A 134,378-nucleotide genomic window follows, 5' to 3' on the forward strand; every position below is an offset into this window, starting at 1 on the left:
TTCTCGTTGCGGCGGCGGCCCTTGTTACAGAGCACCGGGTCCAGGACGCACAGGCTTCAGCAGTTGTGGCACACAGACTTAACTGCCCTATAGCATGTGGAGTCTTCCGGGACCAGGAGTCAAATCTGCCTCCCCTGCACTGACCGGCGGATTCCTACCCACTGGACCGCCAGGGAAGTCCCGCCAACATGAGTCTTGTACTGGCTTATTGTGACACAGTTTCCATCGTGGGAACACAGGGAACTATCAAAATTTAACTACAGAGGTGCCCCCTTATTCTCAGGGCCCAGAACAACCCCTGGTAAACGGGGGAGGGCTCCTCGGCATTATCCTGACCCCAGGTGAGCTGTCTTTTCAGCTACACAACCTGGTTTTCCAAGCATCGCGCTTTCCCCATGCTGCTCTAGATGCACAATCACCCGTTTCACTGGAGCCTTTATGTTCCACGGGCGGCAAATGCGGTTTAAACCACAGACGCTGCCATTATTTTCCTTTATTTTCTTTGCACAATTAATACATATTCACCATAAAGGAAATATGAGATAAAGAGAAGCAAAAAAGCAAAGCTCAATCAACTGAATTGTCTACAAAGAGATAATTTCTTAACACTTCGATTCACTTCTAAGCTTCCATGTTTTCCTTGTACATTGAGAGGTCTTTTACATGTATAATCACTTGCATGTAAATATATATTTGACATGTACATGCATTTACACACGTTTTGTTAACCAAATAGGATCGTATCATGCAGTCTCTTTTAAGCCATGTTTTAACTGACCATTTCACACAGCTGTATGTTCAGGGGTTAGCTGCGCGGTGGCTGGCCTGACCTCGCCTGGCCCTGCCACCCTGGACTTGACTCCAGGCTTCACTCGCAGAAGCCCCAGTGGCCAGGTGCCCAGCATTCAGACCCCCACAGGTAAGAGGTGATCCAGGAACCGCTCACCTAGGTGGCCGCAAGGCAGTGCCACTCGCAGCGTCCCGGGCTCCTGCTCCCTCCCCAGGGGTTCCCCCCAGAGCTGCCGTTGCAGCCCCTCTGGGGCAGGGCACCCACTTGCTGCCAACACCAACACAGGGTCCTAAGGTCCGCTCCTTTAACTCTCAGCGCAGAGCAGGCGTCTCTGTACGGGAACTTCGATTCCAGGGATGCTAGCCAACCCGCTCCCATCTTCTGGAACATCTTCTCTGTCTGCATGGCGATTTGTAGGTGTAGGTGGCGATTATGTACCCAGGGTACCACCCTGGGCCTGCCCTATACATGACAGATGTTCTTCTCCCGTTTGCCTTTTGACTTTGCTGACCGCGGAATTTTGGCTTCAGGGACAGTGCACATCTCCAGGTCCACAAACAAGCACTGCCCAGCTACCCGCAAGCGACTTCCTCCAGAGTCTCTCTGCTCAGAGAGTCCCCTCGAGTCTAGAGCTTGCTCTGCTGTATTCAGTGCTTTTTACTTTGTTGTCCATCTGGGTTTCACGTTGACATTATATATATATGTACGTTTATTTATTTATTTGGCTGCAGCAGATCTTAGTTGCATCTTCACTGCGGTATAGGAGCTCTTAGTCGCCGTGTGTGAGATCTAGTTCCCCGACCAGGGATCGAACCACTGCACTGGAGCGTGGTGCCTTAGCCACTGGCCCACCAGGGAAGTCCCCACGTTGGCGTTTTGCACACCTGATGGTCTAGCAGACAGCCTTGAGAAGAGCCATCCTCCCGCCTGCTCTGGGCTACCGGTTGCCTCTTGGACCCTTGCCATGACAGGTGTGGCTCTAGTCACGGCCATCACACGAGACCCTGAAATACTGGCTAGGACAGCACCCCTCCTCCTGAGCCTGCTAGTTGTGGTGCCCTCCTCCCCTGTGCCTTCTGGTCAGCAGCCCCGAGGTTTACACCCGCCCCTGCGGCTGACCCACGACAGGGCCGGGCAGCCACTGTAGTCACCCCGACTCCCGAGTGAGAAGACCCAGGACGGCGTCTCAGGTATGAGCTCGTGTTTGTTCTTCCAGTTGAAGTTTAGTGTCAGCTTTTTAACCTCTGTAGCAGTCAGAGGTCTCTAGAGCCACGGACGAGGGGCCTGTGCACCCCCAGGGAGGTTTACTATGAGGCCTTGGCGCCTGTGATGACGGAGGCTGAGAAGTCCCACGAGCTGCTGTTTGCAGCCTGGGGACCCAGGAAGCAGGTGGTGTGAGTCACCCCAAGACTTGGGGCCTGAGAACCCGGGGACAGGAGATGGGATGACACCAGCTTAACGCTGAGGCAGGTGCAGAAAGGCAGATCCTGCCTTCCTCCACCTTCTGTTCTATCCAGACCCTCAGTGGATGGATGAGCCCACCTGCACGGGGTGGGGGGCGTGGGGGGGATGGGGGGCACCCACCCTGGGGAGGCCCACCCACACGGGGGGGCACCTGTGTTACTGAGACCACCCATTCCACTGCTGAGCTCACCAGAAACCCCCTCACACAGACCCAGAAACTGCTTAACCTGGGCATCCGTGGCCAGTCGGGTGGACACAAAATTCCTGTAGGTCCCCGCAGTGACCTTCTGGGGCCTTTCCGTTTGTGGGGAGCACTTGATGAGCCCCTCCCAAAGAAGACTCCTCCCGGCATCGTGGTCCATCACGCAGATATGCCTTTAGAGCAGCAGGCCCCAACCTTTCAGGCACCAGGGACCGATTTTGTGGGAAGCAATTTTTCCACAGACCAGGACGGGGAGGGATGGTTTTGGGATGATTCAGGCGCATCATGCACTTATCAGGCACTTTATTTCTAATCTAATGCCGCCGCTGATCTGACAGGAGGTACCGGTCCACGGCCTGGAGGTCCACAACCGAGCCGCATGCTCTGAGTTTCTGCTGGAAGGCAGGGAAACGGGGTCTCTCCTCTGGGGGGTCCCATGTCCAGCCACAGACTGAGAGCTCTATCCCTCTGGAAGAGGAAAGGAGAGATTCACATTGTTTTATTGTTTGCTGTTTCTGGGGATGGACAACAAACACCTTTACATCCTACAGCCTGTGACAGTCTCAGTTCTGCAGAGTTACAGCACTTTCCCCGGCTCTTCTCTCACATTTTCTCAGGAAATAACCAAATTCTATTAGTAATGACAGCATAACTTCTTCCTCCCTTCCTCTAAAACATGAGCTCTTATGAACGTCTTAAGGACTAATCTGACCACTTTAATGGGTTGCCACTAATGCTTTCCCACATACATGATGTTGGTCTAAACCCCCACCCTAAATGGATACCTATGTAAACAGGTTGTACTATATCCAAGTCTCAGAATGCTTATGCATGCTTAGTTGCCCAGTTGTGTCTGACTGTTTGCAACCCCATGGGTGTAGCCCACCAGGGTCCTCCGTCCATTGGATTTTCCAGGCAAGAATACTGGACTGGATTGCCATTCCCTTCTCCAGGGAATCTTCCCAACCCAGGGATCAAACCCAGGTCTCCTGCATTGCATCTATAACCATCTGTCCTGATGGTTAGATAGCATCACAGACTCAATGAACATGAGTTATATACGCAAACTCTGGGAGATGGTGAAGGACAGGGAAGCCTGGCAGGCTGCAGTTCTCAGGGTCACAAAGAGTCAGACACGACTGAGCGACTGAAAAATAACAACTCAGGGGATAGATGCTGGGCACCACCCTGGCTCACAAAGCTCAGCGGGGTGGATATCTTGTGTCTGAACCTCTACCCCTATGTTGAATACCAACGGCTGGAGGGCCAGGGCTGCCCTCGAGCTGAGTCCACCGCCCCTGCGGCTCTTGGGCCAGGTAGGGGCCGTCCCACCTGCCTGGAGCGCCTCAGACAGGCCTCCCCGTCAGCGTTCCCAGCAGTGGCCCTGCGGGGTGAGGTCGCGCCTCCCTGGCCATCCTGTCCTCTGCCCAGCCTGCTGTGCAGTTTCCATCCTATCCCAGTGATGGTGCCTCAGCCCTACCACGACTTCCACCCACAGGCCTGGATGGGACACAGGTCACGTCAAGGGGGTTCTGCCCGCAGCTTGGGCCGGCCAGGGTCTTGCTCCTCCGTAAGCGGCTTCCCAGCACCGCCCCGGGGAGAGGAGATGCCGCCAAGTTGCGGATTGGAGCAGGAGGGAGCCGTCCAGCTGAGCAGGTGCCTGGGTCCTGAAGGAAGCGCTGGGCGCTCACCTGACCGGCTGGAGCCGCTCCGAAGACCACTAGGCTGAGGAGCACGGCCGCCTCCTCCGAGTCCGCGCTCCCGGGTTTGCGGCGCTCCATTCGCGGGAAGACGCGCCGCGCAGCTCCCGCGGGAGAGGAACGCCGCGGGGTCCGCACCCGGAGGGGAGCTTCTTGCCGGCAGGGGCCGCGAGGCCTCCCACGCCTGGGGCGATTTCTTTTAACTCAGAGTGAACTGACGGAGCAGTTTCCAAGAGCCAGCGGCCCAGAGGGCCCCAAAGAAAAGCGAGAACCGGGGCTGGCTGGCGCAGGGCCCCCCAGCGGGTGGGATCGCAGGAAGGCGGCTGCCAGCTGCTACGTGGTCCCGTCTTCCTGCGTCGGGGCTTCCAGCCTGCGGGCGTCCTAGCGCGCCCTTTGGAAAGCCGAGGCCTTAAGGCATTTGAAACCCTCGGCAGGCAGGTGGCGCACTGTCAGGGTCTCAGCACAGGGGTTCAGGGTGCCCCCCTGGGACCTCAATGCTCTGGACAACCCATCCTCTAGCTGCCTCCCGAGCAATGCCACCCCAGTTGTCCAGAGAGGTTCCTCTTTAGCCAAGTTCCTGTTTTACAAAAACAGCCATCGGAAAGGAGAGCGGTGCTCACAACATTAGTGTGTGTGTCAGGCGTGGGGCGTGTGGCAGGCTGCGCCATCCGGAGGGGCGTCCTCCCAGCCTTTGGGGCACTCACCCTGCGGCACACAGTCCAGTCATTTTCGGACACAGGGAATGGCCACGCGTGGGACAGGTTCTGACGAGGAAGTGACTGACCCCAAAGTGAGGCGTCCACTTCACCGCACCACCACCACCTCTGTTGTGGTGTGCATATGATCCCACCTCCGTTTATAAACAGAAAATGTAAACAGAGCCACAGACGGAGCACACAGCACCCTCCTAGTCTCTGCCTCCCTACCTCGCAGGAGGAGTTAAGCACTTCCCTGTCACGGTTATCAGGGCAGCTCTGGACCAGACTGTGTGAAACCACACCCTGGCTCCTCCCACCAGGGACTGCGTAGCCACGTGTGCCTCAGTGTCTCCATCTGTAAAATGGGCATGGGACAGAGCTGTTCGGTCCGTGAAGGGCTCACAGTGGTGCCCAGTACAGACGCAGGGCACAGCTGGTCTTGAGCCCCCTCATCTCTGGCTTAGTCACCCCAAAGTTCCTCACTAGACCCCCAGATATAGTCCTCTCCTGGGTGAGATGTCAGTGCACGCAGACACAAAGTGTCAGGTGGCCCCTTCATCTCAGGCCACTGCACCTCTCGCTGCCTGGCACCATCGCAGGCTGAACACTCAGGTCAGCAGGCCCCTGTCCTCACAGGAGGCTGCTAGGCGGTCTCTGGATGTCCCCTCCCCCACCTCGGAGGTATGAGACGCGCAGGCACTCTGCCTGGCAGGAGCCTCTATGTAAGACAATACCCAGTCAGCTGGCCAGGGACAGACGGCCCGCGTGGCTTTCAGCTGCACCCCACCAAAGGCGCAGGAACATGCGGGGAACACAGGTTCTCTTGTTCTCTCCGAAGTGCCACCCCAGCTTTAAGCAGCCACAGCTGTTTGCAGCTCCAGAGAGGGAGTCAGAGCTGGAGGCGAGCTCTTACAAAGGGGGGGAGCCAGCGTGGGGCCTGCTGCAGGAGAAAGAGCTGACAGGGGCGCTGGAGGGTAAACCCCAAGGGCGAGTCGGTTTGCTGGGGCTGGGCTTGTTTTCAATAGACAACGAGACACAGACAGGAGCAGGGAGGAAAGCAGCTGTGCTTACTGTGGCTACAAAGAAGCAGAAGAGATGCCAGAACAGCTTTTCCTAAATCTCAGCAGCAGGATCTGGTGACTGACCAGAACCGGGGCCAAGAGGACGGGGGAGGGGACCCCTCCTTGGGCCCCCAAAACAAGATGCTGTTTTCCAGGACCTTTCCTGACCTCTGCTGCCCCGTTGGCCCAGTGGGCAGCTCTGGTCACTGCCTCCTTGTCTGGGTTCCCGAGTTCACTGGGAGCCCCACACCAAGGGCCGCCTCTGCTCCCAGACATTTGTTTTCCAGTGTCATCCTAAAAACCGCAGAGAGGGCACTGCCGGATAATAAGGAGGCTGAGGCAGAAAGAGGACACTCCAGAAGGGATCTGTGGAGGAGCACACCAAGCCCCTGAGCGCCCCAGTGCGCCCGCGGGCAGGAGCTCGGGGTGGGGGAGGGCGATGCGGCTGGCCCCGCAACCCCGGTCCCCCTGCTCCACGTCCCGCCCAGGCGATCTTTTGCCGGGGGAGTCGGGGCGGGGGTGGGGGGAGGCAGCACGGGGACGCCGGGGGCGCAAGGCGGGTTCGCGGGTTGGGCGAGCCTCCGGAGGACTCCAGGGCCGCGGGGGCCTGACGGGTGGTCCAGGCAGTCGGGGCCGAGGACATGGGGCACGGCAGGGGAATGGGGGCGTCAGGGGACGCGGGGATCGCGTGGGAGCGGGCAGACTCGGGGATGCGTAGCACTGGGGGTCGGGGACTCGCGGAGGCCGGGGCGGTGGCTGCGGGGCTCAGGGTCGCTGGCGGACCCTGGGGTCTCTCCGGCCCCTCCCGGCGGCTCCTGGGGGGGCGGGGCGCGGCGCTCTGGGCGGGGCCTGTGCGCAGGCGCGGGGGCGCGCTCCCGAAGGCCGCGGGCGGGGGCGCCTCATGGGTCGCCGGCGGGAGGGGGCGCGCGAACCTCACTTCCGGTGAGCCCTCCGCGCGACATGATTGGGCACGAGTCGGCGAGCGCGCGCCCACCCAGCCAATGGGCGACGGCGGCGCGGGCGGGGGCGGGCGCGCGCGGCGGGCGCGCGCGCGGGCGGGGCGGGGCGGGGCGGCCGCAGCCTGGTCGCCGCCCGCGGGCCTGTCTGTCGCCCGCCCGGCCGGCCCCGCCGCCCGGCAGCCATGTGACCGCGCCGCCGCCCTCCGCGCGCCCGGCCCGCCCGCCCGCCCGCCGCGCGTCCGCGGCCCGGCCGCAGCCCAGGCCGCCGAGGGAGCGGCGGGGGCCGGCGCCATGGCCGAGCGGGGCCGCTTGGGCCTGGCCGGCGCGCCCGCCGCGCTCAACACGCCAGTGCCCATGAACCTGTTCGCCACCTGGGAGGTGGATGGCTCCAGCCCCAGCTGCGTGCCCAGGTACGCCGCCCGCCCGCCGCTTTGTTCCCGCGCGCACCTGCCGGCCCCGGGGACCGGTCCCCGGGGACCTCGCGCCCGGGCCCCCTCCCGGGCCTGCACCCCCGCCCGGCCTCCCGGGACCTGCATACCGGCCCCCCCCCCCCCGCCCCGGGCCGTGCACCGGGACCGTCCACCCTGGGGTCCCCGCTTGAGACCGACCACCCCGGGACCCCCACTGGGGGCCTGCCCCGGGGGCCGTCCGCTCCGGGATCCCCACCCCGGGCCGTGGCCTTGGCGCCCCACGTCGGGTGCGCGCCTTCTCTGCGCGCGAGCCCAGACTCGTGGATGGTCCCTGAGGTCTTGGTCCAGTGCAGCCGAGGAAGCGGCGCCGGCTCTCACAGGCCCGGCGATCCGCGGGGCTCTCGCGGGCGCTCACCTGGTTCGTGCCGGTCCGGCATCCTTGCACCTGCCTACCGGTGCGGTGCCGGTGGAGTTGACTTAGGGTGTGGTGTCTCTTCTCTCCAACGGGTACCATAGATTTCCTTTTGCGTCCGGCCACACTGTCACGCCTGGGTGGCCTGGGAGTCACTCTCGGGGCACGCAGTGTCCAGAGGACACATATCTGGGAACAGAGCTGTACTGCTTCATCCTTCACCCTTCTGAGGGTCTGACCCTACCCCTCTGTCCTGCTGGCCGGAGTGTCCGCCCTTTCTCCGTTTGCACTGTGCTTTGTAATTTGGGGACTTCCCTGGACATAAACACTGCTCCTTGCATCATGCAATCGCCAGAGACGCTGCCCCCTTCACTTGGTGAAGCGCCCGGTCCCCAGCAGTACAGCTGGACGCGGCTCACCCATGGGGCAGGGCTGTGGCCAGCCCCTGCTTCTCCTGCCAGCTGGAAGCTCTGTGGACTTTTTCCCAATCAGTGGTCCTTCCTGAGGAAGCTCCCAGGCTGAGGGCAAAGAGAGACAAGAGTCATGCCGGGGCCTGGTTCTGCAGTGGACACCAGGCCACGAGGGCTGCGGGCGGGCAGCCAGGAAGAGCTGTCCCTGGGGAGCCCTCCGAGTGGGACCAGAGGACGTGGCCGTGTGTGCGGAGGGGGCTCTGCCGCCGCGCCGTCAACAGGTGTGCAGGGCAGGTGCTGGGCACGCAGAGGTGCCGGCGTGCCCTCCCAAGCGTGGGGCCCGCAGCTCCGGGTGTGGCTGTGCCCAGTGGAAGGCTGGGTGCTCCCTCTGTGGGCCTCTGGGAGGGTGGGGTGTTCTCAGGATGTCTGCCTGCTTGCCTCCTCTCTGGGAGGTCTCACCTGCCCAGGCCTGGTCTCCGCCCTTCTCTCTCCCATCTTGGCATTGGGCCCAGTGTTGGGTCATGCTGGACCCCGCCCCCCCACACCGTGCTCCTTCTCTCTGCTACCCCGTCATCGTCAGCAAAACCACCCCCCCCTACGACCTCTTGCCCTCCCTGGGGGCACAGATGCCCTGCTCCTGACGAGTACATGCACCCTCCCTCCCCCCAGAGCTAGGAGTGCAGCCTGCCTTTCCTGCACCTTTCAGCAGTCTCCTGGGGCTCTGAAAAGACCACTGAGGTCTTACCCAGAGGGAGGTGGGGAAGGCGGCTGGGGTCCGGGGCGTGGAGCTGGTCTAGAACGCCCACCCTGCTGTGTGTGTGCGGGAAGGGGCGGGATGAGGGGTGGGAGCTAGGCAGCGCCAGGGCTTGGGGTTCCACAGCTCTGCCCGGGGTGGGGCGGGGAGCAGGGCAGGCAGGTTGTTCTGTGGGCCTGGGGCCCAGCAGCCATGGGGTGGGCAGGCACAGAGCACCCCAGCCTGTCCCAGGGCGGCCCTCCCCACGGTGCTGCTGGCCCCGCTGCCCCCTGGGAAGGCTGTCCCCCCTGCCTGTTTGGAGACTGGGTGCAGAGGCACCGCTCTGTCCGTGTGCTCGGCGCACGCTCCCGGCTCTGACCGCTGGAGCTGCCGGTGTGGGTGCCCGCTGGCCCCCGTGAGGCAGCGGTGTGTCTTTGCTCTGTCTGGGCACTGTGGCTGGCCCCCGGTTTGGACTAGTGAAGAAGCCACCCCGGGCCTTCTTGCACTGGCAGTAGCGTTTGGGGGGGGCGTGTGCTCAGTGTTACTACCAGGAGGCTTCCCGAAGTGGCTGTGCCAGCTCACCCCCACTGGCGTCCCCACTGCTCTGCACTCTTGCCAACACTGCCTGACTTTTAATCACTGCCAATCTGGTGGGTGTGAAATGGTATTGTGGTTTTAATTTGAATTTCTCTGATTACTGATGTAGGCCACTTGTACTTCCCCGTCAGCGAAATTCTTGTTCATCTCTCTTGCCAGTTTTTTTCTCTTGTTTTATCCCCTGACCTGAGCCTCAGTGGGTTTGTAAGGGCCAGTAATTCCTTTCCAGCGCTGTGCTGAGACCACCCTCTCCTCTGCAAGGCTGTGATGCCACCCAAGGTGCACCTGGTGTTGACCTTGGTCTTGTCCTGTGGTCTGTCCTCCCCGGGGCTGTCGGGAGAGCTCTCTGTTCTCCCTGGGAGCTGGTGCCAGGCCCGCGGGGCTCTGACAGAGGCAGGTTCGGTTTCCTGGATTTCCTTGAGGGAACAGACTGCACCCCCTTCAGTGACCCCCAGTCCTGTCATCCTGCTGTTCCTGCCCCCTGCGGGGATCCCCTGAGCAGCCTCCTGCCGCACCCCCCCACCCCGGTTGACCTGCTTCAGTGGGGTCTGGGGCACTTTGAACCCTTGCACTTGCCCCCTGATTTTCCGTCCTGTTTGTGCATTGTTTGTGCATTGACGTTACAGGGTCAGACATCTCTCTGCGAGTTTCCTGAACCCGCAGGTTCCCGTGCACCCTCCTGTGGCGCCTTCTGCCTGGCTCACCCTCCAGAAGGGGCTGCAGCTGGAGCGTGAGCTTTGGCGTCCGTGTGCTGGGTCTGCTGCAGCCCGCGGCAGGGCGAGTGCTGGTTGCCCGGGCCGTGGCCGCCCTGTGGGCCACGCACCCCAGCGTCGCCCACCAGCCGTTCTGTGCAGGTCCTGTGTTCCCCCATCATTTCAACTCCAGCCACTTTGGAGGCTGCGCTGGGGTTTCTCCGCGGGGGCTTGCCGGGCACTTGTAGTGCGCGGGCGCTGGGTGTGATCAAGCTCTGAGAGCCGGATGTTGTCCTGCTCCTTTCCCTGCCGATGTGGCTCTTCCAGCATTAAACTTTCCTCTCCCTCTTGGAAACGTAGCAGCGTGCCGGCCTGGAGGTGCCCTGGTCCCCTTCCCGCAGGTAGGTAGATGGGATCAGACTTTGCTCAGGCCTTCGCGTCTCTGTCTGGGGTCTGTAATCTGCTCATCCGCTGCCCTCATCTGATTCTGATGCCGAGATACCTGCAGAGTGGGCGGCCCCACCGCGCCTCTGTGTGAAGCAGGAGCTGTTTGTTCCCTGAACGTCCAGGCGATGGTGAAATCGCCGGTCAGGGGACCTGACTCCAGGTTGCTCTGGGGCAGGGGTAACTGCTGACTCGACTGCTTTAATGATTCCCTGCCTTTCAGTTAGCTTTAGAAATACATTTTTCTGTGAATTTGTCCATTTTCTCTTGATTTTCAAGTTTATTGACAAAAAGTTGTTCCTAATATTCTTTTTCTAAAAAATACCTGCGGGACCTGTAGAGCTGTCCCCTTCTGGTTCTTTCCGTTGACCGTGTGGGTGGGCATCCACACGCTGATCTATCTCACCAAGCGTTCGTCGGTTTTTTTTAAATGAATATTCACACCTTCCTTTCCGTTTATGCTCTTTATTTTTGTTACGTGTACGTGTTTTGATCTCTTAAGATACATACATAGCTCCTTCTTTTTCCTCCTTTCCTTGCGTGTTTGGTTTTTTAATTGCTCGTGAATTTATTTGCCTTTGGCTGCGCTGGGCCCTCGTTGCCGTGCCGGTTTCCCTAGTTGGGGTGTGCGGGGCTCCTCTGCACCGTGGCGCGTGGGCTCCTCTCTGCAGTGGCCTCTCCTGGTGCCAAGCACGGGCTCAGTAGCTGAGGTGCTCAGGCTTAGTTGCCCCACGGCATGTGACATCTTCCCAGACCAGAGATCAGACCTGTGTCCCCTGCATTGGTAGGTGGATTCTTAACCAGATAACCAGGGAAGTCCCTCTTGTAAGATTTTAAACCTGTGAAATAAGTAATGTTTTGGCTGCATTTTACAAGCTTTTATGCATAGAGTTGTTGAGTTTAAAATCTTTTTTAAAAATTTCCATTTTCCTTTCTTTAGCATGGTGGGATATTTCAAAGTTTCTTCACATCCAAACGTTTTTCTGTTAGTTATTTTTCCATTGTTGAATTCATTTCTTCTTTTTTCATTGTTTCTAACTGAGTCGCATTGTGGTCGCAGAGGGTGGTCAGTATGACACCGGGCCCTTAGGATGTTTTAGGACTTGCTCTGGGGCTCCGTTTGAAGCCAGTGTTCATGTGTGTTCTGCTTGTCCTGAAAAGGGCCGTGTGTTTGGCACTTGATGGTACCGTGTTTGATACCTGTCCCTTTGGGTCATGCTTGGCTTATAGCGTCTTCAGGCTTGTTACCTTTCCTGTCTGCTTGGCAAGCACGTAAGAGTCTCCGAGCCTGGAGGGTTTGGCTGTTTACCTGGAGCTCTGTCCTCAGGTCACAGCCCTGCGGAGTCACAGGCCCTGAGTGCTAGGGGCTGACTCTGCACCCAGCGGAGCTTTTCCTCAGCTGTCTGTTGGATATATTTGCCTGCTATATCTTTTCCTACCTTTTTTCTTTAAACTTTCCTGTGTCCTCAAACGCTGGCTGTGTGTTTTTTATTTGGCACACAACTGAGCGACTTCACTTTCACTTTTTACTTTCACGCATTGGAGAAGGAAATGGCAACCCACTCCAGTGTTCTTGCCTGGAGAATCCCAGGGATGGGGGAGCCTGGTGGGCTGCCATCTATGGGGTCGCACAGAGTCGGACACGACTGAAGCGACTTAGCAGCAGCAGCAGCAGCAGATTTCATTTTCATTTAATCTGACAGTCTTTATTTTTTAACCAGGACATTCAGTCCATTGTTATTTGTCTAAATTTCTGATGGTTGGGTTCATGTCTACCACTTTATTTTTGTCCTTATTATCCTTTTTTTCCCCTAAGTTTCTCTTTTTCATTGTACCTTATCACGCATTGGTTTTTTTTCTTATTCCATTTCTTATTATTTTGAAACTTGTCACTATTTCTGTTTCTTTCGTGGTTACCATATTAGTTTAAAACTTGTCACTATTTCTGTTTCTTTCATGGTTACCATGTAAATTGCATGCTTGCTGTTGCGTGTCAGAGCTAACTGTAAATTCTTTTCCTGAACAACAGAGGGACCTTAGACCACATTATTCTGACGCGTCACTTTCATGCTTATGTGCTTTTGTTTAGAGTATTTTAACATGCTTTTTAAGCCCATATGAGATTATTGTTATTACTTTCTGTTGTTAATACTTGATTAATCTCAAAACTCACCACTTTTTAAATTCTTTTTGCATCTCAGAAGTGTGAAGTGAAAGTCGCTCAGTCGTGTCTGACCCTTTGCAACCTCATGAACTGTACAGTCCAAGGGATTCTCCAGGCCAGAATATTGGAGTGGGTAGCCTTTCCCTTCTCCAGTGGATCTTCCCAACCCGGGAATAGAACTGGGGTCTCCTGCATTATAGGCCAATTCTTTACCAGGGAATCTCCATTTTTCCTCCTCCTCAGTCTGAAAATGCATCTTTAGGATTTTCTTTAGTGAGGATCTGCAGATAACTCATCGTTCTTTCAGTGTATCTGAGATGTTTACCGTTGTCCCAGAGGGTGTCCTGCCGGTTGTGGGGTCCCGGGCAGCGTCTCCCCATCGTGGCTCTCAGTTCGGCTCTTGTGAGGTCAGTGTCCGTCGGGTGTGACTGGCTCGAAGGTCTGTCCTTTCTCCCCAGTGGCTCTGCGGTCACCTCTGTGGTGTCCAGGGGGGCATTTCTCTTGTGTGCCTGAGTTGGGGTCACTGGGCTCTGGGCTCTGGGCGGGTGGTTCTCACAAGCCCCAGGAAGTCCTCAGGCACTCTCCTCTTCCTGGCTCTTTCCTTGCCTCTGGACCTGCTGGACATGCGGTAGCCCTTTCCTGTGGCATCACAGACTGGCCGCCGGGCAGGCTCTGCTCCTCCCTGTTTCAGCGGCCAGTCCTCAGCCCTCCTCCCTGAGGAAATGCATCCGTGCCAAACCGCACCCCAGCCTGCAGGAGGGCCTGCGAGTGGGTGGGATGGGCCGTCCCCGCCGCGGGCAGAGCCGTGATGGAGCGGCGCTGGGCAGGTGCCCGTGGCTGAGCACCAGGCCGTGTTGAGCTCCGGGGAGGCCGTGGAGCTGTTTGGCGGGCATGGGTTTAGCTGGAGGCTGAGGGGGGTTGGATGTGGGCGGGGCGAGGTTGAGAGTGGGCTGGGCTCCTGGGGCTCTCGAGGTGAGAGGCACACTGAGAGAGGGGCTGGGGCGTCTGGCCTCGGCGTCTAGGCCTGCGGACCACGGTCTCGGGGCAGGCCTGGCCCCTTGCTGCACTCACCACCTTCCCTGCCCCCACGATGGCAGCGCCAGGCCCCGGGGCGCACCGGGGTGGTGGGCTGCTCCCCCAGCAGGTAGCAAAGTGGGCTCAGTGCCGTGACGTGCTGCCTTCGAGGGGGAGTGTGGAAGGAGGCAGGTGCTTGGGGCAGATGGCGTCTCCTGTGATGCTTCATGACGGGCAGTCAGCTGCATGGGCCCCGCTCATGGGCACACCACCCTTCCTATCTTCCCAGGATCCGGGCGCCAACCCCGGCTCCCCCTCCCCCCAGCGCCCCGCCCCAGGAGGTGGGTGAGGGGACCTCGGTGTGGGTGGATGGGGCCAGGGGACTGCCCCAGAGAGCAGTCTGGAGAGTTGGGGTCTTTGCACGTGGAGGCTCCGGATCGGGTCTTGGGGATCCCTCGGGAGCCTGAAGCGTCACTTGCTGTGGCCAGAGTGACCCGTGGCCACTGAGGTAGGGGTGCTCGGGCAGGTGGGCGGTGGGATGGGACCCTCTGAGGCCGTGTCCTGGCACCGCTGCCCTGCAGACCCTACCTGCCCGGCGTGGCCCCTGCGGGCACGGCCTGGGCCCGTCAGACATTCCAGTCCAGCCCCTGGGCTTCCGGCCTCGGTGGGAATTGGCTGGCAGTTGTTCCTGCCGGTGCTGGGTATTTTGGGCTCCAGGATACGAAGGGCGGTGAGTGCATGAGCCTCTGACTCCTCCCAGCGCCTGTGCCTGGTGCGCGACAGTGGCTGAGAGCGGCCCCAGAAGAGCGCAGGCGTCTCTGGAAGCTGAGTCCCATTCTGCCCCGGGGGAGCGTCTTGGACGTGGCCTTGGCCCGGGTGCTTTGAGGAGGGCCGGGACGCATCGCGAGGACCTCCCTGCCCGCGGAACAGGGTTTCTAGTGAAGCGCTGTGTACTCCACATGCCCCCGCCCACTGCTGTGCCCACGGGTGAGAGTTGTGTGTCCTCCGGGAGCCCCTCAGCGCGGTGGGCACGCAGCAGCCGCTCTGCTGGCCTGGTCTTTCTCCCCCTTGGAGGTCAAGGCCGCAGTCCAGGGTCTCCTGGATGGTCAGGCTGGCTTGGGTCCTGGCGGCAGCTAGAACTGCACGGTGACGGGGACACTGCGCTGGGCGCATCTGCCCTTCTTCCCGTTGGGCCCGCGGCAGGTGGCTGGTCCCCGCTGCCCCACCCGCCTTCCGTCCTCTCCCCAGCCAGGCCACGATGCCCCCCTGCTGCGGGGCCGCCCAGCCCCGTTCTCGGGAGGGGCACGCCTGGTGGCCTGTGCCTCTGTCCCACTTGCGGGCCGTGGGGAGGCGGCGCGGGGGCTGGGACAGGCGAGGGCTGCAGGAGGGGCTCTGGTCTCCAGCATCTCCACCAGCGAGGGCCCCAGTGGCCGGCACAGGGTGGGGCTCCCGGGAGCCTTGTGAGGAGCCTGGCCTGGCCTCTTCTGCTTGGGCAGACGTGCCGGTCTCTCTCAGCCGAGCGGCCGAACATGTCCGGTCTCATCCTGGTTCTGTTTCCAGCATCTGCGGGGTGACCCCCCCCCCGCAGCACGGGCAGCCCTGTGTGTGCATGAGGCCTGAGCAGAGCCGTGTGGGCTTGGGCGTCGCTGCCTCCGAAGGCAGAACGCTGTAGGCGGGCGGCCCCTTGGGGGCACCGCCCTTTGCCCAGATGTGGCCTTGACCTTCGGTGGCCTGGGTTCCGGCTGCCTCTGCCCCGAGCCACCTGAACAGGCCGCGTGCTGCCTCCTGTTGGCACTGGGCTCCTTTGTCCCCTCCTGCGTTGTCCGTGGGGCACATGTCCCCATCCGGACATGGCGACGCCCCCATGGGGAGGCCCTTGGTGAGGAGCCATGGACCCACAGCAGCTGGCATCTTGGGCCCTGTCCCTTCCCGGAGCCTTGCTGCCCAGCCCTGCAGCTGCCCTCGAGGCGATGGTACCGTCTTCTGTTGGGCAGTGACCAGTCTGGACCTTTCTGCCTTTGCGTGGAGAGGCATGGGAAGCGCTTTTCCGTCACAGTTTGCATTCCGGGGCCTCAACTTGGGCTCCAGACGTTCTGCCCCGTCTGGTTGCGACATGAGTTAAGGGCTGTCACGCTTTGGCGGGTTAGTGGAGAACCACAGTCACCACCCTGAACGGTGTGCCCTCCCGCTGGCCCGGCTCTGGTGGGAGACGAGCTGTGTGTGGAGCGCGTTTACAAATGCTGTGGTTGTCCACGTGGTGCCGGGGCGTGCACCAGCCGGCCCCCAGAGGAGTGAGGGTGGGGCGGGCTCATCTGGCAGCTGGTGGGGGCTCCACTCCCAATGAGCCCACCGGAGGCTTCCCAGAGGTGGGGCTCGGGAAAGGCCGAGGGTCCGGCAGGAGGGCATCTGGGCCCATTACTGCCAGCCGAGGCCTGCCTGGGGCGGGGGTGTCGCGGAAGGCTTCAGGCGTCTGTTGGTGAGTGACGGGGTTAGGGGTGCTGCGCCTGCGGGGCCGTGCTGGGGTCATCACAGCCGCAGGGTCGTGCCGGCTTCGGGGTGACTGTGACGGTCATTCCAGGCGTCTCAGGGGCCGAGTCCGGGTGAGTGGGAGCCCCAAGGAGGGGCCTGAGGAGGGCACACAGGCTGACAACGGGTCCAGGGCGGGCTCTGAGCAGAGGTGCAGGCGTGGCGCCTCCTGGGTCCGGGCAGTGCGGGGCGCTCATGGGCATCTGCAGGGCCCTGGGCTCACCACGTGGGAGTCGCTCCAGCTCAGGTCATGGCGGGGACAGGTCACCCCTGCCTGCCTCTGACTTCCCGTTGGCCGCTGGGCGGGTCCCGCAGCACCCCTCCTCTCCCGCTGGTCCCTCCCGAACAAGTGAGGACCTTACAGTGTGGAACCCTGCCCCCACACCCTGGTCCCAGAACCCCCCTCACAAAGGATTGGCCTCCACACGCCAACCCCACCTCCCCCGCCCAGGTGACTGTGCTCTGGCCCCGGCCCGGGGACAGAGGACCCTGGGGCTCTGTCCGCGGCTGCTGGCTGCTCTGACCTGTTTGTGATAAGCCGCCTGCCAGGGGCTTCCCCGCGGGTGGTGTGTGTGCTTTGGTTGCTGGGAAGTGCCTTTCCTGAGTCTGGCTGTTGGGAGTTGCTGTCACGGTGTAGCTTCCTCCTCCTTGGGACCTGGTGTCTGCCCAGCTCCTGTCGGAGGAACTCTTGTCTGAGGGCCACTTGGACGCCCTGCTTCCTTCCCTGCCTCCAGTCCCCTTCCTGGACAGGGCCACGCCCCACGGTGTCCAGTCCGGCCCTGACTGTGAGGGCCAGGTGGGCACCCCCAGTGCCCAGGGGTGCCCCTGAATGGATGCCCTGGGGGAGGTGTCTCAGCAGGAGCCTTGGGGCACAGGCGGGAGGAGGTGAGGGTAGAGGAGCCCTGGGCGTGGGTTCCAGGCTCAGCGTCCTGCTGGACCACAGCCCTGTGGCAGCCCCCGCCCCCGCCCCCAAGCTGGGGCCATGACTCCTGAGTGAGTTCAGTCCTGGGCACACCTGTCTGCTTGTGGCTGAGGGGAAGTCCTCCCAGGAGGCTCATGCCCCGTGTCCACCATGAGCTCAGCGAAGCATCCCAACGTGCGGCTTGGACCCCAGGCCCCTAGTTCTCAGGCTCTGGGGCTGGAGGCCCGAGGCCACGGCGCCCGCAGGTTGATTCAGTGTGTCTCTCTGTTGTGTCCTCATGGGGGGGGGGGTGCTCGAGGGAGCCCCCTGCGGTTCGTCTACAAGGGCGCTGACCCCTTCACCAGGGCCCCACCCTCCGCCGTCATCATCCTCAGAAGTCCCTCCTCCTGACAGCGTCATGAAGCGTCACGTGGATTTGGGGGGAACCAGAGTCTGCAGCCCCGCTGGGCCCCACTGTCCTGGCGGCACCTGGAGCCGCTGGGCAGGGGCCCGCAGCCGTGTGTGCTGGGAGGGGCTGGGTGTGCCCCCAGCCTGGACCCGTGCCTGTCGGGTGTGAGGACCAGCTGCTGTGAGACGTCAGAGAGGCCTGGGCCCTCACCCTGCCCTGTGGCTCCCAGACCCCTTCTCATCTGACCTGGAGCCCCCTGACCACTCCAGACAGCCACGCCCCACAGCCAGCAGGGCAAGGTCTCCCCTCCTGGGAGCCGGCCTGATGTGGGGGGTGAGGGGCGGGCTGCCCTGAGGCGGGGGGCGGGCTGCCCTGAGGCGGGGGGCGGGGCCTGAGGCGGCGGGGGCGGGGCCTGAGGCGGGGTGGGGGGGCGGGCAAGCCTGAGGCGGCGCCCATGGTGGCTGCTTGTCCACACACGCGGCAGTCCTCGGGGGAGCCTGTCTCCGAGGACTGTGCCGCCTGGACTCGGGGCCCCCAGAGCCGGCTGTGGCTACTCGCTGGGGTGGCCTGGGACGAGCCTGGACAGCGGGGAAGCCCAGGGTCGTCGCTCTGAGCCCTGGGGAAGCCGGGCGCTGAAGGGGCTGGGATGCGGCCTCCCCTCACCGCCCCCGGGGGAGGTCCCGGCCCGGTACTGTACAGACAGGTTCTGAGCACGCGGCTGGAGGCGGCCGTGGGCCTCAGCCCGTGCAGGCAGCGCTCCCGGCCCGCTGGGCTCGCGGTCCCCACGTGAGTCGCCTGGTGCGGCTTCTTGCCTGGAGGGGGGCCGCCTGCGCTGCTGCTCCGGCCCTGAGGTGCCCGGCCGCCCCGCGCCCCACGTCCCTTGCTGATTGTGCTGTCCCGCGAAGTAACGCCGCTCGCCTGCAGGGACGCGCTGGGCGCGGGCTCTTCCTAACAGGCCCCTTTGTCCTCATGCCCGGGTTCGGCGTGGGGTCCCCTCAGGCGGTGGGTGGGGGAGGCCCTCACGCCCGGGGCCTCTGGTCATCACGGCCCCAGGAGGGGTCCCGATGGCCTTGTTGCTCGCTGGGCGCAGGCCCCGTGCTGAGACGTCGCTCTGGTGTCTGCCCAGCCGCTCGGTGCCTCCCTTCTGTGGACATGGGTGCTCTCTCTGGGTGGCTGGGCCCATGTGACCTCTGCGCGGCAGCCATGCCTGTCTGGGCCATCCCGCCATGGCCGGCTCCTCCTGTGCGTGGCTCCTCTGACTTTAGGCCCACCGCCTGGTGTGCCGACCCCTGTGGGGGCAGCCTGTGCTGTGGCAGGAAGTGGAGCTCACGGTGGCCCCTGCCAGGGCCCCGGCCTTGGTGCCAGGGTGCCCGCCTGCCCTTCGCTTCCTGCAGGGCCATCCCAGCCCCGTGGCGGCCAGCAGGGAAGTGGAGAAGGCACCTCTGACCTTCTCTCCTGATTAGCAGGAAGCAGCCGCATCCTCAGGCCTGGACACCAGAGACTGCTGAGCTGGGCCGGCTGGAGCAGGCGACCGGCGCTCGGGTGCGGAGGGAGCCAGGACTGCCTGAGCCTCCCAGCCCGGCCCCGCCCCAGACTGTCCTGAAAGCGAGTGCCTGGGGGCACCCACACTGCCTCAGAGCTGTGTGTGCCTGCAGCCTGAGTCCCCAGGGTGCTGCCTGTGGGCCTGCCCCGCCCTACCCTGTCCTGCTCCCAGGCTGGCCAGTCCCCGGGACTCAGGCCGGGCCTGGGGTTGCCAGCTGCCACAGGGCCCCAGCCCCCACTGGGGCGGACAGCGACCACACAGACAGGCTCAGCCCCTGGGGACAAAAGGCCGCCTAGTTTTCCCTCCCACCTACGCAGAGTCAGTCCATTTGGGGCCACAGAGGTAGCCCCCCAGGTGGCCGCGGTTTGATGGCTGTGTTCTGGGTGCCTGGAGGAAGCGGGAGAGGCCGAGTCCTCCTGGGAGGCCAGCCTGGCACCAGCATTTCTTGGAAGCCCAGGAAGCACTGTCCTTGTCCTTCGTGGGCTGCACACTGTGGGGGCTGGACTCACCAGCCCGGGAGACCCTTGTGGTCTGCCCTGCGCCAAAGCCGAGCGCTGCTGGCGTGACACGGTGGGGCAGCCTTTCAGAGGCTGAGTGCGGGGGCCAGTGGTGAAGAATCCACCTTCCAGGGCACAAGTCACAGGTTTGATCCCTGTTCAGAGAACTAAAGTTCTACAGGCCATGGGGCGTGAGAAGACTCCTGAGTGTCCTGTGGACAGCAGGATCAAACCAGTCCATCCTAGAGGAAATGAACCCTGAATGTTCATCGGAAGGACTGATGCTTAAGCTTTAATACTTTGGCCACCTGATGCAAAGAGCTGACTCATTGTAAAAAACCCTGATGGTGGGAAAGATTGAAGGCAGGAGGAGAAGGGGGCGGCAGAAGATGAGATGGTTGGATGGCATCACCGACTCAATGGACATGGGTTTGAGGAAACTCTGGGAGATGATGAAGGACAAGGAAGCCTGGTGTGCTGCAGTCCATGGGGTCACAAGTCAGACCCGAGTGAGTGACTGGACAGCAGAATGCCACAGGACAACTCAGCCTGCCCTCTGCAACTGCGGAGTGCACACACTGCAGTGAAGACCCAGCGCAGCCAAAAGCTGAAAAATAAAAAGGCCTGATGCAGTGTCCCCATGTGGTCAGCAGATCCCTCTTTGAGAGGAGGAACTGGGCTGGAGCCACGCTTGTACACATGTGTTTGTGGCGACTGCCCAGACTGCCAAGTGTAGTCCTGACACCTGCCGGGTGGGTGAACGCAGGGCACGCTGCCTGGCAGAGGAGCTGGCCCCCAAGGCCACGTGTGTGATCCCTTGTACAGAGCATTAGACCAGGCATGGCCACCAGGAGAGACCTGCCGCCACTGCGCGGTCAGGGTGGTGGGGACGGGCAGCGACCCTGGACTGGTGAAGTGGTCCTGGAATTAGAGGCGATGGTTGCTTAGTACTGGGAGCGTGCTGCGTGCCGCTGGCTTGTGCCCCTGGACATGGTTAGGGTGGCCGATCGCACATCATATGTGTTTGACTGCAGCAGAGGGAGTGTAATGAGGGTGCTGGGACGGTTCTGCACCCCAGGAGACGAGTCAGACAGGCGGACAGGGTGCTGGGCTCGGGTGTGGGGCGGGCGCCTTGGGAGACAGCCCCCTGCTAGTGGGCAGCACCCCCTTACTTAGCGTCCTGGTGCCCCAGCTTGTTCTCCACCAGGTTGCCCCCAAATCCCGCTGGGAGGGGTCCCTGGTGGCGGTGGGGGGTGTCTGCTGGGCTCTCATCATTTTCTATGGAGCTCCAGCTTTTCTGCCTGAACACAGGGGCGGCGGGCAGGGTGGCGAGCGTGGGCCCAGCCGGCCCTGGAGGCAGGGTGCTGCAGGCGGGGGCCCTGCCCCTTGGAGCCGCCTGGGCGCCGTCGCCCGTCTCTGTGGGCCGATTGTCCCCCGGCGGCTCCTCTGTGGGTGACTTTGTGCCAGGACATCAGCCCTTTGTCCGCCATCGGCACTGCACCGCATCTCACGGCCGTGTCTTTCTCTGTCTGCTTGCGGTAACATCCACGTTTCTGATCTCAGGAAGGGTTTGAGTCCTGAGGAGCAGGACCGCCCCTGGGTTGAGTGCCTGCCCCTGTCCTCCAGGGACCTGGGTGCACCTGGCGTTTTCCTCAGCCTGGGCCCGGTGCGTCTCCTGTGGAAATCGGCGGGCAGAACGGCCCCCAGCCCAGCTGTCCCACGTTGGGGTGAATGTCCTGAGGGATTGAAAGCGTGTTCTTGAGTGTGCCCTCCCTGGGTTCCTTGCAGCACAGGTCACAGGAGCTGAGAGCTGACGGCCGCCCAGGCTGCGTTGCTGCGTGAAGGGATGAGCAAAGACACCAAGTGCACACGGGGACAGTGACCCGGCCATGTGCCCGGTCCACGTGGGGGCACTGGCCCGGTCCACGCGGGGACCGCGACCCGGCCACGCGCCCGGTCCACGCGGGGACCCTGGCCCGGCCACGCGCTTGGTCCACGTGGGGGCACTGACCCGGCCACGCGCTTGGTCCACATGCGGTGACCCAGCCACGTGCTTGGGCCACGCGCTCAATCAGACTTCTGAACACAACCGTAGCAGTTACACCATCTGAGGGTGAGGAAACATTAAAAGCAGACGCCTGGGGGCTCACCAGCGTGGATCCTTGCCGCTGCCTGGCTGGACTCCCAGTGGGGACCCCGGGCAGGGCTCAGGCATGTCTCCCCGGGGCCCTGCTCAGGGTGGAAGCAGCCTCCAGACCCCCAGGCCTGCCGAGCCCCCCGGAAGAGTTTCCTTGCTCCGCCCCTCGCCCTCCTGGGCCCGCGGACCCTGCGGAGCTCCGCCTAGACCCTGCCCCGCCATGTTCCCCTTCGCCGAATGCAGCTCAGGCTCGGGGAACTTGGTCTAGGGGAGGTGCCGACCCTGCTCTGTGGGCATGCCCGTGCCCCTGGGCGGCTGGGCCGCAGGCCCGTGTCTGCTTGGCGCCCACACGCAGGACGTGGGGCAGCCGGTCTTCTAGGGAGAACTGGCTTTGTGCCCTCTGCAGTGCCCACTGCCCCGGCACTCAGAGCCCAGGCTCCAAAGCGGGTGGGCTGGGACTCTGCGCTGGGACTGGGCATGGGTGCTGGCCGGACTGGGGGGCCTCGGGGGACCCTCAGCCTCCTCCCTGCTGCGGGTGACTTGGGGAGGGCCGGACAGACTGGCCTCCCCTTGCCCCTGGGGAGGGTTAACCGCTCCTGTTCTTGTCCGTCCACCCTGACCCTGACCCGGAGCTCAGTGACCCCCTCCTCCAGGCCCAGGCCCAGCACTGTGTGTGCCAGGTCCCACGTGAGTCCTCCTCGAGTCAGCTCCAGAGAGGACGTGCCTGACCCTCCCCAGCCCCTTTCTCTTCTCTCCCTCCACTCCCCCTCCACCGGCACCTCCCTCTTCCTCCGGACTCTGTCCAGCGCCCAGGCAGGCCCTTGTCCTGGGCGCGGGCAGCTCCCTCCGGCAGAGTAGCCCGGCGAGGGCCGGCCCCGGGAGGCCTGCCTGCCCTCCAGCTGGGTGGGCACCGAGCAGGAGCCCCATTCTGTGAGGACGCCCTCCGCGGGGCCCGCTGACCTGAGGGCACGTGGAAACCTGAGCCCCAAGTGTTGCCTGGAGAGACAGAGACCCCCAGGGTCAGGGGCTCAGCAGTGCCTCCTGCGACCCATCTGGTGGCAGGCGGTGCTCTGAGGGGGTCGCGCACAGCCTTCAGCCCAGCTGGAGCCCAGCCCGTCCAGGTGTCCTGGGCTGTGGGCGGCGCTGCCGACTCTCCAGCTGACTCCTGCACGTGTTGCCAGCGCCCAGAGACGTGTGTCGTCCCCTGGGTCCCTCCACGCTGGCAGTGGCCCCGCAGGCTCAGCTTTGCCTGCACAGCCGGAAATAAAGACCCTGGGCTTGGAGTGTGTATCGGGGGCCCTTTCATGTGCATCATGGCCATCCCTTCCTCATGGGCAAAGGTGTCTTCCACACCTGTCTTTAAGGTGGTCCCTGCTGGCTCAGACGGTAAAGAATCCACCTGCAATGCAGATACCTGGGTTCGCTCCCTGGGTTGGGATGATCCCCTGGAGGAGGGCATGACAACCCACTCCAGTGTTCTTGCCTGGAGAATCCCCATGGACAGAGGACCTTGGCGGGCTACAGTTCATGGGGTCAGAATGAGTCAGACACGACTGAGGAACTGAGCACCCCAGACATAGCGGCTCCCCCAACACCAAGCAAAGCCTGGCAGCTGGACAGCCTAATGAGATGCCGCAGGAAGGGGCGAGTGTGCTGTCCATCGACCAGCTGAGTCCACCAAACGCAGAAAGGTGGAGCAGAAACAGTTCTTCCGTGCGTCCACACTCGGACAGAAGGGGCAGTCCTTCTTGGGACCCTCTGGATGAGGAGGGGACGGGGCCAGACGGGCCAGGGAGGGGCCTGGGGGTGGGTAGCCTCGGAGCACCTCTGTGGTGGGGGTTGGGCGGGTGTTGGGGACCGCCCTTGCTGGGGGTTGGGGGACCCTGGCATGGCAGCGCGGCCGCCCCGTGCGGAGGATGGCGGATGGCCCTGTGCTGTCAAAACCTGAGTTGGTGTCATGTGTGGGTTTGACTCTGAACACTGAGATGCCTCATTTTAAATGCAGGTGTTAGGGAGAGAGAGACCAAGCCTTCTGCCATGGGAGCACCCAGCTCAAGTCATATAAAGATCAGGGCAAAGTTTAGGATGAAAACAGAGGAATGGAGGTCACAAGGACCAAAACTTAATGAAATAAAAACAATATTAAATATTAACAAAAGCCGGAAGTCGACTGCTTGGAGAGACTAATAATATAGCAAACTGGCAAAAGTAATGAAAAGCGAAAGCACACACATAAACGATTCTGGAATGAAATGATGTAGGTAAAGTTGAAGAACACTGTAAGCATTGTCAGTAAATACGAAAAGTTAGTAGGAGTTTTGTCTAGAAAGAATATGAATTACTTAGTAACTGGCTTAGTAAAATAGAAAAAGTGTAGAGACCAGTTATATTAAAATCCCTTTTCTTCTCCAGAGAGCACCAGATTGTTTTATTTGTAAATTTTACCAGGTCTTCCAAGAATTAAGTCCTATCTCCTATGAAGTGTTCCAGAGATTGAAAATATGTTTTTAAAAAAGGTGACACTGTCCATTTTATGAGGGCAGTAGAATCATGGAAACTCCCAGGGGAAGCACAAGAGTAGGGAGACCTCATGGACATAGATGTGAAAACCCTAAAGAAAATGACAGGAAAAAAAAATCCCTACAAAATAAAAAAAAGGCAGAAGTACCTTGTGAAATAGAAATTATCTCAGGAGTGTGTGAATGATTTATTTAATCTTAGAGTACTAGTTATTTTTATCACACTCAGAGTGAAGAGAAAATTCATATGCTATATCCAGGAAAAACATTTGATGTAATTTAAGAGACATTATTAGGGATATGGGCTTCCCAGGTGGCACTAGTGGTAAAGAATCCACCTGCCAATGCAGGAGACACGAGACCCAGGTTCGATCCCTGGATCGGGAAGATCTCCTGGAGGAGGAAAGAGCAACCCACTCCAGTATTTTTGCCTGGAGAATCCCATGGACAGAGGAGCCTGGCAGGCTCACATCAGTCCATGGGGTTGCAAAGAGGCAGTCACGAAAGAGCAGGCGTGCGCACACACATTAGGAATATGCAAATAGATAGGAATTTCAATTGCTACAGTCTTCCCTGGTGGCTCAGATGGTAGAGAATCTGCCTGCAAGGCAGGAGACCCGGGTTCGATCGCTGAGTTGGGAAGAGCCCCTGGAGAAGGGAATGGCAACCCACAGTATTCTTGCCTAGAGAATTCCATGGACTAAGGGGCCTGGTGGGCTATATAGTCCATGGGGTCACAAAGAGACAGGACTGAGTGACTAACACTTGCTATGGATTAGATACTAAAAACCTGCAGGCCTGCACTAATTCTAATATATTAGCCTACGTTTGGCTGTTGATTAATCCATGCACCCACATTAAAATGTATAATTCAGTTCTGTACTTGCATCAGCTGTATTTCAAGTGGTAACCACTGACTACCACATTAAACAGTGCAGTTATAGAACATTTCCATCACTGCAGAAAGATAACTGAACTTCACCGCTGTACACTCACCTTTTTTTTTTTTTTCACTCACCTTCTTAAACACTAGAAATATCTCTAAAACCAAGAAGAAAGGTAACTATTACCCTTGAGGTACTGGACAATGCAACATGACATGAAAAGCAGATTGGATTGGGTGGAAAGAAACAAAATTGCCATTTGCAATGGCATCGTTGTTCAAATGGACAATATAAGAGCCTGTAGAAGGTGTTTGAACCAGTGACAGTTCTGGAAGGTGGACTGATACAAGATCAACACACAGAATCAACAGTGTTGAAACATCTGCATTGTGTTTCCCCTGGGAGTTTCCTTGATTCTATTCCCTTCATAAAATGGACAGTGTCACCTTTTTTAAAAACATCTTCTCAATCTCTGGAACACTTCACATGAGATAGGACTTAATTCTTGAAGACCTGGTAAAATTTACAAACATTTGAAAAGAAGAAAAACAGTGTTAATCATAAAAGCAGCTAGTAGCTTATCCATGAATAAGTTGGACAAAGGGCATTCCCAACTTTCACCAGAGAAAGGGCTGACCACTTGCTCAAGGACATAAAGCACCTGAGTAAGGAGGTACCAAGGCTCTGTGGTGACCTAAGTTACCAGTTCCCCCCAAATGTAATTCGGTTTTGTAAAATTCCATGAAGGAATTGAATTTGGCAAGTTACGAAGTTTACGTGAAGCGGACAAGCAACTTTCAAGAAAAAGGAAGTGTGTTTGTGTTTAGGAAGTGTCTTGCTTAGCAGATACGTGTTTAAGTAAGCTATGCTCATTAAAACAATATGCAGTTGGCAGAAATATAGACAGATTGGCTCCTGGGACACAGAGAAAGACACAGAAACACACGCATCTTCAGAGACAGCCTTTACTCCATAAGGAAGGGGTTTCCTCTTGCAGAACTGGTTGGGGGATAGGTGGGCATCCATAGAGAAAATAATAAAGTCAGGTCCCTACCTCACACCATACACAGAACAGCTCCATGTAGATTAATGACCTCAGTGAAAAGTAAAAAAAAAAAAAAAAAAACTTTGGGAGGAGCAGTGTGAAATTGAAGAATATAGTATCCAAGAAACATAAATCATAAGACATTTAAATAAACATTTCCTAGAAACCCACTCGAATGATGGCCTCCAGCTAGGAGATGATGGGCATGATGGCCCACAAGCCCGTGATTGCACCTGGAATAAATGAGGCACAGTGAGAAGATGCCAGTGCAGTAGGAAAACGGGCAAGATTGTGGAGTCACTCATGGCAACAGACACCCGCGAAGCTGTGCCGCCTCCCTGGGAGCCCCTAGATCTGGAGCTTCTGTCCATCCGGGGAGTGGTCAGTGTTCGAGTCTGAGCTGTGTCCCAGCCCACCCCAGTTCACACATCAATTTCCTCACTCTCCCAGGACGTCAGGAGGTGACTGTCTTTGGGGACAGGCCTTCCAGGAGAACTTTGGGTTGAGATGAAGCCCTGGGGCAGGTCCCACCCCACTTGTAAGGACCAGTGCCATTAAAACGAGGAGGTCTGGACGTACAGAGATGCCGGGGATGGGGGGTGTTTAGGTGAGAAGCCTCAAGACGAGGCGTGATGGGGCAGCCGAGGAGAGCAGCCTCAATGGTCCTCCTGTTATGACCAGAGAGCAGTCCTGCGTGCACCTGGACCCCCGGTCTCCAGGACCGTGGGAAGCAGATGTGTCTGAGCTGCCCGAGGACCCAGACCACCCCCCACCCCCACCCTGGGCTTCCAGGAGGGCACGTTGACCCCACAGCTTGGGAGACTGGTTTGATGCAGCCCCCCAGGTTCCGAGTGCCCGGAGCGGACCTGGCAGCCCATCAGGCTGAAGGTGCCGTGTGGCAGGTGAAGGCACGGCCAGGGTGGGTGGTGTCTGCTCACTGCAGCAGCCCGAACGGCCATCACGGGAGTGGGGGGTCAAGACACCGTGTGCCCCTGCAGCGAGCAAGTCCACAACCGGCGTGGGAGGTGCCCGCGAGTCACGTGAGCACGGCTCTCGAGAGTTGAGGAGGGAGGTCAAGATGCAAGGGCACACGCGGGGCGGTCAGTGTGGCTGGAGAAACGTGACCGGGGGCCGCCTCGTCTGTGCAGATGGCGTGAGACTGGGACCTGCCGGGCAGGGCACAGCTGACATTTCTGATGGAGTCGGAGGGCAGAGCCACCCGCGCCGGGCTGACGGCTGGTCCAGAGCTGGTGGCCCCTCTGCCGTCCTTGGCATGTGGTTGCCTCGGTCCTGCCTGGGTCCTAGCGGGAGACAGCGAGCAAGGGGCCTGCCACCTGGAACGGGATCCCTTGACCCTACAGCTCCGGGGCCTGGCCCACCCGCCCAAGGCAGGACCGAGGTCTCTGGCCAGGAGGCCTGCACCCAGCTGACGTGGGGGGGTGGTCTGTTATCAAGGGGACAGCTGGCAGCCTCCTGGAAGGAGACTCTTCCTCCAGGTGGTGGGTGGGAGAGCACGCTGGGTTTCCGTGGTTATGGGCGCCTTATTAATACTTCTCTCAGAGGAGGTCTGCAGCCACTGTGGAGAACGTTGGTTCGTCTTTGGCGGTGTGGGTTTTGTGGCATCACTCTGTAGTTTTACAATGATTTAGAAGACGGACCAGAACGTTGCTTCCCTGGGCCAGGTGTGGAGCTTGGCTGTGTACACACAGGGAGAGGAAAGGGAACTCCGGCTGTGAGCAAGGCCCCCCTCACGTGGAAGGACCGGGTTTTCACGTTTTACGGCAGCAGTTCCCAACCTCCGGGATCTCATGCCTGGCGATGCGAGATGGAGCTGATGTAATCATAGAAAGTGCACGATGAATGCAGTGCGCTTGAATCAGCCTGAAACCATCCCCCACCCCAGTCTGTGAAAAAAAATGGTCTTCCAGGAAACCAGTGCCAGGTGCCAAGAAGATTGGGGACTGCTGTTTACAGGGACTTTGTGTGAGACCCGCTGGGCTCCCTTTTGGGTCCTTATTGAATGTGTTGTTTACAATGCAGAGTGCTTTACGGAATAACGGTCCTCAGTAGTGGTGAGTCACTGTTTGTGGGGATTTTTCAGTGTGTTTGTTCATGATTTCCTTGAGGGCCAAGCCTTATGCAATAAATCTTGTCCTGGGCTGCCTGTAATCCGGCCCTCAGGCCTGTCTCTCAGAGCCGACCTCGGATAAAAAAGCAAGTAGCATTTGTTCTGTTGGTCTGACTCCATCTCGCTGCAGGTGATCCTTTTGATTTTTTGACGTTGTTTGCATGGATCACTTCCGCTTGAACGTGCCTTGGAACACACGTGTGTGCATATATACGCACACGCGCACGCGCACACACGTGCTCGCACACACGCGCGCACACGCAGAATCCCAAATGCTGCAGGTGTCACAGGCATCTTGGAGCCTCCCAGGAAGTGAGGCCGTCCCAGGTTGAGACGGGCTCCCTGCAGACCATGGTGCTCGAGCCCCGCAAGCCGTTTCTGTGAGGCAGAGATGTCCTCGTGGGTGCCCGGCTCTGCTTTCTGGAGGGTCACCTTCACGCTGTGGCCTCTGAACATGGGATTCACCCCCTCCCCAGTCACACACGGCATGAGGGATGTTGGCTTCTAGAAACAGGAGTTACGAAAGCCCTGAAAGGAAGCGATTGAGACCCTGATACCCCCCCACCCCCAGATAAGGGCTAGGAAGTATTTTTTAATGATTAATTTACTGAAAGCAGGATCCAAATAAGGTGCTTGGTTTGCAACTGGACACTATATCCTTTAGGTCTTCTGGGTTTTTCTAACTCTTGAAAAGTTACTTTAAAAAAACATACCTGCAGTGATACTTATTACATTTATATGCCATCCTAACACAATTTTTTTTTAAATAACAGTCTAGGAAATAAAACAGAATATGTTTGTCCTGTATAAGAATTACTAAATTACAAATGCAGTTTCAGTTAAACTTCTAGGTTAAGTTTGAGCCTGAAATTTTAATGAAGTGCAATACTGAGTGTGCCTCATTATCTCGCAGCTGTAAACATTGGAATGTACATGTCAATAAACCACTGTACATTTTTATACAGTGAAAAAAAAAAAACAAAACATACCTGCAGTATAATTTAACCTATGTCTCCTTTTCTGTCTAAACTCTGATTCCTGTCACCGTCTCGGGCAGGTCAGAACAGCCAAACCGAACCTCGGGGCGCCCCTACTCCCCTCTTTGCCCTGCACCCTCCGCCTGCCTCCCGTGGGAGGCGCACACGTGGGCAGATGCAGGGCGGGACCTCTGCGCTCCGCTGCCTCTGGCTTCCCTCCCGCACCGTGTGCGTGTGTGAGCGTGTGCGTGTGCATGCATGCGTGTGTGCGTGCTTCCCTGCACTCGAGTGCCCTTGGCGGTGCCTGGTCTCCGGTTCCCCAGGGGTACTCCCCAGTGTGGCTGGCCCAGTGGCTTTGAGGGATGTCTCGGTTTCCAGTTTGGGGTGGTGGTGAACTCAGCTGCTGTGAATGTTCGTGTCCGAGTCCGTGGGTGGACTCCCAGCAGTGGGGTTGGGGGTCCTGGGGTCGATGCCTCCAGGCCCTCCGCCCGCTGGCTCACGGCCCGCCTCTCCGCCAACTCCCCAGCTGCGGGCCTTTGGGTCTTGTTTTCCTGCTGTCACTGGTGTGCGGTGTCTCTCTCTGGCTTTAATTTGCATTTCCCTGATAAGTAATCGGGGCTTCCTGGGTGGCGCAGGGGTAAAGAATCCACTTGCCACGCAGGAGATGCAAGTTCAACCCCTGGGTTGGGAAGATCCCCTGGAGAAGGAAATGGCAACCCACTCCATTCTTTACAACTGCCAAGTATTCTTGCCTGGAGAATCCCACAGACAGAGGACGCTGGAGGGCTATAGTCCACGGGGTTGCAGAAGAGTCATACACAACTTAGCGACTAAACAGCAACAGCGAATAAGGTATTCTCACAATAAGGTATTCTCATGTGCTTGTTTATTGGCCACATGTCTTATTTTTAGTGAAGAGCCTGTTAAAATCTTTTTCCTGTTTTTACTGGACTATTTTCGTGTTATTGAGATTTGAGAACTCTTTATATATTTCAGACAAAACCCTTTGTCGAATATGTGATTTGCAAGTGTTTTGTCCTGCTCTTAGCTTGTCTTCTTGTCCCCTTCAGAGGCTTTTTCACAGAGCAGAGCTTTACAGGTTGATGCCGTCCTGTTTATCAGACTCCTGTCGCTCCACACGCCTGCCCTTGGCCGGCAGCACATGCACTTGATGGCTGCTGGTTTATAGCAAGTCTCCATGTCAGGGAGTGAGGCGTGCCCAACTACGCTGTTTTCCTTTTTCAAAGTTACTGTATTTTCCATTGAAGTACAGTTGACTTGTATTATCGTTTTAGTTTTAGCATAGCGATTCAGTAGTTTCACAGATTAAACTCCATTTAAAGTTGTTTTAAGATCCCGGCTCTGTTCCCCACTGTACAATACATCTTTGTAACTTGTCTATTTCACGCGTGGTGGTTTGTACCTCTTAGTCCCCTCACCTGTCTAACCCCTCCCCCTTCCGTCTCCCCACTGGTAACCACTAGTTTCTTCTATCTGAGTCTGTTTCTGTTCTGTTATATGCGTTCATTTATGTTATTTTTCAGATTTCACATATAAGTGACACATGGAGTATTTTGTTTTTCTCTGTCTGACTTATTTTTAGGTCCACCCAGGTTGTAAATGGCAGAATTTCATTCTTTTTTATGGCCTGGTAATGTTTCATTTTATATATATAGACACATACACATATACACCAGGTCTTCTTTATCCATTCATCTGCTGATGGCCACCTACGTTGCTTTCATGCCTTGGCAATTGTCAAGAATGCGGCTATGAAAATTGGGATACATGTATCTTTTCAAACTAGTAGTTTCGTCTCTAACCAATATACGCCTGGGAGTGGGTTTGATGGCTCATATGATAGCTCTGTTTTTGGTTTTTTGAGGAACCTCCATTCCATTTTCCTTGGTGATTTCAGGAGCTTTCATTCCCCCCACCAGTGCAGGCGGGCTCCCTTTCTCCACGTTCTCTCTAGCGTTTCTGATCTGTAGACTTTCTGACGGTGGCCATTCAGACGGCTGTAGGCGATGCCTCATCCTGGTTTAGACTCGGCGTTTCCCTGATGGTTGGGGCTGTTGAGTCTCCTCATGTGGCTGTTGTCCATCTGGATGTCTTCTTTGGAGAAATGTCTATTCAGGTCTTCTGCTCCTTTTTTAATCAGATTGGTTGTTTTTGCAATATTGAGTTGTCTGAGCTGTTCACATATTTTGGAAATTAAGCCCTTCTTGGTTGAATCACTTGTAAATATTTTCTCCCATTCCATAGGTTGTCCTTCGCTTTGTCAGTGGTTTCCTTTGCTGTGCAAAACCTTTTAAGTTTAATTAGGCCCCATTTGTTTGTTTCTGCTTTTCTTTTTCCAAATTATTTCAATTGTTTTAGTTCCTTCACCTTTCCATATACATTTAAAAGTCACTTAATTAATAATTATAAAAAAGCCTCACTGGAATTTCTTTGGAATTGCACCTGGATCCAAATCTTAGATCTAGTTTGGGGAGAATTAATGTCCGTAGCCTGGCAGCGGTTGTGACAGCAGTCGGCAGTTCCTAGCATGCAGATCCTGCGTTTATTTTATTACATTTAGGTATTTCTTTTTTTTTTTTTTCCCGTAAATGCAAGAGTTTTTTACACATTGACTTCAGTTGTCATTGCTCATATATAGAACTGTGGCTGCCTTTTGTGTGTTGACCTGGTGTCCGTTCAATCTTGCTAAGCTCAGTAGTTCTTGGAGCTGTTTGCACATTCTCCTACATTCCTGGGGACGTTCTGCATAATGGTCCTGTTGTCGGCAATAAGAAGAGCTTTATTCTGTCCCTTCCTGTGCCTCTGCCTGTTGTTTCCTCTGCCTTTGTGCCCTGGGCAGGCCTTCAGTGCTGTACCAAATTGCAGCGGTGCAAGGATGTGGCTTGGCCTTGCTCCCGACCTCAGGGGAGAATATTCCATCTCTCACGTCCAGCGTGACATTTGCTGGGGGCCTGTGGACATGCTCTTTGTCAGGTGGGGGGAGTTCCTGTCCATTCCTGGGTCACAGATTCAGCTCAGTCGTGTCCAGCTCTTTGCGACCCCATGGACTGCAGCACGCCAGGCCTCCCTGTCCATCACCGACTCCTGGAGCTTGCTCAAACTCATGTCCATAGAGTTGGTGATGCCATCCAACCATCTCATCCTCTGTTGTCCCCTTCTCCTCCCACCTTCAGTCATTCCCAGCATCAGGGTCTTTTCCAGTGAGTCATTTCTTCACGTCAGGTCACCAAAGTATTGGAGCTTCAGCTTCAGCATCAGTCCCTTCCAATGAACACCCAGGACTGATCTCCTTTGGGATGGACTGGTTGGATCTCCTTGCAGTCCAGGGACTCTCAAGAGTCTTCTCCGACACCACAGTTCAAAAGCATCAATTCTTCGGTGCTCAGCTTTCTTTATAGTCCAACTCTCACATCCATACATGACCACTGGAAAGACCATAGCTTTGACTAGACGGACCTTTGTTGGCAAAATAATATCTCTGCTTTTTAATATGCTGTCTAGGTTGGTCATAGCTTTTCTTCCAAGGAGCAAGCATCTTTTAATTTCATGGCTGCAGTCACCATCTGCAGTGATTTTGAGGCCCCAAAAAATAAAGTCTGACACTGTTTCAACTGTTTCCCCATCTATTTGCCATGAAGTGATGGGACTGGATGCCATGATCTTAGTTTTCTGAATGTTGAGCTTCAAGCCAACTTTTTCACTCTCCTCTTTCACTTTCATCAAGAGGCTCTTTAGTTCTTCTTCACTTTCTGCCATAAGGGTGGTGTCATCTGCATATCTGAGGTTATTGATACTTTTCTCGGCAGTCTTGATTCCAGATTGTGCTTCATCCAGTCTGGCATTTCGCACAATGTACTCTGCATATAAGTTAAATAAGCAGGGTGAAAATATACAGCCTTGACGTACTCCTTTCCTGATTTGGAACCAGTCTGTTGTTCCATGTCCAGTTCTAACTGTTGCTTCCTGACCTGCATACAGATTTCTCAGGAGGCAGGTCAGGTGGTCTGGTATTACCATCTCTTGAAGAATTTTCCAGAGTTTGTTGTGATCCACACAAATGATTTGGCGTAGTCAATAAAGCAGAAGTAGATGTTTTTCTGGAACTCTCTTGCTTTTTCTGTGATCCAGCAGATGTTGGCATTTTGATCTCTGGTTCCTCTGTCTTTTCTAAATCCAACTTGGACATCTGTAAGTTCATGGTTCACGTACTGTTGAAGCCTGGCTTGGAGGAGTTTTGAGCATTACTTTGCTAGCGTGTGAGATGAGTGCAATTGTGTGGTAGTTTGAACATTCTTTGGCACTGCCTTTCTTTGGGATTGGAATGAAAACTGATCTTTTCCAGTTCTGTGGCCACTGCTGAGTTTTTCAAATTTTCTGGCATATTGAATGCAACACTTTCACAGCATCAGCTTTTAGGGTTTGAAATAGCTAAACTGGAATCCCATCACCTCCACTAGCTTTGCTCGTAGTGATGCTTTCTAAGGCCCAGTTGACTTCACAGTCCAGGATGTCTGGCTCTAGGTGAGTGATCACACCATCGTGATTATCTGGGTCATGAAGATTTTTTTTTTTTTAATGAAGATCTTTTTTGTATAGTACTTCTGTGTATTCTTGCCACCTCTTCTTAATATCTTCTGCTTCTATTAGGTCTATACCATTTCTGTCCTTTATTGTGCCCATCTTTGCATGAAATGTTCCCTTGGTAGCTCTAATTTTCTGGAAGAGTTCTCTAGTCTTTGCTATTCTATTGTTTTCCTCTGTTTCTTTGCACTAATCACTGAGGAAGGCTTTCTTATCTCTCCTTGCTATTCTTTGGAACTCTGCGTTCAAATGGGTATATCTTTTCTTTTCTCCTTTGCATTTAGCCTCTCTTCCTTTCACAGCTATTTGTAAGCCCTCCTCAGACAACTGTTTTGCCTTTTTGCATTTCTTTTTCTTGAGGATGGTCTTGATCACTGCCTTTTGTACAATGTCATGAACCTCCATCCATAGTTCTTCAGGCACTCTGTGTATCAGATCTAATTCCTTGAATCTGTTAATCAGTGTGATTTTGGTATCGACCATCTGGTGATGTTCATGTGCAGAGTCTTCTCTTGCGTTGTTGGAAGAGGATGTTTGCTATGACCGGTGCGTTCTCTTGGCAAAACTGTTCGCCTTTGCCCTGCTTCATTCTGTACTCCAAGGCCAAATTCTCCTGTTACTCCAGGTGTCTCTTGACTAGCTACTTTTGCATTCCAGTCCCCTATAATGAAAAGGACATCTTTTTTGAGTGTTAGTTCCGGAAGGTCTTGTAGGTCTTCACAGAACTGTTCAACTTCAGCTTCTTCAGCATTACTGGTTGGGGCATAGACTTGGATTACTGTGATATTGAATGGTTTGCCTTGGAAATGAACAGAGATCATTCTGTCATTTTTGAGATTGCATCCAAGTGCTGCATTTCAGACTCTTTTGTTGACTCTTTTGTTGAATGAGGGCTACACCATTTCTTCTAAGGGATTCTTGCCCACAGTAGTAGATATAATGGTCATTTGAATGAAATTCACCAATTCCAGTCCATTTTAGTTCACTGATTCATAAAGTGTCGATCTTCACTCCTGCCATCTCCTGGTTTTTTTTTTTTTTTTTGCCATCTCCTGTTTGACCACTTCCAATTTACCTTAATTCATGGATCTAACATTCCAGGTTCCATTGCAGTGTTGCTCTTTCCAGCATCGGAATTTACTTCCATCACCAGTCACATCCACAACTGGGTGTTGTTTTTGCTTTGGCTCTGTCTCTTCATTCTCTCTGGAGTTATTTCTCCACTCTTCTCCTGTAGCATATTGGGCACCTGCTGACCTGGGGAGTTCATCTTTCAGTGTCCTATCTTTCTGCCTTTTCATACTGTTCATGGGGTTCCCAAGGCAAGAATACTGAAGTGGTTTGCCGTTCCCTTCCCCAGTGGACCACGTTTTGTCAGAACTCTCCACCATGACCCATCGGTCTTGGGTGGCCCTACATGGCATGGCTCATAGTTAGACAAGGCTGTGGTCCATGTGATCAGTTTGATTAGTTTTCTATGATTGTGGTTTTCATTCTTTCTGCCCTTTGATGGATAAGGATAAGAGGCTTATCGACTCTTTGTGACCCCATGGACTGTACAGTCCATGGAATTCTCCAGGCCAGAATACTGGGGTGGGTAGCCTTTCCCTTCTCCAGGGGATCTTCCCAACCTAGGGATCAAACCCAGGTCTCCTGCATTGCAGGTGGATTCTTTACCAGCTGAGCCACAAGGGAAGCTCTTCCTGGTTCACACAGTTTTTAATCATAAAAGCATATTGAATTCTATCAGTTTTTCTGAATCAGTTGAGGTCTTCTGGTTTTCGTATTTAGTCTGTTGACATGTATTACATTGATTTCAAATACTGAACCAAACTTGCAAACCAACCCCCTTTGGTTATGGCATATTATTCATTATTCCTTTAATATATGTCTGACTTCAACTTGCTAATACTTTGTTGAAGATGTTTACATGAAGGAATACTGGTCTGTAGTTCCCCTTTTTATACTGTTTTTGCCTGTTGCTGGTGCTGGTACCAGGGTATTTACTAACCACATAAAATGAGTTGAGAAATATTCTCTTCTGTTTTCTGGAAGAGATTTTGTAGGGTTGGTGTTATTGGAGTTTTCTTTCTCACACGTTTTTAGTCGTTAATTCAGCTTCTTTCTATGATCTGTTCTATGATGATGATGGTGACTCTTGCCTGCACTGGCCGTCCGCGGCTGCACTGAGCTTCTCTAGCCTGGAGCTCGGGCCTCTCCCCGGCGGCCCCCCTTGTTGCGGAGCGCGGGCTCTGGGCCTGGGGGCTCAGGAGCTGCTGCTGGCGAGCTTCGTCACCCAGTGGCATGTGGATGTTCCCGCAGCAGAGACCGAACCCGTGGTCCCTAAATCAGCAGGTGAATTCCTATCCCCCGGGCCGCCCGGAAAGTCCTCAGTTTCTTTAGTAGATCCTGCTGAGTTTGGGCAGATTGCAGCTGTCAGGGAGTTGATACTTACAGTCTCAGTTCTCAGATTTTGTGTTCATCAGGTTACCTGTAGGATCCCTCATCATGCTCTTCCACGTCCGTGAGCTCCAGAGTGATGTATCTTCTGATACGGGCCAGTTTTGCCCTCTCTCTCTTTTTCTTTTGTGTTCTAGAGTTTTTAATCAAGTCTATTGCTCTTTCCAAAGAACCAGATTTGGGTTTTATTTTTCTCTAATTGTGTCTTTGTTTTCAGCTTCATTGTTCTGCTTTTATTCTCCTTAATTCCTGCCTTCTCACTTTGGGCTTAATTTGCTCTTTTCCTGGTGTCTTAAGGCAAAGCTTAGATTGTGCACTGGAGAGTGTCTTTCTTCCCCACTGTAAGCATTTGATGCTATGAATCCTCCTCTCAGCACCACTTCCGCTGCATCCCACAATTCTCGACAGTGTCCTTCCAGCTTTCTCTGTGCTGCTGGTGATTTAGCCGAGTGTGGTCGAGTTTCCCAAGTAGCTGATGTTTTCCAGTCGTCTTCCCATCTCTGATTTCTAGCTAGCTCCATTCTCGTCCGAGAACATAGAGTATGTGATTCCTGTTCTTTAGCGTGTGTGTGGAGCATTGCTTCATTGCCCAGGATGTGGTCCGTCCTGGTGAACATGAACTCCTTTCACGTGTCTCCTTCTCTAGCTTTCGCCCTGGCCCCGCAGAGTCAGAGCAGCCCCTGTGGGTGGAGGGGCTGGGCTGGGGGCTGTGAGGGGGGCCCTGCCTTGGGAGGGGTCCTGCTGGAGACCCTGCTGGGGTCTCACTGCGGAGAGTCAGGAACTGTTGGGGCGCACTGGGTCTCCATGCTGGAGTGGAGAGTTGGAGCATCTCCTGCCTGGGAGAGGCCTTGTGTCTGTCTCCTGGCGCCTGTGGACCGGTTGGAGGGCGGATGCATCTCCGTGCAGTCGAGATGGGGCAGGCGGACCCTGCAGAGGAGAGGGTGGGGCCCCAGGTGAACCCTGAGGGCAGGGTCCCTGGGATCCTGCAGCTGGGAGTGGTTCCCTGGGCGCTCTCCGGTCTGTGTCTTTGCCGGCTCTCTGCCCTGCCGGTCCGTGGACCCTCTGCAGGGGGGGGGGCTTGGTCCAACAGCCTCGGCGGCCTGGCTGGGCCTGGGTGGGGGCCCCGGGAGACGCAAGGCCCGTCTCCACAAGTCACCAGGGTGCTGGGGTCGGAAAGCCACGGTCCACGGAGGCCCGGGCTCCGCAGGGTGGGGCGCGGGTACGTCGGAGCCCACGGCCGCCGCTGAGCCTGTCTGTGCCCTCACAGGTTGTGCAGCCTGACCTTGAAGAAGCTGGTGGTCTTCAAGGAGCTGGAGAAGGAGCTCATCTCCGTGGTGATCGCGGTCAAGATGCAGGTGAGGGTTCCCCCTGGCGCCGCCCTGGGGCCCTGCGGGTGTGCGTGCTGCGGGGGGACAAGAGAGGGCCCTCCCCTGTGCAGACCCCCCCCCCCAGCCCCCTGCTCGGTGAAGGGCGCGCCTGCGCAGACCTTTGCTGCGGGCCAAAGACCTGCTCCCTCCTCCTGAGCCCCTCCCCCGAGCCCTACCCCAGGCCAAATGCGCTGTGCTCCCAGGCCCTAGTGCCCAGCGTCCCTCGAGCCTCAGAGGCTCCCCTTCTGCCTTTGAGCAAGCGTCGTGTCTTGAGGGGCCGGGACCCCAGCCCTCAGTGCCCCCTGCGCCCGGCTGCCCTGGAGGAGGGGTCCTGTTAGCCCCGTGGGGGCCCTGGCCCTCTGGGGGTCTGGGTCCCGCGTCCACTCGTGGGGCGGCTCTTGGCCCTTTGCCGACCCTGTGGCGGGGGCCCTGCCAGGCCCACCACTGCGGCCCCTCCTGCCCCCCAGCGTGGCTCACGGGTGCCCATGGGCGGCTCCTTGAAGGGGGCACGTCCCCGGTGGGGCCTGTCCTCTGAGGACCCCATCGGTCAGCCCCGCAGGGCGGAGTTGGGCCTCACCCCCCACCCCAGGCTGCTGGTGCCCCATTTGCAGCCGGCCTGAGCGCTCTGACCCTGAGGGTCTGGAAGGCTTCCCAACGGGACCTCCGGGAGCAGCTCGGGGGCTCGGGGCCGGGCTGCCCTCTGGACCAGAGGTCAGTGTGGAGCCCAGGGCCTGGGGAGAAGAGCCTGTGTCCGAGGAAAGGCCCCTGGCCCCGAGGGGCAGCGGCACTCCCAGCTCACGGGGCGATGCCTACGCAGAAATTGGCCCTGCCAGCTCGCGGGCGGCCCGCTCTGCTCGGGGCCCCCTGGCCCGGGAACCTCTCTGGGTCAGAGCAAGGGGTGGACCCTCCCTGGCCCCCACTACCCGTGCCGTCGACCTCTGACAGAACCGACCCCCAGCTGGGCCCCCGTCCCTCCAGCTGCCCTTCCCCAAGGTCCCGCCTGGACCCCGTCCCTACGGAGCATTCGGCCTCTGACGAGTCCAGGCCCCCTCGCAGCCACCCCGCCTGTCCTGTGAGTTCACCTCGGCGCCCGCTCCACCGGCCTGCCCCCCACGTGGCCTCCTCCCCGGCTTGTCCTTGGGCCTCCAGTCCACTCCCGGCTCCTCCACCGCCCCCAGGCCGTCAGAGCAGATGAGCTGGCCCCCTGACTGACCGCTGTGGTCGCTGCCGCCCCTGCCCGCATCCTTGCTGGGACCCCCATTCACCTGGCACAGGCCTGTCCATTCAAGGCCTGACCCAGACGGGCTCAGGGGTGCAGGGAACTTGGGGCTATGGCTGTGATGGGCACAGGGGCAAGGCCGGGGATGGGGAGCGCCAGGCCGCGGGGGTGTCCGCCCTCTGAGCGTGCGGGGGTCCGGCAGAGCAGCCGCGGGCAGAGCGGCCCCAGCCCCCACGTGCGTATAGAGGGCACTGTCCTCCTTGCGGGCTCGCCGCGGTGCCCTCACCCCTGTGGCTCCGTCAGCGTCTTCTCCGGGACCTGCACCCGCTCCTGCCCTCACCCGTCTCTGAACCCCTCATCCCGGTTGCACGTTGGGGAGCCCCCATCTGCCGCGGGGTGACCTCTACTGGCCCGCCCGGCCCTGTGAGCCTGGCTCCTTGCGGTGCTCCCCGGACGTGGGGCTGAGTTGGTCCCTCTGTGTCTGCGTCCTGCGCTCAGCGGAGCCAGTTCTGAGGCTGTCTGTGTTGGGACAGCTGTTTTTAAGATGATGCTATGGTGAACATCTTTAATCCGTTTGGAACTTCTTGTGGGCCAAGGTTTGAGGTCGGGACTGGGTGTTCTCTGCGGACCATCTGTCCACGTATCATGGCCATTTAGTGAGTAACTTTTCCTGTCAGGGGCCTCCCTTGTGGCTCAGCTGGTAAAGAATCCGCCTGCAATGCGGGAGACCTGGGTTCGATCCCGGGGTCGGGAAGATCCCCTGGAGAAGGAATAGGCTACCCATGCCAGTATTCTGGCCTGGAGAATCCCACGGACTGTACAGCCGCAAAGAGTCGGACACGACTAGTCAGTCGTGACTACTTTCCCCTTCACTTTTCCTGCCAGCCCCCAGCTCCTTAGCGGGTTGCGCACCGGGTCTGTCTTTACTTCCGTCCCCGTGTTCTCCGGGTCTGGTTCGGGGCTGGTGCTGCCCTCCCCGTCCTGCGGCCGTGCTGCTGGGCTTCAGTCACTGACCGCCTCACCCATTCTGCTATGGGCGGCGGGGGGGGGACCCCGTCATCGTCCTGCCTTCCTGGGGACACGTGGCCTCTCGCATGTCTGCTCATCCACCTTCATCTTTGTCCCATGAGTGCAGGGAACTTGGCCGTGACCCATCTCAGTCTCCTTTCTCAGGCGCTGGGACAGACCTCTAGAGGAGGTTGTCCAGTGGCTCAGTCGTGTCCATCTCTTTGTGACCCGATGGGCTGCAGCACACCAGGCTTCCCTGCCCCTCACTATCTTCCAGAGCTCGCTCAAACTCACATCCGTTGAGTCGGTAATGCCACCCAAACATCATCCTCTGTCGTCCCCTTCTCCTCCTGCCTTCAGTCTTTCCCAGCATCAGGGTCTTTTCCAATGAGTCAGCTCTTCGCATCAGGTGGCCCAAGTATTGGAGCTTCAGCTTCAGCATCAGTCCTTCCACTGAATATTCAGGGCTGATTTCCTTCAGGATGGACTGGTTGGATCTCCTTGATGTCCAAGGGACTCTCCAGAGACTTCTCCAGCACCACAGTTGGAAGCAGGTCAAAGAATGCGGGCTGTCTTGAGGCTCCGGATAGCCCCCGCGCCGTGGTGCCTGTGGGAATCACGCCCAGGCCGCCCCCTCCCGGCTGCGGCTCTCCAGCCGACTGTCTGAAGGGCGCTGCCTCGCCGGTGTTCGCCGCCTCGCTGCCCCTTCTGAGCCCCACTGCCTTGCTCTGTGCCAGGGCTCCAAGCGGATCCTGCGCTCCCACGAGATCGTGCTGCCCCCTAGCGGACAAGTGGAGACCGACCTGGCGCTGACCTTCTCCCTGCAGGTGGGCCCCGCCCCGCGCGCGCGCACGGACGGCCCGTCTCCCACCGGGCGGGCTCTCCAGGGTTAGAAACGTGGCTGGGGTGTTAGGTCGAGTCTTTCCTCACCTTCCCACGATGAAGAGAGGGTGGTGAGGCCAACACTCAGGTGCTCGGGTTCGGTCGTCTCATCCGTGTTTAGAAGAGATGCGTGTTGGGGCGGGGCAGTAAGCAACTCGACATTTCAGACAAAAGGAGAGGAAGCGGGAAGGGGCCGCGGAAAGCCAGGGCTGTAAGTTCAAAGCCCTCGGGTGTTCTGGGCTGCACCGCTGGTGGGCTTTAGACCGGGACTCCCCCACCATGTGTGAAACTGGGGACTCCTGTGGGGCGGGGTGGGCAGACCAGCACCCCCCAGGCTCCTCCTCCCCCCACTTCTCTTTGCATAATTAAGACCCAAGTTGTTTCATTCATCCCATGGAGTTCTGGCTGAGCACACCTGCTGTATTAGCGTCACTGCCTCCAAACCCCAGAAACCCCTGTTGCTGTGAGCGCGTAAGATGGGACTGTGCTGCGGCCGGTCTGCAAGACCGGGGCAGCGTTCCCCCCCCCGCCCCCGCCCCCCAGACCGTCTGCAGGAGCCCTGCTAGCCTCTCCCCCAACACCGCCCCCCAGACCGCCTGTGAGACCCCTGCAAGCGTCCCCCCCCCCCCGCCTCCGCCCCCCAGACCATCTGCAGGAGCCCTGCTAGCCTCTCCCCCAACACCGCCCCCCAGACCGTCTGCAAGAGCCCTGCTAGACTCTCCCCCCCGCCCCCGCCCCCTAGGCCGCCTCACTGCCCGAGCCCCACAGCAGCTTCTGGGTTTTGTGTTGACTTTTCTTTTGGAGGGGGATAGTGAGGAGAATCAGGTTCTATTGTTTTATTTATTTATTTGGCCACGCCAAGTGGCTTCTGGGATCTCAGCTCCCCAGCCAGGGACTGAACATAGGCAGTGAGAGCCAACCGCCGGACCACCGGGGAATGCCCCAGGAATCAGGTCTGTTGAGTGTAATTTCCAAGCGTGCAGTTCACTGTTTTCAAGTCTGTGGCTCCTTGGGTGTGGACGCTCTTGGGGTGTCGCCCCCACCGCAGCCCGCTTTTAAAGTAGGTTGTTAGGCATGACCCTCGAGGAAACGTTCACGTTTGCTCTGAGTGCGCCAGCGTGGACAGCCACCGTGGGCCCGGGAGCGGGAGTGGCCGCTTGGATCCAGGGTGCTGGGCGGACACGGCGCCCTGGGCCACCAGGCAGGTGCCCCACTGAGCAGTTACCGTAGACGCACGGGCTGACCACACGGCACATGTCTGCCGCCAGTGGCCCTTCCTGGTGACCGAGGCCCGCGGTGACCAGCGGGCAGGGAGGCCCCAGGCTCAGGCGTGTGGCCCGTGGGTGTCGAGGGCATGGCCATCTGTGTCACTGTAGCCCCCCCTCCTCCGCAGTACCCCCACTTCCTGAAAAGAGAAGGCAACAAGCTTCAGATCATGCTGCAGCGAAGAAAGAGGTACAAGAACCGAACCATCCTGGGCTACAAGACGCTGGCCGCCGGCTCCATCAACATGGCCGAGGTGAGGGCGGCGGCCAGACGGTCTCCTGTGCCTCCTGGTGGGTGGGGCGGGGGTGGGGGTCGTCCCTGCAGGCACCCAGCCCTCACTGCCCGCCTGAACCTCCTGCCCAGCGGGAAGCAGGCTGCCCGGGTGGGTGGTGGGCCAGGGCGCTGCCAGCCCCCTTTGTTAACACGGCTTTTTTAGTGATGGTGATAGGAGGAGGTGCTGCTTTTCTCAAAAGCCTCAATTTCTTACTTGACTAAAGAGTTGGCCGCTCCAGCTGAGTCCCCCAAATTAGAAAAGAATCTGGTCCCTAAAACTCCAGCATCTAGCTGTATTTGATCAGATGACCCCAAACACAGCTTCTAAAACATGGAGGCATTTGCTCACTGGCTTGTCCTGACGAGGCCCATCCAGGCGAACTGCTTGGGCACCTGGGATCCTAGTGGAGCACAGGTGGGCCTGGGGGGCTCTGCTGCTCAGAGAGAGGTCTGCTTGATTCTCTCGTGATCAGAGCGGCCCCAGGGCTTCCCCGTCCTGTTGGGTGATACCCAGGGGGTGTCCGCTCTGTGGCACCAGGGCCCCAGGCCCGCTCGGGGGGCCCGTCCTCCTTGGCCCCCCAGGGCCTGGTCCCTGGCGTTGCATCCTGAGGCTCAGGCCCTGTCTGGGCTGGCCCCTGGGGCTTCACACACTGCCCACTGCCACGGCGCCCCTCCTCGACAGCCTGTAATGCTCAGGAGCTGGGCCTGGCGCTGACCTCCCCGCTTGATGTAGCAGGCCCCCTCGCGGCCCGGCCACTGGCTCCGTGTCCTCTTGTCCTCCTGCCCCTGTGCGCCCCCTGCCCCCCCCATGCTTGCCCGGCTGACCGTGGCCCCTCTGGTCACTGCCGAGAGGAAGGCCCAGCGGACCCCCGCATGTGCCCCCAGCGCGGGCCAGCAGGGCCTTCAGAGCCGCACCCCCGCAGGTGTTGCAGCAGCCGGCGGAGGGCGGACAGGTCCTGAGCCTCTGCAGCAACATCAAGGAGGCCACGGTCAAGGTGGCCGAGATCTGGATCTTCTCACTGTCCAGCCAGCCCATTGACCACGAGGACAGTGCCATGCAGGCCGGCCCCAAGGCCAAGTCCGCCGGTGAGTGCTGCCTCGGGCCGCCTCTCTTCCGGGGACGCCGCCTCCTGGCTATGCGCCTGCGGGCGTGAGGAGCTGGGGAGGGGACACAAGGGTCTGCAGGAGGCCCTCTGGGTGGTGGGCGTCCCAGCCCCGCCTGCACACAGGGACCCAGCTACTGAGCGAGTCGCGGGAAGCCATGGTGCCTTCTCGGGTCTGACACCGTCCTGGGCTGTCTCTTCCGGCACAGCTGGGGTCACTGTCTCCCCTGAGGTGGGGGTGGGCAGACAGGGACCAGTCCAGCCAAAGATCCAGGACCCTGTGGTGGGCAGGAAGGGCCAGACCACGGTGGGGGGACGCGTGGGGGTGAGCCCTGTGAGGGGCAGGAAGACGACCGGGGGGGACACCTGGGGGCCGTGTTCGCGCGGCCCCTGCACAGAGGGGGGACCCGTGGGGGCCGTGTCCACGCGGCCCCTGCACAGAGGGGCCGGACACCGGGGGTCCGAGTCTCAGGGTGCCCCCCTCTGTGCGCCCGCTCCGCAGAGAACTACTCGGAGGAGGAGTACGAGAGCTTCTCCTCTGAGCAGGAGGCCAGCGATGATGCCGTGCAGGGGCAGGTAGGGCTGAGGGGTGACGAGGGGCAGGGGCAGGTAGGGCTGAGGGGTGACGAGGGGCAGGGGCAGGTAGGGCTGAGGGGTGACGAGGGGCAGGGGCAGGTAGGGCTGAGGGGTGACGAGGGGCAGGGGCAGGTAGGGCTGAGGGGTGACGAGGGGCAGGGGCAGGTAGGGCTGAGGGGTGACGAGGGGCAGGGGCAGGTAGGGCTGAGGGGTGACGAGGGGCAGGGGCAGGTAGGGCTGAGGGGTGACGAGGGGCAGGGGCAGGTAGGGCTGAGGGGTGACGAGGGGCAGGGGCAGGTAGGGCTGAGGGGTGATGAGGGGCAGGGGCAGGTAGGGCTGAGGGGTGACGAGGGGCAGGGGAAGGTAGGGCTGAGGGGTGACGAGGGGCCGGGGCAGGTAGGGCTGAGGGGTGACGAGGGGCAGGGGCAGGTAGGGCTGAGGGGTGATGGGGGGGAGCAGGGGGCAGCTAGGGGGCTGAGGGGGGTAACGGGGAGAGTTACCAGTTACGGGGGGCAGGGGGGGTCAGGGGAGAGTAACCAGTGGGTGCTCCAGGCAGTAAGGGTTGGGGCTGGGTAACCGGGGCCACTGGAGCCGCGTGGGGCCCCTGAAGGGACATGAGGACCCCCCAGAGCCACCAGCACAGGGTATCCTGGGGCCTGGACGCCGCGAGCATGCGCTCTGACGCCCAGAGTCCGTGTGGGGAGGGTCCCCGGGCCCCGCATGGGGCTCAGGCGTGGCGTGTCTCTGCAGGATTTGGACGAGGACGACTTTGATGTGGGGAAGCCCAAGAAGCAGCGGCGATCGATAGTAAGAACGCCGTCCATGACCAGGGTCGGTGGAGACTGGTTTTACTAACCTGGGGAAGCGGGGGGGCGGGGGTCTGGGGCGGGCAGGGTGTGGGGCGGCCCGTCCGATCGCATGCTGCCCCGGAAGCCTGGCTCTGTGGCTTCTCCTGAGGTCCAGCCTCTTCCCTGCAAATGGCGTGAAGGTGGGTGGCCCTACGCCATGGCCTCGCCTTGGGAGGAGGGCCCCCATGGTATCAGCGGGCCAACCCCAGGCTGCGGGCCACAGGCCCGGAGGCAGCGGGCAAGGCCAGTCCCTGAGCAGAGCCCAGCCGGCTGCCTGCCGCTTGGCCTGGACACGCCCAGTGTGAGGCCGGCCCCTGTCTGCTCTGGGCAGGCGGGCCCAGGGCTCGGAAGGGCTGCCGGGCCCTCCTCCAGAAGGGAGGTCCAGGCAGAGCATCCACCCTGGTGCCCGGCTGCCCCGCGTGCCGGGCCACAGCCCCAGGCCAGGCCAGCGTAGAGGGCGGCCGGGGAAGCCTCAGAGCCGACCCCTTGCCCCAGAGCCCCCCACCCTCGGCCAGGCCAGGAGGCCACGGGCTGGTTCCTGAGTACTGAGTGAGCCAGCTGTCCGGACCGCAGTGCGTCCAGAAGTGCTGGGACAGCGTCTGTGTGAGCCTCGGGCCCAGGGCCCGACGCCCAGCTTCTGTGGAGAGAGCCGGGGCTCCTCCTGTCGGGTCGGTGCCAGAGCTGAGCCCTGTGGCCACGGCTCCGCTGGGAGCAGATGGGCCCCCGCACCCTGGCCGCCACCGCTGGGAGCAGATGGGCCCCCGCACCCTGGCCGCCACCACGGTCCAAGGAGGCAGGGTGGGGCCTCACGCTTGGAGGCTTCTGGAAGAGCCGTAGATTCCCCTCCGTCCCCGCATTTGGCCCCCGACCACCAGCCCGTCTGTGGGCCGTTTCCAAGTGTGAGCACAAGGGTGGTTTCACACTTTGAAAACGCCTGCCGCTGCTGAAGTGCGGGCGGCTGGAGGTCACGGGTCTCGGCTGTCTGAGCCAGTCCGCCCGCTGCCGTGCCGCCGTCACTGAGGAGCAGCCCCGTGCACTCTGACCGCGCCCCGCTTGTCTTGCAGCAGCAAAACTTCAAGCAGAAAGTGGTGGCCCTGCTGCGGAGGTTTAAAGTCTCCGACGAGGTGAGGGGGCGGCCCCCGGCAGCGGGGGCCCTGGTGGGAGGAGGGCCTGGAGCCCAGCTCCGGGCGGGTCTCCGGCAGCGCTGTCTTCGTCCAGGAGTGTGGACCGGGGGGCCCACCCCCAGGGCCGCTCGGGGGGCGGGCAGAGGCCAGGCAGTGCCCACCGAGCTTCCTGAACGACAGATCGCTGGACAGACCTGGAAGAAAGCGGGATGTTGTCTTTCGGGGGGGGGGGGGTGACCACGGGCTTTTGTGTCTCGCAGTGTTTTTTTTTAAGTCAGCTTTATTTTTCAGGGCAGTTTTAGGTTCACAGCAAAACCGAGCAGAGTTTCCATGTACCCTGTCACCACACACACGGCCTCCCCGACTATCAAACCGTGTGCTGTAAAATTTCTTCTTTTTGCTTTCTTTTAATCTCCAAATGATGAGTTTGTAGAACTTTGATAACCAGAAGAAAAATGCCTGGTTTTTCTTAAATGTGATCAGAGGACAGTTCGTCCCCAGGCTCTGGACCCACCCAGGGCGTGTGGCATGCAAGTGTCTGAGCCCCAAGGCCTTGTCACCACGTGGGTCCCAACAGTGAGCGGTTGCTGCTGAGCCGTGAATGATGCCGGGATTCTTGGCCTCCGGAGGACAGGAATTCAATGCAGGGCCAGTGTTGAGGCTTGATGGCTCAAAGCTTTTGTGTGATAAAGATTTATTAAAGTATGAAAGAGAGAGAGACAGCTTCTGACACAGGCATCGGAAGGGGGCAGAAAGAGGGCCCCCCTGCTGCTGCTGCTGCTGCTGCTAAGTCGCTTCAGTCGTGTCTGACTCTGTGCGACCCCATAGACGGCAGCCCACCAGGCTCCCCTGTCCCTGGGAGTCTCCAGGCAAGAACACTGGAGTGGGTTGCCATTTCCTTCTCCGATGCATGAAAGTGAAGCCGCTCAGTCGTGTCCGACTCTTAGCGACCCCATGGACTGCAGCCCAGCAGGCTCCTCCGTCCATGGGGTTCTCCAGGCAAGAGTACTGGAGTGGGTTGCCATTGCCTTCTCCGGCCCCCCTGCTAGTCTTTAGGAATAAGTTACATGCCTGTCAGGAGGCTGTTAATTAGAGAAATAAAATCTCTCAAAACTCAGAGATTGTTACCAGGCCCCTCACCCACAACATGCATTCTAAGATAACATTGGCACAAGGCGAGTCATCCCAGGCTGTGAAATGATTGACGTGAATCTTGAAGAAAAGCAGGTTTCCAAGCAAATACATGGTCTGGTTAACAGAGCTTAAGAGAACATTTGCGTGGGTAAAATCATGCTGGTTTGTCAAGACTGTTCTGAGTCTTAGGTGGAACTGACTTGAAGAAAGACAGAACCTAGAGTAAATACACAGTTCGTTAACACAGCTTAAGAAAAACGTTTCCGTAAGAAAAACGCGTTAGTTCGCTCAAGGTTTGAGAAAAGTTCAGGTGGAACCAGGTGTCGTCATGGCAACATAGAATTTTAAAAGAAACCTTTTAAATTTGTATAGAGGAGGGGGAAAAAATCTGACGCTGTAGTTTTTTCCTCTTGCCGCTTGAGAGAGATAAAAAATGTCTGACACTTGCAGCCTGTTTCCCCCGTGTGGAGACCCCTAGCCTTCCTGCCTGTCACCCTCCCAACGGCACGTGTGAGCACGCACGTGTGATGTGAGCGTGCTGCCCGGAAGCGGCGGCCATGTGTCCGCAGGCGAGGCGGGCGCCGTCCCCTTGTGGCGGCTCCTCACGTGAGCCGCTCAGAGCCAGGCCACTCAGCCGTGGTCCTCCCCACACTGGCCTCCAGGTTCACACGACTCCTTAGCAGACCTCCAGCTACCCTTCTGCAGAAACTAACCACCTAGTGCTGAAACTTACACATGAATGCAAGGGACCCAGAATCAACAAGGCCGTCAGTGAGGAAGAGCAGACGTGGAGGACTCACACTGTCTTCAGGACTTGGCAAAAGCCGCCGTCCTCAGCGGATCAGTGAAGTGAGGTTAAGTCGTTCTGTTAACGGTCAGCTGATTTCCAAGCAGACCATTCAATGGGGGGGAAAAGAGCCTTCTCAGCACCTAGTGCTGGAACAGTGGGTTGTCTGGGCACAGAAGAGTCCCCTCCTCACAGTGCACACAAAAATTAACTCCAGGTGAGTCAAAGACCTAGCTATGTGGGCTAAAACTTATAGAGCTCTTAGAAGAAAACAGGAGTGCTTGTGAGCTTGGATCAGATATGACACCAAAAGCATGAGCAAACAAAGATGAAGCAGGTAAGCTGGACTCCATCAAAATTTAAAACGCTGTGCTCCAAACAGTACCATCAAGAAGGTGAAACAACAGCTCACAGGATAAAATGTTTTGCAGATAATATATCTGGTAAGAGACCTGTAATCCAGAGCATATAAAGAACACTTACGACTCAGAACAACACAATGAAAAAACTGTCCGCTTTAAAAAGTGGGCAAAGGACCTGACGAGAAACTCCTCCAAAGAAGAAATACAAACAAGTCAGTAAGCACATGAAGAGATGCTTGGCATTGCTAGTCATCGGGAGTGCAGATCAGTAGATGCCTCTCGGTAGCCGCTGGGCTGGCCGTCCCCAGGGACACGGAAGATAGGTGTTGATGGGGACGTGTGACCATCTGAGCCCTCACGTGCTGGAGGGGACACCCGTAGTGGGACCACTTTGGAAAAGAGGCTGAACGGGTTAGACACCCTTGCCAGGCACGCAGCAGTGCCCCGTGTTGCCCCGTGAGGAGGAGACCTGTCCACACAGGCCAGGGGCGTTACGGGAGCTTCTCTGTAGCCACAGATCCTGGGAGCACGCTGTGACCCATCGTGAAGACCCACTAGCAAGGAGGAGCCAGCTGTGGGCGCGTGTGCATGCGTGCACGCACACACACTCACTGACACTCACACGCTGTTATGCTGAGGGGAGACTGCAGGCCAAGTGACTCCAGGGCGTGTGCCCTCCTGGGAAGGCCCAGTGCACAGGCCTGGGAGACTGTCGGGGTGGGGGCGCCCGGGGAGGGCAGCTTCTGTTGTCGGAGCGCTGCCGGATGCTCTAAAGGCTGTGCTGGAGTTGCAGGCTTCCCAGGCTGGGGAGGAGAGCTGAGCCAAGCGCCCACGTGACCGGAGGCCTCAGCGGGACGCCCAGGGCCCGCAGGGACCGGCTGGAGGAAGGGTGCCGGGTGGCCGAGCAGTCTCCTCCCGTCTGTCCCGCAGCCTCACACCTCTGGCCTCACGTAGGTCCTGGACTCGGAGCAGGACCCTGCAGACCACGTCCCCGAGGTCGAGGAAGACCTGGACCTTCTGTATGACACGCTGGACGTGGAGAACCCCAGCGACAGTGGCCCTGACATGGAGGACGACGACAGCGTCCTCAGCACCCCCAAGCCGAAGCTCAGGTGGGTGCGGCCAGCATCCCGGACGTGGGCACGGCCGCCGGCCTTCAGAGCCGGCAGTCGGCAGGGGCGAGCCGCGAGGAGGCCCATTGGGTGGTCGTCGGGGCCGGAAGGCCGTCTGGGGTGTGGGCTCTGGGGAGGGGTGGACAGGAGGCACTGACTCTGAGGGGGCCCGGGGTCTGCGGGCCTTCAGGGGTGGGGCGTGGCGAAGGGAGAGTCCAGTCTGGAGTCAGCTGGGGTCAGCCCCTCAGGAGGCCGTGTCCAGGGAGGAGGGGCGGGTGGGATGTGGACCCCGGAGGGACCAGTGGGTGCCCCGGGGCTGTCCATCCTGCTGGGAGCCAGGGGGCACTGGGGGAGGTGGGGGGCTGCGGCCTGGCCTGGGGCTGGGGGAGCGTGCGGGTCTGAGTCCAGGAGCCCACGTCAGAGGCAGGAGGATCTGTGGCCTGGCTGATCTTTAGACGTTCAACAAGCACAAATCAGAACCCGGGGAGCACCCAGGAGGGGGCTGGCGTGTTGTCACCTGCCCCCCGCAGCCTTGCAGACCTCTCACGGAGAGACCCCCTCAGGGCGGAACCGCCCCTCAGAGTGGGACCCCCCATGGCAGACCCCCCCCATGGCGGGACCCCCCCTCAGGGTAGGACTGCCCCCTCAGAGTGGGACCCCCCCAGGGCAGACCCCCCCCCACGGCGGGACACCCCCAGGGCAGACTCCCCCCAACAGGAGATTGCCCCCCCATGGCAGCCTCCCCCACGGTGGGACACCCCCACGGCGGGACCCCCCCTGGGCAGATACCCCTCCACAGCAGATTTCCCCCCCATGGTGGGGACCCCCTCTGGGGCAGACACCCCCACACACAGCAGATTGCCCCCCCACAGTGTGACCCCCCCAGAGCAGACTCCCCCCACGGCGGGACCCCCCCCATGGCAGATGCCCCTCACAGCAGATCGGCCCCCCATGGCAGCACCGCCGCTGCCCCCGCCCACGGCAGAGTCCTGACCAGCGAGTGACTGCTGACTTGGCCCCCAGTCTCCTCCCCCTGGAGGGGCGGCTGCAGGCTCGGGTCAGGGGGCCCGCTTCCCTTCTTTCTGCCCACGACCCCTCCACTTTCAAGGCCAGCACGGTGGGCCCCTGACCCCTCTCTGCCTTCAGGGGGGGCAGGTCTGCTTCTGACAGCTGATGCCTGTCTGACCCGCGCTGTCCCCACTGGAAGCCGTGCCGCAGGGCGAGCCCCCGGCCCCCCGGCCCAGTCCTGGGCGGAGGTATGGCATCTCGGGCCTCATCCCGCCGCCTCGCACTGCGGTCCAGCCTCACAGTTCCACACCCGTGTGGCTTCATCACCAGACGCTGCAGGGATCCCGCCCCTCGTCCCCTCGTTAACTTGACCTTCAGTTCCTGTAGTCTGGCCCGGGGGGCCCAGGTGCCCCACCCATCAGGCCTCCAGGTGTCGGGTGCCCCGGGCCAGCCCCCAGGGGGTGGGGGCTTCGGGGCACAGGTCTGCTGGCTGGCTCTCAGGCCCGCGGTGTCCTCGCCTGTGCTGTGGCCCTCGAGGGTGGGGCCTGCTCTGCGCTCGACCCTGCTGGGCTCCGTGGGGGTGTGCCAGAGGACAACGCACTCTCTGTCCCCACCTCCCAGGCCGTACTTCGAAGGCCTGTCCCACTCCAGCTCACAGACAGAGATCGGGAGCATCCATAGCGCCCGCAGCCAGAGGGAGCCTCCCAGCCCGGTGAGCACCCCTGCTGGGGTCCTCAGGCGGGCGGTGGGCACCCTGATCCTCCCGTCTGAGTCACTGGAGGCTCTGACAAGCCCAGGGCTCAGTGCCTCCTGGTTTCTGGTGTGGTCTGAGTACCCTGCCCAGTGACTGTCGTGGGGTGGCCCTGACCCCACGGTCCAGGAAACGCTCGCTGGCCAGTCTCCCCAGGCTGCCTCCCAGCCCAGAAGCCCATGCCCAGGGGTGAGCCAGCCTGGGCACCATTGCCGGACACCTCCTGATTCCCTCCCGTCTCATCCACACAGGCTGACGTGCCCGAGAAGACGCGGGTCCTCGGAGGCAAGCAGCCCAGTGACAGCGTGTCCGATTCAGTGGCCCATGTAAGGAGGCGTGGGGCCACCTTCACAGAGCCCTTCACGTGTTGCCTTTCGGGGTCAGACCCGTAACCAGGAGCTCCTCTTGTTCCCACCATCCAGAACCTGTGCACAGAAACACGATGAGGGTCCCCTGGACTCTTCCCCACCCCAGGGGGACAGTCAGGGTCCCCCTGGACTCTCCCCACCCCAGGGGGGGCAGCTAGGGCCCCTGGATTCACCCCACCCCAGGGGGACAGTCAGGGTCCCCCTGGACTCTCCCCACCCCAGGGGGACAGTCAGGGTCCCCCTGGACTCTCCCCACCCCAGGGGGGACAGCTAGGGCCCCTGGATTCACCCCACCCCAGGGGGACAGTCAGTGTCCCCCTGGATTCACCCTGCTCCAGGATATGGTCAGGATCCCCCCGCTTCCTGTCAGGCACAGACCATCACGGCTGCTTCCTGCTGTTCTCGTGCGGGTTCTCAAGGAATGGCGGGGCGGGGTGGGGGTGGTGCGGGTCTCCCCACAGACCGGGAGCCCTGTGGTTGGAGGTGGAGGTCAGCTGGCTTCCCAGGGCAGCATGTGGCCATGTCCACATGCAGGGAGTCACCAGTCCAGGAGAGGCCTGAGCGCCCTCACCCAAACCAAGGCTCCTCAGGCACGGGAGCACAGTGCCGGAGGAGACCCCGTGGGCGCGCGTTCCCCACGGCTCCATCCTTTGCCCGCAGAGCACGCCCGCCCCCGGGGAGCAGCCAGCACCGCCTGAGGAAAGCCCTGAGGTGGAGACCTCTGCCCTGGACCTGTTCACCGAGAAGCTGCCACCCAGCGGGCGGATCACCAAGACTGAGTCCCTGGTCATCCCCTCCACCAGGTGACTGGCCGCCCCAGGGAGGCCGCGGCCCAGGCAGTGCCCCGTGGCCGGTGTGGAGCACATGTGGGCTCCTCGTGGGGGGGGTCTGCTGGCTGGATGAGCATCACTCAGGGGGCCCACCTGGGACCCTTACTCACCCCCATCTGCAGCTGGCCCTCTGCTGCAAGGGCAGGGAAGGCCTGCCATCCCCATCTCCTTTCCTGGACCCGGGGGTGCTGTCCGGGCTGGGGCAGGCTTGTGTTCGGTGCCCGTGATTCCATGGCGCCTGGTGTCAGAGTGGGCGGGGCGTGCCCGCTGGGCGCGGGTCATGCAGCTCAGCAGAGCGGCCCTCACACAGCGCGCAGTCCAGCGCCGGGCCTCTGCGGGGCGGGGGGCAGCTGGCCGGGGTCCTGTGAACGCGGGAGCAGCCTTGAACGGCAGGGCTGGGCGCCCTCCTGGCAGGGGACGAGCCCTCTGGGTCCCCCACGCGCCCTCTCGCCGCCCCCCATGGTCAGACCCCAGCTGCGCCTCACCTTCCCAAGCACCAGCCCCAGCGCTCTGAGCCGTCTGCGTGGTCCCCCCGCCCAGGTCAGCCCCGGGCCCACCACTGCCGCAGGGCCTCAGACCCCACCCCGTGGCTCATCGTACCCCCGGAGGGCCCCCTCCGCCCTCTCCCAGCGTCCGGGTCCCACGTGGTGGACACTCAACGCATTGCTCCCCGATTTTCATCCTCGGTCAGCCCTCACTGCCTCTCTGTGCACGTTGCCTCCCAGAAACGAGACGGGAGGCCACGTGCACACGGCCTCTGGGACCGGACCTCCCGGCCCAGGCCGCACGCCGTGGGAGCCAGCAGACAGGCGTGTCCGCCGCTGGGCTCCGTGAGGCCTTCGCTTTGCATTTCTGGGGCAGGAGTCTTCCAGGAGCGGGGCTCTGGTGCTGGCACTACCTGGGGGGGGCCACGGGCCTGTGACAGGCCTGGGAGGGGCACCTTGAGCTCCAGGACGCGGGCGCAGCCTGCGCCAGGCTCACCGGGGGAGGGGCTGGGGTCTCTGTCCTCGTGGCCTGTGGCCCAGCTGCACGACCGCCCCCACCGCAGCCGCCTCACCGCAGAGCGGCCGGGCCCCCAGGGCAGTGAGTGCCCGCGGCTGCCCCACAGGTCCGAGGGGAAGCAGGCGGGCCGTCGGGGCCGGAGCACGTCCCTGAAGGAGCGGCAGCCGGCGCGCCCGCAGAACGAGCGGGCCAACAGCCTGGACAACGAGCGCTGCCCCGACACGCGGAGCCAGCTGCAGGTGCCTGTGGGCAGGCGGGCGCGGGGGCTCCCAGGCCCCAGGGCCTCTGTCCACGCGGAGGGTGCGTGCCGGCGTGCACCAGGGGTTGGGTTTTCCCGCCTGCTTCCCGTGGCTGCTGGGGGTCAGCTGGGCCGGCGAAGGGCTGGGGACAGCTCGCCGTCAGGGCAGCTGCAGACGAGCCCGGCCTCTCCAGATCCCCAGGAAGACTGTGTACGACCAGTTAAACCACATCCTCATCTCCGACGACCAGCTCCCGGAAAACATCATTCTCGTGAACACCTCGGACTGGCAGGGACAGGTGGGGAGGGGCCGGGCGGCCCGGGCAGGGTGGGGTGGGGAGGGGGCGATGTGTCCTCTCTGGGGCCCTGGCCAGCCCTACCCGCTGTGGATGCGAGCGGGGCGCATGGATGAGGTTCACCCCCGCCCCCCCCCCCAGTTCCTCTCAGACGTGCTGCAGCGGCACACGCTCCCCGTCGTCTGCACCTGCTCCGCGGCCGACGTCCAGGCGGCCTTCAGCACCATCGTGTCTCGGATTCAGAGATAGTGAGTCCCAGGCGTGGGGGGCTCTGCTCCGCAGCGGCTCGGGATGGGGTGGGGGCCGCTGTCGGGGCGGCGGGCGCGAGGGGCCGGGGCGCCGGGCGGGCTGCCCCCTGAGGCTCTGCCCCTCTCCCGCCCGCAGCTGCAACTGCAATTCGCAGCCGCCGACGCCCGTGAAGATCGCGGTGGCGGGCGCGCAGCACTACCTCAGCGCCGTGCTGCGGCTCTTCGTGGAGCAGCTGTCGCACAAGACCCCGGACTGGCTGGGCTACATGCGCTTCCTCGTGATCCCGCTGGGTGAGGGGGGCCCCCCCGCCCTGGGGCCGACCCCGGGGGCTCCGGGCCAACTGGGGTCTCCTGTCAGTAGGGCCAGGCGGGGCCTTGCTTATTTATTAACCTTTAAAAATCCTCAAAACCAAACCCCCGGTTTTTGGCTTGCCTGAATTGGCGCACACAAGTCTGTCAGCGCTGGAAGGGGAGGAGTCCTCAGGGAGACCCCCGTCCCCAGGGCGAGGCAGGGGTGCGGAGAAGCGGGGCGGCGGGCGGGGCCGCGCCTGACGCCTCCCCTCGGCCCCCAGGCTCCCACCCCGTGGCCCGGTACCTGGGCTCCGTGGACTACAGGTACAACAACTTCTTCCAGGACCTGGCTTGGAGGGACCTGTTCAACAAGCTGGAGGCTCAGAGCGCTGGTGAGGCCCGGGCGTGTCCTGCGACCCCCCGCCCCGCCCCTGCCCTCCCCTCCCTCGCCCCTGCCCCTCGCGCCCCCCCCTTGCTGCCCCCGCCCCTCGCGCCCCCCCCCCCCCCGCCTTGCCGCCCACGCCCTCCCCTTGCCCCTTCCAACGGCCTGTCTGCTCTCCCGCCCGCGCCCGCCCCGCGCCCCTGGCCCTCGCGCCCCCGCCCTGCGCCCCTGCCCTTCGCGCACCCGCCCTGCCGCCCATGCCCGCTCCGCGCCCCCGTCCGGCCGCCCAGCCATCACACCTCCTTTTGAAAGTCAGTTTGCTGTGCTCTGAGACACACTTGTATGTATTGGGCCTGAGCCCGGGCAGGTAGCTAGGGTCAGCGGGCGTGGTCAGTGGGGTCTGGGCCAGGATGTTTCTCAGCTAGTGAGCCGCAAAGCTCTTTGGTGACTGGCCCCGGGGAGGGCTTTTCAGGATTTGGCGAGGCCTCACTGCCCTCCCCAGGACCCCGTGAGGGCGGCGGCCAGAGGAGCCCCTCAGCCGTGCCCAGCCTGGCTGCCCAGCCCCTGGGTGCTGGGGTACGCCATGCCCACGGACCCCTCCTGGTCTTCTCCTGCAGTGCAGGACACGCCGGACATCGTGTCGAGAATCACCCAGTACATTTCGGGGGCCAACTGCGCCCACCAGCTGCCCATCGCAGAGGCCATGCTGACCTACAAGCAGAAGAGGTACCTCCGCGGGCCCAGGCAGGCGTGGGGTGGAGACCGCCGTACCTCTGCGGTCTTGGCCAGGTGGCCTGCATCCTCACTGTCCCAGCTCCTTGGGTCACTCACAGGCCCACGGGATGGAAAGAGACCTGGGATGAGGGAAGCCCCTAGTTGTCCTGACCACTGCACCCTTTTCTGACACAAATCAGAGTTAGGATTAGCTGGTCGATTTTTCTTTCTCTTTGAACGCATTGGGATCTCCTGTAATTGGAGTCACAAGAGCAGTGGTCCCGATGCTGGCCCAGCAGCACCCTGGGGTGCCTCCTCCAACAGCCAGTCTCCAGTGGGAGACCCGGTCCTCACCTGCCCAGTGCAGGATGGTGGTTAGGGGCTGGGCTGATGCCCGCTTGCATGGGGTGGGGCCTTGTGCGATCTGAGGGGGTCGAGCGGTCTCCTTGTCCAGCCATGAACAGAGGCGCAGTCGGGGGGTTGCAGGAAGAGGCAGACCGCTGCAGGTCTGAGAAGCTCAGCTGCCTGCCCCGGGCTCCGGCCCCTGCTCTGTGAGGGACCCCCAGCAGGTGACTCACCGCCTCTGAGCGGCTAACAGCGTCCTGTCTCTCTTTTTGGCGGCTCTCTGCAAAGGAGAAAGAACTTTCACTTTGACTTTACCCTCAGGTACCGCTGTCCGTGGGTCCGGCCCCCGTCTGCCCACTGGCTGGTCTTTAGGGCTGTTTGGCGGTGTCAGCAGGTGGGGTGGTCTTCAGCTCTCCGTACGGGGGTCAGGAGGCGCGGCCTCCATCAGGCAGGCTCCTGGCGCTGCCCGCTGCCCGAGCCAGCTGCCCGGTCCCTCTCGGGCGCCCACCCAGCCTCAGGGACAAAGTCTGCCGCCCGGCAGCGTTTCAGTCCCGAGTGCGGTTTGGGAAGTGGCTGGCGGAATGCGTCTCTGAAGCCTGGCAGCTCCAGCCCCAAGGTAGCCGCAGGGACTGGTTCCACCCCGTGAGCCAGCAAGCACAGGCACCACTCGGGGCGGGCTGTGCACCCCTTACCCGCTGCCAGCCGCCAGGGAGAGCAGCTCGGGGCAGTTTCCCAGCTCAGTTTTGGGGTTTACCTGGATGGTGGCCAGGCCACTGGGACCCCTGCACACAGCGAGACTCTTTTTTTGCCCCCAAGGTGGCGGCTCCTCTGTTTGACTGTATGTCGGAGCTGAGCCCCAGATGGCCCTGCCTGCCAGGCGTCGGGCACTGGGCCCCTTGGGGCGCTGCTCTGCCGGAGTCTCAGGGCATTTGCTCTGGGAAAGCCGCAGGGCGAGTCCTTGGGTCCCAGGCCGCCTCTGTGCTGGGCCCTGGGATGGATCAGGAGGAGGGGTGTGAGCCCATTCAGACATCCTGCTAAACAAGCCTCAGGGTCTCGAGAAAGACCAGCCGTGGTGTGCCCTGCTGACCCCGGGCTTCCTGTGGGCCTGAGCCCGCTCCCCTCCCTGCCCACCCCCGTTAGCTGTGCCAGGAGCGCGGCCTGCTTTGCTGCCTGGGCCGCAGCGTCTGTCTGTGCCAGGGTGGGCTCCTTCGAGCTGCGCCTGGCCCGGGACCTGGGACACCCCGAGCCTCCTCTGTGCTCAGCCCCCACCTCCGCGTCACAGTGGTGACACCGGCCCTGGGGAGGGGGCTGTCCCGCTGTCCCGGCTGGAGCCCCGTGAAGGCCAGTGCGCCATCCAGGCTCAGAGCCCAGGGCCGGAAGGGCAGTGGGCCAGCCTTTGTCTGCAGTGACACAGAACAGGCTGCTGTCCGCCCAGAGGGGTCAGGAGAGCCGGGAGAGGGTGGGCAGTGGGCACGGCCGTTCCGGGCCTCCTCCAGCCCAGCCCCGTGAGGGCGTCTGCAGGGAGGCTCCCATCTGCTCAGCACCAGCTCCCAGCCTGAGGTCAGACCCATCGGTGGTCCTCCCAGGCAACTGTGCGGGCTGTCCAGCACCTCTACCCTGGCCTCTTGGCCAGCGTGGGCTCCCCTCAGCTTCCATGCCACCCATGCCATGTGGTGGCACCTCCCCCACACGCAGGTCTCATGAGCCATGCCCAGGGGCCTTGGCACAGAGCCGTGGGCTCAAGCCCTAGGAGTCCTGATCTCTGTCCCTGCCAGGAGCACGCATGCCCTCCGCACGCAGGGTCCAGGGTGAGGGGTCTCGATGGAAGCCGGTGTCACCCCCGTCTCGTGGGCACGTGCGTGCTGGATGTCGTCTGCATGGCCCAGGAGCACAGCTTGGCTTTGACGCTTGTCTTGTGGAGTCTCCAAGTCCCCCCCTCTTTGGGGTCCTCGTTTGTCTGCCTCCCCGTGTGCAGATCGTGGAGGGGGTGGGCGTGCGTGGTGGGCAGTGGCTCGCTGAGGTGGGGGCCCTGTGGGTCGAAGGCCCCTGTGCACTGAGCCAGGGACCCCCCCCAGACGTCTTGCCTCCTCGCATGCAGGAGGAGGTCTGGGCACAAGATTTGGGTTGTTTTGTTACATGAACTGGAATGAAGGGAAGTTTTCTTTTTCAACCGTTTTCTTCTTAAAATGGGGAGAAAACCTGGAAATTTGGTCATTTTCAGTTGGAGGGACTGAACCTGTAGGTTCTTTCATCCAAAGTCATTTGCCAGGTCTTTTACAAAGATGGGGTGGGTGGTGCTGGGTGGTGGGTGGTCCACATATGCCCACATCCAAGGGTGCCCAGGGGAGGGTGGCTCCTGCCAGCTGCTGTTCCCTCATGTGGGTGGCGTGCTGGGCACGGGGCAGCACCTCCTGCCAGGACCGGGACCTGCATTCTGTACTGGCCCCTGGGCCAGGGGCGCTTGTCCAGCTGGTGACCACACTTCACGGGGGCACCCCCAGCCCCAGGCCTCCATCTGCCACAGGGGCAGGGAGGGGAGAGCCTCCTGCCAAGCTCTGGTGCCCTGGGGCTCCTGGTCCCGAGAGCTGGCGCCCAGGGAGCTGGCTGAGCGGGACCTGGGTCCCCACGGGCAGGCCTGCCTGGTGCAGAGGCTTCTCCCTGGGTGGCACCCCCGGGCTGCTGCCCTACTGGGTGTGCCTGTGTGGACTGCCTTGCCGAAGAGTCGCTCTGTGACTTCAAGCTCAGGTTTGAGAGGATGGCTCGGAGAGGATGCCGGCCCAGGAGGCAGGGAAGGGGACACCTGTCTGCCCTGCGGCTGCGGGAGGGACCACATAAGGCCCAGGACCAGTCCTGCCCTGGGTACCCAGGCGGAGGCGAGAAGGGGGTGCTCTCCCAGCCGCCAGTGGAGCCCAGGCCAAGGTGGACACCGGGGGTCAGAGTGGCACCAGCTGAGCCGCAGGACCAGCCCTGGCCCGGGAGGAGCGGGTAGAAGAGACACTCCCACCCAGGCCTGGTGACCCTGAGTGCCTTCCCTGCCAGCGGTCGTGATGGGTGGTCCTGGAGAGGCCGGGCTCTGCCAGAAGCTTTGCAGGGCCTGTGGGTGTGTACAGCAGTACGCCCCCAGAGCCTCAGCCTTGCCTTCATGCTGCTCTTGGGACGAGTTGTGCTATTAGAACCCACGCCCCCCGTCATGAAGGTCTTAGTCCTAGAAACGCCCCCGCAGTAGGCACCAACTTCATCCAGACTGTCGGGGGGGGGGGGGAAGTCTCTGCCTGACGGGACAGCCACCCCCACCCCCTGGAGGCGGCCCCGGCTGCTCCTGGGGTGTCCTGGGGGCACAGGCAGCCCGCCCTCTCCTAGGGCCCCAGGGGGCCAGCAGAGTGGCTCCAGGCTGAGCCGGCTGCCTGCGCGCCAGGTGCCCCAGAGGGAGGAGCAGATGGCCTCGGGCCGCCCCATGGGGCTCTGGACCTCATGCAGAGATGCGTTCAGCCTTCCTGCAGGTCGGCGGGCCCTGCGGTCAGAGGTCCAGGCTGGTGTCCGTGGGAGGGCAGGCGCGAGTCCGGGTGGGCCGGGCGCTGCAGAGGGTGTCCTTGCCCCTCAGTGGGGCTGACTGTGTGTTTCCCTGTCTCAGCCCCGACGAGGAGTCCTCCCAGAAGTTCATTCCCTTCGTTGGGGTGAGTACCGCCCGGGCAGCCGTCACCTTGCCCGCCGTCCTGCCACCCGGCTGCTCCGCTGTGGGGCAGCTGCAATCCGCCGACGTGATCGGTGTGTCGTCGTGTTCACGCGACACGGTCCAGAACCTTCTTCAGTTGGAGCTGACGACTTGCCTTCGCATCCCTCCCACTCTGAAGTCTCTCTTTCCTGCATCGAGTGGGGAGTGAGCTCAGGCGCTGCTAGGACTGGACTCGTGGAAGCAGGCAGCCTGCCTGAGGGCGCGGGGCTGGTTCTTAGCTTTGTCCTGGGCAGCGGGGATCAGCATCAGGCTTGGCTCGTTAGGGGCCACCCAGGGCTGGGTGTCCTCAGTACGGGCCCCTCCTGGGATCTGCGGCAGAGGGCTGCCTCTGTTCTCTGGGAGCCTCGGGGCAGGCTTGCTTGGCTGGAGCATGGCTTGTAACTTGGAAGGTTTTACTTTGTCCTGCAGCCAAGGAACCAGGGCTGCCACCCGACGGCCGGCCGTGTGTCCACGGTCTGTGGCCCCACTGGGGTCTCCAACCGGGGCATCTGCTGGGAGGTGTGTGGCAGCCACGCAGGCGCCAGGGCCTCTAGGCCGTGCTCACTCTGCTCAGGTGAGGGGTGGCTGCTGGCCGTCCTGGGAGGGAGCTCGTCCAGAGCTGTCCTGTGGAAGCTGCCGTGATGACCACAGGGCCTGTCCTGCTGGCTGCACGTGAGACACCGCCGTGTAACCAGGGCCGGGGTCGTCGTCATGATCTCTTTCACTTGACGCAGCTCCCACCCTGGTTGGTGTGGGCCGGGGCCCCCGGCAGCCCGCAGGGACTTCGCGCAGGCCCTGCGGCCACCTTGGTGCCCCCTGGGCCAGGATCCCTCTCGCCACTGCCTGTGCCCGGCCAGTCTCACGCGCATGCGTTCTGCTGAGGCCAGGGTGTGGGACCTGAGAGGTTCACTCATGGGGTGAGGGTTCCTCTCCTGCCGGAGGCCGCATGCGTCCTGAATGCTGGTCACAGGTCAGGGTTAGGTCGGGGGCCGGCCGGCCAGCAGCCTGGGGCCTCTGGGGCCTGTGCCTTCATCCCGGGAGTGCAAGATGGCCAGAGCCGGCTGCGTCTTGAGGGCGTTTCCCAAACACACCCCCTGAAGAGGGAGAGTCCTTCACCAGGGCTTATGGCGCAGCTGACCAAGCGGACAGTGGCTCCCCTGAGCCCAGCTCTGCCCCTCGCACTGAGGGGCTGGGACCCGACTCGGCCCCAGGAGTTCCGGGGGGGACATGGCGAGTGGGCAGCTGCAGGGAACAGGTCCCTACCTGGGTCTGGAGCCCACCCTTAGCACCGTCCTGTTGCCTCCTAGGTGGTGAAGGTGGGGATCGTGGAGCCATCTTCGGCCACGTCAGGTGACTGCATTCTCTGAGCTCTGGGCTGGGATGGGGTGGTGGGGGTGGGGGCAGTGCAGGGGTGGGGGTGCGGCGGGTGGCAGCCCCAGCGCTGGTCTCCTGCGGGGCTTGAATTCACCAGGAATGGGCCTCCCTTGTCCCTGGAGGCCTGACAGCTCCTGTTCAGCTTTGGGGGAGGGGGGTCCTCCGGCTTCCCACAGGTGTGCCCCCAGCCCACAGCTGCCTGGCCTCCCTGCCGCGTCTGGGTGCAGAGGGCTGCCAGCTGCCCAGGCAGAGCTGTGGGGGACCTCAGTGCCGCCCCTAACTCCTCCCCAGGTGACTCAGATGACGCGGCCCCCTCGGGCTCCAGCGTGCTCTCATCCACCCCGCCGTCCACATCTCCTGCGGCCAAGGAGGCCTCGCCTACCCCACCCTCCTCCCCGTCAGTGAGCGGAGGCCTGTCCTCCCCCAGGTAAACGCAGCCATGCGGAAGTGCTGCCCCCAGCACAGCAGGGATCGGGCTGAGAACCAGGTGGTTCCTTGGGGTCCCTGACCGCACCCCAGGCTGCCAGGAAGCAGAGGGTCAGGGTGGCCTTGTGCGGGACACAGTGGTGTCAACAAGGGCTCAGACAAGTGAGTTGGGGTGCCCTACTGTTCAGTCCTGGCCTGGTGTCTCCCCACCTGGCCCCCTGCATTCCTGGGGTCGGAACTACAGAGAGTATAAATATAGGGTGTTCTGGACACGGGGGCCGGGGTTGGGAGGGGGTGGGGGGGCTACTCGGATGTGAGTAGCAGGCCTGGGATAGAGTGGGTGTGGTTATTAGCAGACCCTCTGGGGTGCCCTCAGGGCTCTCCCGAGCAGAACCCACCCAGACAGGACTGCTGCAGGATCGGGAGGCCCACTGTAGGACCCCCTGGGGCCTTCACCTATGAGGGGCGGCTGGCCTGGGCCCTCCAAACAGAGGTGGTCCCCAAGGTCGGGCAGCACAGGCACCAGAGGGCACCCGTTCGCCCATGCCGGCCTGGGGTGCTGCCGTCCCCTACTGAGGACGGAGGGGTGAGCCTCCCTCGTCTTTCACAGCCAGGGCGTCGGCGCCGAGCTCATGGGGCTGCAGGTGGATTACTGGACGTCAGCTCAGCCCGCAGACAGGAAGAGAGACGCGGAGAAGAAGGACTCGCCCACCACCAAAAACACACTCAAGTGCACCTTCCGGTCTCTCCAGGTCAGCAGGCTGCCCAGCAGCGGCGAGGCCGCGGCCACGCCCACCATGTCCATGACCGTGGTCACCAAGGAGAAGAACAAGAAGGGTGAGGTGGGGAGGCCGGCTGACTGTCGGGGCGGAGGGGCTGCCGCGCAGGCCCCGAGGGTGCCGTGGGCCTGGGGGCCACTTTGTTCCCACACCCCTGGGCAAGGGCCTGCTGGTGGTCGGGTGGTGGCGGTCAGGGTCAGCGTGGAAGGAAGGCCAGAGGAGGGGGGTCCGAGGCCGGCAGAGCGTACACCCCGCGCTGCCCCTGGCCCTGAAGGCGCAGCGGGAGCACAGCACGGCCCCCTTTCCTCCTAGTGATGTTTCTGCCCAAGAAAACCAAGGATAAGGACGTGGAGTCCAAAAGCCAGTGCATCGAGGGCATCAGCCGCCTGATCTGCACGGCCAAGCACCAGCAGAACATGCTGCGGGGTGAGCCGAGACGCCCTCGCGGGCGGGGGCGGGGCCTGTGGCCAGTGGGCGGGGCCCGTGGTCAGTGGGCGGAGCCTGTGGCCCACAGGCGACGGAAGTAAACCCGGGCGGGGCGGGGCCGCTTCTGGAGGTTCACCTCCGGAAATGCTTGTTTGACTAGGATGTCATGTTACGTAGTCTGAGCTCGGAGCACACTTGGAAGAGCCCACTTGTGTGTGTGGAGTGGCTTTTCAAATTCTGAGAAATGATTTCTCAGTCCTTTCTGCTTCGTCTCAGAATTTTTATAGAAGATATTCTGCGACTGAGTGGCTGAGAACACGGAGGTCTCGAGTTCTCTTTTCCGTGGGCTTGGGTCTGACCACAGTGGCCCAGAGCCAGCCTTTCTCTGTTGATTTTCTGGCTTAAGTGGAGGGTGTTTCAGACCCCATCTGCAGACCCCTCCGAGGCAGACAGGCTGTGGACACCAGCACCCCTGAGGTGGCTGGGGAGAGGCTCTCCGGCCATGGGGAGGGGGTGGGGGCAGGCGGCAGGAAGGCCAGGAGGGGAGCTGGAGGTCCCAGACCTCCCACAGGGCCGATGAGAACCAGCGAGTGTCTCCCGGGAGCCTGGGGGTCCCCATGGGTGTCAGCACCCCCCAGCCTTGTTCTCAGCCGCAGCCTGGAGCGGGGGGCAGGCAGGTCAGGCGGTCTTGTCCCCACAGTCCTCATCGACGGCGTGGAGTGGAACGACGTCAAGTTCTTCCAGCTGGCGGCCCAGTGGTCCTCCCACGTCAAGCACTTCCCCATCTGCATCTTCGGACACTCCAAGTCCGCCTTCTAGCCCCGCCTGCTGGGGGGCCGTGCCAGTTCCCGCCCTGCAGCCCCACGACGGCCGCGGCCGGGAGGGCCCAGCTGCTTTTCTGTTCACACTTCAGTTTACCACAGAGACAGACCCTTAAAACCCCAGAGAAACAGTCTTAAGTATGAACGCGCTCACAACCTGGAGACTAACGGGGCGGCCCCCACCGGGAGCCCATAACTGCTCTGCTTATTAACCAGAATGTCCCGGCAGGGGTGGGAGGGCAGGCGGGATCACGGAAGGTGTGTTTTGGCCTCAGGACTCACCCCCACCCCGTCCCCCCAACAAGAAGGGTTCTTGCCTTCGTGTCCTGTCCTTTTTGAAAGCCAGGACTACTCTGCTTCCTCAGGGAGCGGGGGTCCTGCGGGTGGCCCCGTGGACCGCAGGCTGTCTGTGCCCAGGCAGCCAGCTGGGGGGCCAGGAGCCAGAGGCCAGCCTTCTGTCAGGGACATCCTGAGCGGAACACAGAGGCCAGTCAGTCCCGCTCTGGCCCCCGGCCCCCCCCCCCCTCCACCAGCCGAGAGGGCCCCAACGCCGCCCACTCTGGATCCCAATGAACTCCCGCGGCCGGGGGCAGTGGAGGTTTTATAGTAGTGGATATTTTTAATGCTTTTAAATACATGTTATAATGTAGCTGCCAAACAGACGTTGCTCTTCTGAAGTCCCAGCACCCCTGAGGACTGAGGCAGAGCCAGCCACGCCGCCCCGGTCCCAGCCCCCACTCCCTGCACCCTTCGCTGCCCCAAGGCACCGCTTTGCTTCTGCAAGTCGTCCTGCCCCGAACACAGTTGCTTCCTCAGCTTCACCACCTGCCCCCACCCCAGTCCCGCCTGCTGACTAGGGGTGTCTGTCACCTGCACCACTAATGTGGCCAGTGAGGCTCAGGCAAGTGGCCAAATTGTAGGGGCCCAAGCCCCGTTGGAGCCATGGGTACAGCCCGGGTGCCCCCGCCTGTCTAGGCTAGGCTCCTCAGAGCAAGGGATTTGGGGTCTGGTTCCCCAGGGAGGGGGGCACCTTGCCCTCCCCCTCCCCATGCAGCAGGCAGTGGGTGTCCTGACCTGAGGCCGGGGTCCCTTCCAGTCCTCCTGCTTGGGCCCCAGCCCTGCCCCCCAGGACTCCACAGGAAGAGCCCACCCACTCCACCTGGCCACTGGCTGCAGGCCTGGGTGGCCCACTGAGGGTCTCACAGTCCAGTTTTCTAGGGCTGAGAACCACACAGGCTGCGCTCAGAAAAACAGTGCCAAACGCCAGACAGGCCGAAGGCCTTGCCCGCTCTGTTGGAGGATAGGACTCCAACAGCCCGTGGCATGGAAGGGTCCCACTCGGGGCTGGAAGATGGTCCATTTTTCTTATCTGTGACCTACCTGCTTACCTCCTCCCCCAGGTGGCTGTTCAGGGTGCGAGTGTCCATGGCCAAGAGCCTTGGGCCTAGCAGGCGGACAGATCTGAGCATGCCCTTGGACCAGGGTCCTTGGACGGGAAGGATCTGGGTGAGGGTGTAGGCCACTGAGCCAAGGACCCCTTGGGCAGCTTGTGCAGTGTCCACCTGTGGCTGTGCCCAGCAGCTGCCTGGGTCCCGTAAGTTTCCCCGCCCTCGTTCCCACCACTGGCTTCAGGGCCCTGGGTACTGCTCCTTGCATTTCCTTTTCAGAGGTCACACTCAGGGGAGGTGTGGCTGACACGCCCTCGACTTAGCTTTCCAGCTGCAGAGCTAGTTTTAGGGGGGAAGGGGCCAAAAGGGGCTGCCCCGTCCCACCCAGCTGTGAGCTGTCCTCATACCCACGAGAAGACACCCAGCACCTCCACCCTGGGCCAGCCACACTGTTCCTGGGCCCTGGAGGTTATACAGACAGCCCCAGCCGCCATGACTCACTCAGAGACCCAGGCTCTGCTCACGCCAGTGCCTCGGTTTCCCCATCATCTGATTGGGGACAGTCAACACTTCCCCCGCCTACCTCATGGAGCTGTTTTGAGGACACAGATAAAAGCACTTTGTCCCTTAAAGGAAGATGACTCCGAAGCCAAAGCGGCCTGTGGCAGAGGTGCAGCCATGAGCACACGGAGGGCAGTGTGGGGGCAGCTTGTGAGGAACGCAGGGCCAGACCGTGACCCCAAGGACAGGAGCAGCCCTTGCAGAGCAGGGGTTCTCAGCCCACTGGGTGACCAGAGGTGACTGGGACTCAAAGGCTAAGCCACTCGTCACGTTCAGGCAAGGCCAGGCTCCTCATGGGCCTGTGGCACATAATGGGCAGGCTCCACCCTCACTCAGGCCAGATGGGAGGTCAGCTCCAGCCCTGTATCCAGGCCACTGCTTTCTCCCTCCTTGTGTCAAGTCCCCAGGGTCACCATCTCCTCAGGGCACGCAGGCCAGTGTCCCGAGTGTCATGGCCGCAGCTCAGGGAGGAGAGGGGCGGCAGGATTAGAGCAGCCAGGGCCAGCTATGCTGCGCTGTCCTCACTGGCAGATACCAAGACCTGCCTGGCCTCCGTCCCAGGATGCGTTCCTCATGACAGGACTGCGCCGCTTGCTCCCAAAGGCCAGTTGCCTGACCCCTATACGTGTCCCTTGATCCCCTCCTAGAGACCCCTCCTATCCTGCAGCAGAGAGGAAGCTGAGATCCTGGCAGGGGCCTGAGGGGCTGGGCTTGGGGGCCCTTTCCCTGGGGTCTGACCCTGCAGGCCAAGGGGTGCCACTGTGCGTTCCTGCAGACCCCGTCCAGTTCTTTGTGTGTTGTTTGGTTTCTAGGATGTACGTGTTGCTTTCTTTTTTTAAATGGAAAACAGGATTAATGTAAATAGCGTTTTTGGGAAACAGATTCTAATCTGTCACGTATGTGACCACGTGGACTATTTTAAGGTGCTGATGCGACACTAATAAACCCCGGGAGCACTCCCAGGCCCTCCCTCGCCTGCTGTGTGATTCCTCTCGAGCAACCGCGCCCCTCCATCCGTCCAGGCGCGGGCACTGCGGGCGGGCCTTCCGAGGCCCCCACACGCCGCGGGGACCCGGGGGGGGGGGGCGGGGCGCGGACAGCTGGGGGCATCTCCGAAGCGTGCCCCTCCGGGCAACGAGGGGCCGGGACTCCTCGCGGTCGCGAGATGAAGCTCCGGGTCATGGACGCCGGGGCAGGACAGCGTCCGCGTGGACAGCGGAAGCCCGAGCGGCCCCTGACGACTGAAGCCAGGGCGCAGGCGCGCCACGAGCCGGAAGCGGAAGCGGCCGGGCGGAAGCTGTCGAGCGGAAGTTTTCTTAGGCTCGGCTCCGCCTTCTAAGGGCATTCTGGAACCGCTGTGGGCCCCACCCTCTGACCCGCCCGCCACAATGGGCCGGGCCCGCCCCGCCCCAGTGTGCCTAACCCCTCCTTTCTTCCCCTCCCCGCGTACCCTTGCTGTACCCGGGGCACCCACCCATTCCCCCGCCCCTCCCCACAGTTTGTGTACCCCGCCATTTGTGTACCCCACTTCTCCCGGTCTTCCTGCCCCCGGTGTGTCCCGCGCCTCACCAACGGCCGCTGCACCCCGTGACTCCCTCCCCTGGACCCCCTGTCCTGTCCCCTGACCCCTGCACTGCCACCCCTCCGCGGAGTGGAGACGGGCGGGCTGCCGTCTGCTGTGGCTCCTTCACGCGTGGTCGTGCAGGTGAAGGGCACGGATCCTGGGCCCTGGGGTGTGGCCGGGCGTCGAGGTGAGGTCACAGGGGTCCGGAAGAACCAGGTGGGGAGAACTGCGGGGGGCCCCTTCTTTCTCCCCTTGTCGTCCTACCCGCAAGCAGAGTCCCGAGAAGCTGCGCTTCCGAGGAGCTGGAGCCGCGGTGGGAGAGGGGGTGTTCCTGGGGGAGTCTGAGGGGGGCAGGGGCAGGGCGGTGGCCGCAGCTACCCTGGCCTGGGGTGACCATGTGGAGAAAAATGGATGCAGGAGCAGGGGGACCCAGGACACCCAAGGGGATGGACCCTTTTGGGGCTCAGCGGCTGAGGCCCACCCAGCATTGTCTGGTCAATGGCTGGAAGCTGAGCCCAGCAGACCCTAATGTGACCTTCCTCTGCCTGAGGGGCCCAGGTAGTTGTGGGGACTTCGCCCCAGAGGTGCCAGCCAGCCGCCCAGGGGGCTGCAGATGGACAGCAGGGAGATGGACAGATGGTTCGCTTAGGGCTTTCCTGAGGAAGAAAGCAGAGTTGCAGCCTTCCCAGGAGAAGAGGCAGCCTTCGGGGCCACCAAGCCCAGTGATGGCCTGGGGCTCGCCAGGTGCCCAGAGCAGCAGTCAGCAGGAGCCGCAGACTCAGGACTGGGTAAGCTAGTGGAGGCTCCTCTCTGGAAACCCAGGTCCTGGCAGGGGAGTGTGGATGGAGCGGGGGCCTCTGAAGCTGGAGGAGGACCAGAGGGCATCTGATAACAAGCAGGTGCTGGACTGGGGGCCTCACAGAGTGTCAGCATTCTCTCCCCCAGAGTCCAGGGTGGGTATCAAGGTGGGCGCGCCCCTTCCAACCTCCCACAGCTGTGGGCAGTCCACCTCTGCCGGCCACCCCAACTGTGGGAGGCTCTGCGCACAGCTGGGATGGTGTTCTACTGACCAGGTAGGCAGGGGTCAGCAGGGGATCTGTCAACCAAAGTCATGACTGAAACGTTGGAGGCCCTGCTTGGGGCTGGCCCCAATGTGGAGGAACCCCCGTCTCACCACAGCCGGCCGAGTGGGCTGCTGTCTGGTCACCATTCAGCCCTGAGTGCACAGGCCACGGCTCCCCTGCCCCCGGGGCAGCTTCCCAAGCAAAGGAAGCCAGGCCCCCAGAAGTTCCGGAAGGTTGCCTGTGCGTCAGGGTCAAAGCCAGGTCTGATGGAGCCGGGCTGAGGCAGGCCAGCCCATTGGAGCTCGTGCAGCTGTGTGCTTGGACCCGTCTGCGGGAATGTCTGCAAGGTCCTCGGTTTCTGTGGAAAGGCAGTGGAGGAGGGAAGTGGGCTCTGGGTACCCTACCAGCTGCGCCCCTGCCTGAAGCCAGCCACCGCTTGGCTTCCATGAGGCCAGCCTCTCAGGATGGGCCATCCAAGACATAAACACACAAGCGTGTTGCCTGTCAACGGCTAGGGCTCCTTGGGAGGGGCCGGGGAGGGGCTTCTGTCTGGACAGGGGGCCTGCAGACGGATGCCTGGACAGGGGTGACCTGCTGCGTTTGCACTTCCAAGAGGCGGGGGGTGGCTATGGGGAGGGGTGCATGGCGACGAGGCCGGGAGGCAGCACAGCGGAAGGGGGTCCTGGGGGAGGCAGAGAAGGGGTGCAAGACCTCGCTTCTCTAACTTGGGGGCAGGGAGTCCCGCAGGGTCCCCCAACCTTGGCCGCCCTGTCGTCCCCTCCTGCCTCTTCCCTCTACTGCTTCCAGCCCTCGGGCAGCGTCAGCCGTTGGCCATAGCCGTGCCGGCTGCGCACCGTCACTCTGACTGTCCTGCTGCTTCTGTCTGTCCTCTCTGTCCCTCCCTGCTCTGCCCTCGGCAGGGAAGCTTTTCCTCCAGCCTCCCTACGTCGGGACCTCATCATCTTTCAGGATCGAGCCCGGCTGACAGAGGTCTGACCCCCAGTCCCTTCTTCCCCGGCCTTCCCGGCCCAAGTCTCACAAGAGCCCCCTGCCCTGGGGGGGACACATCCTCATAGGGTGGCCTCCTCGGGCTGGGGCCCAGGTCTGAGGAGACAGTCCCTCCTCCCCCAGCGAGGGTCCCCAGACAGACAGCCTCGCACAGAGGGCCTCACGGCAGGCCGGCCAACATGGCTGCAGAGGACCTGAGAAAGGCAAGAACCCACGGCACAGGACTGGGTGGGAGGACCAGCCCGCAGGAGATGGCGAGCCCTGTCCAGTGAGCGGCCTTAGGGCGGGCAGAGCAGAGGGCTCAGCTCCCAGCCGCGTGGTAGGGGGCGGCTGGATAGGCAGCTGCCCCAGCGGCCAGGCCCCAGCCTCCCCGTGTTGCTATTTACTTAGTCCCCGCGGTAAACTTGAGTGAACGGCCAAGGGCACCAGACATTCTGAGAAGATCTCTATCATGAAAGAGAGCAAGACACCTGGAAAAAAAAAAAGTCGGAAGAGCCACAGTGCCAGGCGGGTCGGAGCAAAGCTGGAGGTGGGTCACCGTCCCCAGCGTGGCCCACGCTGTCTCAGAAGCATTGGCCCAGCTGCTGAGCAGGGGGGCACGGAGCGTGAACCCAGGGGAGGCGCTGGCGCCAGCACCATGGGAGACACGCCTGTGCCCCGTCGGTGCGGGGGCTGCTCCGGAGCCCATCCACAGCAGAAGGTCCAGGAAGGGGCTGCAGACGACTGCTCAGAAATCAGCGGCCCTCAGCAGACGGGTGCTGGGAGACAACGAGGGAGAGAGGCACATCTGGGAACAAGAGTAGACTTAATAGAAAATAACGCAAGCCTGCGTGAGACTTTAAAGCACCACAAAGCGTCACCAAGAGACTTGGCCGTGGAGAGACACCCTGCTCTTGGAGAGCACGACTTACTGGCTCAGCGGGTTCTCAGTAACGACGCAAACTGGCAAACACGCATTGTCCCTTTCTTCAGTTGGGCAAACTGATCATGTGGAAGAATAAGCCTAGTGTAGCTCTAACACGTGTGAATTCATATCACAAAACTTCAATTATCAAACTGTGGTGTCCTGTCATGTGATACGTAACAGCAGAGCTAAATATGAAATCTAGAAACTTACTCAAATGTGTACAGACACTTAGTGTAAACTGAAGATGGCATCTCAAACCCGTGTGGGGGCGGTGGGGGTGGGATGCAGGATCTTAGTCCCCTGACCTGGGGTGGGACTGGCGCCCCCTGCAGTGGAACCATGGTGTTTTAACCACTGGACCACCAGGGAAGTCTCATGGACTTTTTGGTAAATGTTGAGACAGTGTGTAGCTGTCTAGAAGAAGGTAACTTGTAGTCATATCTCTCACTGAGTATCAGGATGAAGGTGTCAAAGTTTTAAATGTAGAAAAATAAAACCATAAAAGTGCTAGGGACTTCCCTGGTGGTCCAGTGGCTGAGACTCCATGCTCCCAATGCAGGGGGCCCCGGTTCGATCCTGGTCAGGGAACCAGATCCCACATGCTGCAACTGAGACCCAGCGCAGCCAAATAAATAAAAATATATATATTTTTTAAGTGGTAGAAGAAACCCTGGGTACATCCCTCTATGGCCATGGAGTGTTAGTTGTCCATCTGTGTCTGACTCTTTGTGACTCCATGGACTGCAGCACACCAGGCTCCTCTGTCCTCTATTAGAATCCCGGAGTTTGCTCAGATTCATGTCCACTGAGTCGATGATGCCATCCAACCATCTCGTCTTCTGTTGCCCTCTTCTCATGCTCTTAGTCTTTTCCAGCATCAAGGGACTCTCAGTCTTCTCCAGCACCATATTTCAAAAGCATCAGTTCTTTGGTGGTCAGCCTTCTTTATGGACCAGCTCTTAAATCCATGCATGACTACTGGAAAAACCATAGCTTTGACTGTCTGCATCTTTGTCAGCATAGTGATGTCTCTGCTTTGTAATGCATTATCTCAGTTGGTCATAGATTTTCTTCCAAGGAGCAAGCATCTTTGAATTTCCTGGCTGTGGTCACCGTCCACACTGATTTTGGAGCCCAAGAAAATAAAATCTGTCACTGCTTCCACTTTTTCCCCTTCTATTTGCCATGAAGTGATGGAATCAGATGCCATGATCTTAGTTTTTTGAATGTTGAGTTTCAGGCCAGCTTTTTAACTCCTCTTTCACCCTCATCAAGAGACTCCAGTTCCTCTTCACTTTCTTCTATTAGAGTGGTATCATCTGCATATCTGAGGTTAATACATTTCCTGGCAATCTTGATTCCAGCTTGTGAGTCACCTAGCCCAGCATTTTGCATAATGTACTCTGCATATAAGTTAAAGAATTCCTAAAACCCAGCAACAACAAAAAACCAAGAATTCGACTCAAAAATGGCCAAAGGGCTTGAATAGACACTTCTCTAAGGATGCACAAATGGTCAGCAAGCGCACGAAGAAATGCTCAACATCATTAGTTCCAGGGCAACGCAAATCAGAACCGCAGTGAGACACCACCTCAGTCTTGTTAGGATGACTTATAAATTTTAAAAAAGAACAAGTGCTGGCAAGAGTGTGGACAAACTGGAGTCCTCATGCCCTGCTGGAGGGAGTGTGAAATGATGCAGTCAATGGAGTTTCCTCAGAAAGTGGTGCATAGAAGTATGGTGTGATCCAGCAGTTCCAATTCTGGGTAAATAGCTGAAAAAAATCCAAGGCAGAGAAACAGATACTTGTATATCCACATTCCCAGGGGGCATACACTGGAGAATAACCAAAACCTAGAAGACACCCAAGTATCCTTGGACAGACGGAGGTGGTAAAAACATAGAGCGGAGCGTAACTTAGCCCTCAAAAGGAAAGACATTGTGACAACACGACACCACGTGGGTGGGCCCTGAGGACATGATGCTGAGCGGAGTGAGTGGGACACGGGAGGACAGACACAGTAGGGCCCACTCACGGGGTCCCTTGAGGGGTCAGACTCAGAGGAAGAAAGTAGACGAGTGGGTGGGGGCTGAGGGAGGGGTGGGAGTGGGTGTTTCATGAGGACAGAGTTTCTGTTTGGAGAGATGGAAAGTCCTGGACGTGTTGGTAACGGTTGCACAACAGTGTGGATGTGCTTATGCCAGTGAGCTGTACACTTAAAAATGGTCAAAGTGGTCGATTTTGTGGTACGTGCATTTTATCACAGTTTAAAAAAAGGGGGGGGGGAGGGAAAAAAAGGAGCAAGAGGTCATCTGATGGTGCATAATGTAGCCTAGCAATCTGCAGGGAGCTGGGGGAAGCCAGAGAAGCTCCCCCAGGCCCAGAGGTGGAGCTTCCTGGAGTCTGTCCCTGCCCAGGAGGAAGGGCTGGTAAATGGGCTGGCCCCGGGGAGTTAACTGAGGACACAGCCCGGTGGCTCAGATGAATGGTGGGCGGGGAAGTAGGGCTGGAGGCCGAAGGGACAGGAGAGAGGCTGAGTGAGGCCAAGCTGGCCCTGCAGGGCTCGGGGCCAGACTGGGCTGGACGGATGCCCTGGGCAGCCGGGGCCAGCAGGTTGCATAGGAAACAGCATGACTGCGAGGAAGCCCCGAGTCCATCCCTGTCGAGACACCTGCCCCCAGACAAAAGACTGGCGTGAGGCTCAGAGGGGCACCTGACAGTGGACAGCAAGCGGACCGTGGGTGCACACATCACACATGACACGCATGTGTACACAGCACACACACACATGCCTGCAAGAGAGGCAGATGGTCCCCAGGATGCACAGGCCTCTTACAGAGGGAGCCAGAAAGAAAACTAAAAGAGACTTGATATCAGGGAAACAAATGAAATTGATGAAGATGCGAGGGGCTAGTGTGTTGGCCGAGATGCACAGGGAGCTGGCGCCCCTCAGGCGAGAGAGCCCTGGGGCGGCCCAGGCCAGGCCTGAAGAAGGCCAGATGCCCACCGCCCCGCAGGAGAGTGCGTGCAGCCCAGACCCGCCGCCGTCCCTCCCCGGAGCCGGGGTGGTTCGGGTGAGGGCTCCCGTGGCTCCCGTGCTGCAAGCACAGCAGTGCGGGACGAGCCCCGGGAGCCCACGTGGAGATGTCTGGAAAGCAGGTTGCGGGAGCAGCCGATGGGGGGGCGGAGCACTCTGCCCTGAGGCTCTGGTTGTGCAGCCTGGCCTCACGTGGTCTGTGGGCTCCTCGAGGAGCCTGCCTGGGACCAAATCAACAGTTTGTTTCTTGATGGAAACACTGGGAGCGAGGATGGCCCCGTTCAGAGCGAGGATGGCCCCGTTCATTTTGGATCATGGATTCCTGGGTTTTAAAATACACTTTCCTGTGCATGTTCTCACGTGGTTACCATCCCACTTTTGAACTAAAAGAGTGCCTGAGGCCAGGCTGGGGTGGGACAGCACTTCCACCGGCAGGGCCTGGCATGCGAGGCCAGGGGTGGGCACAGCCCTCCCCCAGCCTGCGGCGACTCGGTTGCCCCCAGCACCGCCAAGGCCAGCGGGACCTGAAGCCCTGGGCCAGCCGCACGCACAGGGCGGGGGCGTCACTGGCAGTCTTGCCATGTGGGGAGCATAGCAGAGATCCTGAACCCTGCTGATCTGAATCCATGTTACAGAGGGGTTTTCAGAACTCTGAAGAGACTAAGAGCAAAGGAAACTCTAAAGTGGGCCCGGATCGTCCCTAGTGAGGGTTCATCGGTAGGTGTCCCCATGCCCAAGAAGCGAGTCCTCTGCGTCCACGTGGTCCACGCCGCCCAGAGCTTCACCCTGGCACCCGTGCTGGCTGACGAGGCAGGGAAGAGAGAGGAGCGATGCCCTCTGACCGAAGCAGAGGTGGAAAAGTCCAGGAGTAAATCCAGCTGCGTGGCAAACTCTTCGACCATGGAGGGTAGCCCTGTGCAGGATGGAAGGGCCTCCATTCTCCACAGCCTTGCCCTCGACACCCAGGGGGGCACACAGCACATAGCAGGTGCTCAGTGAGCACGTACTGAATGAATGAACATGCATGAATTCAAGAAAGTTGTAGCCTATGGATGAAGTGATTGGAAATCTCCTAATTATGTTCACTGAACTTCCCTGGTGGTCCAGTGGTTAGGACTCTGCACTTCCACTGCAGGAGGCAAGCGTTTGATCCCTGGTTGGGGAGCCACGTGCCCGCAGTGTGGCCAAAAAGATTTTTTTTTTTAAAACAAAAAATATTTTCTTCATTAGCAAAAGGAGGAGGATCACGTGATTATTTCAATGGATGTAGAAAGATATATTCCAGTCTCCTTCCTTGGGAGAAGAAAATTTAAAAAACTCCATTCTTAATAGGTAGGAAGAAATGGACATTTCTGTAACCTGGTGAAGGGGAGCCAGAAAGCCCAAAGCGGCAGCTTGGCCGTCACCACGATGCCGCTGAGACAGCGCATGGGGCCTGCACCAAAGTCAGGGGAGTGAGACGGGCCACGGAGACCCAGAGAGAAAAGATGAGCAGTCATTGTTTGCTGTCCTTCAGTTGCTAAGTCACCTCCGGCTCTGCGACCCCAGGGACAGCAGCACACCAGGCTTCCCTGTCCTTCACCAACTCCCGGAGCTTGCTCAAACTTGTGTCCATCAAGTTGGTGATTCCATCCAACCATCTCATCCTCTGTCGTCCCCTTCTCCTCCTGCCTTCAATCTTTCCCAGCATCAGGGTCTTTTCCAGTGAGTTGGCTCTTTGCATCAGGTGGCCGAAGTATTGAAGCAGTCACTATCTGTAGCCAATATGTTATCTACCTAGGAAGTCCATGCAGGCCAATTCAAATAAAAGATCACTAATCAAGAAGGCTGGATATATGATCACTGTTCAAAGCTTATTAGTTTCCAGTATACTAAAAATAACCAACCAGGAAGTGTAGTAGAAAGGAGGATCCATTCACTTTAGCAACAGGAACCAGGATTTGTAAATCCTAGGAATAAATCTTGTTCTTGTTCGATGCCCACACAAAGGACACTGTAAAATGTGGCTCAACGGCAGAGAGCTCCTACGGGAAAGTTGTACCATGTCACTGAGTGGGAAGGTTTAATGTTTGAAACCTGCCAGACTGCCCCAAAATAAATAATTCAGGACAGTCCTAACTTTAAAAAACAGTTCTCATGAATCTTGAGAATTGTATCTCAAAGTATGTAGTGTTTCTGGCAGTGTATTAGTTATCTGTTGCTGCATAATGAAAATCTCCAGGATCCAGCAGCTTCAGTTGGTTCAGTTCAGTTGCTCAGTTGTGTCCAACTCTGCGACCCCATGGATTGCAGCTTGCCAGGCCTCCCTGTCCATCACCAACACCTGGAGCTTGCTCAAACTCGTGTCCAACAAGTCAGCGATGCCATTCAACCATCTCATCCTCTGTCGTCCCCTTCTCCTCCTGCCCTCAATCTTTCCCAGCATCAGTAGCTTAGAACAGTAGTAAATATTCTCATCCCAGTTTCTATAGGTCAGGAAACTGGGAGTTGCTTAGTTGGGTGACTTTGGCTCAGGGCCTCTTGTGAGGTTGTTCCAAGACACCAGTGAGAGCTGCAGTCACCAGGAAGTTCGAGAAAGGCTGGAGAAGGTGCCTCCCTGGTCTGGCCAGCAAGTCAGCGTCCTCAATCCCTGGTGCTGGCTGAGCAGCCCGTGGAGACCCGGGTGAGCCGGCATCACAAGTTTCAATGGCATCACAAGACTGGGAAGTGAGCCGCCTCGGAACAAGTGGAGGGGACATGGGCTACAAACAACACCCAATCGAGCCAGAGGGAGGGGGCAGAGAAAGGCCCTGGCACGGGCAAGGCCCACAAAGCCGGAGACATGGTGGCAGGAGCGGCAGATTAACTCGATTCAGAGGCAGCCGTCGTCAGAGTGGGCTGAAAACAAAGCATCCCCCACCACTGACACACACAGAAGGGTTCAGAGAGAAGTCTGGAGTACTCTCGTGGGTGGGAGGAGGCAGGCCATCCACGGACTGCGTTAGTTCAGAGGCGTGTCGCTGCGAGGCTCGGCCAGCGACCATGGGTTCCGGGGTCAGGGCGGGTGAGAAAGAAGCAGATGGCGGGGTGCCCGTATGAGGGGCTTCCTTTATTCAGGGCTCAGAAATGTGCAGAAGGAAACCGTATCATTGCGGAGTAACAGCACAATTTGAAAAATTGGAGATTTTAAGTTTTTTTTTTTTTTTACCTGGAAAAGAAACCAGGCAAGAGTTCTAAAGCAGAAGAGCAGGGCCTGGCTCGCCTGCTCTCAGCAGAGAGCCTCGCGTGGCGCTGGGACGGAAGCTGGCCCGGAGGCCCGCAGCCTGCACAGGCCGTCCAGAAACGGGCCCCGGATTGAATCTGGGAGTTTAACTTTCCAGTGGGGAGCACACTTTTCAATGAATAGTACTGGGGTGACCGGTCATCCATCTAGAAGATCCCCCAACTCGTCAGACACACACAAACACACGAGCTGCAAGTTAAAACCAAACACAGAAGCGCTGGGAGAACGGGAACCATGTTGTGAGTCCAAGGGGAAAATGCCCAACTTAGGCCAAACCCCTAAAGGAAAAGCCTGACAAGACTGCCGTGTGTGAGGCTGGTGCAAAGAGACACAAGGGTGTTGTAGGACGGCCTGGGAAAAATACTTGTAATATTTAGAACATACAAATGTTTACCAACCAAACCTGTGAAGAGATGCTTAAGAGCAAAGAGAAGACAGTTTTTAAAACAGGAGAAAAGTATATTGTGTCTGTGGACATACATCGTTGATAGGGAAGACACGGGGACTGCCCTGCTGGTCCAGTGGCTGAGACTGCATGCTCCCAGTGCGGGGGGCCGGGTTCGATCCCTGGCCAGGGAATTGTTAATAGACCCCACAGGCCACAACTTGAACTGGGTGCAGCCAATATAAATAAATATTTAATAGAAAAAAAAACGGGCACGAAAGAAAAGACTGGCAAAAATGATGAAGATGGAGTTGATGACGTGAAAAAAAGACGAGTTCTGTTTTAATGGTTTTCAAAGAACCAACTTTCGGTCATTGTCCACTGTATTTTTTTCATTCTGATTTACTCACCAGTCTTTCCTAATTCTGTCTTTAAACTTTCAGGGAAACCCCTTTCGTTGTTTTCCGAGCTTCCTGAATTATTTGCTCAATCCCTTGTTCCAGGGCTTTTTTTCTAATCTTCCAGCATTTAAAGCTGCCCTGTGTCTTCAGAAGCAACGTTGGCTCCCTGGTGGCTGGTGAGAGTCCTCCTTGTCTCCCTCTGAGAATCGGGCTCCCCTTCCGCTCCGGCTTCCGGGCCCGTGGGAGCTCCTGGTGCTGGTTCCCAGGCGGGCCCATGAGGGGGTCTCTTCTGCCCACCGCCTGGACCTTGGCCTCTGTTCGTGATGGTCCTCCTGTCAGTGAGCACATGGGCCCCCGTGCGTGCTATCAGGTCGCTCCACTTCATAACGTCGGTCTCTGCTTGTAAAGCTGTGCGCCACTCTCGATACCCCATGTGAGCACAGAGCTGAGAAGAGCCGCCCGCCCACATCTGAGGCTCAGTGGAGGCTCCCGCCCCGGGACGCGGGGCTCCCTGCGCTCTCCTTCCCCTGCCCGCAGACACCTCTCCTTCCCTGGGCATCTTGGCCTGGAGCTGAATGTGGGCAGTTTCCCTCCGCCGTGAGTGTCACCTCTCAGACAGCTCCTGTGTCTCGCAGACGTGATGATGGCACCCTCCCGTCCCTTCTGCATCTTTTGATCCCTCCCAGACTTCCAGCACAGCTGTGACCCTTGTCTCACAGACGACCCGGGTCTCGCTCCCGCCTAGTGGGCTAGGGCCCCTCCCCGCCTCTGGCAGCTCCTCAGAAGGCCCCGCAGGTACTGAGTTCCGACTGGACCGTCCTGAAGATGGTTTGTTCTGCCTGCACACCTGAGTGACACTTGGGGGGTAACACTTCTAGCGGGAAGTCGTCTTCCTGGAGGATTTTGGGGCCCTGGGTTCTCCGCTGTCTCGCCTCCGGCGGGTGTGTGAAACCTGGCCCTGCGGACTCCTCACCCCCCACATGTGCCTGTTTCTCTCTGCCTAGTTCTCAGATGTCCCCACACTGTCTCCTCTCTCGGTCCTGTGGGTGTGCTTCCAGCCTGGAGCCTTGTCCCCTCTGTGGGGTGCGTGTGCGTGCAGCCTCTCTGTTCTCTCTGAAAACTGTTGTTGGCTGTTGGGCCTGCATGACTGACTCTCCCATTTCCTCATGTCTCCTTACCTTGGCTTTTGGGGCTTTGTTGCTGGTCCTGTTGTTAGTCTTTGCTCTGATGATGCTCTGTGACAGACGACTCTGCAGTGTCCGTGACTCACAACAGCAGACTGCTCACAGGCTCAGGTTGGCGGGTTGGTGTGCCCCGCACCACTCACCCCCAGTGGTCTCCCCGGGAAGGCTGTGCTCGGGTGGACACACAGTCACAGGAGGCCCCCCTTGGGCCGCGTGGGCCACCCATGTGTGCTGCCAGCATCCTTGGACCTGCCCCACATCAGAGGGGACCCCCGTGTCACCGCTGTGAAAGTGCTGTGGGTGTTGGTCATAGGAGGTGGGGTTACCTGGGCCGGCAGGCCGCCCCCGCCCCCCCCAGTCTTCTACGGAAACTTTGATTCTGATGCCACATGTTAATGTTGAAAGGATCGCGGCCCTCGCAGCAGCCCCTTTTCGCTCTGTCCTCTTTCTGTCTCACGGGTACGTGGAGTCCAGGAGGACGACAGGAGCGGGGAGGTCTCTCAGGCCCCGGCCGGTGGCTCTCCCCTGCGCTTCTCAGATGGTGGGGGCTGCGGCCCTGTCTGTACCCAGGAGCAGGCCCTGTGTGCCGGGGGCAGCCCCGCCAGCAGTCGTGAACTTCGGGGGGTGATCGGGCAGGTTTCTGGCTGCTCTGCGTTGGACACCCCCGCTTTGGAGGGCTCTTCTCTGGGGCTGGTATTTTTCCCCAGAAAGGACCGCTCCCCTCTCCCAGGTTCAGGGGGCACTTAGCCAGGCTGCCAGGGTTTTTGGTGCAGAGTGGGAAGAGGGGCTGGGGACTCTGCTTTATTCTTTTCCTTTTTTTTTTTTTTTGCTTAAATAACAGAAATGTATCATTTTGCAGTCTGGAGGCAAGAAGTTCAAAATCTAAGTGTCAGCAGGGCCAGCTCCTCCTGCTGACTGCGCCTCTCCTTGGCCTGTCCACGCTTCCTTCTCCGTGTCCCTCACACTCTCTTCCTTCTGTGTGTGTTTCTGGCTCCAAGAGCCCACGCCCCCCCACCACACCCTGACCACTTTGAAGTGTCCGGTTCAGTAGTGTTAAGCATTGGGTTGGCCAAGAAGTTCGTTTTGGTTTTTCTGTCCCATGGAGAACCCCGAATGAACGTCTGGGCCAGTCTGCTGTATTCACCTCGCCGTGAAGCCTGCAGCAGCTTCCATCCTGCAGATCTGAAGCTCTGTCCCGTTAACCCGCACCCGCCCCTGCCCCTCCCCCAGCCCTGGCAGCCACGGTGCCAGGTTCTGACTCCGCGAATCTGGTGACTCCAGGTAGCTCATACGAGTTGGAGTGTCTTTTTAAGGCTAGATGATACTCTGTCATATGGACGGGCCACACGAGGCTGATTCATTCATCCATTGATGGGCATTTGGGTTGCAGCCACTTTTTGGCTACGGTGAACAATGTAGCTCTGAACGTGAGTGCAGAAATATCTCTTTGACTTGCTTTCCATTCCTTTGAATGTATACCCAGAAGTTGGATTGCTGGGTCATATGGTAGTTCTATTTTTAGTTTTTTGAGGAATGGGGACTGAGTTTGTCTTAATCCTTTTATTTTTAGCATGGCACCTACCCCGCCCCCCATGGCACTCCAGAGGGTGACCTCCTGGGCCCCGCAGGGAAGCAGCCGGCTGGCCCCTGGCTGGGCAGAGCAGGAGGGGCTCTGGAGCCCTTCAGGGACAGCCCACCGGGGATGTTCTCCGGGGCAGGAGCGGGGTGTGGCTCCCGCAGGATGCCTCCCGGCCTGTCCTGGGTGCCTATGGAGCCCTGAGTGTCATCTCCCCCAATGCCTCTCTGTGGGCATTTCAGAGGGGCCTGGGAGGAGGCTGACCTTTGGGCCCATCTTTCTTGAGGCACCGACAATCTGGCTGCCTGTTCGGGGGGCCTCCCCAGAGGGTGGGCCGGCTGTGCCCAGCAAGGAACAGGCACTAGCCGAGGGCCACGGCCTCTGCTGTAATGGCCCCCAACATCTAGGGGCCAACCCATGCACAGTAAAGCAGTGCAGGTGCTGCCTGGGTGTCCAGGCGCTGAGCCACTGAGCAAGGCCATGCACAGCCCCAGAGCCACGGGCTGAAGCTCTGCCCCCGCGCCCGCACTGTGGTGGTCGCGGGGCGCAGAGGGTTGGCGGGTGAGGGGCCCCGGGTGCGGCCGGCGCAGACCCCTGCCTTGTCCCCCCAGGTGTGCGAGCCGCAGGACACCTGGCGCCAGAGTCACCGCCGCTGGAGCGTCAGCATAGATGAGCGTCGGAGGCTGGCCATGCTGGGCCGCGGCGAGAAGCCGGGCCTCGCGGGGGCGCCCCCCTCCTGCAGGGTGCGGGGGAAGCGCGGGAGCGTCCGGGTCCCACCCCGCCCCGTCCCTTCCGGCCCGGCCCCGCCCCTGACCCCGCCCTCCCCGCAGGACCTCGCGCGGATCGTGGCCCAGCTGGTGTCCGAGGACGTGGACAAGGACGTGCTCTTCCCCCACCCGCCGAGGTCCTCCGAGTCCACCAACGCCTTCCAAGCCTTCCTGGTCCGGAGCAAGCCTTTCTGGCACAACGTGACTCTGGAGGCCCCGGCTTCGAGGTCGCCGCCCTCCTAAGAATCGACTCAGACCAGAGTTTTGTCTTCTGGCGCCTTTCCTGCGGGTACTGGGGAGGCGGTCCCTGCGCCCTCCCTGTACCCTCCAGACAGTCGTGAGCAGCCCAGGGATAAGAGAACAGGCCTGGGGGGAACGTCTGGCTGCCCCCTCCTCAGGACACACACCCTTGGAAGTCACCTCTGGTTGGGGTTCCTTGTCCCAGCCCAGCCTCCAAGAGGCCACCTGGAGGGTCTGGGGGACAGGGTAGAGTGGCCCTCCAGGATGGCCCCCTGGGCTGCCAGCAGAGGGTGCCCATCCCCAGCAGGGCCATCCTCCTGGGACCAGCAGCCGTGGGTGGCCTGGGAGGGCGTGAGGCTCCAGCAGCTCCCCTTCTGGGCCTGCTTCACGGACAGCTGTCAGCAGCCCAGGTGGAAGGGGCCTGGGCTGGGGAGCCTGGCCCCTGGGGTGATTGGGCACCCACCAGCTGGAGGGCTGCAGTCCATGGGGTCGCAAAGAGTTGGATACGACTGAGGCGACTGAGCACGCATGCACGTGGGCAGGGGTGCAGCAGTGAGGGGGCCACGCTCTTCCAGCGGGTGGAGGTTTGGATGTTTGAACCGCTCGGTGCTGGTGCCGCCCGGCCCAGAAGCACCGGGTCCTCGGCAGGCCCACGGGGAGGCGATGTGATGGGGAGAAGGCCAGAGGCCGCGGGGGCCAGGGCGGCTCCCACACAGAGGGAGGCTTCCTGGAGGAGGTGGCGCTGTCCCTTCTCTGCACGGGGAGCTCGTAGGTGGACAAGGGCCCAGGAGGCAGGGAGGGCAGAGGGCCTGGGGCAGCTGTGAGGAGCTCGCCCTGGCCTGCCATGCTGTCTGCCTTTGCCTCAAGTTCGGGGGTGGACAGGAGGCTTCTGGGCTGCAGGTGACAGTGGCATGGGGCTGCATCTGGGGAGACCAGGCTGGCAGCGATGGGGGGTGAGAGGAGGGGGGTGGGGAGGGCTCACGGGCCAAGCCCTGGGGCAGCGAGAAGCTGGCATCGGGCGGGTCCCCTTCTGCACGTGGTGACTGACAGCTAGGGGCTGAAGGGAGCAGTGGGTGGGAGGGGGGCTTTGGGCAAAACGAGGTGGTCCACCCCACCCCCAGGCCCAGGATGTGGGTAGTGCCCGAGTTCTGGCCTCGCTTGCTCAGAGAGCCGGCTGCTGAGATGATCCTAGCTGCCCATTCTGGCCTCCTGCTCTGCTTTTACCTTAAGGCTCCGCACAGGTTCCTTCTCCAGGAAGCCATCCGAAATCACACAGCTAGCCCCCCAGGCTGCACTTTCTGAGGTCCCCTGAGTGTACTCTTGTTCCAGGCCTGCAGATTTCTCAGAATCCCCAGGGTGAGTGGAGGGGCCCAGGGATTGTGGGGGTGGTGAGTAGAACTGGGGGGGGGTGTCCTAAGAGGTGGGAGAGGAGTGGGCTGAGGTCTAGACAGGGCCCTGGGGGATCTCATGACTGTCCCCCACCTCCTCAAGGACCCCTGATAAAGTGGGGGGCAGGTGTCAGGGGCCAGAACCGGCTCTGCGCCAGTCTCCATGCTGACCGGGAGGACTCCCTCCAGCCCAAGCTGAAGTGTCTGCAGTTAAGACAGAGGTGACAAGTGCTGTGAGTTCTTTGCCCCAGAGGCCTTACAGGACCCCACGTTTTCACTGAAGACCTGGGCCTTGCTGGGCTCGGCCAGCCGTGTCTCCCGGTCTCGCCTGGGGGCTCTCCGTAGGCCGAGGTTGGTGGCGTGAGTCCAGCCCCGGGCTGGCCGGCCCAGCATCCTGCAGGCAGTCTCAGGGCCTCTCGTCTGCACCGGTCTCCCCCTGACCAGCACAGCAGCAGCTGCTGTCGGGGGCCTGGTGGGGACTGGCCCTCTCAGCAGGGCGTGGAGCCTGGGCGCAGCTGATGGAGCCTGGAGACAGCTTCCTTGTCACCCTGGGTGTGTCGGTTTCCTATTGCTGCCCTAACAAGATGCCACAAACTTGGTGTCTTCACACAAATTCATGGACGGTAGAGTCTATAGAAATCCGGAATGGACCTCACTGGGCTAAGAGTGGGGTGTGGGCAGGGCTGCCTTCCTCCCGGGGGCTCCAGCCTTTCCAGCTTCTAGAAGCCACCCACTTCCCTTGGCTTGTGGCCCCTTCCTCCGTCTTCAGAGCCGCAGAGGAGCCCCCCTCTTCCACCTCTTCCTCCACGTTCGAGGACCACCTGGATGACCCAGGATAGTGTTTCACGGTCACCTGGTTAGCCACCCTGACTCCTCCCTTGCTGTGTAGACCAGTATGGCCACAGGTTTGGGGGAAGATGTGGACGTCTCTGAGGAAGGGGCACTCTGCCTTCCACAGGGGCTCCTGGCACTGAGTGGGGGTGGGGGGCGGGGCTGGGGATTGCTAAACATCCCAGGAGCAGTGGACAGCCCCTCACTGCTGAGAACGGTCAGGCCCCAGACAGCACCAGGGACCTGTTTGGGAACCCCTGGAAGAGAGGAGGCGGCCTGGGAGCGGACAGGTCAGGCAGCAGCCTCTGGTTGGGATGCCACCCGTCGCCGCCGACAGTGGGCAGTACAGGGCTCCTTTATTCCACTTCCCTCCCTGAAGGCACCTCCCCAGACTCACGGGGACACCCCCAGGCAGAGAGGACGGTCCCCCCAACTGCGTGGTCTCCCTTGCACCCTGGTACCCCTCTGTGCTTGAGGGTCGGGGGGCTCAGAGCAGGAGCAGAGGCCGCTCTGGACACCCCAAACAGAAAGGGGTGCCCCCCAGCCTAGTTTCCAGGGCACGGGCCCCCAGGGCCAGCAGGGTACCTGAGCGGTGTAGCCTCCCAAGGGCTGTGGACACTCAGTGCCCAGCGTTGCCCATTGAGAAAAATGACTTCATTGGCTTTGCAAGAATACTTGCTCGCTATTCAGCAATAAAGTTAAAAAAAAAATCTCGCCTACAGTTTCATCACCGAGAGGAACGCTGTCAATGTTAGGTGAGGGTGGTTCCAATATTTCTAAGGGCCCAGGCAGAGATGAGAGGATATATGGAAATACAGAATAAATGTAGAATTCTTTCAAATTTTTAAAAATTTAAGGGAAGACATGATACTGAAATTAGACGAATGTTTCTTCATCTGAAGTTTACAAGATTCTCTTAAGATTATTTTTAGAAATAACAGCAAACATTGAGAGACGGGTGTTAACTGGGTTTGTGCGATACCCTTCCACCTGATGCTGGGTTTTGGACGGTGAAGGGCGCTGGCAGCTCTGTGCCTGCCCTGTCAACGGGCCAGTCACTCCTGTGCCCTGCCCTCCTCAAGGCTTTCCTGCGCCCCCCACCTGACCCCCCGCTCCCTGGTGGTGAGCTCCCCACCGCCAGGATTGCCCTGTCTTTGTTTTGATTACAACCTTATTGGCTACTTGGAAGGTCAGCTTTTACATTTTTAAAGAACCTTATTTCTCAGGTTCCTCTAGGTTTAAGAATGTTTGCCCGAGGCCTCTAGACTCTCAGGCTGGGACCTCTTCACCCACTGTTGGGCCCAGGGTGCCTGCGTCGCCAGTGGCCCCGCTAGGATCGCCTGCGCCCTGACCCTCGTCACTCTGTCTTCAAGGCCTCAACTGTCCTCCTTGCATCTCTTCCCTGCCCCCGCTGGACGGCACCCTCCGCAGGCTGGAGCAAGATCCTCTGGTTAAGTATTCTCAGCCTCCCGACTTGGTCTTCAGGTCTCAAACGTTGCTGCGGAGAACGGGGCCAGCTTTTGTCCTTGCTGCATGTGACATGGTTTTTCTGAAGAGCATCTCTCTCATCTCTGGGGCTGAGTGAGCAGGCGAGGTGGACTCCGTGTGACTCACCCTGGGGTCTGTGGTCCTGGGGTCTCCCAGATGACTCTGGGAGACTGGACTGTGGTGGGTCTTTGAGCCTTTTTCTGACCGCAGCCTCCTGCGCCCTGTGCCTTCCACTGGGGTCACTTGCCTCCACATGCTGCTGCTGTCCCTATCCCTTGGCATGTGGCCGCCAGGGCCAAAGGTCAGCTCAGGTCGCCTGGAGCCCTGCAGGCCCTGCACAGGGATGCCGCCCTGTCCAGTGGCCTCTGGACCTCTTCACCCCCCGTTAGGCCCCTGTGGGTCCCTCGCTCACCAGTGGCCCCGCCTCTCAACAAACAGTGCCCCCACCATGAGCGCTTGTCCCCTGACCCTTCTCATCACTTTGTCTTCAAGGCCTGAACTGTCGTATTTGTTACCGATTCCCTGCTCCCTGCTGGACAGTGACTGCCCCTCCCCCCCCCCCCCCCCCCCCAGCGTCTAAAGCCTGTGGCTTGAAGTAGGTGCTTAGCAAATGAATGAACGATGAATGATTAGAAACGACTGTTCTAACTGCTTGGTCTTGCCCCAGACCACCTCCAGGCTTCCCCGTGCTAGTCATCGCCACCCTTGGCCCCTCCATTTCTTGCTCTAGCAATGGCGTGATCCTGACCCATTTCCTCGGCTCTTACATCTTGCTCACTCTGCTGTCTTGTCATCTAACGTCTGACCTCGGGTCAAGGGGCTCCTGTGAAGGCGACTCCCATTGCCCCTCGCCCCCGCCCCCCACTCTTTCTGCTGCCCTTGTGGTCTTGGACATGGCTGCCCCGTCCCACGTGGCACGCCCTCCGGCTCTTTCCTGAGCGTCTACTTGCTCTGCCACTAAATGCAAGAATTCCGAAGTCTTTTCTGCAAGGTGCCTGTGGTCTGTTGCCATGCCTCTGAGCTGGTGTGAGCTCTGGGCCCTGCGTGCAATCCCCCTTTCTTGTTCGTCCGGAGAGGGCAAAGCAGTGTGAAGCCAGCAGAGGAGCAGGGGTTTAGTAGATGTCGCTCTGCTTTGGGAGGGGGAGACCTGGAATTCCAGCAGCTTCCCTGAGACTTCCGGGGAAAGGCAGCCCTGCCTGCCACTCACCCCCATCCCCCACCCCGGCCTGGAGAAGACAGCCTCCGCCCTTGGTTGCTTCTCCCCGTGGCGGGCTGGTGGTGCTGCAGGTGGATGTCACTCTCGGGGAGACAGAAGCAGGCACTTTACAGGCGGGAAGTGTGGGGCTCTCTGCTGCCTGGGCCTTTATCGGTGGTTCTTACTGTGGTCAACTTGGTGGGTGCTGGTGGACGGAGACTTCAGGGTGCAGCTTCGCTGCCCAGAGGAGGTGGCGCAGGTCACTGGAGTCAGGATGGGCTGTGGGGAGGGGGACGTTCCTGCCCCCTCCCCTTAGGGGGGCCTGCCTGAATGGCCCCAGGGCTGAGCTCCTGCCTTCTAGCTGCCCTCAGTCTCCACGAGGTGCGGGGCCTGGGGCCTGTCCTGGGCTCTGTCCCCTCATGTCCCACAGGGATGTCCCCAAGCAGATGGGGCAGTCACCCTGGGCCCCTCACCTCCCTCCCCTGGCCCCCGAGCAGCGGGCTGGTCTAGAATCGTCACTGGGCCCGCTCCCGGCCAGCCGGGCCGCCACCTCCAGCCTCCGCTTTCCCCTGCGGGCAGCGCCCGCGCCACCGCCATCCTCGGACTTAAGCCCACACAGCGTGGCAGGTTCTGCCGCGCCTGCGGAGGGCAGGCCGGTGCCTCACCCACGGCCCTTCCACCTCGCTGTCCTGGGCACGGACCGCCAGCCCGCCCCACATACCCGCTGCCAGGCCCCCAACACCGCCCCCCACCCCCACCATCCGCGTCGGACCCCCCCTCCTGCCCCGCTCTCGGGCGGGGCCTCCCAGAGGGTCCTCTGGGCACGGCCACCCTGTCCCTTGGCCGGTTCCTCGGGCCGCAGTCCAGGGAGGAGGTGCCCGCGCGGAGGTGGGATGGGGACCCGCCGCCGTCCAGGCGGGGCCGGGGGGCAGGGACAAAGACCCCGGGGCCGGGCGCGGGGAGAGGGGGCTAGCGGGCGGCAGAGGCCAGGCGCGGGGAGCGGGGACGCGGGGCGCGCGGGCGGCGGAGGCCGGGGGCGCGCGGCGCGGGGCGGGGCGCCCGGGAAACGGCCCCGCGGGGGGCGCGGCGGCGCCCAGGCCCCTCCCTCGCGCGGCCCCTCCTCTTCCTCTCCCGCCCGCCCGCGGCCTCGGTCCCTGCGCGGCCTCGGCGGCCTCGGCGGCGGCGGCGGCGGCGGAGCAGCGCGGCCCCTTTAAACCGCCCGCCCCCGCGCCCGCGCCCGCGCCCGCGCCGCGTCCTCCCGGCCGCCCGCGCCGAGCCCCGCGCCCGCCCGGCCCAGCCCGCGGCCCCCGCCGCCGCCGCCGGACATGGCCGCCAACATGTACAGGGTCGGAGGTAAGGCCGCCGCCTGTCCGCCGCCGCCGCCGCCGCCGCCTTTATGCGCCGCGGCCGGGCCCCCACCCGGACCCCCGCCCCGGACCCCGGACCCCCGCCCCGAGCCCCCCGGACTCCCGGCCCCCGGCCCGGCCCCGCCGTCTCTGCCCCCGGCCGGCCTCGGTCCCAAACCGCCGCCCCGGGCCTCGCCATCCCCGGGGCCGCTCTGCACCCCGCGCCGCGGCCCCCTCCCGCCCCCTCCTCCGTTTCCCTCCCCTGCCCCCATCCCTCCGTCCCCATCCCCCCGCCCCCCACTCCGGTCCCCTCCCCCGCCTCCGCCCCTCCCCCACTGCAGGCCGGCCTGCCGGGCCATCCCTCCTCCCCCCGGCCGCCCGCACCCCTCGTCTGCACCGCACCCCTTCTCCTCCCCGCTCCATCGTTTCTGAGCTGCCTGCCCTCCACCCCCACCCCGGCCCGGCCACGCTCACCGCGGCACGAAAGGGCCCCTGGGGCCGCCCCGCTGGAGCCAGCGGAGACAGGGGCCGAGCTGGGGGGAGGGGGCGCTGTGCCCACCTGTTGGGGGCGGCCTGTGGTCTGCGAGGAGCTGTGGGGGATGCCAGCACCCTTCTGTGCGGGTCTCTGGCCAGAGCCCCGCGCCCCCAGCAGAACGAGCACGTGGTGCGGGAGGCCCCCGCTGCCCTCCGGGGGTGGGGGCTCTGGGGCGCAGGAGTGAGGAGGGCCCACGGTGTGCGGGGCTGGCTCAGATCTGGGGTGCCGGCCCGTGGTTGGACCACGTCCCGCTGGAGCCCAGGGCCGCTGAGGGCTTGGGCCTGGAGTATGCTTAGGGGCTGTGTCCTGGGGGATCCCCTCTCCAGGGCCTCAGCAGCCTGTGGTCACCGCGAGCGTGCTTCCAAGACACCCCAAACTTTTTGCTGCTTCCTGTTTCCCCAGGGCGGCAGGGAGGTGCTTTGCAGGGGTGTGGATGAGCCAGGTGGTCCCTGCTCGGGATGCTGAGCTGGCCGAGGCCCTGGGGGCGCCCCTCCTGGGCTATTCCTTCCCCCCTTGGGTCCCAGGAAGCTCCTGGTGTTGGGTCCTCCCCACTTTGTGGGGAGGGGCTCTAGGAGACTGCACTGCTGATTTTCCGTGGGGTTCCCACCTGGTCCGTGAATTCACAGGGAGGTGAGGTTCTGAGAGGCCCACTTGCCCGGCTTTGGTGGAGCGTGTCAGGCCTGAGAACAGCCCTGGCCTCGCTGTCCGAGTCACTTCTGTGCACGGTCTGCTCTGTTGTTGGCCAGCTGACCCCGAGGGCCAGGCCAGCCTCGTGACCTTGGGCGCACACCCCCACCCGGGCAGTGGGTAAGCAGGACACCTACCAGCCCGTCAGGCCCTCCCCTGTCCTCTCTGGCTCACAGGTGGTCGCGGGACCGGGGGCCCGTGTCGGCTGTAGCACAGGCCCTTGGTGGACACGTGGGGAGCGGGCTGGCCTGTTCATTTCCCACCCTTGCCTGTCCAAGCAGGGGCCAGTCACCTGGAGGGCGGCAGGAGGGCCCCCCGGGACTGACTCGCCTCCGTGCTGGCAGCCCCCAGCCTCCGCCCCCCGCCCAGGTCTCCCGCCTGCCCTGTCGACACTCCTCCCGCACCATATCCTCTCGGACCACTTTTCTGCGTGCAGGCCCTCTCTTGCCCGGCGTGAGACCCCTCTGGTTGGCCCACCCTTCCGGCTTGCCTGGTGCCCCTGAGGTTTACCTGCACGTGTGGTCTCCTCTGCCCTCCCAGGCTTCTGCCCTGGGGCCGCGTTGGGGTGTTGACTAAATGAATGAACGGAGGCGCCCAGCTCCCAGATGGAGACTGGAGGGGGAGGCAGTGGGGTGCTGGGGGCACTCTGCCTGCCACTCAGGGTGGGACCCCCACTGTGTGCTGTCCGTGCCCCTCTCAGGCCGTGGGCACCGCAGCCTGCACTCGCGTCCCCCCTTTCGACGTGTGGGCTCCGGGCCTCCTGTCTGTGCAGTTGGCCAGGGCCTGGCGCACTCAGGCCTTCCTGTGCCTCAGACCTCCGTGTCCCCTGAGGGTCCCGGAGGCACTCCCGGGGCCTGAGCCGGAGGGCCGCTTCCCCTTGGACTCCAGGTTGGTCCCTGCTGTTCCGTCCCCCACCTCTGGACGGGATCCCGAGGCGCTGTCCCCTGGGTCCGCAGGGCTGGTGGGCAGGGTGTTAGCAGGCTGGCATCTTGTCCCGAGGAGCCGCCAGCTTGGGGTTGGGGGACACCGTCAGGGCCTCTCAGGACCCAGACGGACAGATGTGCGTCTCTCCCCGGGGCCGGGCCCCGCTGGGCAGGGTGCCCGGCCTCAGCACACCGCAGGGACAGAGTTCGGCTGAGCCATCTCCGCGCGGGACGCTCTGCCAGAGCCGCTGGATCCAGCACGAAAAAGTACAGGACGCCTGTTAGGTTTGCATTGCAGATAAAGCATGTCTCAGCGTCCGTGTGTCCCAAATGCCGCACGGCGGGACACACTAGAAAGTGGTCCGCGGTGCCCAGCCTCTCCCGGGCGTCCTGCGTCCTACCTGGCAGGCTGTCGCGAGGCCCTGCCAGGGCGTCTGGGCGGGGCGAAGGCACGGCCGCAGCTTCGTGCCAGCTGACCGGCTGGGCGGAGTGGGTCAGCCTGGGAGGGACCGGGCCTGGTTCTTCCCCAGGAAGTGGCCCGGCCTGGACAGAAGGCCTCTTGGGTGGCGGGTGGCGGAGCGAGGCCTGGATGCCGTGGCAGGGTCAGGGTCTGCTCCCCGCCACCGGGGGCGGGGGGGTGGGGTATGTGCTCTGCACGAGGGCGGCGGGTGCCGGTCCGGGGCGGCCCTGAGCTACGGGCACCGCAGACGCCTCCTTCTGCCTCTCCGTGAAGGCAGAGCTGATCTGTCAGGCTCCAGGACAGACGGGAGACCCGTGGCCCAGAGCCACGGGCGCCTCAGTCACTGGGAGGTGGGCAGCTGTGGCCGTCTCCCCTGTTTTCTCTCCTTTTTTGCTCGTCGTCCCGTGTTAACACCTATTCTCCTGGATAGCTCGACTTTTAAAAGGTGACAGGAACCCCCCACCCTCTGGGCAGCTTGACGGTGTCCCTGTCACCCCTCCTGATCTTTTCTCGTCTGTATTCTGCCCTCTTGTCGGAAACGGTTTTGTGGTAGTTTGTTTACCTTTTTATGAGGTAAGACGTTGCCAGTCGGGAAAGTTGCGCACACTTCGGGGGCGGCAGGGACAGGCTGGGGACCGTGGCAGCCTTGGGCTCTGGGCCGGAAGCGGGTGGACCACTGTCACGCACACGCGCGTGCACATGTGCGCACGCGCCCTGCAGCCTGCCCCCTTGTTGGGGATCTTCTGGGGCCTTCACGTTCCTCTGAGAGGAAAATGCAGTCTGGGGTTAATTGGCGAGGAGCTGTGGCTCAGGCCCTGGGTTGGGGCCGGGCCGGGTGGCGGGCGCCCTCCGGTCGGCGGTGGCCTTGCTGGGCACCTGGGCGTGTGGGTGTAGGTGCTGGACTTGCCAGGGCTTAGGGGGGCTTGGTCAAGTTTGGCGCAGGGCCCCTTTCTGGGGCTGAAGTTGGGGTCACTGTATGGATTTGGGGGCTGCCCTGAGGCCCTGGTCCAGGCCCCGCCTGCGACTCGCCAGCCTGCCTTCTCCCGAGTCTGGCGTTCTGTGCTGTCCTCTGCCTCGCGCCTCTGCGCCCCCAGCACCCCCGCCCGTCTGTCCTTGGGGAGCAGGTGGGCTGGAGTCTGAGGGCAGCAGGGCCGCTTCCCTGGGTCTCCAGGGGCCCCGTGTGGACGGAGGAGGCTGCTGGCGCTGTGTCCCGTCGGGCTGTCGGGGTGACTTCGGGGCGCGGGGCCTGGGGAGGGCCTTGAAGCCCCCTGGCCCCTCCCGGCCATGATCGTGGGCAGCCAGAGGAGACGACCCTCCTGGGCAGCAGCTCTGCTCGTCTCCCCCGCTTCAAACTGCAGGATCGACTCCCAGCACCTCGGAGGCCCGTCATCTGGCCCTGCCCCCAGCTGGCCCGTTGCAGGCCCGGGTCCCTCTGGGTTACCCCTAGCTGGATGTGGGGGTGGGGGTGCAGTGAGCCTGGGAGGGGTCCATGCCCGGCACCCCAGGGGGCAGGCCCGCTGCCTCCCACCATCCACAGGGTGGGTGTCCAGGCGGCCCCCTGGGCTCCCAGGGGTCTGTCTGCAGATGTCGGGCAGGGGGGGCTCCTTGGGCTACAGGTGGGGTGACCCTTGGGGAGGGGGAGGCCTCATTCTGTGTGAGGGGGCCGGGGTCGACACAGGGCCGCCGGGGGTGGCGGGGGGGTGTGCTCTAGCGGGCACCGTGTGAGCTCAGGCCTGCGGGTCCGTGTGTGGGTCAGCGTGGGCACCGCAGGGCCTTTACTGGGGTCCAGGTGGGAACAGTTCTGCTCCTTCACCCAGAGAGAGCTGGGGGTGTCTGAGCTCAGGCCTGGTGTCCGGCCCAACCCCCTATCACCTGTCACCTCCATCCTCTGTCCATCCGCCCTCTGGAGGGAGGCCTCCAGGCAGGGCCTGGCCTCCGTCCAGGGGGTGTGTGTGCGGGAGGTCTGGCCAGAGAGATGGTGCGGCCAGCACCGGGCGCGAGTGGAGTGTGCGTGCTGGGCCCCAGGCCCGTGAGGTTTGGCGAGTGAGCGTGGAGGTGGGCCTGGGGGTCGGGGTCGGGCTCCCGCAGACTCCCAGCTCCACGGGCTGAGCCTCTGCACGTACCCCCGCGGGGTCTGCGGGCCCAGGGCTGGTGGGATCCCGTCCCTGAGGTGCTGACGACCCGGCCCTCCAGGGGTCACGCCGCCTTCCTGGGGGGGCCTCCCTTCATACCTCCCCCCAACCCCCACCACGTCGCTCCTGGCCGCTTGCGTTTGTAAGGCCGTGGATCCCTCAGGGTAATGCTGACCAGCGGAGCCGCGAGCGAGCGGTCCCCCAGCCTGAGGACTGTGCCATTGGAGGTTCTCGTGTTTCAGGGGGCCCAGCGATGCCCTGAGGTGCGTCCAGGGTCCCTCAGCGCCGGCAGGCTGCAGCCGTGAGCCGGTGGTGTGATGTGAGCTAGGCATGCACCTGTCAGTCTCCGAGCCGGGCGCAGAGAGCAGGTGCTGTGCTGATCCCGGAAGAAAGCGTGGCCTGAGGCTGCGGGAGCCTGACCCTGGCCCTGGCCCTGACCCTGACCCTGACCTCGCCCTGGGCCAGTGGGTCAGCTCTGGAGAATTCAGTGTTAGTGGTGACTTCAGAAACGCAATTACTGTGGCTAAGGGATTTTTAACATTGAAAGCTAGGTCTGCCGAAGTACACTTTTACACACCCTTTGTTGTTCAGCTCTTTGATTTGGACAGGTGTGTGGTCTCAACAGGCTGGGGGGGACCCCGGCGGTCAGACGGCTGGCACGACCCGCCGGTTTCCCTCTTGCTTTGTGGTCAGCCCCCCACGCCCAGCCCGGCCCGCAGCCCTGAGGGGACCCTGTCACTCCCGACGCCCCCGACAGGGTGTCACACAGCGTGTCCAGGGCTCGCCCAGGTGTGGGGAGTGCCTTCCTCTGCCTGCAGAGTCGGTTCTGTTGAATGGACATGTCGCGCTGGATTCAGCTGTGGGATGTTGGGTCTGGAGGCCCCAGCCCGGAGGCTGGTCAACAGCAGAGGCAGCTCCTTGCAGTTCTGGAGGCTGCGGGTCCCTGGACGCGGTCCAGGCTGCCCCCTGCAGACCTGATGTTTCGGGAGAGCCCACTTCCTGGCAGGGAGCTCTGGGGGTCTCTAAGAGCACGAACCCCACTTCCGGGGTTCACCCTCAGCCCTTCCCAGAGGTCCTGCCTCCAGATAGCTGGCTTCAGGGTTGGGATTTCAGCGTGACGTTTGAAGGGCACGTTCGCATCACCGCAGAGTCATTTCCAGCTTCTGGTGACTGTGCGCTCCGCTCTGCTGTGCGTGTCATTTGTCGTGGTGAGAGTCCCGGGCCCTCCACACCCTGGCCAGCTGGGTCTCATCGGGCCAGCGGCTCTGTCGAGGGTCTGGCAGGCAAGCAGGGCGCCTCCAGTCTCCCTGGACCGAGGCGTGAGGCATCTTTCCACCTGTTGACTTGCCCCCTAATGTCTGGACAGGTGTCCGCATGGGCCCTCTGCCTGGTTTCTGAGACTGGGAAGAAGCTTGCTGCTGAGTTGTGAGGCTTTGTTTTATGTGGTATATGTTAGTTCTTTACTAGATATGCGTTGTGCAAATTTTCCCTTTTATAATTTACGTATTTTGTGTATAAAATCTGCCAACCCCGAGGTCATAAAGACCTTGACCTGTGTTCTCGTAGAGTGTTTATGGTTCCGGGCTTTACTTGTGAGTGTGTGACGCGTTTTGAGCTCACTTGTGTGTGCGGTGGAGGCGAAGGTCCTCGGCTTCTTCCTCTTTGCACGTGAGTGTCCTGTGACCCGTCTCCACCTGTGAGCATTCTGACCCCCGATCTGGGGCTGTCCAGTCACAGCTGTTTGCCTCCCCGCACCGTGTGGGTTCCTGTAACTTCACAGCAAGCCTGGGTCAGGCGGGACGTCTCTGACTCGTCCTTTTCCTTTCAGCTGCACTTGGAGCTCGCGAGGCCCGAGCTCCCCCAGCGGGGGTCAGACCTGGGCAGTGACAGGGCTGCGTGCTAACCGGTGGGCGGCCAGGAAGTCCCTGACGTCAAGCTGCTTCCAAAGTATTTCATCTGTTCTGTTGTCTTGGATGTCCCATGTAAAGTGGGATTGTCTTACTCACCTTCCTACAGAAAAAATTGGAGTTTTGCTTGGGATTACGTTGAAACTGTGGCTGGTACCAGTTTGGGGGAAGGTTGGCGTCTCTTCTAGGACTAGGCCCTCCTGCAGGGCCTGGCAGGCTGTGGCCCGCTGGCTGTTCTCCTGTGACTCACGAGCTAAGAATGGGTCCTACATTTTTAAATGGTTGAGGGAAAAAAAATGAAAAGAATACTTTAGGACAAGTGAAAATTCCATGAAATTCAAATCTCAGTGCCTATAAATAAAGTCGAGTTGGAACGAGCCATGCGGCTGTGTTTGCCCGTGTCCTCGGGCCACTGTGGGGCCTTGACGAAGTCGAGCGGCGGACGGTGAGGCCGTCTGCCCGCATGCCCACCTGTCCGCCCGCCCGCCCGTGGGGCCATCACTGACCACACCCCCACGTCGTAATGTCAGTGTCCCAGAGAGCGGAGCGCTGGGCTTGGGCGGGTCCTCGCCGTGTGCGTGTGCCGGGACAGTGTGCACGGGGACAGCGTGTGTGTGCGTGGGGACAGCGTGTGCACGGGGACAGCGTGTGCGCGGGGACAGCGTGTGCGTGGGGACAGCGTGTGTGTGTGTGGGGACAGTGTGCGTGGGGACAGCGTGTGTGTGCGTGGGGACAGCGTGTGCGCGGGGACAGCGTGTGCGTGGGGACAGCGTGTGTGTGCGTGGGGACAGCGTGTGCACGGGGACAGCGTGTGTGTGCGTGGGGACAGCGTGTGCACGGGGACAGCGTGTGTGTGCGTGGGGACAGCGTGTGCGCGGGGACAGCGTGTGTGTGCGTGGGGACAGCGTGTGCGCGGGGACAGCGTGTGCGCGGGGACAGCGTGTGTGCGCGGGGACAGCGTGTGCGTGGGGACAGCGTGTGCGCGGGGACAGCGTGTGCGTGGGGACAGCGTGTGTGTGTGTGGGGACAGCGTGCGTGGGGACAGCGTGTGTGTGCGTGGGGACAGCGTGTGCGCGGGGACAGCGTGTGCGTGGGGACAGCGTGGGCGTGGGGACAGCGTGTGCGTGGGGACAGCGTGTGTGTGCATGGGGACAGCGTGTGTGTGCGTGGGGACAGCGTGTGCACGGGGACAGCGTGTGTGCGCGTGGGGACAGCGTGTGTGCGGGGACAGTGTGCGCGTGGGGACAGCGTGTGTGTGGGGACAGCGTGCGCGTGGGGACAGCGTGTGTGCGCGCGCGTGGGGACAGCGTGTGTGTGGGGACAGTGTGTGCCCGGGGACAGCGTGTGCGCGGGGACAGTGTGTGTGTGGGGACAGCGTGTGTGTGGGGACAGTGTGTGCCCGGGGACAGCGTGTGTGCGCGTGGGGACAGCGTGTGCGCGGGGACAGTGTGTGCGCGGGGACAGCGTGTGTGCGCGTGGGGACAGCGTGTGTGCGGGGACAGTGTGCGCGTGGGGACAGCGTGTGTGTGGGGACAGCGTGTGCGTGGGGACAGCGTGTGTGCGCGCGCGTGGGGACAGCGTGTGCGCGGGGACAGTGTGTGCGCGGGGACAGCGTGTGCGTGGGGACAGCGTGGGCGTGGGGACAGCGTGTGCGTGGGGACAGCGTGTGTGTGCATGGGGACAGCGTGTGTGTGCGTGGGGACAGCGTGTGCACGGGGACAGCGTGTGTGCGGGGACAGTGTGCGCGTGGGGACAGCGTGTGTGTGGGGACAGCGTGTGCGTGGGGACAGCGTGTGTGCGCGCGCGTGGGGACAGCGTGTGCGCGGGGACAGTGTGTGCGCGGGGACAGCGTGTGTGCGCGTGGGGACAGTGTGTGCCCGGGGACAGCGTGTGTGCGCGTGGGGACAGCGTGTGCACGGGGACAGTGTGTGTGCGCGTGGGGACAGCGTGTGCACGGGGACAGCGTGTGCGTGGGGACAGCGTGTGCACGGGGACAGCGTGTGTGCGCGTGGGGACAGCGTGTGCATGGGGACAGTGTGTGCACGGGGACAGCGTGTGTGCGCGTGGGGACAGCGTGTGCATGGGGACAGTGTGTGCACGGGGACAGCGTGTGCGTGGGGACAGCGTGTGTGCGCGTGGGGACAGCGTGTGCACGGGGACAGCGTGTGCGTGGGGACAGCGTGTGCGTGGGGACAGCGTGTGTGCGCGTGGGGACAGCGTGTGCACGGGGACAGCGTGTGCGCGTGGGGACAGCGTGTGCGCGGGGACAGCGTGTGTGCGCGGACGGCGTGTGCGCGGGGACGGTGTGTGCGCGGGGACAGCGTGTGTGCGTGGGGAAAGTGTGCGTGGAGACAGTGTGCGTGGGGACAGCGTGTGCGCGCGGACGGCGTGTGCGCGGGGACGGTGTGTGCGTGGGGACAGCGTGTGTGCGTGGGGACAGTGTGCGTGGGGACAGCGTGTACACGCGGGGACTGCGTGTGTGGGGACCGTGTGCAGGGACTGCGTGTGTGGGGACAGTGTGTTTGCACAGGAATAGCGTGTCTGGGGACAGCATGTGTGGGTAAGTGTGTGTGGGGACAGTGTGGGGGGCGACAGCGTGTGTGGGGACAGCGTGTGTGTGCGGACAGTGCGTGGGGACAGCGTGTGTGGGGACAGCCGTGGACCTTCCAGCTCAGAGAGGGCCTGTTACAGCTGATCCTCCTCACAAGCCCGTGAAGACGACACACAGGGGTCTCCACGGAACATTGGCCAGGCAGGAAAGGCCAGTTCCTGGCTGTGACATCCCTGCCCCATGCTGGCGGGCGGCTTCTCAGGCTGAGGGCCCGGAGCCCTGGGGTCAGGAGCCTGGCTCTGTGAAGTCTGCCTGCAGGCACAGCCAAGATGCCCAGAGAAGCTGGGAAAACAGCCTGGTGCCAGTGGACGCGGGCTCTGCTGGGACGCTGGGTCCACCCGGTTGGGCTCAGGGCGGCTGGGGGTCGTTGTCTGGGGGTGTCTGCCAGGGTGCTTTGGGACAGATCAGCACTGGATCTGAGCCCTCCCTGCCCACCCGCAGCACCGAGGGGAGCGGCCGGCTCCTGTTCTTACCCGTGTGTCCGTCCCCTCCTGCCCTCAGGCGGCTCAAGGGCTCCCGGGTCTCAGGCGTCAGACTCGGGCCGACCCTCACCACCAGCTGTCCTGGCCCCCGGCTCGCAGACAGCAGACCGTCTGACCTCTTGGCCTCCATATGCACGCGAGCCGGCTGGTGGGACGAGCCGCTCTGTGTGTGCGTGCACACACGCGTGCGTCATACACACATGTGCCTCTTCCTGCCGTTGGCTCTGCTTCCCCGGAGAACCCTGGTGGTGACAGACCTGTTAGAGGGGATGGGTCGACAGAGTGGGGCCTGGCTGGACACCCGGGCAAAGTGTGTGAACACGCCGGGCCGCTGCTCAGCAGGCACTTCGTGCAGAACATGAAGTCTCCCACTTCACCCAGCCTGTGTGTCCGCCGTGCACCGCGTCTGCCTCGTGGACTCGGCCGTCTGTGATCGTATCCGAAGTGGAGGCTGCATTTCTTGACTTGCCCTGCCCAGAGCGAGAGGAATGGCTCTCAGCCATTTCAAACGCGGACTGCTTTTGGACGTTAGTTTTGCTGCACCTTTGGTAACGGTCTTCTGTGAATTCATCTGAAAAGGACGTAAAACGGCACTTACTGCAAATCTGTGCGTTCGTTTTGGTGACAGCCGATGTTGTCTGAATCGCCAGCTGCCCTGTGTAGGCTCCTCCTGTCGGAAGGTGAGATGGGACTGGCATTCGGACCCACGTTTGCAGCGGGTGTGTTTTCTGAGCTCAGACCGCGGTGCCGGGCGGTGGAGGTGTCCAGGTTTGAGAAGCTGCTCCGCCGCCCACCTCTGAGGCGCCTCCCCCGCCCTGGCCCAGCCCTGCCCAGCTTTGGGTTTGGTGCTTCGCCGACAGGATTCTGAGAACCCAGCAGAGCTGCACTCGAGCCTCAGCTTAGGATCCTTACAGCAGACAACAAGCAGCAGAGGAAAAAGGTCACACTTCCCGCCGTCTCTTCAGGGTTGGAGACAGTGTGACCACACGCACCTCGGCGTCCAGGGTGTTCCTCCCAGCTGGTCATGTAGCCAGGGCTGGCCTGGGGCCTGCTGGGCTGACCCTTTGCTGCACAGACGCTGAAGGGAACGGTCAGAGAGGAAGCGCAGCACGTCCGACACGAATGTGCTCGGTTCAGCTTTCGTGCTGGCAGACGGGTGCTGGCGTCTGGGTGCTTCCTGTGTGCAGAGATGCTGAGGCCACGGCATGGGCCGGTGTTAACAGGAGCGTGGCCCTGGGTTTTCATGATGAAGCACATGAACTTTGAGCCCTGCTTAAATGAACTGCGCGCCCCCCCCAACAGAATTTCTTAGTATACCAGTATTTTATCACAAAAAGTGTATTCAATTATTTTATTTTAGATTTCATTGGCAAAATGTTTGTGGAGATGTATCCTGTAAATAAATAACCTAAAGTGGTATCTTTGGTTTCACTTCCTGTCCTGCGAGGCCTGCAGTCTTTACTGTCAGGCCCTTTACCGGAAAAGGTTGATGGTCTGTGTTCTGATGATACCTCATACGTTACTACTTATTTAGACTTTGTTGGTTTTTCTCACTAGTGTTTTGTAGCTTTCAGCACACAGATCTTTGCACAGGACTTTTGATCTTTAGAGATTCATAGATTGTTAAATTGATACCTCAGTACTGAAGTATTAAGTGGTACTTAATTTTTTTTTCATTTGTTAATTTACTGACCCTTGACTGCCGCCCATGGGCCCTCTCTGGCTGTGGCGAGCAGGGCTCCTCCACGCGCTGCATGGTCTCACGGTGTGGCTTCTCCTGCGGAGCTCAGGCTCAGTCCTCGCGGCCTGCGGGCTTAGCCGCTCCGTGACATGCGCCGTCCTCCCGGACCGAGGATGGACCCTGCGTCCCCTGCATTGGTCGGCAGATCCTTAACCACTGGACTGCCAGGGGAGTCCTGTAGATGGCGCTTCTGATAGACTTGTATCCTGTGAGCTCGCTAAACCCTCCCTCGGGAGCTGCTTGCTTTTAACAAGAGAAAGCAGGTTTATGGAGCAGGCCGGCCTGGCCTGGCCGCGGGCGACTGAGGTCCCTCCAGCAGGCCCCGCCCTCTCAGTGCCCGCAGCTGTTCGGTAGACTGGGAATTTCTCTGTGGACAGCCACGTCGTCTGCACAGAGATGTCTCTCTCTTCCTTTCCAAGCTGCATGCCTCTTGTGTATTTGCTCTTTCTGCTTGTGGAGCCAGCCGGGTCCCATGGGTGAGCAGCAGGGGACGGCGGGCGCCCAGTCCCGGCTCCGGCTCCATCAGAAAAGATGGCGTCACTGTAGATTTTGGAGAAGCCTGCTAGCAAGCGCGGATGTTCCCTGGACTCCTGGTTTGCGTCTGAGTTTTATCAGGAACTGTTCAGGTGTCGTTGGCTGAGGTGGCTGTGTGGCTTTTCGTCCTTACTCCGCCGCTGTGACCCCCGGGCCGGGGGTGTGGCCCCATCCAGGCTGCCAGCCTGGCCGTGCAGAGGTTGCGCCCTGGGGTGGGGGGCTCCACGCTGTGGTCCCCACGGTGCTGGCGGGGGTGTCGGGGCCTCCTGAGCCCCAGGCCTCTCCTCCAGTGCTGCAGGGGGAGAGTGGACCTGTGGTCAGTCTTCCCTCTGCATTTGGTGGTGGGGGTGGTTCTCTTTTCTTTCTGTCTCTGTGAGGCTGTTACTTCTGAATTCAGGTCCTTCGTGGGTGTCCCTGCAGCCCCCCGCGCCCCGTGGCGGCTCAGTGTCAGGCTGCTGGGCCCACCCCTCTCCTGTCCCATGTCTGTGCCCACCTTGAAGCCTGCCCTCAGGAGTGTGGGGCCCTCGGAGTGTGGCCCCTGCCCCTCTGCCGGCCCCCCTGTCCAGAGAGCTGGACGCTTCCCCGGACACATGGCGCCCATCTGTCCCTCCGCTGGGGGCGGGTGGGCTGTTTCCAGTTCCTGACATGTAGGAGCAATTCTTTCAGGTTTAATTTGCTTTTTATCTGGTTTCTTAGAGTGAAAGCTTAGATGGTTGATCTGAGGCTTCTTTGTAAAAACGGCTTTACTGGGTAAATCTACGTGTGATAAAGCCCGCCCACCACACAGCCAGCCTACCCTGGGGACCCCACCCTGTCAGCCCGGACGGGCACACCCGTCCTGTGACCCCTCTGGGGTGCTGTCCATCAGGGGTCACCTGGGCCGCGTGTGAGCCTCAGCAGAGTCCCGCCGGGGCAGGCAGGCGCCCATGCCCGCGGGGCCGGCGACAGGCCACGGCTGGGCTGGCAGCCGGTGGATGGTGGCTGTCCTGGGTTTCCCTGGGCAGGCACCCCCCCGCCCCCCGCTCCCACTACGGGCCTCCCTGTGCCCACCCTGGGGCTTTGGGGAAACGAACTTCTGTTAGGGGAGTTTGCACTGACCTGAGGGCTGGGACCCCGCTCCCCTGGGTGCCCGGCCTCCTCCCGCCCCCGTGGGAATCCAGGACCCTGTCCAGCGCGTCTTCACAGGGAAGGTGGTGGGTTGCCAGAGCCCGGGCTGGTGTGCATGGGAGTGGGGGTGGGGTCTGGCAGCCCCTCCCTGTGCTGACGTCTCTGGGGCCTCCGCCCATCCGGCCCAGGTGCCGCCCCCACTGCGAATATGTCCCAGGGGGGTGATCTGTGGACCCCCACCTGGAGCAGCGACTCTGCCTCAGCTTACCCCCCCCCCCACAGCGAGGACCCTCGGGTGGGTGGGTGGGGGGCTCCGCACAGCTGACATGCTCCCCCCCCCAGCGAGGACCCTGGGGAGGGGTGGGCTCCGCACAGCTGACATGCTCTCCGCCCCCACCGCCCCCCCTTTGCAGACTACGTCTACTTCGAGAACTCCTCCAGCAACCCGTACCTGATCCGGAGGATCGAGGAGCTCAACAAGGTAGCGTGTGCCCGCCCCTGCGGGGGTCCTCCCTGGAGCCCATTCCTTGGGGTCCCCGCTGGCCTGGCCGAGGGGGGGACATGGTGGGCAGAAAAGGTGTGGGTAGGACGCCCCTGACCGAGGAGTGAGAGGGAAGGACGCCCCTGACCGCCCCCCTGCCCGCCGCACACCGGCGGTGTCCTGGGCCGGCGCTCCTGAGCCCTTCCAGCCCCCGGGGCTGCGGTGGGCGTGGCCTCCAGAAGGGGGAGGGGCCTGTCCCTGCAGAACGCCCCACCCCGCCGAGCGCGCCGCCACCGCGGGGCTCAGTCCGTGGCCCTCGGGCCTGCTGCTTCTCCCTCCTGGGTTCCCCAGGGGTGGCTGCAGCCCCCTCCCCGGAGCAGCTCTCCGGGAAGCGCCAGGTCGCCCGTGCAGGCGAGGGGCCGCCACGCCGGGCAGGTCAGGGCGCCCACCCGCCAAGGATCGGACTTGGCCGCAGCTGCACCCCAGCCTCAAGACCACACTCGCCGGGATCAGGCGTGGGCGGGAGGTCAGGGGCCCCCGAAGCCCCAGCCCAAGCCTGGCTGCAGTGAGCCGGTGCTCCCGGACGGCCTCAGGCCGGGGCTGGGGTCTGGCCAGGACGTGCAGTGGGGCAACCTCACTTTTGGAGCCTGGGCCCTGCGGTGCCTCCCCTGCACCCTGCTCACCGCCTGCTGGAGCCATAGGGCGAGACGGCTCCCCTGTGCCCACTGCTGCGACGGGAGCAGGCGGTCACCCCCACGTCGGGGGCGCGGCTTGGGGCCAGGCCTCTGCCCCCAGCGTCTCCTTGGCCGGTGGGGCCGCAGCAGCCGGGGTCTCAGGGCAGCTGTGGTGCCCTCTCTCCGGCTGTGGCCTCTGCAGCCACGAGGCAGGCGGACCCCGGGGGCTCTGCAGGTGAGGTGGGGGGAAGGCCGCTCCCAGGAGCCAGGGCGCACAACCGTCTGCCGTGGGGTGGCTGGTCCTCAGCTCCGTGCCCTGCCCGCCTCCCCGCCATGGGGCACGGGGCTCAGTCCCAGCTGGAGAGGCGGTCGCAGCCTGGGCAAGTGCGGCTCAGGCAGGGGCTGCAGACTGGTCAGCCGGAGGGCTCTCCCCAACAGTGGCTGGGACCCCGGCAGCCTCGAGCGCATGGGGAGGTGGAGAAGGGTGATCTCCGGGGTCAGACCTGAGCCGCTGTCCCAGGGAAATGCCTGCTCTTGGCCAGAGGCCTGGTGGGCGGGAAGACATAAGGACAGCTTCCTCCTGAGGCCTGTCACGACGACCGGGGACAGGGCTGATGTGGGCGCAGCTGACGAGGGAGACAGGCCAGGTGCACTGGGCGCCGTCAGGGGCATGGCCGCTGCTGCGGTTGGTGGGGCTGGGAGACTTGGTGAGAAGCAACCCCTGGAAGGTATCGCAGAAACTGGGATGAAATCACAGAGAGAGAAATCAGCCAAGTGGAGACTCTTCCAGAGGCCCAGCGGCCAGCCAGCAGGGGTCAGAAGGACAGGGGCCTCGCGGAGGGACAGGCGGAGAAGTGACCAGGGAAGCGCTCCCCCACCCCACCTGCCCCCATGGCCTTCCTCCCAGAGCTGCAGGCCCATCCAGCCCCAGGACAGCGGATGCCCCAATGGAAGGGCGCCCTGCAGGCCGCTGACCTGTCTCCATGCCGTCCCCCCGGAGTGGCCTGGGGTGGTGCGGGGGTCCGGGCAGGTGGAGCAGACCCTGGAGTGAACTGTGACGGGTGGGAGGGAAGTGGGGCGTGTGGCAGTCAGGGTTGTCCCCACACTTCACAGCTTCTCCATAAAGGAGAGCAAGTGGACAGTGAGCTTTCCTTAAGAAAAGCGCAGCTGCTGTCGTCCCGCGGGTTGGGGTCTGCGTCTCTGCAGGGCCACCCCCTCCCCTCTGCCTCCCGCGAAGCCCTGACCCCGCAAACCCTCCTCGAGCTGCCCCTGCCACCCCCTCCCCTGGCCCTCCCGGGACTCGGGGCTTTCATGAGCTTGCAAAGGGATTGGTCCGTTTTCTCCTTAGAAGTTTGGGTTTGTATTGCATCTGCCCTGCTTTCGTGGAGAGTTAAGTGTCTACGCCACTGGAGAAGATTGCTGTTTTGAAAAGAAAGGGACAGGCCTGCTGTGGGGGTGGGGGGGCAGACCCTCGGGACAGGGGTGTGTGGGGGGGTGGCCAGGAGAGGCCAGAGAGGACCGGCAGGCTCCCTCCTGGGAATTAGGAGGCAGGTTTCAGAGTGAGGTCAGAGCGTGGGTGCGGGAATCTCCGCGAAGCCCAGCAAGGAGGACAAGTAGGTGCTGCCGAGCCCGACAGGACGTGCCCTGCGCTATGCTGCTGTCCTGGTGGAGGACCCCGCAGGGCGCCTGCTCCTGGGCAGGGCCCCCCGGCCTGTGGTGCACACAGCTGGTGTGAAGCTCGGGGGCACGCTGTGACCCGCCGGCCCCCCGGGGGCACGCTTAGCGACGGGGCCCTGAAGACTTGAGCCTGGGTACTCCACGGTTGTCCTCCTGGCTCTGTTCTATTGAGGTGCCGGATCCTCTGCGTCTGTCAAAGGCCCCTCCTTCCCAGCTCAGCAGATGACCTCCAGACTGTTTCTAGGGGTGGCTTTTTGGTCTGGGAAGCACAGCTCGCAGAACTCAGGATGCCTGAGTCCTGCAGGCAGCGTCCCGACGGGCCATGCTCCCACACTCAGGACAGGCACGCCACCTGCAAACATTCTGAACCTTAGTTTTCCCTGGAGACGTCTTGGTTCCCATCACATCCCTCGTAGGCTGGAGGGAGGCTGTGTGCTCTCCGAAGTCCTTGTGGTGACCTCGTGAAGCAGCAGAGGCGGTAAAAGTTAACGTAAAACTTCCTAAGATTGTCTTGAAAGATTCCTGGTTTAATGGAGTTGAATAACTAGAAGTTAAATGGTTTGTATAAAAACAGTTTAGTCTAATGTGACAAATGCTGCCATATTTTAAATTCTACGAAGGGTAAGATTGTGATACAGTCCTTGTATTATTATTGAAAACGTTGTAAACGCTTGTTAGTTTAAAAAAAAAGCCTCCTTCGTGTGAGGCGAGCACCTCTGGTTTCACTGCGTCCCGGCTGCCGCTTGGTCGGCGCCTCGTGGGCCTTGGCAGCCTGATTGTCCGGGCCACGGCAGCCGCTCCTGCCCAGACGCCTGCGTCCCTCGAGGCTTGGGCTCTGCTCATGGGGTGGCAAGGACCAGCACCCCGTCCTCAGTTGTGCCCGCCTGGTGCCCGCATGCGGGGGTGCGGGTGGCTTTAGGTCTGCTGTGCGTCCCCCACCCCTGGCCAGGGCGCCCGGTCCCTTAGCTGTGGGCGTGGGCTCCGCGTGCGTGGTCCCTCCTCCCGCCCGAGGTCCTGCGTGGGGCCACCCCCGCGAGGGCGCTCAGAGCCCGCCTTGCTGTTGCAGACGGCCAGCGGGAACGTGGAGGCCAAGGTGGTGTGCTTCTACCGGCGCCGTGACATCTCCAGCAGCCTCATCGCCCTGGCCGACAAGCACGCCAGTGAGTCTGCTGCCCGCGCCGCCCCGGCCCCCGGAGGGCCCGCCGCTCCCGTTCCGGGGCCTTCAGCCGGGGGCGGGGGTGCTGTCCATGTCCTCGGGTGGACTGTCCCTTGCACAGTGCAGGGGTCACAGGCCTGGGGCGGGCCATGCAGGGTGGGTGCCGGGCTGGTCGTAAGGGGGCAGCCGGTCGTTTGCTGGCCTGGTCCTGCCTCCGGTGGGGGCGGGCCCCACCCGTGGGCTCCGGCCCGCGTGCACATGTGTGTGCTGTTTATCAACAGCGTCCTCGTGGCACGAGCCTCTGTCCAGTGCTGTGCCCAGAGGGGCAGGGTGGGGTTCAGGGCCCCTGGGCCCCCGAGAGCCTGTGCCCACTGGCCTGGTACTGCCTGCGGCCTCCGGGTGCTGAGCAGAGGAGCCGGGTCCTGGGGGCGCAGGGTTGGTGGGCCGGGCCTGTCCGCCCTGTCCCGACGGTCAGGGCCCTGAGGCAGGCCGTGGGTCTGTGGCCCAGGCGTAGGCAATGGCAGGCGATCTCCCATGTCTGTGCCCAGCCCTGAGTGACCACAGCCCTGGCCCTCCGTGCACGGTGGTGGCCGTGCCCACACAGGCGCTCCTGCTCTCAGGCCCCAGGGCGGCTTGGCCAGGTGTTAGGTCATGAGACCTGCAGGGAGTGGGTCCCACTGAAGGCGGGAGCTGGCAGGGGTGGGGAGGCCCCCGCACCCAGCTCAGGGCAGGGCCTCCATTTCGCAGGGCTGGGCTGGGGGGACGTTGGTCCACCCTGATGCCTGGGACCCGGCCTGGCGCCAGGGGAGTGGGGAGGACACTCGGGGGCCCTTCTGGCAGGAGGGATATGGGCTGGGTGGGCGCTCATTGCGTGGTCGGATCCACTGCTAGAGCTGCTTCTGGGCCTGGAGCCCGAGGCACAAGCTCACGCCCTGCTCTGCTAGAACAGACGCCCCGGGCCCAGGGGCCTCCCCAGAGCAGGAACGCCCTCCCACTGGTGTGTGGGCCTCCTGCAGAGCTGTCCTGAGAGTGGACCTCGCCTGAGGAGCCATGGGCACGGGACAGGTCCTTCCAGGAACCCCAGAGCGAGTGCGGAGCTCAGGGGAACCTGTGGGGTGTGTGGGGTGGAGCCCCGGCTCTGAGCCCAAGGCCGGGCCTCGCTGGATCCTGGAGGCAGGGGTTTTGGCCCCAGGGGCCAGGTGCCCTGGGTTCCTTGACGCTGGACACTGCAGCCCACTCACATCTGCAGGTCCTTGGGGAGTGGGCTCCGGAGCCGTGCAGAAACTCCTGGTCTCCTGGGGATGGGAGGACGGGCTGGCCGCAGCCCCGGCCACCACTGATGCCATCAGCGTGGCTCCTGGCTGCTCCTTGCGTTGCTGATGGTGGGAGCCCTGGTGGGCCAGGGTCAGAATGGGGAGGGCAAGGTCTGCGGCCGTGACACGGGCCCTGTCTCTGGCCCCGGCTCCTTGCTGCTCTGCCGGGCCAGCGGGGCCGCCCCTGGATGGCATGAGCGTGATCAGTGTGGGTTGCGGGCCATGTCTGAGCGCAGGTGATGCCCTCGTGTGGGGCTGCCCTGGGGCCCCCAGGGATGGGCAGGGCGTGACACAGCCCGCAGTGTGGGTGCCCAGGTCCCTGTGGCCCCCCCCCCCCCAGACAGCCACGGCCTAGCCGCCTCCCCAGCTGCCCGCCCGCCCCCTGGCCCTGCCGGCTGCCCCCTGGCCCAGCCGGCTGCCCTGAGCTGTGGACGCGTTGGGGGCGGGGTGGGTCCCTGCGTGGCTGCCACAGGGGGGCAGCAGAGGGCCGCAGGCTGCACGGGGTGAGCGTGCTCTATGCAGCCTCCTATGGGCCTCGGGGTGGAAGGTGGTCTGGCTGCGGGCTTGGCTTTCCCCGCCCCCCTGCACAGCCCCCGACCACCGCTGCCTTCAGGGGCACCCCGGCCCCAGGCCTGCCTGTGCCGAGTCCACATCCTGGAGGCCCCCGGCTGCCCCCCACGTGCCAGACTTCCGGGCTCTCCCTGTGGGCACAACTGTCTCAGCCTTGGGGGGACAGCCGAGGACCCCAGGCGGGACATGTGTGCCGCTGATCTGGCTTGGGGACCCATCCCGCCCCCGCCCAGCCCCCCAGGCCTGCTTCTCGGGAAGGTCTGGCTCCCTTCGACTTTGCTGGGACAGGCTGGTCTGTGTGACGGAGGAGGGCCCAGCTGCCCAGACTGGTCTGGGGTCTGCTCGGAGGCATGGGCGGCGTGGGCATGGGGGTGGGCAGGGCCGAGGTCAGCTAGGTGGGATGTCCTCTGGCTCCGGCCGGGTCCACCTTGCCCCCAGCCTCGCCCCCTCAGCCAGGCCGGGCGCTGCGGCTGACCCGCCGTCTGGGCGCTGTCTGTCTGTTGTATAGCGCTGTCAGTCTGCTATAAAACCGGATCGGGGGCCGACACCGGCGAGGAAGGTAAGAGCCGCCCTCGCAGGAGGGTCCCAGTGCCTGTGCGCCGGGCTGCATGCCCGCCCCTGCTTGCCCGCGGCGAGGTGGGCCCGTGGAGGCCCTGCAGCTTGGCCCTGAGGGGGTTCCGGTGCAGGGAGGGCTCGGGGCACGGCCGTGGGGTCTTTGCCCCCCGGTCCTGGACGTGCAGCAGCGGCTGCCTTGTCTCCCCCGTCTCCCCCTGGCCAGCTCAGGACACGTCCTCCTTCCTGATTGGACACCCAGGCTGTGGACCTCTGGGGCGGCTAGGCTAGAGCCAGTGCTACCCAAGCGCCTGCCGGGGCCCCGTGGGGGCGGGGCCTGGGCCACCAGTGGGTGGGTCTGTTCGGTGGCCTGAGCACGTGTTCTCTGTGTCCTTCAGGAGAAATAGAGGAGGAGATGGAGAACCCGGAGATGGTGGACCTGCCCGAGAAGCTCAAGCACCAGCTGCGGCATCGGGAGTTGTTCCTGTCTAGACAGCTGGAGTCCTTGCCCGCCACGCACATCAGGTACCGCAGGCCTGGGGCAGGGAGCACTCAGGTCAGGTGCCTCGGGCCCGGGGCGGGGAGCACGCACATCAGGTACCGCGGGCCCGGGGCGGGGAGCACGCACATCGGGTGCCGCGGGCCCGGGGCGGGGAGCACACACATCGGGTGCCGCAGGCCTGGGTGGGCGCGGGGGACTGCCTGCCTCCCCTGACGCACGCCCTCCTGTGTCCTGCCTTGCAGAGGGAAATGCAGCGTCACTTTGCTGAACGAGACCGAGTCCCTCAAGTCCTACCTGGAGCGGGAGGTGAGGCTCCCCTTCCCCCCGAGGGGCACGACTTGTCCTGCCTGGGGTGGGGAGGCCCGTGGCGGCTGCCGGAGTGCTGCCTGGGCTTCCCCAGCTAGGCGGGTGCTCACCCAGCCACACTGTGACGACCCAGCACTGCCGGCCGGGCGACCGCAAGTGTCTGAGTTTATGAAACAGAAGTTCTCAGTGCCACCAGGGCCAGGGGACCAACCTCGTCCCACGGGTGGACGGGCCTCGCGGTGACGCCCGGGCCCCTCACCCTGTGGCTGCTGTCCCTCCAGCTGTGACCCCCAGGGCGGGTGGTTCTGAGGGGCTTGCCTGTCCAGTGCCCCCTCTCCCGAGAAGCATGATGATCAGAGCCGTCTCCAGAGGACACATGCATGTCCAGGGAAGACGGTGGGCCAGCAGGGGTTGCCGCAGCAGGGCTCGGGCGTCACCCTGCAAGGGCAGGCCAGGGCATGGCCAAGGGGCAGGGTCCCCTCCTCGTGTGTCCAGGGGACACATGCCGCTGGCTCCCAGGGGATCTGCCCACGATCCCTGCAGCTCCTGCAGGGGTCATCGCTGCGGGCAGCACCCTCCCTAGGCAAGGCCAGGCTCTCCAGGGCCCCAGAGGAGTGCGCGAAGGGGGCAGTGTGGTCCAGCAAAGGCGGCCTGGTGCGCGGCCTCCCTGATGCCTGACTCAGGAGTTGGAGAACCGCCAGGCAACGCTGCCTGGAGTTGGCGCGGAGGAGCCGCCGGGGCAGCCTGGGCCCCCGGGAGCCCCTGCCCGCCTGCCTGCGGGAGGCCTGGTGCGGCCTGGGAAGGTGGCGGGCAGAGCGGGGCTGTGGCCCCAGGCAGCTTCCCCTGGGGAGCGGACACGCGGTCTGCAGTTTGGAAAGGTCCCCCTGGTGGCAGCCGCCCGAGCAGTGACTTGGGGGGCTGTCTCTGAGCAAAGGCGACTGTGAAGCAGCCTCGGGAGGCACATAGGCCCCGCTCTGGCACCTGCGTGCGTCTGCGGGGTCACAGCGGGTGTGTCCTGCTGGTCTCCTTCACCTGTCTGGGGAGTGGGGGCCTCTGAGGAGGGGGGGGTGGCTGAGGCGAGGGTAGCTGGCAGCACAGGCACACAGCTGCAGCCCACGGGACCTACCCCCAGGAGCCCTCGGCCCTGACATGGGAGCAGCCCCTGCCTGCTGCCGCCTGTGGGAGCGAGGGCTGCGGAGGAACAGCCACACAGGAGTCAAGAAAGGCACAGTGGGGGCTCGGGACCAGGTAGACCCTGCAGGATATGGTGAGGCCCCAGGGGAAGCCCCGGGTCTGCAGGCTTATGAGAAGCAGCCCAGGCCAGCTCAGCGCGGCTTTCCGGGGGCCAAGGAGGGCGCATCGTGCCTGCCGCCCCCTGGGTGCTCCTGGAGCCGGCAGGAGGGTGCCCATGGGCTGGGAGCCGCCAGTTCTGGGCGCTGGGCCCGGGACGTTCTGTTACGTGGCCGCTCTGCGTGCGTCTCCTGTGACAACTGCACGGGAACCCTGCCGTCTTAGAGGCCGAGCCCAGAATCTGTCAGATTTGTTCCCAGATGTCTTCTGAGTTTTGTTGCTGTCAGATGCTTCTATAAACTAAATTTTCAGACTTGCGGCTGACGGGCTCGAGGCGATTTGGGGAGCTGCCTGCAGCCGGGCCTGTGGGCTCTGCGTCTGAGCAGGTCGCTGGCCCCGGGGGCGCGGCCACGGTGCTGTGTGCCGACAGCCCCGCCCCGTGCTGCTTTCCAGGACTTCTTCTTCTACTCCCTGGTCTACGACCCCCAGCAGAAGACCCTCCTGGCGGACAAGGGGGAGATCCGGGTGGGGAACCGGTACCAGGCGGACATCACCGACCTGCTGAAAGAAGGTGGGTGGGCGGCAGCGGGCCCAGCACCCCCAGCGCCTGTCGCTGGACCCTCTGTGCTGCCTGGAGACTTTGTTTCCTTTTAGCAGTTGTTTTCATAACTTTTTATAAGCTCTTTCTGTTCAAAGAGCTTGTTTGAGCCATTGCCGGTGTCACTGACTTCTGGTGGACGGTGCCGCCGTGAGGGCCCCGTGCTTGGGGGACGCAGTGCCCGGCTCCCCTGCCTGCTCAGGCCTCCAGCGGCCTGGGGGTTGTGGGCAGGCCTGACCCCTTCCTGCAGCTCAGCCTGTCCCCAGGCACACAGCACAGGGGAACTCAGGCCCTGGTGACCCCCCAGCCTCGCTCCCTGCGGGGGCCCCGGAGCTAACTGCGGGCCTGCCATGAGCGGCCCGCATCCCTTGGGTGGCGGCCACACCCAGGCAAGTGGGGTTGACGCAGGGGGCTGCGGGGTCCATGCTCGTGGGCATCCTGTCCCCTCCTGTCTTCCTTGCACGGCTCCATGAGGCGGGCCTGGCGGCTGGACCATGCATGCGCTTGGTCTCAGGGCGCTCGGGCGCCTTGCTCTCTCCGGAGCCTGTGTCCCCGCAGAGCTGGCCCCGTGTGCGGTGCACAGGCCGCCTGGGGTCCCCGCGTGTCTCAGGGAGCGCGTCGCGGCCACTCTCACGTCCTCGGGCGGCCTTGGTGCGCGTCCCCGTGTCTGTGGGCCGCGGGCCGGGCCTGGCTCCCCCTCTGCACTCTGCGCCCCGGGCTCCTCTGTGCAGGAGGCCCCGGGAGCCCCCCTCTGCAGCCGCCGCTCCTCCTGAATCCCCAGCTGCACCACTCGCCCTGGGCTCTGCTCTTGGCCCGTGTGCACACAGCCATGCCACAGCTCACTTGCACCTCATCCACACGCTCACACCTGCCTCCCTGTCGGGGCCTCGGTCTCCGTCTGGGGCGCCTGCTCATCTGGTCGGGTGTCAGGGAGGCACTGAGCCAGGCCCGTGGGAAGCGGGTGGCAGGGCGGCTCCCCCGTCCGCCCCATGTGTCCGGCTCCATCGCAGGCGGGCCTGGCTGCGTCTCCCTCTGGCCCTGTGAGCACTCACGTCATCCTGGGGGCCCCCGCACCACATCTCCCACTGGAACAGAGCCGGCCGTGCTGGCCTCAGACCTGTCTCCAGGGTCAGGCATCCTTCAGGGTCCCCGGGAGTCCCCAGGCCTGCGCTCCTGTGGGGTGGCTAAGGGGTCCTGGTGAGGCCACCAGAGGACGCTGGTGGTTCGAATGTCCAAAGAGCTTGCGTTGCCAACCGCCTGAGTGCTCGGCGGGGATGAGCCTCTGTCCTCAGGTGCCCTGAGCGAGCCCTGCTGCCTGGGCGTTTCCCGCTCCTGCCCCGGGGGCCCTGGCGAAGGCCTCGGCCTGCCATCTTCCTGCTCTTCCCGGGGTGTGGACCCTGCCCGTGTGAACCTGCGCCCCGGCCGTGAACGTGTGTGGCAGCACAGAGTGTGCTGTGATGTTGCCTGCCAGCAGCGTGGCCCTGGGACGGGTGCCACTGCACCCGGGGTTCTGGGCCTGGCTGCCTGGCCACGCCGCTGGGGCCTGGATCCAGGAAGAGGGTCCCGCCTTCCCCAGGGAGGGTCTTGGTGCTGAGGCACTGCCGGCGGGGAGCCCACCCGTGCCCGTCCTCCAGGCGCCCCATCGCGTCCCGCAGCCCCGGCACCCCAGGCTCTCGGATCTGCACGCCCCGTCCCTGGGTCAGCCCTGCACGTCTGCGGTACTGGGCTTCCCTCCCGTGGACCCCTGGTCCAGCGTGCCCCTGGAGCCCTCCAGGATGACCTCCCCAGGGTGAGGGGGCACGTGTCTCCCCGGAGACTTTCAGCCATATCCAGCCCTGCTGACCCGCACCCACCCCAGGCTCCATGGGATTCCCAAGTGTGTGGGGGGTCCTGGGCCTGGAAGCGGATTCCCACCAAGAGGGACCGTGGCTGAGGGTGTCTGCAGACGTTCAGCCCGGGTGCCCGAGTTGAGTGTGGGTGTGATGTGTCCTCCACGCTAGCCCAGCCTCGCCAGGGTGGGCATTCTCCAGACCCTCCTTGTGGCCCCATCCCCACTGCTGACCGGACTACACCAGCGCTTGGCATGGGCGCTGCCCAGGACAGAAGCGTCCATGGCCGGGCCCTGGGCCCCCCCCGCACCACCTGCAGGCTGAGGGGGAAGACACCCCGAGACGAGGCCTCTGGCCTCAGGGCCCCAGGTGGCGGGCAAATGTCTGCTGAGCCGGCATCAGCGTGCTGGTAGTAAGGGGCTCGACTGATCGGATCTGAACCGCCTGCCCCTCACCCAGTGTCTGTGCTGCCGGGGCCCTCCCGGCGGCTCCTCCGAGGGCCTGGGAGCCCAGACCTGGACCCCACTCCAGAGGCGAAGGCCTGCCCTGTGCCACGCTCGCCCTGGGGCGCCGACCCGACCGCCTCCGTGGGTGTGCCTGTGTGCACACGCGTGCCTGTGCGTGGTGCATGTGCGTCCGTGTGCTTTGTCCCTACCCCGGGTTCACTCACCGTCTCCCTCCCTGCAGAAGAGGGTGCTCCATCCCTCACCCAGTGGGCCAGGCCCCAAGGGGACCCCTGGCTCTGAGCTCTCACAAGAGCCTCGGGGCTCCTCCCACGGCCCCGGCGGCCTCACCCCGCGGCACCCGTTCCCCACAGGCGAGGAGGATGGCCGAGACCAGTCCAAGCTGGAGACCAAGGTGTGGGAGGCCCGCAACCCGCTTGTGGATAAGCAGATTGACCAGTTCCTGGTGGTGGCCCGGTGAGTGCCGTCAGGCGGGGCACAGGCTGGCACGGCCTTAGCTGCTCACCCACCCTGTGGTGGGTTCTGGGACGTCTGTGCTGTGGGGCATCGCCCAGCGAAGGGCACACGAGGTCAGCGGGGCTGGGCCTGCTCTGTGGTGACCCGTTCCTGGTCCCCAGGGAGGCCTGGCCATTCCTGCACACAGAGCTGGCTCTGAGGGGCTGCTCGGGGCCACCCCCCCAACAGGCCGAGTAAGCCGGGCGCCGGTGGGGCTCTTTCCGCAGACTGTGGGGTGGGACAGGGTGCCCATCCAGCTCTGGGACCGGGCGGAATCCGCTGGGGCGGACGTGGCCGAGGCCGAGGCCTCCCGGACACGAAGCAGTTGCACTCTCCGGAGCTGCCTCTGCTGAGGCTGATGCCCTGGCCCCCGAGGGGCAGCTCTGGTGAGCACTCAGGGCCACGTGCCACCCCCCAGCCAGGCGCCATCCAGCGCTGGAATCTGAAGGCTGTTTCGTGAGAAGAGCTCTGTAGAGACTCAGACTCAGACTCAGTCCCCGAACTCCAGAGCAGAGCGCTCCTCCTCGAGATGGCCGAGCCTGGGCGCTGCTGCCTGTCGCGCTCAGCCCAGCTGGCCTGCTTGTCTGCTCCGGTGTCAGCGTCTCTCCCCCGCCCCGCCCCCCCCCCCCCCCCCCCAGCTCCGTGGGCACCTTCGCCCGGGCCCTGGACTGCAGTAGCTCCGTCCGGCAGCCCAGTCTGCACATGAGCGCCGCGGCCGCCTCCCGGGACATCACCCTGGTAAGGGGCCTGCTCAGGCCAGCCCGTCCCCCGGGCAGGGCTCTCGGTGCCCTCGTGTGGCAGCCCCGTCTCCACACAGGCTCAGGCTGACCTGCACGTCCTGGGGCTGCCCTGCTCCTTCCTCCTCCCCCGCCTCGGGCCGCACGTCTCCCAGAAGGGGGCTCACATGCCCCAGGCCTGCCCCGCCTGCCCACGGCTCTCTCCCCACACTCCTCCGGAGGCCCGCAGCCACCCGGTGTCCTGTGGCCTTCCACACGTGACCCGGGTGTGTCCACCGTCTGGGCTGGGGGTGGGTGCCAGTGCGGGGCCCGGGTGACCCTGCCCCCTGCCCCGCACAGTTCCACGCCATGGACACGCTGCACAGAAGCGTGTACGACGTCGCCAAGGCCATCTCAGCCCTGGTGCCGCAGGGCGGGCCCGTGCTCTGCAGGGACGAGATGGAGGAGTGGTCAGCCTCAGAGGCCAGCCTTTTCGAGGAGGCCCTGGAAAAATATGGGAAGGACTTCACGGACATTCAGCAAGACTTTGTGAGTACCGCAGGGCGGGCTCAGGACCGCGCTGCTCCCCAGGCCTCCGTGTTCCCGTCCCCTCGTCTGTTAGAGGCACCTGCTGCATCTCCAGGTCCAGGTCCTCACTGGCCCTCAGGGCCAGGGTGTGTTTGAGTCCAGTTGTTTTTAATAACCAGTCGAGCCTCCGCATACGTCCTTGGAAGTGTCCCTCAGTGAGCCCATGGGAATCAAGTCCGCAGGGACCCTCCCGCTCTCACAGCCCCTAAAACACACTTGAGCTTGTCTGAAAGGAGAACGCTGGTCACTCAGAGGAGCACGTCTGTGCAGAGAGGGCAGCAGGGTGGCCAGGCTGGCCTGACCACGAGCCCCTGGGAGAGCCCGGGATGCAGCGGCCCACATCTCATGCCCAGCGGCATCTCAGCTGGAATAGACAAAGCTGGTGCCGGGCTCGCCGCAGAAGGCGGAGAAGCAGTGTGGCCCAGAGGCCCTCAGAGGGCCCCTCAGAGCCCTGGTGCCACGGGTGCAGGCCGAGCCCAGAGCCGGCCCCTTGACCGACAGCTAGAGTGTGCCGAAACCTCACCAGGGCGGCAAGGCCTCCTCACCAGAAATAAGCGGAGTGCGCCGGGCAGGAAGTAAAGCGCCGGGCACACTGGCCGCACCCCCTCTTCCCCTCCGACAGGTCCCGGGCCCCTAGCACTCCTGTGTGATGGCCCAGGTGCAGAAGACGCGTAGCCTGCGATCAACTCACCTGGGCGGATGTTGTGGGTGAACGTGCTCACGGGAGGCAGGCCCGCAGGTGGCGCGAGCCCTGCTGGACTTGCGCTCGGCCTGTGAGCCAGGGGTGATGCCAGAACAGCAGGAGCAGAGCGCCTGTGCGTGTGCAGCCCGCAGCCTGGACGGGGCGGGGGCCTGGACGCCTCCTCCCTGCCCCCCTACCCTGGCACTGTGTGCTGGGGGTGGGAGCGCCTGCCTACCCAGCCAGCCAGCCAGCAGGGCGCAGGCGCTATGGCAGGAATGGAAACGGGGGAGGAGCTTCTGTGTTGTGCCCTCTGCCCAGGAGAGGGCAAGCCTGGGTGGGGCCGGCAGGCCCCCCCCCCCCACTGAGACGCCCCCTCCCACAGCTCCCCTGGAAGTCGCTCACCAGCATCATTGAGTACTATTACATGTGGAAGACCACCGACAGATACGTGCAGCAGGTGAGGGCCAGCTGGCGCGGGCGGGTCTCCCCTCTGCAGACCCGGCTGCCAGCCTCTGACCCTGTGTTCTGTGTTTTAAGAAACGCTTGAAGGCGGCTGAAGCAGAGAGCAAGTTAAAGCAAGTTTATATCCCCAACTAGTAAGTGCACCCCCAGAGCACCGCCCGTGTCTCCACATCCCTGGGTGGGCCAGGCCTGGCGCTGGCCTCACGTGGCCAGCTGGTGCCACCCTGGCTCAGAGCCTGGGCGAGACAGGGGCCTGTCCTCAAAGCCCAGGATGGTGGGGGTGGTGGGAGGGCAGGACCTGGCCCTGGCTCTCCCTCGGTCTGCCAGGCAGCACCGGGCGCAGAGGCTGGAAGCCGTCCAGCATGGGGTCTGACTCTGACCCGAGGCTACGGGGAGAGAGCTGGGGTTGGCGGCCGCCCTGCAGCCAGGCGGGTGTGGACGGGGCTGCGGGGGCCCCAGAGCCGTGCGACCAGGGCTCCGTGCTCCTGTGACGCCCTCCCTCTCTCCCTTACCCAAGTAACAAGCCAAACCCGAACCAGATCAGCGTCAATAACGTCAAGGCAGGCGTGGTGAACGGCGCGGGGCCGCCAGGCCAGAGCCCTGGGGCCGGCCGGGCCTGCGAGAGCTGTTACAGTAAGTGCCCCCGAGGCACCCAGGCGCACCCTAGTCCGCGGTCCTGGGCACCCCTGCACCGTCCCGGGGACCGGCCTGGGGGCGGGGGTCGCACTCTGCCTGGAGGAGCCCTGATGGGGAGTGAGGGGAGCGTGGTGCCCCGGCCCGGGGTGGTGTGGGCGGGCGACAGCTGTGGAATGCTCTCTGCCGTCACTGGTTCTGCTTAAGAATCCGTCTATTTTCAACTTTGTTGTCCGTAGCCACCCAGTCTTACCAGTGGTATTCTTGGGGTCCCCCTAACATGCAGTGTCGCCTCTGCGCGTCTTGTTGGACATATTGGAAGAAATATGGTGGCTTGAAAATGCCAACCCGGTTAGATGGAGAGAGGCCGGGACCCAACCGCAGTAACATGGTAAGCCCCGCCCCGCGCCTCGCCCCGCCCTCCCGCGCGCCCCGCCCCTGCGGCCTGGCCCACAGTCATGGCGCTGTGTCGGGGCGGCGCGCCCCCTTCCGCAGAGCCCCCACGGCATCCCAGCGCGGAGCAGCGGGAGCCCCAAGTTCGCCATGAAGACGAGACAGGCCTTCTACCTGCACACCACCAAGCTCACGCGCATCGCCCGGCGCCTGTGCCGCGAGATCCTACGCCCCTGGCACGCCGCCCGCCACCCCTACATGCCCATCAACAGCGCGGCCATCAAGGCCGAGTGTGAGTGTCCCCCGGGGCGGGCGGGGTGGGGGTGCTGCCAGCGGGCGATTGCACTGACCCTGGCCCCCCGCAGGCACGGCTCGGCTGCCGGAAGCCTCCCAGAGCCCGCTGGTGCTGAAGCAGGCCACGCGGAAGCCCTTGGAGGCCGTGCTGCGGTTCCTCGGTGAGCCCACCTGCCCCGCCCACCGCAGGGTCCGCCCCGCCCGCCCCCACCCCCCGCAGGCTCCTGTGTGGGTTCGGAGGGGTCTTCCGCATGCTTTTCCTTGCCGGGCAGGATCCGGGCTGGGTGGGAGGCGTGCCCCCTGGGAGGGACGCAGAGAGGGGCGGCCTGGGGCCTCGAGCGCCCCGCTTGTCTGCAGCCCTCCGCTCTGCTGGGCTGGGCTGGGATTCGGTCCCTCCCACTGTGCCCGCGTTCCCTTGTGAAGCATGCTCGGAGCCGGCGGGCTCCTAGGGGAGACAGGCGGCTGTGGCTCCTCCTACTGTCTGGGCTCTGGCCCCTGAGAGCCGCCGAGGGCTGGGCCACTTGGCAGGTGTGGACCTGCGCCTCCTGGAGCTGGCCGGCCGGGTGATCTGTCCGCGGTCAGCTGATGGGGCCCTTAGTTCATCATCTGGCCTGTGGCCAACCTGGGCCAGCAGCTCAGTGACCACTGAGTGGACCTGCTCCTTTATGGGGATCTGGACCTATGAGCTGCTGGTGGTCACTGGTGGGCCTGTTGGCTGAACTGAGGGGCTAAGGGGCCTGGCCCCAGCCTTTCTTCCTGCTCTCAGGCTGCCCAGGGTGCCACATTGGCATGCCTGCTGGGGCTGGGCTGCACGCACCCTCCTGGGTGGTTGGGCTGCCGCTGAGGAGCGGCCGTGTGCCCACTCGCCTGTGTCAACCCTGCAGAGACGCACCCCCGCCCCCCCCAAGCCTGACCCAGTGAAGAGTGTGTCCGGCGTGCTCAGTGGCCTGACCCCCGCCAAGTCGGCTCCCGTCATCAACAATGGCTCCCCCACCATCCTGGGCAAGAGGAGCTACGAGCAGCACAATGGGGTCGACGGTGAGTCCGGGGGGCCTCCGGCTCGGCCGGCGTGGCTGTGGGCCTGGGGTGCCCGGCCCCCACCGCGCCCGCGCCTGCTGACCATGTGTTCTCTCCTCTCTCCTGCCGCCGGGCGCTGCCAGGCAACGTGAAGAAGCGCCTCTTGATGCCCAGTAGGGGTAAGGCCTGGCCCTACGCGCCTGCCTGTGTGCTGTGCTCACGTGTGTGCGGCGGATGGCTCAGGGCACGTCCAGGGCAGTCCACGCGGGCTGGGCCGCACCCCGGCACCCCCCGACCCACCTGTCACTCGACAGAGACCCAGGGGCCGCCCCCACCCCCTGCTGGCCACGCGCTGCCCCCCACCTGGGCACCCCGGCTCATGAAATGCCCCTCCGTCCGGGCCCAGCGCCGGTCAGTGGACTGTCCTTCGTCGGGCGGCCCTGGCGCCCCCGCCGCCCGCCTGCACTGGCTGCCGCCACGCTGCACCCACCCGCATGCTGTCAGCCTCAGCGCGCGTGGCCGTCCGCCCTGTGCTTGTGATCTCGCCGGCGCCCTGCCTGGTGGGGGGCTGTGGGACCCTGGCCCCTCGGGTGCCGACAGGACAGAGCTGTGGTGTGGCTGGCATGGCTGCTGGGGGTCTGCGAGGGAAAGCCCAGGCCAGGGCCCCGCGGGGAGGGACACCCAGGGCTGAGACTGCGTGGCCTGTCCCGAGTGCGGGGGGCATGCGCTGGGGCAGGCTGCCACGGGGCCCTCCGACCATCCGGCGCGGCTGGCATTGGCCTCCAAAGTGTGGCTCCCTCGCCTGCTCAGGGCTGGCTTTTGCCTTCTCGTGGGGGAGGGGCGTTTGTGGTCTGGGGCTGCTCTAGTAGGGGTCACCACGGTGCCGGTGAAGGGCATGTCAGCCTTGTGGGGGCCAGTGCCCCCAACGGTCAGCCCGTGGCAGTACCCATGAGGGGGAGGTGAACAGAATCAGCGGACGGGGAACTTAGGGGAATGCACTCAGAGCTCCTCCCGCAGCCCCTCCCAGCAACAAGGTCAGGTCCGGCGTGGGAACCCCAGCCTCATGGGCAGCCAGCATGGATGTGGCCAGAGCCCTCCCCAGTCTCAGGACTGGAGACCTGGCCAGCCCAGGAGGCTGGACCAGGCTTGGTTCTCAAATCTCTGGGAGGTGGTGGGAGTCAGTGGCCATCTGGCCCAGCCCGGTCCCCTGGACACACCCATCTTAGTGTGTCTGGGAGCTCGGCAGGCGCTTGCTGAGGGTCAGCCAGTGGCGCTGAGGCCAGGTCCTCTCACTCCATCTGGACACAGGCTCTTCCCACCCCAGGCCCCCTGCTGCCTTGCCTACAACCCCTTGGTGGGGCGCCAGCTCACCCCAGCCTCGCCTCCTCGCTGACCTCCCCCTTTCCCTGGAGCCATCCTTGGGGGGTTCCCACAGCCCCTGGTCTCAGCAGAGCGACCGGTCCGCTCGTCTGCCCACATCCCACAGGAGGGGAAGCGGGTCTTATCAACAGGGCTTGGGGCTTAGGGCTTGACTTGTAAAGAGCTCTTGATAGCAGGGGGATAAACTCCATTCACTTCATCAGTTTTTCCAAAATCCATGTGTTCCCGTGGCTACTTCAGCCCCAGCCCTGGGTCCCGGGTGGGTGTCGGAGGCCGCACTCAGGCCCGCTGGGGTGCTGTGTGGTGGCTGGAGCAGCAGCGGATGGCAGGAGTCGGCTCTCGGCCAGGGCCCTGACCCCAGGTGGCCTTAACTCCCTAACCTGGCCCTCCGTGGCCTGTGGCTGCCTCCACCCAGGGCCCCACGTGTACACCCCCCCACGCTAACTGTGTGCTTTCTTCTCTCTGCCACTCGTCCCTCTGGTAGGCACCTACCTGGGTAAGTAGCGCAGAGCCTTGAGCGCTGTGTACACCCGTGGACAGCTCGTGAGCGCTGCAAGCTGGGTGCTGGGGCCCCTGCTTCTGCCTGCTGGGGTTGTGGGTACCCCAAGTTAGGAGGTGCTGCAAAGGGGGGATGGACAGCTATTCCAGGCTCATTTAGAGACGGACCTTGGTCAGGAAGCACTTTTGGGAGGAGCTAGATGTGTGTGGCAGAATGTGGGCGATGGAGACTAGCTCACGTGACCACGTAGATGCACACTGACACACAGCCACATGCACTTATCCCGACACACGCTCATGGCCCTGTGTACTCACACCAACATGTGCTCATGGGCCTGTGTACGCACACTGATACCTGCTCGCGGGCCCGTGTACTTACTGACACATGCTCATGGGCCCGTGTATATACACGACACCTGTTCGCGGGCCCGTGTACTCTCACCGACACGTGGTCACAGGCCTGTGTACTCACCAGCACATGCTCACGGGCCCGTATACTCATACCAACATGTGCTCACAGGCCCGTGTGCTCACTGACACGCTCACGGGCCCATGTACTCACACCAACATGTGCTCATGGGCCTGTGTACTCACCGACACATTCATGGGCCCATGTACTCACACCAACACGTGCTCACAGACCCGTGTATTCACCGACACTCTAGCAGGCCCGTGTACGCAGATCAATATGTGCTCACGGGCCTGTGTACTCAATGACACGCTCACGGGCCCCTGTACTCACACCAACATGTGCTCGCAGGCCCGTGTACTCACACCAACATGTGCTCATGGGCCTGTGTACTCACCAACACACTCACGGGCCCATGTACTCACACAAACATGTGCTCACAGGCCTGTGTATTCACTGACACGCTATCAGATCTGTATACTCAGCCCAGCACACGCTCACAGGCCCAAGTACTCACACAAACATGTGCTCACAGGCCCGTGTATTCACCGACACACTAGCAGGCCTGTATACTCAGACCAACACACGCTCACGGGCCCGTGTACTCAGACCAATACGTGCTCACGGGCCTGTGTACTCAGACCAATACGTGCTCACGGGCCTGTGTACTCAGACCAGCACACGCTCACGGGCCGTGTACTCAGACTGACACTCTCACGGCAGACTCACTGCACCTGCATTAGGGAGCTGTGGGTTGTGTTCGTGCCTGTTGAGGGTACAGCCTGTGACCTGGGACAGTGCCTTTTCTGAGCCACTGGTAGTGGCTTTCACTTCCAGACCCCCAACCACAGAGTGGAATTGCTAGCTGGAGCATGGCCTTCTGCGCTCTCCTGGGCACTTGCACCAGCTTCCCGCAGGGCACCTGGCCCCAGGCCCACACTGGGGACTGGGAGCCGCTCAGGAGAAGTCTGAGCCCAGGGGGTGGCTGCCCTGCAGAGGGTCCCTGTTGCCGTTGAATGCACAGCTGTGCCTGGTGTCACTTGGCTACTCTGTAAACCAGGCCGCAGTGGTCCTGGCTCCTCAAGGGAGTGAGCTCAGATCCGAGGCTCCCACACCCACCCCACCCCCGGGGTGTCCCTGAGAGCCACCTGGGCAAGGCCAGGACTGGGAGCTGAGGCCTGCCTCGGTGTGGGCGGCAGCTCTGGGGAGAGGTAGCCCCAGGCTTCCTGCTTCTGCGCTGTGGGCCCTCGGCAGGCATGCGGGTGTGGCACGTGCCTGCAGGGGCCTCATGGTGGTCCTCCTCCTTCCTCAGGTTTGGCGAATCACGGACAGACCAGGCACATGGTAAGCGCAAGGGTCCTGTTCTCCACACGCTTTCTTTCACACACATGCTCCCATGGGCCTTAGCCGGGAGGCCCCCAGCCTACCAGGGGCTGTATCTGGGAGGCCCCTGGGGACCGGAGGGGCGGCAGGTGTCGGGGTCTTCATGGGGTCTTCGTGGCTCTCCGGGCGCCCCGGCCCACACTGCCCCTGGGACGGCCATCGTGGGGCTTCTGGGCTTTGCGTGGTGGCCCCGAGCTCCCCTCTCAGGCCTGCCCCACCGCAGGGACCAAGCCGGAACCTCCTGCTCAACGGGAAGGCGTACCCCACCAAGGTGCGCCTCATCCGGGGGGGCTCGCTGCCCCCAGTCAAGCGGCGGCGGATGAACTGGATCGACGCCCCCGACGACGTGTTCTACATGGCCACCGAGGAAACCAGGTGGGCGGGCGGGCGGGCCCCGCGGGGGTGGGGGCCACGTGCTGTGCCGCCCGCCCACCTCACTGCCCGGCTCCACCACAGGAAGATCCGCAAGCTGCTCTCGTCCTCCGAGACCAAGCGCGCGGCCCGCAGGCCCTACAAGCCCATCGCCCTGCGCCCGAGCCAGGCCCTGCCGCTGCGGCCGCCCCCGCCCGCGCCCGTCAACGACGAGCCCATCGTCATCGAGGACTAGGCCGCCCGCGCGGCCCTCTGACTGCAGACCACGCCCAGACCACGCCCGCCCGCCGCCCGCCGCCTGGATTTGGTAGTGCCCTGCCCGCCCTCCCCCGCAGAGAAACTGCCCCTCGGCCACGCGGGGAGAAGCTCCGACTTACTCCAGACCCGCCGGGGAGTCGTTTTTTTAGCTTTGTGTTTACTTTTTGGCCAGAGCGGAGCTGAGGAGCCGCCCGAGTGCCTGCCCCGCACGCGGGCTCAAGGGCCGGCCGGGAGTTTTGTTGTTTCTGTTGAAGGTGCCATTTTAAATTTTATTTTTATTACTTTTTTGTAGATGAACTTAAGCTCTGTAACTTACACCTGGAATGTTAGGATCGGCGTGGCCAGCGGCCGGCCGAGCTGCCTGGTGGGGTTGGCCCCTTGTCTTTTCAAGTAATTTTCATATTAAAAAAAACAAAGGAAAAAAAACTTATAAAAACAAAAATCCAACTAGCCCTTCCTGTGTCGTTTGTCCTCAGTCCATCTCTCTTGTCTCGGGCCCACTGCAGTCCTGTTGCTTTAGAGGAGCTCAGTGCCCCCCACCCCCAGCTCGGTGGGTCTGGAAGCCACCCCCTGCTTCGGTCTGCCTGGCGTTGGGACGTCCAGAGAGAAGCCTGGGCAGCAGCATGTGGCCCCCGCAGGCTGGCCTGGGGGCTCCCCTGCCGCCTCACCTCGGCCCTGTGCCCACCACCTGCCCCCTGGGGGCAGAGAAAGGTCCATCGGGGCTTGGGGCTCCCACACGGGGAGCCAACACGCTGTCTGTCCACGGCAGGGGTGGTCCGGGCCTGGCCTGGGATCCAGACTGGCAGGTGCCAGGCTCCCCGGCTGGGGCGGCCAGGGTGGCAGGGTCAGCTGGGCTGCTGGCCGGCCTGGCAGAGCCCGCTGCAGCTGTCCGCAGATGGCTGCCAGGAGCCGCGGGGCCGCCCGAAGCAGGTGTGCCGTTTCCTCCGGGAGACTTTGCTCAGATTTCAGCAAGTCCGTTCTCAGAAACCCTAGCTCGGTCCGGCCCCCCGCACACCCGCTCCAGGCCCACCAGACAGGTGCGTCCAGGCCAGATGCCGGAGGGAGGGGCCCCTCCCTGAGCTCTGCCTGCTGTGCCTCCAGCCCCACTGTGATGTGTGGACATCTCGGCTGGAGAATTAAAATAGAAGCCACTCTGTCGCCTTGCCTGGGACAGATAAGGGGTGTCCTGGCGTCCAAGGGCCTGCTGTGGGCCCCACTGGGTGGCAGGCCAGGGTGTCAGAAGAGGCTGGGGCACGCCACCCCCATGGCTGGCCCCACACCCGCCCATCCCCCAGCTCCAGTGGTGGGGCTGGGAGGCCAGGCTGGTGACCTTGACGAAGACCACTACCTTCCTCTGGTGTGCTGGGGAGGGGAGGGGAAGGGAGGGGAGGAGCCTCCCCCAAGCTGGGCCCTCCCCTCCACCCCCCAGAGACAGGCAGGCCCTCAGGAGGGCCGGGGCCCCCTCCCCGGGCCCAACACTGGGCCCGGCTGTCTGAGAGGTCTGTGCCAGGCCTAGAAGTGGGGTGGGAGGTCTTGAGGACCTGAGTGTTGGTTAGTTCTGCTCGACTCCTGTGGGCCCGGCAGGGGCCTGTGGCAGCCAGCCCCAAAGTCAAGGGCATCTCAGGTGGGCACGTCCCCACAAGGGCCTTGGTGTGCCAGCCTGCCCCGCCTGGGGCCTCCCACTGCCCACCCCTGGGCACAGCCCTGGGGGCCCTGCGGGAATGTGAGCCTGGCTTCCCATGTGCCATTCGCCAGTGCCGCCAGGACACTGCTCCACTGCAGCCTCGAGGAAGGGACCTGCCCCCATGCCCGGCCAGCGGGGCCCCGCCTGCTTCCCTCCAGCCCTGCCGTCCTCACTCAGCCCCTTGGCTGGTGCCTGTCCCAGCCTCTAGCTCTGAGACGGGGCTCTGTGTCCACTGGTCAGTGCCCCTTCCCGGCTATCCCAGCACAGCCCCGAGCATCAGCCCAACCCTGCAGCTGGGAGGCGGGTGCCTGCACCGCCCACCCCCGCCCAGGGCCTCTGCCAGGGCCGAATGCCATTCCTTGGCTCCACCCCCACGCTCCAAGCAGGGCTGGGGCCCACAGGTAGCCTCCTTGACAGGACTCCTGTGCCCAAGCAGCCTGCCCTCCACAGCAGTCCTGCAAATTTCAGGGTGGGGTGGAGTCACACAGGCTGATACCCTGGGGTCCCGGGGGCTCCCAAGCTCAGAGCACCTGGTAATGGGTGCCAAGTCGGGGCCCGTGAATTATTCAGAGATACCGGACACCAGCCTGAGCAGGGAGCCGGCTGTGAGGGGCTGACCTGCAGGCCACCTTGCCCAGGAGGGGGCCCGCTGAGGTCTCCTCTCCGGTCTCCACCCCGGCTGGCTCAGGGCCAGAGCTGAGTGCAGGGGGCCCGCCCGCTGGCTGGCAGCTTGAGGGCTCTTGTCCTCACTCATGGAAATGAAAGTGGCTGAAGGGTGTGAGTGCAGGGGGGGGGCACCTCAGGGAGGAGGGGGACACCTCAGGGAGGAGGGCGGGGGGCACCTCAGGGAGCGGGGCGGGGCGGCACCTCAGGGAGGAGGGAGGGGGGCACCTCAGGGAGGGGGGCACCTCAGGGAGGAGGGAGGGGGGCACCTCAGGGAGGAGGGGGGCACCTCAGGGAGGGGGGGCACCTCAGGGAGGAGGGCAGGGGGCACCTCAGGGAGCGGGGAGGGCGGCACCTCAGGGAGGGGGGCACCTCAGGGAGGGGGGCACCTCAGGGAGGAGGGAGGGGGGCACCTCAGGGAGCGGGGAGGGGGGCACCTCAGGGAGGAGGGGGGCACCTCAGGGAGGGGGGGCACCTCAGGGAGGAGGGGGGCACCTCAGGGAGGAGGGCAGGGGGGCACCTCAGGGAGGAGGGAGGGGGGCACCTCAGGGAGGAGGGCAGGGGGGCACCTCAGGGAGGAGGGAGGGGGGCACCTCAGGGAGGAGGGAGGGGGGCACCTCAGGGAGGGGGGGGCACCTCAGGGAGGAGGGCAGGGGGGCACCTCAGGGAGGAGGGCAGGGGGGCACCTCAGGGAGGAGGGAGGGGGGCACCTCAGGGAGGGGGTCACCTCAGGGAGGAGGGAGGGGGGCACCTCAGGGAGGGGGGCACCTCAGGGAGGAGGGAGGGGGGCACCTCAGGGAGGAGGGGGGCACCTCAGGGAAGGGGGGCACCTCAGGGAGCAGGGGGATACCTCAGGGAGGAGGGCAGGGGGGCTGCCGTGAAACTGCCCTGCGAAACCAGCTCCCTCACCTCACTAGCAGGCCCTGGAGGCCGCCAGTGAGAGGAACTGGGCATGGGGGGAGGACCCAGTGTCCAGCACAGAGCCTCAGAGACACAGGGCAGGGGATGAGGGAGCTGGAGCCCACTGCCCAGACTGGACCCAGTCATCTGGGCTTAGGTGTCTGTCCATCTGCCAGATCTGAGGCTCAGCAGGGATGGTGGTCCAGGAAGGAGCCGACAAGAAGGCAGAACCCCTGGGAAATGGCTGCTGCGACCTCTGGGTCCCCAGACCCTGGGGCTCAGGCGGGTTCTGCATGGCGCCAGGTGGAGGCAGGGAGGGGTGGGAAAGGCTAGGCAGTCCTGCTGGCAGGGGCCGGAGGTCCCCTGGGGAGAGGCCCTGAGCGCTGGCAGACCCCTAGCTCCCCAGCCCTCCAGGAGGAGGCTCTGGGGCCAGCAGGACGAGGTCAGAGGCCCTGGGCCCGCCACTACTGGGCCCAGAGGAGAGATGGGGCTGGCGTCCAGGGCGGAACGGCATGGAATGCAGGTGGCAGCGTCTGTCCACGTGGCCGCTACGCCCGCAGAGGGGGCACCCCAGGGGCCCCACGCCTCCTGTCTCCCGGCTCTCCCCCCATGCCCTCGGGTGGGAGAGCTTGGGGAGGGCGCCTTCAGAGCCTGTGGCACACACCCCAGGCCCCCTCGCTGCCAGGCACCCCCTCCCTCACTCCCTTCCAGCAGTTTCTCTCGCGCTGTTTTTGGAAGTGGCGGAGGCCCTGCCCTCCACCCGCTGAGCTTCCAGCACCAGTGACAGTGTTAGGCGGGGCCGGGACCGGGCCTGGACCGGGTGGCGCTCCCGCCCGAATCCCGCTCCTGTCCCAGAGCGAGGCCGTTGCTATAGAAACCGAGCAACAAAGGGAAGCGGGCGGCGGCGCGCAGCAGGGTGGGGTGGGGTCCTCTGGGGACCCGGACGCCAGCACCGGGCCGGGCGGGCTGCTGCGCCGTCGGGGCGTCAGTCTGCGTGTCCCGACGCCGCCCTTCCGGGCCGAGGCCCCGCTGGCCAGGACGCCCCCCGTCAGGGGGCCGCGGAGTCCCAGCCCCACCCGCGGCCCAGCCGGTTGCCCCGAAGTTGCCATGGAAACAGGCGAGGACCGAGCGGGCCGGGTAGAGGCCACCCGGCGCGCAAGGCCGAGGGGCGCCAGGCGGGTCGCGTAGCCCCCAGTCCGCCCCGGCAGGTGCGCCCCTGCCCCCGCGGCGTCCCGGGCGGCCGGACCCCGAGGGCGGGCTCCCGATGCCCCGCCCCGGCCGCAGGCCAATGGGCGAGCGGACAGCCGGGCGGGTGGGGCGGGTGCGGCGGAGGCGGCAGCAGCGGCGGGGAGACGGGCGCGCGCTGAGGACGCGGGGCGACCAGGCGTACGGACCATGGCCTCCAAGTGCCCCAAGTGCGACAAGACCGTGTATTTCGGTGAGTGCCCGGGCCCGGCCACCGCCCTTGGGGTCAGCTCCTCGCTACAGAGCCGCGAGCCCCCGGCGCTCGTCGGCCAGCGCCCGGCCACCGCCCTAGGATGCCCGGCCCGGATCCGGCTAGTCCTCTGCCCACGCGGGTGCGGCCGGAGGGTGGAGCGGCGAAGAGCTGGGGGGCGGCCACGCCCGAACCCCCGAAGTGGCCGACGGGGACGAGGCGGGGGCCCGAGGCCTGGCGGGCGGGGGCGCGTGGACCCTCCAGAAAGCGGCCGGGCTTGGGGGAGCGCTCTGCGCTCGCGGCCGGTCGCGGTCCTGCCTGGCGGAGCCCAGCGGGGCGGGGTCGGGCGCAGCAGCAAGCTCTGCGCGCTTTTAGCGCGCTCCTGCCTTTCTCTACCCTTTCGCCCGGACCCCAGTCGCGCCTCCCACGGACACGTGGCCGGGCCGGCTGGCTTCATGACCCCCAACCCCAGCCCGGACCTCTGCACATGCTGGGCTAGGTCTAGGCTCTGTCTGGATTCAGCCCATGCGGGGGCGACCTTGGCCTCCACCTCTTGCGCGTTCTGACACGCTCCTTTTCTTGGCCAAGTTCCCCCTGGACTCTCCTGCGGTTGGGGTGAGGAGCGAACCCCCACAAGCAGGAGAGGACGCTGGAACCCAGGTGGCCAGGCCCCCTACCTCCTCAAGGTCAGAACAGTGGCATCCAGGAGGAGGGAGTGGGGAGGAGAGCCTGTCTCTGCCTGGACGCCCCCTGCGTTGGCAGAGACTGCCCCCCATGGGCGCACCCACTCGCTGGCACTCCTACCCTGGTGTCTGGCTCACTCCCCCACTTTCCCTCACCCTGGCTGGCCCTCTTCCCCACTTTGCCAGGGTCCCTGCCCACTGAGCCTCCCACCAATGCCCGCACAGACAGACTTAGTGGCACAAGCCAGAAGAGCAGGGGAGACAGGAACAGAGAGAAGACCCTTCTTTCGTCATCCTCGGGGCAGTGGCCAGGGTCCGGGGTGGGGACTGGCCGAGGTGAAGATGGCCCCTTGGTTTCCCTGTGGACGGGTGGGAGGAGAAGGCGCAGGCCGTTGTTTGCTGTTCCCAGAGGGGAGGGACCGGATTTGGCCTGAAGTGCTTCTGGCCTGGCTGGAGGCTGCGGGGCTTCCGGCTGCCTGCTGGGGAGCCCGCCCAGCCCTCGGTCCCCATCCCGGACAGGACTCATCCCTGTAAGGCTCAGGGTAGGGGCCAGCCCCAGGGTCGTCCTGCCAGCCCTGCTGCCCACATCTTTACCCCGGGCCAGGCCAGCTCAGGGGTGGGCCGACAGTCCCGTGTACAACCCGGAAAAGCGCTTCTGCCTGCTTGGGCGGCTGCTGGCTCCCAGCAGAAAACAAAGGCTGGCTTCTCTCCTGGTCTGGAGGCCCTGGTGGAGGAAGGGGCGGGGCCAGGACGCTGCCACCCCGAGTCAGGCTGCACCCCAGTGGGTGCACGGAAGAGCTGGGCCAGGGCACCCCCCACAGAGACCTCAGGATGCTGAGTCTTTGTGTCCCTGACAACTGCAGCTGGGTGGGAGCTGGTTTCTTTCTAAGCCATTAGACTCAATCGATTCTGCTTTCCCAACTTGGGCGGGTAACGTGTGGCCATTGACCTGCCCAGTGGGTCCGAGGGTCATTCCCCTGCCCCTGAGTGGCCACAGCCTAACAGCTAGCCAGAGTATCACGGTTCTGGCAGCCCTGAGCCGCAGCTGCCTCGGCCACCGCTGGCCAGCGGGAGAGCTGGGAGAAGATGCCAGGCTGGCATGGGATCTGAGCCCGCCTTGGGCTCAGCCAGCTCCCGTCTGCCCTGGCATGGACCTGCGGGAGGCCTGGCCAGCCTGAGTCCCAGCCTCCTAGGGTGGAGTGGCCAGAAAGATCTATAAGCCTGTGGTGCCCCTGGGAAGGGTGGGGGTCCCAGAGGCTGCCCCTGGCCAGGCCAGCAGATGCCACCAGGGCCACTGGAGCCAGAACTCAGAGCCCCGAACCTGAGCCACCAGGAGCGTGAGCTGTCCTCCAGGAGCCCCCACAGGCCTCCTGGGGCTGGAGGTGTCCTGGCCCGGCCCCCGATCCCCGCCCTGCTGGTTCCCTGGGGGAGGCCTGGCCCAAGCAGGGGCCGCTCTGGGAAGGAGTCCCCGCTCCTTGGCCAGGTCCTGCCTGAGCGGAAGGGCCCCAGCCCACCCACCCCTCTCCTCCCCTTGCCTCTGGCCAGGCCCCTTCCAGTCGGGAGGATTCCAGCTCGGCTCCAGCGGCTTCCTGCCCAGTCCTCCGCCCTTTTCCTACTGTGCTTCCCTGGGGAAGCCCCAGCTTCCGTCCATGGGGAGATGGCCCAGCAGCCCAGGAGTGGGGGGAGGCAGGGGGCAGGGAGGGCCCCCGACGTGACCCTTAGCAGCTGGTCTCAGAGCTTGGGCGCCAAAGCTGGAGGCAGGAGGGGCCGGTGCTCTCGGCGCTTAGGGTGTGGAGGCCAAATATGGACTGCCAGTGCCCTGCCCTGTCCCCTGAGGGGCCACAGGGACTGGCCTCTCCACCGGGGGTCTGGAGGCTTGGGGCCACTCCCCTCAGCACGGGGCTCGGACTCTGCCGGCTCCTACAGGGCCCTCCTGGAGGGTCTGGGGCCATGTGAGGGGGGCATGTGTCAGGGAGGGGCAGGTTTGAGCTGGAAGCCTGTCCAGGTTGCCTGGTCCAAGCAGTGACCCAGGGTGATGAGGAGTGGATGGTGGGGGCGGCCACACGGCTCCCGGGGGGTGGTGAAGGGGACCCAGGTTCCGAGGCTGCCCGGGACCTGGGGGGCAGCAGGGGCTGAGCGTGGGGGGCGGGGGCGCTGCGCTGACACTGCCCTTCCGCCCAGCTGAGAAGGTGAGCTCCCTGGGCAAAGACTGGCACAGATTCTGCCTCCGATGCGAGCACTGCAGCAAGACGCTGACCCCCGGGGGCCACGCCGAGGTGAGCCCCGCCCCCAGGCAGGGAGGGGGCGGGGAGCCAGGCCAGACCCCACCCTCAACCCCTGCCCTCTGCCTAGCACGATGGAAAGCCCTTCTGCCACAAGCCCTGCTATGCCACGCTGTTCGGACCCAAAGGTGAGGCTGGGACCCCACGGTCCGGGTCGGTGCGGACACCCCGCCCAGCTCAGACGTCCCGTCTCCCGGAAGGACAAGCACTCTGCGTGCCTTCCCCACCGCGGCCCTGGGGGGGGGGGGGTGGTCCTGGCCCCCCGTGGCTGAAGGAGCCTTCCTGGGAAGTAGGGGGTGGCTGCGAGGCGTGGGGGTAGGGAGGGCCCTGGCTCCCGCGTCCAGTGCCTGCCCCCCCCAGGGGTGAACATCGGAGGGGCCGGCTCCTACATCTACGAGAAGCCCTCCTCCGAGAAACCCCAGGTCACCGGCCCCATCGAGGTCCCGGTGGCCCGAACCGAGGAGCGTAAAGCCAGCGGTCCCCCGAAGGGACCCAGCAAAGGTGGGCTGGATGAGGGGGGGCGGGGTGAGGGGGGACGGGGGGTAGGGTCGGGGCGCCGGCGGACCCTGACCCCTCCTCTCTCCCAGCCTCCAGCGTCACCACGTTCACCGGGGAGCCCAACATGTGTCCTCGCTGCAACAAGAGGGTCTACTTCGGTGAGTGGCTGCACCCAACCCCATCCTGGGAGGTCTACCCCGGGCGCCTCGGCGTCATCCTCTTGTCTCCTCCCCAGCCGAGAAGGTGACGTCTCTGGGCAAGGACTGGCACCGGCCGTGCCTGCGTTGCGAGCGCTGTGGGAAGACGCTGACCCCGGGCGGGCACGCGGAGGTGAGAGGCGCGCGGCCCCGGACGGCGACGGGGGCCGGCGGGGACCCAGAGGGATCTCTGAGGGTTCAGGGGGGCGGGGGTCCGAGAGGGGCGGATAGGGGCCCAGACTGGGGGCTGCGGGCCCGGAGGGGTGGGGCCCGAGGGGGGCTATGAGGGTCCGGGGGCGCGGGCGTCCGAGGCGGGTGGGCAGGGCTACAGGGGGAGCCAGGCGGAGGTCGAGGGGAGTTATGAGGGTCGGGGGCGGGCCGGGAGGGGCGGGGGTCTGGGGGGGCGGGCGGGGCCCAAGGGGTTCTGCGGGCTGGGAGGGGTGGGGGTCTGTGGGGAGGGCTGGCAGGCCCCGAGGGGAGCTGCTGGCCGGGAGGGGGCGGCGTGTGCTGCCCCCTGGAGGCCGGCCTGGCGCCGCGTGCTCACCGACGCTGGTGCAGCAGCAGCGCTGCATCCTGCAGGTCCACCCCGGTAGCCGAGGGCCCAGGGAGGGGGGCGCCTGGACGCGGAGGAGGCCACGGTGGGGCGGTGGGCTTGGAGTCTGTGGCCCCCTTCTTACCACCCACACCCTGTCCTTAGCACGATGGCCAGCCCTACTGCCACAAGCCCTGCTACGGAATACTCTTCGGACCCAAGGGTGAGTGTGGGCCGGAGTGTGGGCCTCGGGCTCCCTCCCGCCCTCCCTTCCACCGAGCGGTCTCTCTCTGCAGGAGTGAACACGGGAGCCGTGGGCAGCTACATCTATGACAAGGACCCTGAAGGCAAAGCTCAGCCCTAGGCCCCGGGGCCGCTCTGCGCGGGTCCCTGACCCCGGACCCACTGCTTGGCTGCGCGGGGAGAGTGCCCGCTGCCCAGGCCGCCTCTGCACCTTCAAGTCCAGGGCCAGAGAGCTGGGGGAGGAGGGAGCCCCTGCCCGACCCCAGGACCCTGCCCCTTCTCTGTCTCCGGGTGTATCCACCTGTGTGTCCCCGACTGCCCGCTGCCCCCTCTCGTCCTGGCCCCACGTGTCCCCACGTCGGGGTCTCGTGGCCCCACACGCCCCTGGTGTCTCCGTGGCCTGGGTGACCTTTCTGAGGTGGCGCCGCCCCCGTCCCGCCCCTTCCTGCCCACAGTGTTATTTATGCCCCCCTTGCCAGTGACAGCCACAGCCACGCCCCCCACCGTGTTCCTCCCGCCTGCCTCGCCAGCGCCCGCCCACCACCCTCACGTGGCTCACACTCAGTGCTGGGACTTTCGCTACCAATAAAAGGTCTGAAGGTCAAGGGCGCTCGTGTCTGCGGCTCTGGGGTGGACTTGCAGCCAGGGCCCCATCTCTCAGTACAAGCGCCCCCAGAACCCCTGGGCCCAATGTGAGGTGGGGGCGGGGCCCTGTGCCCATGGGTGGGAGGCAGGGAGGCTCTGGTTTGGGCTGGTTTAGGCGAGTGGGGGGCTGGGCCCCTGGGGAGGACCGGACTAGATGGAGGTGGGGAGTGCAGGAGGGCTGGGGTCCTGGTGCCCAGATATGGGCACTAAGACCCGGGTGCCTCGGTCCAGCGGGGGGGAGGGGCGGGGGTCAGCCTCGGGAAGGGGAGCTGAGGGCACCCGGGGGAGGGAGGGAGAGACAGACGGCCCCTCCTGCAGGGGAAGAGCGGCGAGGGGTCGGCAGGACAAAGTAGACCCTCAGCCCAGGAGGAGCGTGGAGGCAGGAGGGCTTTGAGCGGAGAGGCACTGACTGGTCGGCGGCCTCAGCACGGGTGGGAGCCCAGGGACAGAATGCAGGCTGTCTGGAGGGCCTAGTGCTCCTGCCTGAGCAGTTTCTGCATCCGGTTTGCGGTGTTGATGGAGTCACCTCTGGGCTCTGCAGGCTGTCCCTAGCAACCGGGAACCCCCAGCAGCTGGAGGAGCCCCCTCCCAGACTCCCGCCCACGCGCCTGCCTTCCCTTTATCCGCGGCTCCCTAGCAGCCCGCCAGAGGGCGCCCCTTCTCTTCCGCTCCGGGGCAGAGCCCTGGTAGACCCGCCTTCCACCGCTCAGCGCCTGCCCCGGCCTGCTCCCAGTACCGCATCCCCAGAGGCCTGGCCCTCCCGGAGCCAGGAGCTTCGGGGCCTGGTCATCTCTGGGCCTGTGCCCTCAGCACCGTAGGCAGCCGGCTCCGTATGTGCCCTGCCCGGCCCCCCCGCTGCCGGGGGGCCAACTCCCAGCACCCCAGCCCCTGGCACAGACCCCTCTCTGACCCGTCCTGCAGGACGCGGGCTGAGACAGCTGGGCCCGAATGCTGGGCTCATTGTCCTCCGAGCAGCCATCCGTGTCCCTCGGGTGGAGCGGCCGGCTCGGTGTCTGCAATGCCAAGCCGCCCTGCCTCCTCCCAGCCCGTCCGGGCGCCCAGCGTGGGCAGCAGTGTCTCCTTGCACTTGGCTGGCGCCGGGAACACAGCCAGGATGTGCAAGGCGGGTTGGCCTGCCCCGGGGGTGGGAGGCCCTGGTGCAGGTACCCCAGGGGCGCCCTGCCTTCACCCCAGGCAGAGGTAAGGAGTGCACTCAGGAGCGGCTGGGACGACTGTCCCCATTCCCACCTCCCTCCTGCCAAGCTGAGACTCCTTGGTTGGGGGATCGTTGGGGCCACCCCCAGCACCCCCAGGCCCGCCCTTGCCGAGGGCTCCCCTTGCCGGATGGGAACTTCTTGCCGTCCTGCCGGTGGGGGCTGCTGAGAGCACAGCTGGGCCCCTCCTCCTCTGTGAAGCTCCAGTGGAAACTACACCGGGGAAATGCGATCTCCTGCGAGCCCTTCCCCCAAACCCGGGAGGAGGGGTGCCTATTGTGTGACTGCCGCCTTGGGGGCAGGGTGAGGGGCACCGGGTCCCCCCGCCCCGAGGGAGGATCGCTGCAACCTGCCTGGCACTAGTGCCTCCCACTCGTGGGGTCTGGCCGGGGAGGCCGCGTTCCGTTTCCTGCTCGCGGGAGAGTGCTGAGCCTCCGTGTTTGTTTCCCTGGGGTTGTCGTGGAAACCGGGGCGGGGCAGCTCCCGCCTGGCTCCTGGCGGTTGCTGGGTGCCGCCAGTGGGGGCGGCGGGGGGGCCCAGCACTGCCAAGGCTCCCTCGGGGACCCCAGCTTCAGGGAGCCTCCCCAGGAGCCAGGTGTTTCCTCGGGCACCCCCGCAAGATGCCGTGGAGGCCTGTGTGCGGTGCGCCACCCTCTCTGCCTGCCCCGGCCCGGCATTCACCCCACCCCACCCCACCGGCTAGCGAGGCGGCCCTGAAATGCCATCTAAGCTCCTCTCTCTGCTCCAGAACCCCAGGGCTGGGCACGGCGCCCCGGCCTCCTCTGACACCCTGCTCCCCATCTGCACCCCCCTTCCATCCGGCCAGTCTTCCCCACTTTCTCCACAGGGCCCTCCGAGCCCCCCTGCACCCCATCAGCCTCCCAGGCCCTGGCTGGTGGTCCCCTGCCCCCCACACCAGGCATCTCTTGGCTTCCTCTGTCCCCACTTCCTGAGGCCCGGAATCTCCTGCCCCCTGCCCTAGACCCCCCAGCCCGTCTCCTTTCCAGCCCCACCAGCTTCCTCCGGGCCAGTGACTCCCCAGTGCCAGCCCTGGGCTGCCCCTCTGCTGTGAAGGCTCCCTGGGGACCCCGCCCCGCTCAGCTAGCCTCCCTGAGCCCCTCCAGGCCTGGAGGGGGCATGACCTTTCTCGAGCACCAGCGCACTGGTAGTGGCCGTGGTTCATAGGGGCTGAGGGTCAAGTCACCGAGAGCCTGCTAGCCTGGCCCTGGGCTGCTGGGGGCTGGGCCAGGGAGGACTGCCGGAAGAGGTGGCCGGGTAGGTGTGGGCTGCACGCTTTCTCAGGGCCTGGCTGGCTGCAGGGGTGGGTCTGGGGCTGAGAACACGCCCAGCTGCCGGACTGGTGAGGCTGGAATCTGAGGCCATTCTGCATGGCCTTTGGCTCCAGGATACAGAGATTCCTGGCACCAGGCTCAGCCTGGGTGGGTAGGAAGGGCAAGGGCACCTCAACGAGCTGAGCTGCAGGCCCTGGCAGGGCTGGCTGAGGGGGCTCACGGTCGCAGGTGCCCCCAGCCCCTCTGCATCCCGGGCCTGCTTCCAACAGAGCAGGGGAGGGACCCTCTCCTGCCTGGGCCGGTCTCAGGCCTGGAGGACAGGGTTGGAGCCCTCCTGGGAAAGCACAGATTCCATCCCCCCGCCCCCACCTCAGGGCCACCTGGGGCAAGACCTTGGGGCAGACAGGGGGTCCTGGGAGACAAGCTGCTAAAAATAGGCCCTGGGAATGTCTGAGTGCCTGTGACTCAGCCAGGCCTGGAGGAAGGGCAGGGAGGGGTGGACTCCGGGGGTAGGCAGCCGGCTCTGGCCCCGGCTCAGCAGTGGTCCCGGAGTACACATTGGCCCCACAGGGCACTGGGTGCAGGAATGCCAGAGCAGCCCTGCCGGCCTCCAGCCCTCGCAGGGGACGGCCTTACTCTTGTCCGTGCTGAGGACGGGGCCCAGAGACTGGGGCGCGGGGTGGAGGCTTCAGGAATGGCTGGCAAAGGCCAGGGGCAAGTGCCGCGGCGTATGGTCCGGGATGGGGGTGGATCTGTGTAGCTCCGAGGGGCAGAACTTCCCTGGAAGATTCCTCAGCGGTCACTGGGGCCCAGCCTTGCTCCACAAGTTCTCCCAAGTGCCTGGAGCCCCAGTGGGCCCCCACCAGCCCCCTCCATCCAGAATCCTGCTGCGGGACAGGGTCCCACCTGGTTCCAGTCTGGGTGGAACATGAGCAGGTGAGGGCGTGGCCGTGAGC

General features: G+C 62.7%; 4 protein-coding genes and 2 long non-coding RNA genes across 12 annotated transcripts; 4 read left to right on the forward strand and 2 right to left on the reverse strand.

The window, feature by feature from the left end:
• Positions 1-595: 595 nt before the first annotated feature.
• LOC122706661 lies at positions 596-4,852 on the reverse strand. The gene is made up of 2 exons (XR_006344434.1): positions 4,148-4,852; positions 596-2,924 (listed from the first exon to the last, which is right to left on the reverse strand). It is a non-coding gene; the product is annotated as an uncharacterized LOC122706661 (long non-coding RNA).
• Positions 4,853-7,098: 2,246 nt separating this feature from the next.
• On the forward strand, positions 7,099-66,365 carry PACS2 (phosphofurin acidic cluster sorting protein 2). 7 transcript variants are annotated; one of them, XM_043922026.1, is made up of 25 exons: positions 7,100-7,284; positions 37,646-37,733; positions 40,710-40,799; positions 42,248-42,373; positions 43,317-43,479; positions 43,999-44,072; positions 44,823-44,903; positions 45,988-46,044; positions 49,282-49,439; positions 51,069-51,159; positions 51,450-51,524; positions 52,227-52,369; positions 53,505-53,637; positions 53,831-53,935; positions 54,074-54,180; positions 54,317-54,471; positions 54,753-54,863; positions 55,471-55,579; positions 56,201-56,233; positions 59,544-59,586; positions 60,932-60,974; positions 61,290-61,425; positions 62,035-62,261; positions 62,516-62,629; positions 63,330-66,365. In XM_043922026.1, the coding sequence occupies exons 1-25, from the start codon at positions 7,166-7,168 to the stop codon at positions 63,446-63,448; spliced, it is 2,700 nt and encodes an 899-aa protein (XP_043777961.1). In that variant the 5' UTR covers positions 7,100-7,165; the 3' UTR covers positions 63,449-66,365. The 7 variants fall into 7 exon arrangements, with proteins under 7 accessions (XP_043777965.1, XP_043777967.1, XP_043777961.1 ...); XM_043922027.1 differs by having other exon boundaries at positions 44,823-44,879; positions 45,985-46,044; XM_043922025.1 differs by having other exon boundaries at positions 7,101-7,284; positions 45,985-46,044.
• On the reverse strand, positions 38,595-51,329 carry LOC122706662. The gene is made up of 3 exons (XR_006344435.1): positions 51,316-51,329; positions 39,877-39,881; positions 38,595-38,723 (listed from the first exon to the last, which is right to left on the reverse strand). It is a non-coding gene; the product is annotated as an uncharacterized LOC122706662 (long non-coding RNA).
• Positions 66,366-67,003: 638 nt separating the features above from the next.
• Positions 67,004-80,918, forward strand: TEX22 (testis expressed 22). The gene is made up of 4 exons (XM_043922034.1): positions 67,004-67,150; positions 67,522-67,751; positions 80,400-80,531; positions 80,619-80,918. The coding sequence occupies exons 2-4, from the start codon at positions 67,689-67,691 to the stop codon at positions 80,796-80,798; spliced, it is 375 nt and encodes a 124-aa protein (XP_043777969.1). The 5' UTR covers positions 67,004-67,150; positions 67,522-67,688; the 3' UTR covers positions 80,799-80,918.
• Positions 80,919-98,978: 18,060 nt separating this feature from the next.
• On the forward strand, positions 98,979-121,606 carry MTA1 (metastasis associated 1). Its single transcript, XM_043922033.1, is given in 22 exon segments — positions 98,979-99,114; positions 100,576-100,643; positions 104,061-104,154; positions 106,542-106,592; positions 106,984-107,110; positions 107,330-107,393; positions 109,137-109,254; positions 111,928-112,030; positions 112,708-112,807; positions 113,146-113,334; positions 114,438-114,512; positions 114,593-114,651; positions 115,035-115,150; positions 115,390-115,541; positions 115,646-115,835; positions 115,909-115,998; positions 116,722-116,735; positions 116,737-116,875; positions 116,998-117,033; positions 120,454-120,485; positions 120,748-120,899; positions 120,981-121,606. Coding segments are annotated over 22 exon segments (2,241 nt in total). The 5' UTR covers positions 98,979-98,993; the 3' UTR covers positions 121,132-121,606.
• A 4,054-nt stretch (positions 121,607-125,660) lies between these two features.
• CRIP2 (cysteine rich protein 2) lies at positions 125,661-130,876 on the forward strand. The gene is made up of 8 exons (XM_043922007.1): positions 125,661-125,839; positions 128,701-128,795; positions 128,872-128,929; positions 129,162-129,302; positions 129,389-129,457; positions 129,535-129,629; positions 130,194-130,251; positions 130,325-130,876. Exons 1-8 carry the CDS (start codon positions 125,797-125,799, stop codon positions 130,390-130,392), a joined length of 627 nt encoding a protein of 208 aa, XP_043777942.1. The 5' UTR covers positions 125,661-125,796; the 3' UTR covers positions 130,393-130,876.
• Positions 130,877-134,378: the final 3,502 nt, after the last annotated feature.

This window comes from Cervus elaphus, chromosome 13, assembly GCF_910594005.1.
Source record: "Cervus elaphus chromosome 13, mCerEla1.1, whole genome shotgun sequence".
NCBI classification, from domain to species: domain Eukaryota; kingdom Metazoa; phylum Chordata; class Mammalia; order Artiodactyla; family Cervidae; genus Cervus; species Cervus elaphus.

What these genes read in the sequence shown, in the direction of transcription:
- TEX22 (XM_043922034.1), top strand. Translation starts at nt 67,689, where the DNA reads ATGGCCTGGGGCTCGCCAGGTGCCCAGAGCAGCAGTCAGCAGGAGCCG. An exon ending in AGCCGCAGACTCAGGACTGG is followed by an intron (nt 67,752 to 80,399) that starts GTAAGCTAGTGG and finishes TTGTCCCCCCAG; the next exon opens with GTGTGCGAGCCGCAGGACAC. An exon ending in GGGCGCCCCCCTCCTGCAGG is followed by an intron (nt 80,532 to 80,618) that starts GTGCGGGGGAAG and finishes CCCTCCCCGCAG; the next exon opens with GACCTCGCGCGGATCGTGGC.
- CRIP2 (XM_043922007.1), top strand. Translation starts at nt 125,797, where the DNA reads ATGGCCTCCAAGTGCCCCAAGTGCGACAAGACCGTGTATTTCG. An exon ending in CCCCGGGCGGGCACGCGGAG is followed by an intron (nt 129,630 to 130,193) that starts GTGAGAGGCGCG and finishes CCCTGTCCTTAG; the next exon opens with CACGATGGCCAGCCCTACTG. An exon ending in AATACTCTTCGGACCCAAGG is followed by an intron (nt 130,252 to 130,324) that starts GTGAGTGTGGGC and finishes CTCTCTCTGCAG; the next exon opens with GAGTGAACACGGGAGCCGTG.
- PACS2 (XM_043922025.1), top strand. Translation starts at nt 7,166, where the DNA reads ATGGCCGAGCGGGGCCGCTTGGGCCTGGCCGGCGCGCCCGCCGCGCTC. An exon ending in GAACGCCGTCCATGACCAGG is followed by an intron (nt 44,904 to 45,984) that starts GTCGGTGGAGAC and finishes CTTGTCTTGCAG; the next exon opens with CAGCAAAACTTCAAGCAGAA. An exon ending in CACTTTGACTTTACCCTCAG is followed by an intron (nt 56,234 to 59,543) that starts GTACCGCTGTCC and finishes TCCCTGTCTCAG; the next exon opens with CCCCGACGAGGAGTCCTCCC.